Source organism: Ranitomeya variabilis, chromosome 2, assembly GCF_051348905.1.
Source record: "Ranitomeya variabilis isolate aRanVar5 chromosome 2, aRanVar5.hap1, whole genome shotgun sequence".
NCBI lineage: Eukaryota > Metazoa > Chordata > Amphibia > Anura > Dendrobatidae > Ranitomeya > Ranitomeya variabilis.
In genome coordinates, this window is record NC_135233.1 from 907,560,213 (window position 1) to 907,704,391 (window position 144,179).

The 144,179-nt window shown below is 43.8% G+C and overlaps 1 protein-coding gene across 1 annotated transcript; it reads right to left on the reverse strand.

The window, feature by feature from the left end:
- Nucleotides 1-60,381: 60,381 nt before the first annotated feature.
- Nucleotides 60,382-119,752, reverse strand: TMEM212 (transmembrane protein 212). Its single transcript, XM_077292932.1, has 4 exons — nucleotides 119,400-119,752; nucleotides 66,335-66,394; nucleotides 65,689-66,012; nucleotides 60,382-61,394 (listed from the first exon to the last, which is right to left on the reverse strand). The coding sequence occupies exons 1-4, from the start codon at nucleotides 119,556-119,558 to the stop codon at nucleotides 61,374-61,376; spliced, it is 564 nt and encodes a 187-aa protein (XP_077149047.1). The 5' UTR covers nucleotides 119,559-119,752; the 3' UTR covers nucleotides 60,382-61,373.
- Between the last annotated feature and the right edge of the window lie 24,427 nt (nucleotides 119,753-144,179).

Below are 144,179 nucleotides of genomic sequence, written 5' to 3' on the forward strand. Positions count from 1 at the left end.
AAGTGGACTTTGTCCTTTTGTTTTGTACCTTTTGTCCAGTTTGCAGTTTTTGTAATTCTCTGTAGCTGGAAGCTCTTGCGGGCTGAAATTGCCACTCCTGTGTCATGAGTTGACACAGGAGTCTTAAAGTAATTTCAGGATGGTTTTTGAAAGGGTTTTCAGTTGACCGTGAAGTCCTCTTTTGTATCCTTCTGCTATCTAGTAAGTGGACCTCTCTTTGCTAAATCTACTTTCATACTGTGTATGTCTTTTCCTCTTAATTCACCGTTATTACATGTGGGGGGCTGCTATCATCTTTTGGGGTTTTTCCCTAGAGGTAAGCCAGGTCTGTTTCTTCCTCTACCAGGCGTAGTTAGTCCTCCGGCTGGCGCGTGGCATATAGGAAGCCGTAGGTATGCTCCCTGGCTACTGTTAGTTGTGTGGTAGATTTAGCTCACGGTCAACTCGAGTTTCCATCACCCGAGAGCTCGTTTGTTACTTATATGTTTCTTACGTTCCCTTGCCATTGGGAACCATGACACACAGCAATGGGAAGTAAAATGGCCCCACAGTATGCAAATCTTTTCATGGCCAAGCTTGAAAGCGACTTTTTGTCCTCATGTCCCATCAGGCCCTTGGCCTACTACCGCTACATTGATGATATTTTAATCATATGGATGGAGTCTGAGCCACAGCTAAAGACGTTCCATGAACAGTTTGCTCAATTTCATCCTACCATCAACTTGACACTCAACTACTCATGCACTGAAATTAACTTTTTGGACACCATCATTAAGCTGCAGAACAATGAAATAGAAACATCCCTGTATCAAAAGCCAATCGACCGTCCAACATACCTCAAATGGGACAGTTTCCATCCAAAACACATAAAAAACTCTGTTGTCTACAGCCAAGCCATCAGATACAATCGTATTTGTTCCAATCCCATGGATAGAGATGAACACCTAGGTCGCCTTTGAAAGACCTTTTTGAATCCGGGCTACCATCCAAGAACAATTGAAAACCAGATTACAAGAGCCACCAGAATATCAAGGAATCACCTGCTACATTACAAAGCTAAAGAAGAAAACAACCGGGTGCCTCTAGTGGTTACCTACAATCCAAATCTGGAGGTGCCAAGGGGAGCTGCACGGAAATTGCAACCTTTACTACAAAAATATGCCTGCTTACAATCCATTTTTCCAGACCCCCCACTACTGTGTTTTAGGCAGCCCCCAAATCTAAGAAGCATCATTGTCCAAAGCTCCCTGTCCTCTCCAACAGCTGCAGGTACCTTTCCTTGCAATCAGAAAAAATGTAAAACCTGTCCATTTATAATGACCACGGACAAGATAAAGATCCCCAATTCACATCAGGACTACAAGATACCAGGTACTTTCAGCTGCGTCAGTTCTAATGTGGTGTGCTTAATCATTTGTACTAAATGTTCAACTGTGGGTCTGTATGTAGGGGAGACAGGGCAGAAACTGAGAACAAGAATGAACTCTCATCGCCATACAATAAGAGAATAAAGAATGGACCTACTTGTGGCAATACATTTCTGTCTCCCGGATCATAACATTATGGACATGAAATTACTTGTATTAAAAGGTAGCTTCAAATCTCAAAGAGACAGAAGAATATGGGAATATAAACTGATGATGACCTTTGGCACTCTTAGTGCAGGAATGAATGTGTTGCATGGATTTATGTCTTTTTACATCAACTAAGGAACTAAGGAATTTGCCCCTCAAACCATGTGGGTTCATCAAGACAGAACCAGACCCCAATAAGAGGACAATAAAACACTCCTTATCTAAGAACTGGTCCAATATTTATGGACATAACTGTTTATCACTCATGGTAATTCTGCTTTATGTCACCAGTCTTATCCATGTTTTTTTCTGCTTTTTTTTCTTCTGTGATGTGTTGTGCATAAATATGTGATTCTCCAGAATTTCTTTTAGTCTATGCCTGATGAAGAGACCTGTGTAGTCTCAAAAGCTTGCAATTTGTTACCATCTTTTCAGTTAGCCATTAAAAGGTATCAACTACTGAGGACTCTTAATTCTAAATATTTTACAGTCTATGTATAGGATGCGGTTCAATGAACACATGCGGAATCATCATACGTACAAAAGCCGACAGTGCTTTGGGCGGAGCTGCATCCAAAGAACTGCATATACGGAATGTGGAAACAGACGCTAACAGAAGTTGTCAGATGTCTTTGCATAGGATGTGATGTTGTTGATTTACTAGTGCTTTCACTAACCTTACCACCTTCCCCCTCATACACCTTGAACACTAAGCCTAATTCCCCTTCCACCACGGCATCACTTTTTTCAAGGCATATTGCTCAGATAGTGTGGTTGGAGCTCAGTATTAGCAACAAAAAATTAGATTTTAAACTCTGCACCACCTCTGCAAACAGCTGAATTTCAGCTCAGTAAATTCCAAGGTGAAATATGGCGTGCTGTATCCCTTTAATACTACTGGCACATGTATTACTCCTTCTCACCTTCCTATGTTCCTTGCATGTCCCAGCCCCCCTAAATCCTCAATGACCCCAACTGTCTCTATCTACTCTATCTATCCCCTTTTTAGCACATCTACCCTCCCTTTAAGTGATTTCTTGATTGAGAACAGGTGTGGCAGTAATCAGGCCTGCGTGTGGCTAGGGAATTTGAACTCAGCTTCCCAAAGATGTGATAAACCACAGTTAATTTAATTTTTAACTGGGTGTTGGGTGGGCAATCCCTTTTTCACATAGGGTTCTTTATGTTTGGATTTCTTTTTCCCTTAATAATAAACACCTTCATTTAAAAACTGTTTTTGTGTTTACTTGTATATATAGAATTACAGTCATGGCCAAAAGTGTTGGCACACTTGAAAATGTTCCACAACATGAAGTATTTCTCCCAGAAAATTATTGCAATTACACATGTTAGTTATACTTTTGTGTGTATTGGAACAACAGAGAAAAAAGGCAAATTGAACATAATTTCACACTAAACCCCCCAAAAGGGCATACACCTGTCCTTCTGTGATCAATTGACTCATATTTCTGATAGATTATTATACATTAAAAAAGAGGAAACATACTAAGTGTCAGTTTATTGGACATGTATACTAATTTGGTTTATTTTCTCAGACCTTTTATAGTTTGGTCTGTCATCCCAGGCCTTCTGTGTTTTTCTGTAGTTCAGTATTGTTGTGCACTAAGAGTTTTCTAGGTGTCTTTTAATATTTACTAATAAACATACATTTTAAGGGTTATATGTATGTACAAAATGTATGTGAGTATGCCAAAAGCATCTTGTATACAGATGATTGCAAGAGTTTTTTGGTAAAGCACATCATTCTACTGTTTACCGAAAATGGAATGAAGTTTACAAAAAATAAAACAGTACCTAAAGTCAAATATGGTGGAGGTTCAAAGATATTTTGGGGTTGCTCTGCGGCCTCTTGCACTGCGTGTTTTGACTGTATGCAAGACATCATAAAATCATAAGATTACCAAAGGATATTGGGTCATAATGTATTGCCCAGTGTGCAAAAGCTAGGTTTGTGTTCTAGGTCATGGGTCTTTCAGCACCAAACATACAGAATAATGAGAGAGTGTGAATGTTTTAAGCCATTTTTATTACTTACTGCAAAGTTAAAAGTGCACATACATTTCATCAGTATTTGGTAACATTGCCCTTAAACTGAATGACTTCGGTCAAATGTTTGTGATATCCTTCCACAAGCTTTTCCCAATAGTTTGTCAGAATTTGGGCTCAGTCCTCCGGACAAAACTGGTGTAAATGATCCAGGTTTGTAGGTCGCCTTGCTCGTGCCTGCATTTTTAGCTTTGCCCATAAATTTTCAATAGGATTAAGATCAAGACTTTGTGATGGCTACTCTAAAACATTGACTTTGTTATCCTTAAGCCACTTTGTTACCATTTTGGCAGTGTGCTTCAGGTCATTGTCCATTTGGAAAACCCATTTCCACCCAAGCTTTAACTTCCTTGCTTCATGATGTTGCTTCAGTATTGCCACATAATCTTCTTTTCTCATGATGTCATCTATTTTGTGAAGTGCACCAGTTCCTCCTGCAGCAAAATAACCCCACAACATGATGCTGCCACCCCTGTATTTTACAGTTGGCATGGTGTTCTTAGGCTTCCAAGCTTCTCCCTTTTTCCTCCAAATGTAACGATGGTCATTATGCCCAAAAAGTTCAATTTTAGTTTCATCAGACCACAGAACATGTCTCCAAAGATTAAGGATTTGTTCCTGTGTGCTTTTGCAAACATTAATCTGTCTTTTTTATGTTTCTTTTGGAGTAATGGCTTCTTCCTAGCAGAGTGGCCTTTCAGCCCATGTGGATACAGTACTCGTTTTAATGTGGATATTGACATAATCTTACCAGCTTCTGCCATTATCTTCACAAGGTCTTTTGCTTTTGTCCTTGGGTTGATATGCACATGTCGGACCAAAGCACATTCATCTCTGGGACACAGAACTCATCTCCTTCCTGCGCTGTATGATGGCTGGACACTCCCATCTTGTTTGTACTTGCGTATAATTGTTTGTACAGATGATCAAGGCACCTTAAGGTATCTTGAAATTGTACCAAAGGATGAGTCAGACTTGTGCAAATCCATAATTCTCTTCCTGATATCTTTGCTGATTTCTTGAGACTTTTCCATGATGCTACACAAAGAAGCAGTGATTTTCAGGTCCACAGTTGTGGCTCTAATTAACTAAGATGTTGCCAAAAATACTATCAGAAACTTCCAAACACACGACATTATCATACGGGCAGTCCAGAATTGTTTAAATGCATAGTAATCTTAGTGTATGTAAACTTTTGACTTTGCAGCAAGTAATAAAAATGCCTTAAAACATTCTCTCTCTCATTATTCTGGCATTTGGCAAATATTAATAATTATGGTAATTCTAATAGACCTAAAACGGGAAAGGTTCATTCTGATTTTATGTCAAATATTGAGAAAAAAATGCATATGTGTCTTTTTATATATTGTATGGAAACTTATGATTTCAACTGTACTTCAAGATGCACCCAGAAATGGATGGAAACAAAGCCCTATCCCATTGAACACCGGTGGAGAGATCTTAAAATTGCTGTTGGGAGAAGGCACCCGTCAAATATGAGAGACCTGGAGCAGTTTGCAAAAGAAGAGTGGTCCAACATGGTTATAGGAAGAGATAGATTGCAGTTATGTACTCCAAAGGGTCTGCAGCCAAATATTAGGTTGAGGGCGCCAACAATTTTTTCTGGTCCATTTTTGGGGTTGTGTGTGAAATTATGTTCAATTTGCCTTTTTTTCTCAGTTTTTTTGTGTTTTTCCAATACACACAAAGGAAATAAACATGTTTATAACAAGATGTGTAATTGAAATAATTTTCTAGGAGAAATGCTTCCTTTTTTGGAACAATTTTAACGGTGTCAACACTTTCAGCCATGACTGCTCACACCGCACAATACTATTTCTCCTGTCCTGTTGTTGGAGTGGCGATATTGGACTTTGGTATGGTCAGTATTGATTTATTATTTTCTAAATTCCTATGGGTAAAGAAAAATCAATCTTGGAAAACTTGTTTAAATGGGTTATATCAAAGTATTCCCTATCCTCTGGAAATAGACTACAAGCAGTGCAGTTATTTTCACACTTTTTGTGCATTTTTTATTTCTAGGCACATTTTTATTTTTACAAATGTAAGCTTTGGATATGGCATATACACTTTCCTGTAGCCTGAAGTTTGGTAGCTTCTCCACTTGTCATGACATTCCACCTAAGTCACTTTGCTCTGTTTGAGATTCTCAACTTTAAATAGAATGCAACATTTTATGCCATTAATATTCCATCAGATGAAACATGATTCAAGGGAAAATCTACATTCTGAAATGGATAAATGTGTGTTCTGAGGAGAAAGTTCCAAGAGAAATTCAAAGTCCTCCTTGACGCTTTTCAAAGTGATCAAGTAAGAAGAACCATGAGTCATTTCATTGAGGAAAGCGAGATCCAGCGCCTGATGATTAAAATTGTAAATCAATTAAACATTTAATATAGATATTATATATCTATATTATAGGCTCCTCGCTACTCCCCTGCTTCTTCCCTCTGCAAATCCCTCCACTGGCTCTCAATTCCCCAACGAATCCAGTTCAAACTACTAACACTGATCTACAAAGCCATCTACAACCTGTCCCCTCTCTATATCTCTGAACTAATCTCCCACTATCTTCCCTCACGCAATCTTCGATCCCCCCCAAGATCTCCAACTCTCCTCCGCACTTATTCGTTCCTCACACAACCACCTCCAAGATTTCTCCCGAATATCCCCCATCCTCTGGATTTCCACACCTCAACACATCTGATTATCCACTACCCTCGGATCCTTCAGACGGAACCTGAAAACCCAGCTCTTCAGGAAAGCCTACAGCCTGCAATAACCATTCTGCTGCCTCTCCAGCCACCCGAGCTGCTGCCTCACCAACCACCCGAGTTGCCGCCTCACCAACCACCCGAGCTGCCGCCTCACCAACCGGCCGATCTGCCGCCTCACCAACCACCCGAGATGCCACATCCCCGACCTTCTGTCTTTTCCCCAGTATCCCGTAGAATGTAAGTTCGCAAGGACAGGGTCCTCTCCCCTCTTTACCAGTCTGTCATCATAAAATTGTGTACTGTAAATTATATCTGTAACCCTATATGTTACCCCTTTCTCATGTACAGCATCATGGAATTAATGGTGCTTTATAAATAAATAATAATAATAATTGACGTGGGGGGTGTGCCCAAACCACATTTTACAGGTGCGTTGCTTTTTTACATCAGAAATGTTAATTTTTAGTTATTGTTATGTAAATAGTTATTGGGTATTGGTCTCCAAGTTTCGAGGTCGACATTATATGCCATCCAGTAAATGTATACTGAGATGACAAGATAGAACGTGTGGTTACATGTATGTGAAATATATAATCATGGCATAACATTGCTGGACGGTTAATGACCAGACATGGGAATGAATGCGTACTAATTCATATATTGTTGCTTCTAATTTTGTAAACCAGTGTAATAAAAAAGTGTACTCCTGTTTATGGACATCGGAAATCTGTTTGTTATGTATATTTTCAATAAACGAAATACATATTTTTTTAATACTTTAACCAACCGGATCTCTCATTTTCAATGAAATGACTACATTTCTAGTTGAACTTCTTCTATAAGCTTGGCCTGTGCACTGAATTCATGGATGCCCTGAAGCCATATTCAAGCCGTAGTGCATATCAGATTGTTGTTAGCCATATCTTGAAAATTTTTCCTTATATCTTGTGGTAGATCGGCTCACTCGGCTGCACATGGAGGTAGTCACGGGAACACTGTGGCTTTAAGGATGCACTTGTTTTATTAGATGCAGCATAAACCAAGTTTTAAGCACAAAATAAACATGGTCCTCTGGGCAAAACAGCAAAACAAAATGGTAGCATTACGTGCAGTCCTTACATGCATCCTTACCATGTGCACAAACACTTTCCTGGAGTCCTTCCTCTCCAGACACTCAGCACTGCTGCCTTGGAGGCCAGCAACTTAAGCCCCAGACCATGTGACTCCTCCCTCATGTGACTGATCAGATGACTGTGACATCATACAGGTCCTGTCATCACACGGTGGTGCTGGCTCTGGAGGTGGAGATAAGGTGGACATCCTCTCACCCACTATTAGGATTCAGGGAGAACACGAGAGTGGACCTTCTGGGTTGTGGCTCTAGAGCCCCCGAGGGCGAGCGTACCAGATGGAACCACCCCATATACAGGGAGCGTTAGGAGCAGGCCCAAGGGGGATAGAGACACAACTGCTAGAGCCAAAGGGGCGACAGAGGACCGGAGGTAAAGGGTACTAGCAGGGAGAACTGGGAGGCTAGACTTGATGCCTGACTGGTAGGGTTGAGTCACAGGTGAGGCACAGCGGAGACACAGGAGAGATATGGCAGAGACACAGGGTGAGTGCGGCAGTGGCACAAGGCTGGCACAATAGTGATGCGAGGCAGGCACAGCAGAGACTCTGGGCTGGTACAGCAGAGACACAGGGCAGGAACGGCTGGGACTCTGGGCTGGCATGGCAGGGACACCGGACAGGAATGGCAGACACAAGGCAGGCACGACAGAGACTCAGGACTGGCACAGGAGAGGCACAGGACTGGAACGGCAGGGACACAAGGCAGGCAGGACGGAGACTCAGGGCAGGCACGGGAGAGGCACTGGACTGGAACGGCAGGGACACCAGGCAGACAGGAATGAGACTCAGGGCAGGCACGGGAGAGGCACAGTACTAGAACAGAAGAGACAAAGAGGGGCCTGAGGATAAAGAGGACGCAGGCAAGATATGCTAAGCAATACCCTAAGAAGCACAGGCGTCTTACCTAGGAAGATGCTGACAAGAAATACCTGATGGGTGCCGCCATATTGGGGAGGAACCATCAGGTCGCAACCTCCCAGGGAACCCAGTGGCAGAGGAGACGCGTCTGCGCATGCGCGGGGATAGAATGCGCCGAGACCCGGAGAAGACAAAGGAGAAGCGGCGAGGGACCGAGTTGGGAGCGTGCCGAGGGATGGAAGAAGGCAGGTCAGTATCCGGGGACATGACACCCACTCTATGGATGTCCAATCCTCACAACACGTAGTGTGCAGGAGGAAATACTCTGGTTTCACATTACTGACAACATTAACCGCAGTGATACATATCTTCCCTCCAGTACTTTACCAATGACTTTGTCACAATATGTATAGAGGAATCGTGTCAATGGCCTTAACATGTTTCTGCCACTTATTGGCTCCAGAAGGTATATGTCTGAGCAGTCAGAATGGGACATTTGAAAATCAGCTCTGTAAATAATGTTCTTATGGAGGTAAAGGAATGTGATTGCTTCAGCAAATGATTGGGCACAGAAGTGACACATTGTTGTAGCAAGTAATTGGTGGGGGTCACATGCAGCACCAGGAAAGAAGTTTTGGGTAATAGGTAAGTGACTCTATATTTTTTAATTTTAGAAGATGCACATCCATATTTTAGAAAAAAAATCTAGTAAAAATTAGAGATGAACGGATTATGCAAAATTTGAATTTGCCTGTTTGCACGAATCCCACTAGAACCCAGTGCATAACAAAAGTAAGATGTAAAAAATATAAATGATCCTTAAATTCACCTTAGTGCTCACATCTCCAGGCCCTCCACTCCTCATTGTCACCAATCACGTCCTCTCCTAATCTTCTTATTAATGCCATGAGTGCTGAAATCCCAGTTCTACGCAGGAACATGGAAGATCATGACATCGTGTCTTTACATGCGTATGCGTACAATCGTCCCAAACCTTATCAGAGTTGGAAGTCCCGACCTAGCCACCATTTTTCTGGATCCACACGGAAGAAAATTACATTGGGAACATTGTACTTATGCAGAACAATGAATTTAGACTTGAGGAAAATAACCATACAAATAATAGTGGTGCTGCCTTTCTTGATAAATTGGACCAATAAAATCACTGGGTTTATTACTTCCTTGGTGTTTTTAGCACTTACTGAGCACTAGGTATGCACTGACCAGAAGCTTGTCATGATCGATTTTTGGATCTGTGGCAGATCTGGCCTCTGAGATTAAAACTTTTTTCCTATCAGGCTATTGGGTCAGCTGATGTGGGTGGTGACCACTCCCACCATCCTTCAAGAGATTATCTGATGCATCAGCTGACTGTTGGTGTTAGAGATCATTCTACAGTGACCAAGTTGGAGAAAGGAGCTCTCTGAGTGCAGTTGTGTTTTTGCTGTGTTTGCTTTCCTGGTGCCTTATCTCTGCTGCTCAGTGCTTTGCAGCAGAAGGAGCTAAGTGTTGCATGTTTTGTTTACCCTGTCCCTTTTGGTGTCCGTCTGTCCTTACCTTTTGTCGGATTAGTGCAGTGGTGGGACCAGTGCTCTCACCTGCCAGTTCTCTACTTAGGGATAAGAGCAAGGCAAGTGAGGGACTAGGCATCCTGCTCGGTGATGGGGTGAAAGAACCCGTATAGGGATATCAGGAGTTTAGGGTACAGCCTCAGGTGAGTGCAGTAGGTGTCCATTTCCCCGTTCCCTATTGTCAGGGCCCACCGTTGTTATTGTTTACCTGGTGCTCCCCTGTTTGTTGTGTTGTTTGGTGAACGACCAACTTTTTGGAAACGTCATACTGGGTCAGTCACTCCATGACAAAGCTATTAAAAAAATTTGTTTAGCCCACATTCATGTCCATGTGCTCTTTCCGCTCCATACAGGAAGAACTATGTAAATAAATCTTCCCTACATTCGTGAACTGTGAGCTCCATTTAGAAGGGCCAATCAGTCATTTATTTACTCTTATTCATATAAATGTCAAAATAATTTTGAAGAAAATGTATTTTTTGTCATTAACAGTGACTTTTATCTTTATTTATTGGATATCTTTTCATGTAGAAAACTTGTTTCCTGTGTGCAAATTCTGTTCCACTAAGCCTAAAGTTTTAGTGACCACTTGCAAATTAGGACACATGGACTCAATTAGAATGTGGATTATTCCAGGAATCCTATTATTTATTGCCTTTCCATATGTTTCTTCCTAGTGCAGAATGGAAGAATGAGGAAGAGTTTGTGGCTACAATACACATTTAAGAGCTACATAAGTTATCATGAAGAATGATGGATGTAGCATTTCTGCTAAGAGGTAGATAGCATGCAAAAGTCTAGAGCCCCGTTAGCAATTTGCTCTTTCCGCTCTTAAATATTATTCTTGCCTTGCATTGATAAGCCCCCTAAAGAATATAACTGTAGGCCTTTATTTAAACCCTGATTTGAAGGCAATAGTGTTTGGCATAAGGAGTGTTTATTGAAGGTCAAAATATAAGACAACCTTTGTTCTCCTGTCTGACCAGCTGCTCCAGGTAGAGGGAACTTAACACTTGAAGACAACCCTCTAATCAGCACCATTGACTGCTGTTGACATCGCCCCCTGCTATAGTTTATACAGTACCTTCTCAGAAACACACAAATCTATTATTCTGAAAGGAAATCCATTCTGCTCCTTAGAATTCAAGACATGTCTTTCAACTGTTAATTCAGTATATTAAAGAAAAACAATGCAGAGACAAGGTCGGCATGTAAAGTATAACAGATTTACTGTGAAAAGCCCAGTAGTTCATTTATAAGTGTCAAATCATTTTCCACAGTACATTCGATTTATTTGACTTGTTGTACTTATTATAGGATATGAGATTCTTACAGTAAAACTATGGTCATTTGTTTAACATTCTACCACGGATTTAGTTCCTTTGGACATTTACTTCATTAACTTATGCAAATATATGTCAAAGAAATAGCTGCACTCAGCAAAGATATAGTCAAGTGTTGTGAATTAGACTTTTTGGCTCCCTCTTGTGGTCACTAGTGGTATGACTCTGGGATTGTCTTTTTTCTGTTTGGCACTCACCTGGGTCGTTAGTCCAGGGGTGTCACTATATTAACTTCCTGGATCCTTAGTCCAGTGCCTGGCATCGTTGTAATCAGATCCTTCTGTTGCTCCTGTCTGCTGGTCCTGGCTCTTGCAAAATTAAGCTAAGTCTTGCTTCTTTGTTTTTTGAGTTACTTGCTTTGCTACTATTTTTGTCCAGCTTGTACTAAATGTGATTTCTGACCTTGCTGGAAGCTCTAGGGGGCTGGTGTTCTCCCCCCGGCCGTTAGACGGTTCGGGGGTTCTTGAATATCCAGCGTGGATATTTTAATAGGGTTTTTGCTGACCATATAAGTCATCTTACTATATTCTGCTATTAGCTAGTGGGCCTCTCTTTGCTAAATACCTAGCTCATTCTTATGTTTGTCTTTTCCTCTTACCTCACCGTTATTATTTGTTGGGGGCTTGTATCCAACTTTTGGGGTCTTTTCTCTGGAGGCAAGAAAGGTCTTTCTTTTCCCTTCTAGGGTTAGTTAGTTCTCCGGCTGGCGCGAGACGTCTAGAACCAACGTAGGCACGTTCCCCGGCTGCTTCTATTTGTGGTGCTAGGATTAGATATATGGTCAGCCCAGTTACCACTGCCCTATGAGCTGGTTTTTTGTGTTTGCAGACTTGGTACTTATTCCTGAGACCCTCTGCCATTGGGGTCATAACAGTCAAGGGTTGTCTGACAATTTTTGGCGTGGGTGGCAAGCCCAAATCACTGGCCCATGAGTGGCGCGACTCATCCTCAGGCTTGGGTCTCATGTATCGCTCTGTTAGAAATTAATCACAACTTGTTTACTAATTGTTAATAGCTGCACAATTTCAACACAATTATTCAGCCACTTAAAATAAGCAAGCAATTTTAACTTTATTTCTAATATTACAATGGCAAGATGCCTCGATTTGTGTCACCTATCTCTGATAATCACATAGACCCTTGCAATAATAACCCCCCTCTGGTATAATAAATTATTTGCCCCATTATTATTTGATACACCAATGCAGTTATTGCCCATAGTATAGTAAACAATTCACTCCTTCCAGGTTATTACGTACTGCTATGACTTCCCTTGGATTAAACTGATACCCCTTTGTTGCTTAATAATTAATCAACACCCATAACTGTAACATACTCCCCTGCAATCATTATTTGCTTCTCCCTAGGATTATTGTCACACCCCCCCTATAGTTATTCCTAAAAAATGAAGTTATCCCCTATTTATAGAGAATCACATGCCGATTGCTGAGGTCCAACTGCAAGGTGGTTCCGGAACTTGGTATTCAATAGAATATGTGCACATTCACAAACTCCACTTCATGTATTGTATATGGGATTGCGGAGTACAGTGCTTAGCTATTTCCAGCAGTCCCATAGTCAATGAATGGAGTGGAGGCCAAGTATGCAAAACCCCACATTTGTGATTACTGGGGGACCCATTGGATAGACCCCTTCGATTCTATGAATAGTGTATGAATAGTGGATAGCTTAATTTATTGGAAATGACACTTTAATCACCCCCCACCATGTATTATATTTTCTATACAGTGTACACCTCTTGTATAGATATATACATTTCACCAAAATCAATTGTCATACCCCATGCTGAAAGACCCAGACCACAGCTGAGCCACTTTGCTGCATTACTCCCTTAAGGACCAAATAACAGGAGAAAATGGATCCCAAAATTTGTTGTGCAATTTCTCCTGAGTACACTGATACCCCATATGTGGGTTAAAACTACTGTTTGGGTACATGGCAGGGCTCAGAAGAGGAGAACCGTTTGACTTTTTGAACGCAAACGTGGCTGGAATTGAGAGCAGACGTCATGTCATGTCCCCTTTGGAGAGCCCTGATGTGGATAAACAGTGGAAACCCCCCACAAGTGACTCCGTTTTGGAAACTAGACCCTTCAAGGAATATATCTAGATGTGTGGTGAGCATCTTGAACCCCCATGTGCTTCTCAGTAATTTATAATGTAGAGCCATGAAAATAAAAAATCCCATTTTTCCCACAAAAATGTTCTTTTAGTCCCAAATGTTCTATTTTTACAAGGGTAACAGGAGAAAATGGACCCCAAAACTTGTTGTGCAATTTCTCTTGAGTACGCCAATACCCCATATGTGGTTGAAAACTACTTTTGAGGCACAATATAAAGCTCAGAAGGAAAGGAGCGAATTTTACTCTTATGGTTTGCTGGTACCATGACCTACTGGAAGAGCCCCTGAGGTGCCAGAACCCCCCATAAGTGACCCCATTTTACAAAGTACACCTCTAAATGAATTCATCTGGGGTGCAGTGATCATATTGACACTACGGGTGTACCACAAAATTTTATACCATTAGGCAGTGAAGAAAAAATAATTTGATTTTTACCAAAAACATTTTGTTTTAGCCCCAGATTTTACATTTTAACATGGGAAATGGGTAAAAATGGCACCAAAATTTGTCACACAATTTCTGTTGAATGTGGAAATACTCCATATGTGGCTGTACAGTACTGCTTAGCCATACAGTGAGACTCGGGAGGGACGGAGCACTATTTGCCTCCTAGAGTGCAGAGTTTCCTACAATAGTTTGCGATACGGACTCCAAATACAGAGCGCCTAAATGCTAGTAGAGCAGAATTTCCCCTCGAGTGACCCCCGTTTGGATATTATACAAACATGTGGACGCTAAATGTTGTTTAGGCTCACTGTGGGGCTCAGAAGGGAAAGGAATATTTGGATTTGGGAGCTCAGAATTTCTTTTTCTTTTCCATTCACAGATGACAGACCTTTGTGGGGATTGATACTGATACCTTCATCTTAGTGATCCTATGAGCCTGTCTCAAGAAGGAAAACTCTCACTGACCGTTGATGTTCAATATATTGCCCATATAATTAAATATGAATGCACGTATAAGCATGGGCCAGCATCAAAATATGCAGATTTAATAGCTTAAATGCATCAACCAATTTAAGAACTCATATAGAATAAGTGTTGACCGCAACTAACATCAGATCAAATCAATATAGCAGCGTTCCATGGCAATACTAGTAACACAATAAGTTGCGCTGAAATGACAGTGTTACTGACAACAGTGGTAGCATAATGAGTAGCGCAATAACAGCAGTATTGCTAGCAGTGCTGATTACACAGCATACAAAGGACAAAGCTACAGAAACCTATAAATACATATACCTGGATAAATGGTGTTCACCGTATGTGGCCAAGTGGCACGCTACACCTAGACCAAACCCCGACGCGCGTTTCGCGACAGCTTCCTCCTGGGGGCGTGTCCAAAGTACGGAATCATAGAGTTTTTAAAGTCCAATAAAGCAATCAGACTGAATCGGGGCAGGCCTACAGATAGTACGTCATTATAGCCCACCCATTGTAACACGGAACAGCACTGGGAACTAACAAAGTTCGGCAAGGTATAAATAAAAACTACTCGCCATGAAGAAAGGCTAGCTATGACTACATGCAGATAGAAAGATCTAGATAATCTAGATAATCTAGACAATATACCTAAGCACGGCAGAATCCAATACAGGATAAATTCTGAAAGCTCATAGTGTATATACCGATAGCTACCAGCACGACAGATGAATTCTTCCAAAATTACCCGCCCGCGTATAGCTAAATATAGCAATACACCTGTGAATTTTAAAACGCCTGTGAACTGTAAGCAGCATCTTTTCATGCAATGCATATATGGGCAACTAATTTTTATTCCACTTTTATCCAGCGGTATGATGAAAAACCATAGTTTGCCAAGTTTTTAATTATTTTGTTTATGGCGTTTACTGAGCGGGTTAGCTAGCGTGACAGTTTTACAGATCGGGTCACTCCAGATGCAGCAATACCAAATATGTTTTTTCTATAAATAAAAATGTGTATTTATTGGTGTTATATATATACTATATATATATATATATATATATGTATATATATGTATATACACTCACCGGCCACTTTATTAGGTACACCTGTCCAACTTCTTGTTAACACTTAATTTCTAATCAGCCAATCACATGGCGGCAACTCAGTGCATTTAGGCATGTAGACATGGTCAAGACAATCTCCTGCAGTTCAAACCGAGCATCAGTATGGGGAAGAAAGGTGATTTGAGTGCCTTTGAAAGTGGCATGGTTGTTGGTGCCAGAAGGGCTGGTCTGAGTATTTCAGAAACTGCTGATCTACTGGGATTTTCACGCACAACCATCTCTAGGGTTTACAGAGAATGGTCCGAAAAAGAAAAAAAATCCAGTGAGCGGCAGTTCTGTGGGCGGAAATGCCTTGTTGATGCCAGAGGTCAGAGGAGAATGGGCAGACTGGTTCGAGCTGATAGAAAGGCAACAGTGACTCAAATCGCCACCCGTTACAACCAAGGTAGGCCTAAGAGCATCTCTGAACGCACAGTGCGTCGAACTTTGAGACAGATGGGCTACAGCAGCAGAAGACCACACCGGGTACCACTCCTTTCAGCTAAGAACAGGAAACTGAGGCTACAATTTGTACAAGCTCATCGAAATTGGACAGTAGAAGATTGGAAAAACGTTGCTTGGTCTGATGAGTCTCGATTTCTGCTGCGACATTCGGATGGTAGGGTCAGAATTTGGCGTAAACAACATGAAAGCATGGATCCATCCTGCCTTGTATGGAGCATCTTTGGGATGTGCAGCCGACAAATCTGCGGCAACTGTGTGATGCCATCATGTCAATATGGACCAAAATCTCTGAGGAATGCTTCCAGCACCTTGTTGAATCTATGCCACAAAGAATTGAGGCAGTTCTGAAGGCAAAAGGGGGTCCAACCCGTTACTAGCATGGTGTACCTAATAAAGTGGCCGGTGAGTGTATATATATACAGTATATATATATACGTATATATATATGTATATATATATATATATATATATATATATATATATATATATATATATATATATATATATATATAATTTTGGATTTTTTTTTCAAAATTAGCTTTACAATTTATTTTTACTTTTTTTAACCCCTTAACCCCTAAGGGTGGTTTGCATGTTAATGACCGGGCCAATTTTTACAATTCTGACCACTGTCCCTTTATGAGGATATAACTCTGGAACGCTTGCAAGAATCATGGTGATTCTGACATTGTTTTCTCGTAAAATATTGTACTTCATGTTAGTGGTAAAACTTCCTTGACATTACTTCCAATTTTCCAATTTTGAATTTTCATGCCCTTAAATCACAGAGATATGTCACACAAAATACTTAATAATTAACATTTCCCACATGTCTACTTTACATCAGCACAATTTTGGAACCAACATTTTTTTTTGTTAGGGAGTTATAAGGGTTAAAAGTTGACCAGCAATTTCTCATTTTTACAACACCATTTTTTTTTAGGGACCACATCACATTTGAAGTCACTTTGAGAAATATATGATAGAATATACCCAAGTGTGACACCATTCTAAAAACTGCACCCCTCAAGGAGCTCAAAATCACATTCAAGAAGTTTATTAACCCTTCAGGTATTTCACAGAAATTTTTGGAATGTTCAAAAAAAATGAACATTTAACTTTTTTTCACGAAGAATTTACATCAGATCCAATTTGTTTTATTTTACCAAGGGTAACAGAAGAAATTGGGCCCCAAAAGTTGTTGTGCAATTTGTCCTGAGTATGCTGATACCCCATATGTTTGGGCGCATGGCAGAGCTCGAAAGGGAAAGAGCGCCGTGTGACTTTTGAATGCAAAATTGACTGGAATTGAGATAGGACGCCATGTCGCGTTTGGAGAGCCCCTGATGTGCCTAAACAGTGGAAACCCCCCACAAGTGACACCATTTTGGAAAGTACACCCCCTAAGGAACTTATCTAGATGTGTTATGAAAACTTTGAACCCCCAAGTGTTTCACTACAGTTTATAACGCAGAGCTGTGAAAATAAAAAATCCTTTTTTTTCCACAAAAATTATTTTTTAGCCCCCAGTTTTGTATTTTCCCAAGGGTAACAGGAGAAATTCGACCCCAAAAGTTGTTGTCCAATTTGTCCTGAGTACACTGATACCCAATATGTGGGTGGAACCATCTTTTGGGCGCATGGCAGAGCTCGGAAGGGAAGGAGCGCCGTTTGAAATGCAGACTTAGATGGAATGATCTGCGGGCATCATGCTGCGTTTGCAGAGCCCATGATGTACCTAAACAGTAGAAATCCCCCACAAGTGACCCCATATTGGAAACTATACCCCCCAAGGACCTTAACTAGATGTGTTGTGAGAACTTTGAACCCCCAAGTGTTTCACTACAGTTTATAACGCAGAGCCGTGAAAATAAAAAATCTTTTTTTCCCACAAAAATGATTTTTAGCCCCCAAATTTTTATTTTCCCAAGGGTAACAAGAGAAATTGGACCCCAAAAGTTGTCCAATTTGTCCTGAGTATGCTGATGCCCAATATGTTGGGGTAAACTCCTGTTTGGGAGTACGGGAGAGCTTGGAAGGGAAGGAGCACTGTTTTACTTTTTCAATGCTGAATTGGCTGGAATTGTGATCGGACACCATGTCGCATTTGGAGAGCCCCTGATGTGCCTAAACAGTGGAAACCCCCCAATTCTAACTCCAACCCTAGCCCCAACACACCCCTAACCCTAATCCCAACCCTAACCATAACGCTAACCACACCCCTAACCTGATCACGCCCCTAACCCTAATCCCAACCCTAACCACACCCCTAACTCCAACACACCCCTAATCCTAATCCCAACCATAACCCTAACCTCACCCCCAACCCTGACATACCCCTAACCCTAATCCCAACTCTAATCCCAACCGTAAATGTAATCCAAACCCTAATTCTAACTTTAGCCCCAACCCTAACCCTACGTTTAGCCCCAACCCTAACCCTAAGTTTAGCCCTAACCCTAACTGTAGCCCTAACCCTAACTTTAGCCCTAACCCTAACTTTAGCCCTAACCCTAATGGGAAAATAGAAATAAATACAGTTTTTTAATTTTATTATTTTTCCGTAAATAAGGCGGTGATATAGGGGAGTTTGATTTACTATTTATAGCAGGTGTTTATGTTTGGCAGCTGTCATACACTAAAAGATGTTTTTTATTGCAAAAAATTGTTTTTGCGTTACCACATTTTGAGAGCTATAATTTTTCCATATTTTGGTCCACAGAGTCATGTGAGGTCTTGTTTTTTGCGGGACGAGTTGATGTTTTAATTGGTACCATTTTTGGGCACATTACATTTTTTGATCATGTTTTATTCCGATTTTTGTTAGGCAGTTTTATCCTCCGGCTCAATACGATTACAGCAATACCTCATTTATATAATTTTTTTATGTTTTGGTGCTTTTATACAATAAAAACTCTTTTATAGAAAAAATAATTATTTTTGCATTGCTTTATTCTGAGGACTATAACTTTTTTATTTTTTTGCTGATGTTATGACGCTGTATCCAGAAGAAAATATAATGGGCACACTGTAGAGTTCAATGAAGAAGGTGCTGGCTAGACATCCAACGTCAAATATACAGAAAATAGCCGCACTCAAGTCTTGGAAATGTGAAGATTTTTCTTTTGTTTTTATTCAAGTGTACAGGCACCATCAAGTGATTTTTACATAGATAACAAGTGGTTGCAGACCATAAGGTACCTTATGGTCCGCAACCACTTGTTATCTATGTAAAAATCACTTGATGGTGCCTGTACACTTGAATAAAAACAAAAGAAAAATCTTCACATTTCCAAGACTTGAGTGCGGCTATTTTCTGTATATTTGACGTTATGACGCTGTATGGCAGCTCGTTTTTTGCAGGACAATATGACATTTTCAGCGGTACCATGTTTATTTATATCCGTCTTTTTGATTGCGTGTTATTCCACTTTTTGTTCGGCGGTATGATGATAAAGCATTGTTCTTTTCCTCATTTTTTTTTTTTTTATTTACGGTGTTCACTGAAGGGGTTAATTAGTGGAACAGTTTTGTAGGTCGGGCCGTTGTGGACGCGGCAATACTAAATATGTGAACGTTTATTGTTTTTTTTTTTTTTATTTACATAAAGAAATATATTTATTGGAACAATATATATTTTTTCTTTATTTAGGAATTTTTTTTATTTTTTTACACATGTTAATATTTTTTTTAACTTTTTTACTGGGGGGGACATCATTGTATAGTGTCAGATCGCCGATCTGACACTTTGCAAAGCACTGTGTCAGATAAGCGAACTGACAAGCAGTGCAGGAGGTTTGCAGGCGCCTGCTCTCAGCAGGTGCTGACAAGCCACTCCCTGCAGGGAGGAGGACGGAGGAGATGCTTCCCTATGGCGCCGCAACGCTGTGATCATGTTTGATCGCAGTGTTCCAGGGGTTAATGTGCCGGGAGCGGTCCATGACTGCTCCTGGCACATAGTGCCGGATGTCAGCTGTAATAATCAGCTGACACCCGGCTGCGATCGGCCGAGCTCCCCCGGCCTATGACGTACTATCCCGCCCCTGGGAATTAAGTCCCAGGTCATCTCGACAGGATAGTACATCAGATGGCAGAAAGGGGTTAAACAAAATTCTACCTAGTCCCTCTATGGGACTTTCACTTTTTTTAACTTTGATCATAGATATAATGCATTGCAAAGTACAAGGGTCGTGAGGGCGCCGATCTGATAGAAGAGGGAGCCTGCCCCTTTCCCTGCCTCCTAAATGTTGAGATTATTCCTGATCACAATATTTAGGGGGTTAAACAGCAAGGGGTGTTACTGGCACTGTCCCTGGCTGTCACAGCAAAAGTTCGGCTACTAGGAGCGCAGTGACAGTTTAAAGTCATGATGGACATAGGACGTCATAGTGCTGGAACTAAAACCTGCTCAAGATGTGCTGCCTACTGTATGTCAGTCATTCATTGTAAAGGGGTTAAATACATAAGAAGCCATCAATGGAAACAACCATTGTACACAATCCAGTGGCACACTGACAACAGAAATCAACATCCTCAATACTACTGTATAAGTGATCAATCCAGGACAGTTTCAGTATGCAGTGAACATGGTAAATAAATCGCCCAAAAATCTATTTTGGTATTGCACTTTTTTTGCAAATGACAAAATGACTGGTGTCATTCAAAAGTACAACTTGTCTCAAAAACAAGCCCACATACGGCTAAGTGGACAGAAAAATAAAAGATATGGCTCTTGGAAGAAGGGGAGGAAAAAAAAATTGACTGTAGCGTGAAGGAGTTAATTTAAGGTACAGCAAGCTTGGAGACCTCAGGGAATTGGCGACCCTAAACAGTCGCTAGGGAAATGGCCTGGATATAATGTTCATAATCCACTTATTGCATTCAGAATGGTCACAGGATGCTGTTGGAACTAGCAACAATTGTTTCGAGTTCTCTGGCATTTCCTCCTGACCGTACATGGAGTTTGAGCATTATAGGTTTGGCGATCACTGCTTATTTCTTTGCTACATATTTGAATTATAGAGTCTACATCTTTATTAGCTGTATGTGCCCATCTATGTCTTTGGTGCAACCTGTGCAAGGGTCCAGGAGGAAAGGAGGGCCATTTCAACCTGCAGAGCAGGTTGAATTCTGCATTATGATGAGCTATTGGACTGCACAGGGCCCATTCACTATTTTTGCACAGTGGCCCTCTTCTATCTGTGTCCATCAACATAACCATCAAAGATTAAACTCAGTTTGATTGTGTAAATGTTCCTAAGATAAATGGACTATTACAGGGTGCAACCAGTACCTGCTGAATTTTTGCATGTCTGTGAATGGAGTAGGCCTAGAATGGTACTAATAATGAAAAATCGCAGATGTTTTTTAACCCTAGTCAACCCTTAGAATATGGTCACAGAAGCAGCTGCGAAGTGCCCGAGACGTGGGCACAATGAGACTGAAAGCTACACATACAAGCAAATAAAAATAATAGCCATAACATTTTCTTAAATATGTATGTCAAAGAAAAGCTACAGGACACTCATCAGCAACATGGAGTTAGTATGTCAAAGAAAATCTACAGGACACTCATCAGCAATATGAAGCCCCTTAAATCACATTACTGTATCTCCATGAATCTGGTATCTTCCTTCAGTCATTGCTGGGTGTAATGTATCTAGAACAACTCTAAAGTAGTCACTTCTAGTACAACTGAGGAAGGATTTTGAGAATACATTGCAGGATACCAATTTGTAATGTCAGAGACTTCTTTTTTGGCAACTGTTGTTTTTTTTGTGTGTTTTTTTTAAAGAAAAATCTCTTCATGTAAGCAGCATCTTACCTGGGAAAATTCTCTTTTTGGTTCTAAATAATACTGGAAGTTATGTGCTACTTCTTTCCAGCTCGTGTCCAGGAACAGCACCCATGCCTTTACCAACATGGTTACTGGGATTGTCCACTTAATAACCAATACGTGGACAAGCACTTGTTGACAGAGATGCAACATTTTCCTGACGAATCAATGGATGGACATGGCAGAGGCCGGGGATAAGTCCAACCCTGGGATGGCACATGTGCTTTTAACGCTGAGGATTGCTGGCCCTACTTCTATGAGGGTTTCCTCCAACTCCTACACCAGTTCCTGCACCCCATCTAGCTCCTCATCATCCTCCATCTCTGATGTGCTCTCTCAGAGCATGTCGTCCACATCAGCTGAAAGAAGGAAGCTTTGCAGCATTGTCTCAGCAAAGTGGCAAAAGGCTCTGCTGTAGCTAAGTTGTCTAGGAGGCAAACCTCACACTGCGGCAGAGTTATTGAAAGGAATAACAGACCTGACAGATTTGTGGCTCTCTCTGCTGAACCTACAACCAGGCATGGTCGTGTGTGTTAATAGCTGTAACCTGGTGGCAGCTGTGAAGCTTGGCAAGCTCACACACGTACCATGCTTGGTCCACATGCTAAACTTGATAGTTCAGCAGTTTCTAAAAACTTATCTAGATTTACCAGTGCTTCTGGACAAGGTATGCTGCCTCAGTGCCCATTTCCGCAAGTAAGCTACTACAGCTGATGCTGCTCTGGCAGTTCTGCAGCAGGGCATGCAATTGCCAGCTCACCGACTGGTGTGTGATGTGACCTTGGGCTGGAACTCCACACTGCACATGCTGACAAGGCTTTTTGAGCAGCAGAGGGCAGTTATGGAATATCCGCTTCAACACGCCCGTTATTATTGTTGCCAGCCTTTACTCATAACAACTGAGGAGTCTGACATTTGTGTGGTTCTCCAAGACTTTGAGGATTCCACAAAGATGATGAGCGGTGATGACGCCTTCATCAGCACAGCACAGCACAGCTGACAATTAAACATGAAACTTTATATGCAGACCAGGTGGAGACGGAGGAAGACATGAAACAGGAAGATACGGTGCCACATAAAAGGTTGATACATGAAATAAGAACAATGGGAATAGGGGAAAATATGTGTAAGTGGATTAAGAACTAGCTCAGAGATAGGAAACAAAGGGTGGTTATTAATGGAACACACTCGGACTGAGTCATGGTTAGCAGTGGGGTACTACAAGGGTTAATATTAGACCTGCTTTTTTTTAACATACTAATGACCTTGTAGGGGGCATACAGAGTAGAATTTCAATTTTTGCAGTTGACACTAAACTCTGCAGGGTAAATGTCACGAATCCCCACTCCGTGGTGTCACTAATTCATCACGTATCCGCTCTCAGCACGTGACTTGGGGTTGTGCCTGCAAGGGTTAATCTATCTCCCCACTCTCAGTCCAGCATTCAACCTCTGTCCTATGCTGTAATGGGAGCATAAATCACACACCAACCCAGGCCACACACCCGCTCATACATGCTGCCACCACTCATCGAACACACGGGCAATGAGTCCCGGAAATATTACTAATAATTGTCTACCACTCATAAGGCTCACACACCTTAGGCTATGGATTCGTTAGAACATTCAAGGTTCAACTTGTTAAAGTTTATACTTTAATACAAAAAGGTTCAGTGCTTACAGTAAGAAAAAGGTTTAAAAATGTGATACTAAAAAGACATACAATTTATGCAAAACAGTATTACATAAACAGGAGACAACTTACAGAAATCATCTAACTTGGTATTCTGCTTTCTGCTCCCTGAGGGGGGGTGAATATGGAGTTGGTGGAACACATCAGCTTCTCAGGCTGCCCTCACATGTGAACACGATTCTAGGTATACAGGTCTAATTTATAGCTTTGGTCTGGAGGTCAGATTTCTAGACCAGCCCCTCAGGTTAATATCATAATTGCTTGTTTTTGATTGGACCACAGCTGCTCTACCAATGAATATATTATTTTCTCTTGAGATCCTTTGTGTAAACGTTCTCACAGAGATACTATCAGGTTGTAATTGACATCTCTCTTCCAAGAGCTAGGAGGTGTCAAGTGTTACCCTTTCTTCTTGGTCCTAGCTAGACCCCCTGATGAGATTTGGAGACAGAAGTCTGCTTGGCTCAGGAAAATACATATTAACACCTGGGTGAGACCTGCCTTCAGGTCAGATGTTCAACTACTGCTAGTTACACATATAACCCTAGACATAGTTTACTGCACACATATATATATATATATATATATATATATATATATATATACTGTATATACATATTTCACCACACCTCCCTCCTTATGAACGTGCATGGGTGTTGACTTACAGGTCAGCTCCCGAGCACATATCTGTGTCAGGACTCTGAACATTTTTTATTACCTTTTTGTGCATTACTGCCCTTTTCCAAGATGGCGTCTTTGGTCTCATGTGCACTGTGTCTTCCTGCTATAAAACTCCACCCCAGCCTTCAGTCTGTGCTAGAGTATTCTGCCTTGCATCCAGCTCCTGACCTCTGGTGACTCCCTGGCTATATACCTGCTCCTGTGAACCTGTGTGGTGATCCTGCTACTCTGCTCTGAGTTCCTGCTGCATACACCAGTTCCAGTAATCTTCCTTCATCTGCTGCTCGCGTTTACTTCCATCTGCATTTGCTGGACATGTAAGCTGTTTCTGCTTTCCAAGAACCTGAGACTATTACCCAGACCTCCCTGGTTGAGCTAAGATATTATTTGAACTGCCTTATAAGCACATCTATCTGTGTTTTGGACTAAGCAAGGACTTATTCGTGTCAAGTATCCTCAAGAATAATTGTGCTTCATAGACTTTCTGCATGATTGCATTTTCCTCTGAAGTTTCCTATAGACTGCTGAGCTGCATTTGATATTTGCACCAAGTGTTGTGGACTTGAGTTTCTCTCTGCACCTGTTTGAATCACCGTGTTATAATATGGACTTTACCACTTATAAAACTGTGTCCTGTAGTTGTCTTGTTCCACGCAAAGAGTCTCCTGAGTTATCCCCTATAATTATTACAGGATACTCTAGCCTAAAAAAAAAAAGGAGACTGCTGGAACAATGACTGCAGAAAGCAGACTAGAGCAGGTGTTTTTCATAATTAGATCACTGCAGAAAGATGTGGAAGGTCTGCAAAAGAAGTTTGGAAGCTTTGAACACAATCAACAAGTGTTTGGACAGACTTTGCAGGACTTAAGCACCCGCATGGCAGCCCAGGAAAACAAACTTGCTGGCATAGAGTCCCAGTATGGACGGGCTTTCAGGACATAAGCACGCAAATAGCTGCACAAGCGACTTTTCCCTCTGGGCAACCGCCACCAGCTAGCCCACCTAAGTTGCCCCCATTCAGATTTAATGGTGATCGCGAAAAATTTCGTGGCTTTGTGAATCAATGTATGCTATATTTTGATGTGCATGCTGACCGTTTTCCTAATGATAGATCCAAAGTATTGTGTGTAATAATGCTGCTGACCGCATGAGCGCTCGCCTGGGCGAATCCGATGATTGAGTCTCGTGACCCACAGTTAAATAACTTGGATGATTTCTTGGCCGCTATGACATTAATGTTTGATGATCCTAATCGCCGTGCAACCGCTGAATCTGCTTTATTGTCTTTACGCCAGGCAAAACGTTCTGTTATTGAGTATGCTACTGAATTCAGGAGATTAGCGGTAGATGCCAATTGGGACAGTTATGCACAATTGCCTATTTTTAAAAGGGGTCTGTCTAGTATTGTAAAAGATGAACTAGCTCGCTCTGAGTCACCACAAGAGCTAGAGACATTTATACAGCATTGTGTGCGCATTGACATTCACCTTACTGAGCGTAGGCAGGAGAAGTTTGCTGCATATAACCGAATTTCTAACTTTTCCCTTCCTTCCAAAGAGCCTGCAGGTAAAACATCTCGGGAGGTGGAGGAGGTGCCCATGCAAATTGATTCCGTTCAGAGGCATGAGATCAATGAGCGCCGGGAGCATCCCCTTCGGGAAAGTCTATGTTTCTACTGCGGCCAGTCTGACCACTTCTTGATCTATTGTCCTAAGTGTCCTAGACGGCCTAACAAGGTGCTAGCAGCAGTAGGGGAGTATGACAACTGTGATGATGAATCTGACATCTCTGAATGTAGCCTGCCTTTAAACGCTGTATTCCATTCACTTTCTATGACTTCACCCCCCAAGGAGCTTAAGGAAAAGAACTCTCACTGTTCTCTCCCTATTAAGATCCTGTGTTCAGGACAGTGGATTTCCAGTGCAGCTACGATTGACTCTGGTGCAGGTGGCAATTTCATGGATATTGCATTTGCCAAGAAACATGGTATTGAAATTCAGCAAAGAGCCTCTCCAATTACCATGGAAACAGTGGATGGGTCACCTTTAATCTCTGGGCCTGTGGATCAGGAGACCGTACCCCTTGAAATTTTGTTGGAGCCTTTCTTGCTAATTTCTTCTCATTTTCCTGTGATTTTAGGCATTCCTTGGTTGCGTTCTCAGAACCCAATTATCAACTGGGAGACCGAGGAGATTATCTTTCCAACAAGGAGCAACTCAGCGTTAACAGAAGCTGTCCCTGAGTCCACGGCTACGGAACCACATGTACAGGTATTTTCTTTACCTTCAGCACATAAAGAGTTCTCTGACAACTGTGACAAGAAGAATGCAGAACAGCTTCCTCCACACAGGCATTATGAATGTCCCATTGAGTTGCTTCCTGGGGCAGCTATTCCTTTTGGTAACGTATACCCTTTGGCGGCACCTGAGCTTCAAGCCTTAAAGGAGTATATTGATGAAAATCTGGCCAAAGGCTTCATACGTCCTTCTTCCTCACCAGCAGGGGCACCTATCTTTTTTGTAAAGAAGAAGGATGGGACCCTGAGACCCTGTGTTGACTATCGGGAACTCAATAAGGTAACCATACGAAACCGTTACCCTTTGCCTCTGATTCCCAAATTACTGGAATGAGTCCGCCATGCTAAGGTGTTCTCTAAACTGGATCTTCGTGGGGCTTATAATTTGGTGCGTATTCATCCAGGGGATGAGTGGAAGACAGCATTCAGATGCCGGTATGGACACTTTGAATCTCTTGTGATGCCCTTCGGGCTTTGTAACGCCCCTGCAATGTTTCAACACCTTGCTAATTACATTTTCAGAGATTTGTTGGACCAGTTTGTAGTGATCTATTTGGACGATATACTAATCTTTTCTGACTCTCTACAGGAACATGAAGAACATGTCAAAACTGTTTTAAGACGTCTGAAAGAGAACCATCTGTATATTAAGCCGGAGAAAAGCGAGTTCCATCGTTCTGAGATACAGTTCTTAGGTAATATCATCTCTCCCCAGGGGCTGAACATGGAATCTGGTAAGATTCAGGCTATCCTTGACTGGCCGGTACCCAAGAACGTTAAGGAGGTCCAACGTTTTATTGGTTTTGCAAATTTCTACAGACGCTTCATTCGAAATTTTTATGATATTGTCTGTCCCATTACTTCCTTGACAAGGAAGGAAAAGCCCTTTAAGTGGTCATCACAGGCTCAAGAAGCTTTTGATCGGCTTAAGATCTGTTTCACATCAGCACCACTGTTGATACACCCAGATCCAACACTTTCTTTCATTGTGGAGGTGGATGCTTCTGATAATGCTTTGGGGGCTATTCTCTCCCAAAGAACTGGAGAGAAGAGTCTGCTACATCCTTGTGCTTCCTTTTCCCGTAGACTAACCTCAGCAGAGAAGAACTACGACGTGGGAGACAAGGAATTGCTGGCTATTATTGCGGCTTTCAAAGAATGGAGTCATCATCTGCAAGGAGCTGCACAACAGATCATAGTGCTAACTGACCATCGCAATTTAGAGTTCCTTAGATCCGCTAGATGTCTTTCTCCTCATCAGGCTAGTTGGAACTTATTTTTAAATCAATTTAACTTTGTTATCTCGTACCGTCCAGGTTCTCGTAATGGGAAGGCTGATGCTTTATCCCGAATCCATGCTGCGGATTCCGTACCTGGAGCCCAGTCCAAAACCATTCAATCTGATGCCAATTTCATCGGAGTTATCCATGATCAGGACTTGTGGAAGGAGTGCAGGGAGGCCTATGACGGTGATGTATTTCTGGCCAACCCACCTGTGGATATTAATCTTGTCTTTAAGGGTGGCATGTGGTTCAGAGATCGACGTATCTATGTCCCTGAGGTCGTCCGTCTGCAGATCCTCAAGTTGGTACATGACTCCAAGTTGGCTGGTCACGGGGGTACAGAAGACACAAGAGTTCCTGAGCCGATTATTCTGGTGGCCAATTTGCCTGAAGGATACCAAGGACTATGTTCTCTCTTGCGAGGTATGTGCTCGTTACAAGACTCCTCATGTGGCACCTACGGGTCTTCTACAACCAATACCTGTTCCGTCCCACCCTTGGGGGTCTACATCAATGGACTTTCTTGTGGAGCTGCCTACATCGGGGGGCATGAATACAATCATGGTGGTAGTTGATCACCTGACTAAAGCTGCTCATTTTGTTCCGTGCACCAGCCTCCCCTCAGCTAAAGATACAGTGAACTTGGTTATACAGAATTTCTTTCGGTTGCATGGGGTTCCGGATGAGATCATCTCTGACCGTGGAGTGCAGGTCACTTCAAGATTCTGGAAGGGGTTTTGCTCTGCACTCAATATTAATGTCTGTCTCTCTTCCGCTTACCATCCCCAGACAAATGGTCAGACTGAGCGTACCAACCAGACGCTGGAACAATATCTAAGATGCTATGTCAGCCATCTCCAGGATGATTGGTTGGAGTTGCTGCCGTTAGCTGAATTTTCATATAACAATTCTCAGAGTTCCTCCACTAAATTTACACCTTTCTTTGCCAATCTGGGTTATCATCCGTGTATCTTACCAAGGTCTCCAATTAATTCTCAGGTTCCGGCAGTGGAGGAAAGGCTGACTGCGATGAGGCAAAATCTGGAGGTTCTGAAGGAATCCCTGACCACAGCTCAAGAACGTTATAAGAGATCGGCTGATAGATTCCGTAAACCTGCACCCATGTTCAAGGTAGGAGATTCCGTGTGGTTAGCAACTAAGAATCTGAAGTTAAACGTTCCTTCACAAAAACTTGGACAGAAATTCATTGGCACTTTCAAGATCAACTGTATTGTGAGCTCTGTGGCCTGCCGGCTGAAGCTGCCTAGGACTATGAAGGTACACCCAGTTTTTCATGTATCTTTACTAAAGCCTGTATCTCCTAATACTTTCCAGGGACGTGTTGTGCCACCTCAGCAGCCTGTGGTGATTGATGGGCAAGAACAATTTGTGGTGGAGGAAATTGTTGATTCCAGGATTCGCAGGAATCGGCTCCAATATCTGATAAGATGGCAGGGATATCCCCCTGAGGAAGACTCTTGGGAACCTGTGGAAAACATCAATGCCCAACAGAAGATTTCTCATTTTCATCAGAGATTCCCTGAGAAACCAGGTCCAGGATCGTCCTGAGGCCGCTTCTAAGGAGGGAGTAATGTCAGGACTCTGAACATTTTTTACCTTTTGTGCATTACTGCCCTTTTCCAAGATGGCGTCTTTGGTCTCATGTGCACTGTGTCTTCCTGCTATAAAACTCCACCCCAGCCTTCAGTCTGTGCTAGAGTATTCTGCCTTGCATCCAGCTCCTGACCTCTGGTGACTCCCTGGCTATATACCTGCTCCTGTGAACCTGTGTGGTGATCCTGCTACTCTGCTCTGAGTTCCTGCTGCATACACCAGTTCCAGTAATCCTCCTTCATCTGCTGCTCATGTTTACTTCCATCTGCATTTGCTGGACATGTAAGCTGTTTCTGCTTTGCAAGAACCTGAGACTATTACCCAGACCTCCCTGGTTGAGCTAAGATATTATTTGAACTGCCTTATAAGCACATCTATCTGTGTTTTGGACTAAGCAAGGACTTATTCGTGTCAAGTATCCTCAAGAATAATTGTGCTTCATAGACTTTCTGCATGATTGCATTTTCCTCTGAAGTTTCCTATAGACTGCCGAGCTGCATTTGATATTTGCACCAAGTGTTGTGGACTTGAGCTTCTCTCTGCACCTGTTTGAATCACCGTGTGATAATATAGACTTTACCACTTATAAAACTGTGTCCTGTAGTTGTCTTGTTCCATGCAAAGAGTCTCCTGAGTTATCCCCTATAATTATTACAATCTGGTTCCGCCCCACCTTGGCGAGATAGGCCATCAGCATTGCCATGATCGACTCCCCTCTTATGCTGAATTGTGAAATCATATTGCAGTAATATCAGACTCCATCTAAGCAATTTCCCGTTGTCCCCAACTACTCTGTTGAGCCAACTCAATGGGTTATGATCTGTGATCACGGTGAAGTTGCGCCCATAGAGGTATGGTTGCAGCTTCTGCAGAGCCCACACAATTGCCAAACATTCTTTTCAATGGTGGCATAAGCCAGGGGTACCTGCCAATATCCCCTTCTTAGGTCCATGATGGTAAGGTACAATGTTTTAGCTAGCTGCTCTAACAGCTCGTCTATCCTCGGCATGGGATAGACTTCGCATGTAGTCAGTACATTTAATTTCCTGTAGTCTACACAGAACCGGGTAGTACGGTCCTTTTTTGCCCCACTTTTCAGTTTTTGAATTTCCACAAAACTTTAAAATAACCAATAAATTTCGTTCAACTTCACAATTGTGTTCCGCTTGTTGTTGATTCTTCACCAAAAATTTACATTTGGTATCTTTATGTTTGAAGCATGATATGTGGGAAAAGGTTGAAAAGTTCCAGAGGGCCGAATACTTTCGCAAGGCACTGTATTTTTAATGAAACACTCCTGTTGGTGCCTTCAAGGGTGTATGTATGAACCTGCTTATAATTATTGGCAGGATTTGCACTATGTGCAGAGCTTTTATGAGTGTAGGAGTAAAACAACTATATTTTGCTCACTTTGTTTGAATGAGGCTCTACATTTGGTGCCTTCTAGGGTGTGTAGATGACCCTGCTTGTAATTTTTGGCAGGATTTGCTATTAGTGCATAGCCTTTATGAATCTAGGAGCACCACTACATTACAATTTGACTAGTATGTGTATGAGTCCCTAACTTTTGTCACTTCTTGCTTCCTTCATAAATCTACACTGACATTTCCATTTTAAAAAAAAATATATTATTATTTTTTCTATCTGTCTATCTATCTATCTATCTATCTATATTTTAAAATCCTTTTTACATTTTGCCTTACAGTGGGAAAAAAAAGTATTTAGTCAGCCACCAATTGTACAAGGTCTCCCACATAAAAAGATGAGAGAGGCCTGTAGTTGACATCATAGTTAGACCACAACTACGAGAGTCAAAATGAGAAAACAAATCCAGAAAATCACCTTGTCTGAATTGGCAAGATTTATTTTGCAAAATATGGTGTAAAATAAATATTTGGTTATTATCAAAAGTTCATTGCAACATTTTGTTATATATCCTTTGTTGGCAATGACGGTGGTCAAACGTTTTCTGTAAGTCTTCACAAGGTTGGCATACGCTGTTGGTGGTATGCTGGCCCATTCCTCCATGCAGAGCAATGATGTTTTGGGTCTGTCGTTGGGCAACACGTACTTTTAACTCACTCCAAAGGTTTTCTATGGGGTTGAGATCTGGAGACTGGCTAGGCCACTCCAGGACCTTCATATGCTTCTTACAAAGCCACTCCTTCATTGCCCTGGCGGTGTGCTTGGGATGATTATCATGCTGAAAGACCATCCACGATTCATCTTCAATGCCCTTGCTGATGGAAGCAGGTTTGCACTCAGAATCTCACGATACATGGCCCCATTCATTTTTTTTACAAACAGGCAATCCCCACATGTATTCAAGCTGTCTAGCAGCCGCAAATCATGCAGTGGCATGAATGAATCATTGAACTGTGTCAATATAAACTAAATCTCCGAGCATGCTGAAATACTCGGAGACCACCCGAGCATGCTCTGGAAATCTCGAGTAATGTGTATACTTGCTCATCACTAATTTTTAACTGTTCCTAATTCTGTCCACCTTGACTAAAGCCTCAGCTCCAGCTGCTGACATACAGTCACAAAGTATATGCCGCCTCTACTATGCTTCAATGTGGGTATCATGTTTTTTTGGTGATGAACAGTATTAGATTTGCACCAAGCATACCTTTTGGAATTATGGCCAAAAGGTTCAACCTGGGTCTCACTGGACCATAACATATTTTGCCACATGTTTTTGGCAGACTTGATGCAGATTTTGGGAATACATGAGGATTCCCAAAATGGATGGGACTGGTCACTCCCATATCTCCACCCTGGGGGCCTTGTATGGCCGATAAAATGGACACCAGTTGCCTCATTCAGTGTCTGGGTATGGAAGTGTGTAGATCTCCAGTGTGCTTCTCTTTGCTATGGACTCAAGAACTGGACACTAATTAAAGCGGGCGAACCAGCAATATTGTATAGACCAGAGGTGTCAAACTGCATTCCTCGAGGGCCGCCAAAAGGTCATGTTTTCAGGATTTCCTTGTATTGCACAGGTGATAATTTAATCACCTGCACAGAATGATTCCAGCACCTTGTGGAATGCTAAGGAAATCCTGAAAACATGACCTGTTGGCGGCCCTCGAGGAATGCAGTTTGACACCTCTGGTATGGACAATTTACTTTGTGTTTTCACTTTGTGCCAGAGAAAGCTGTTTTGTTTGGTTTCCTGAGTGGTTTATGAAGTCTTAATAAACAAGCCTGGACATTTAACTGAAACTGAAACTGCTTCTTGTGCCTCTATCAAATGCATTTGATTAGAAATACTACAATTGGTGCTAGAAGCACAGGGAACAAATCCGAATGTGACTGCTGCAGAGATAATACATGTTCTGGGTAAACACGGCTGCAGGAGCAAAAGCCAACAACATGGAGTTGATAAAGCAACTGGTGCAGACTAATCTCCAGCAGCAACAGCTATGGCAGCAGCAGCAATATCAGCAGCAGCAGTGGCAACAGCAGCAACAGATGCAGCAGCAGCATAGGCAGCAGATGGAACTCCTAGGTAAGGTGATCCGTGGCAGCGCAATCTACCCATATCTAAGTCATGGGGATGACTCACACGTGAGGAAGATGGTAAGGGGAACCTTCCAAGAGTTGTTGCATCCTGAATCTACCTTCCCTGCCCTTCCTAAGCCAATGCGATCCTGGGTTGCCCAGGGAGATTCCCATAATGCCGATGTCCTGATGGGCCAGGTGGAAAGGTACCAAGTGACGAACAGTTCCTTAGGGAAGCAAGGGGTCTTAGCATCTTTGTACTGGGGTTCCCAAAGGAGGGATGACATTCAAAAGAGGGGAACTAGAGCCACATCTGTGGGGCTTCGAAGAGCCCAGAAGGCATCTTAGTTTGTGCCAAAGGCCCCATTTACTAATGTGATTTGTTGGAGGTGTCACACCCTGGGTCACATAGCTGCCCATAGCCCCATGACCACCGAGCCAATGGACTGCAGCATAGGACTGCGCTGCCTGCAGTGCTGTCCCTCAACCAGACAAGGGACTGCAGGCATGTCCTGTATCAATGAATGGAATGCAAATGACTGGTATGTTGGACTCGGATTGTATGGTAACCTTAGTAAGGGCCACAATTCCTCATCGGCTGATTCCTGAGATGATGATGGCATCTGATGTATCCATAGGGACACTAAAGACTACCCTGTAGCACCGAGTCTCATGAGGTTGGCATAGTCAAGGACTTATTACACCCTGTTATAATTGGACAGGACTTAGGGGACTTGTGGGGAAAAGGAGAATGCCTGGTTGTCCAGACGACAGTCAGGTCACTTCTAAAGAAACCTCATCACAGGCTGAAGCTGACGAGTTTCCTTTTTGTGTGTTTGTTGGTGATGAGGATGAGGCAACATTCTCAGAGGCCAACATTCTTGAGCTGAAGGTGTCCGTGGAAACTTTGGAACTGCGCAGCTCAAGGACTTAACTCTAAAAGAGGTATTTGATATTGTGATTGTTCTTAAAGAGAACCTGTCACCCCCAAAATCGATGGTGAGGTAAGCTCACCGTCATCAGGGGCTTATCTACAGCATTCTGTAATGCTGTAGATAAGCCACGATAACTGGAAGAGGAGAAAAAGAGGTTATATTGTACTCACCCAGGGGTGGTCTCCCTGTGGTCCGGTCCGATGGGTGTCTCAGGTCCGCTCCAGCGCCTCCTATCTTCATTCCATGATGTCCTCTTCTGGTCTTCACGCCGCGGCTCCAGCGCAGGCGTACTTTGTCTGCCCTGTTGAGGGCAGAGCAAAGTACTGTAGTGCGCAGGACCTGAGATGCCCATCGGAGCGGGACCGCCCCTGGGTGAGTATAATCTAATGTTTTTTTCTCCTCTTTCAGGTAACATCGGCAGCTTATCTACAGCATTCCAGAATGCTGTAGATAAGCCCCTGATGATGGTGAGCTTACCTCACCATCGATTTTGGGGGTGACAGGTTCCCTTTAATGGTGTTGCTCAAGAGCGGATGCTGACACTTGATATCAAAAATTTGCTGTAAATGGGGAGTTACTATATTGGGTCACCAAGCAGAGAGGGTAGATAATCCAACAGTTACTGGTGCCAGGGCCTTACAGGTCCAGGGTGTTAGACATGGCCCATTTTTATGTGTTAGGTGGTCAACTGGGGGTAGAAAAAAACAGGAATGCATCCTTCAGAGTTCTACTGGCCCGCTTGTCACCAATAAATCTTGAACCATTGTAGCTACTGTTCCACCTGCCAGCTGACCTATCCAGTGGCTCACTTCCGTAGCCCTTTAGTGCTATTGCCCATCACCGATGTTACATTTGATCGCATAGACATGGATCTAGTGGAACCCTTGGTCAAGTGCACGGGAGGGCATCAGTATATCCTGGTGATCCTGAACTATGTTACATGGTATCTGGAGACCATACCAGTAAGAAACTCCACTGCCAAGTGTATATCTTGGGAGTTGGTGCATATGTTTTCTAGAACAGGGTTGCCGAATGAGATCCTAACAGACCAAGAAACTCCATTCATGTCAAAAGTGTTGAGAGAGTTGTGCAAAACCCTGCAAATCACACAACTCAGGACCTCTGTCTTCCATCCACAGAATGATGATTTGGTAGTAGAATTAATTAAAACCTTGAACGCCATGTTAAAGAAGGTTGTAGAAAAGGACAGATGAGAGTGAGACTGTCTGCTGCCGTACCTTTTATTCTCTATCAGAGAAGTCACACTAGCTTCTACTGGTTTTTCCTCTTTTGAGCTGTTATAATGCTGACACCTCTGTGGATTCCTGGATGTTGCAAAAGAGATCTGGGAGGCTGAGTCCAAACCCTACAGGAAGGTAATCAAACATGTGCCCAGATGCAAGAGAGAATTGTGGAGGTGAAGCCAATTGTGAAAGAACACCTCCTCAAAGGTGTACAATAGATCGGTGAGACACTTCAACCCTGGGGATCGGGTACTGGTGCTGGTACCTGCTGTGGAGAGAAAATTTCTGTTTAAGTGGCAGGGCCCCTATGGAGTAGTTGAAAAGGTTGGCAACATCAACTTTAAAGTCCATTTACCAGGAAGAAGGAAGCCCTACAAGGTGTACCACGTCAACCTGATTAAGCATTGGCGAGATAGAGAGCCCGTGAAAGCTACACATTTCATGGCTAAGTCTCAAGCCAATGTGAAAGGGGTTGAGGTAGCAGAGTCATTGTCACGTGCTTAAAAGCAACAGGCCTTCCAGGAACTGAAGCTAGTCCTGTGTAAACAGCCATGTTGGTGGCACTGGATTTCTCTAAGGAGTTTGTGGTCCAGACAGATGAGTCATATATAGGCCTGGATGCTGTCTTATTACAGGAGGTGAATGGGAAAGAGCACCCCATAATGTATCCAAGTCAAAAGCTGTCTTTCTGAGGGAAAGTGTAGAAGGAATGCTTGGCTATCAAGTGGGTGGTGGGTACTCTAAGGTACTACCTATTAGGCAGGAACTTCAGGCCAGTGTCAGACCATGCCACGCTGAGCTGGATGAGAGAGAAAAAGGGGAGCAATAGCAGTTCCTAGCAGTTCAAGATTTTAGTTTCCATGTAGAGCAAAGGCCCGGGAAACTACATGGCATTGCTGACGCTCTGTTGAGAGTCCACCGTTTGATGGCGGGAAGTGTCAAGCCCCCTGGCTTTGGGTAGATGGATTGTATGTAAATGGCCGTCGGACAGGTCCTTGAGGGGAGATAGGCATCATCTAGGTTGGTAGCTTCAGTGATGTAAGCCCCAGATAAACAAAATCCAGCCTGTACAATGTTAAGAGAGTTAATAGGGTGTATCACTGCCAGGTTTACGAGCAGTCAAAGCGATGGGTAAGACTGGCTGCTCACGTATCCCCACCCCGGGGGCTCAGTATGGCAGATAAAATGGAGACCAGTTGTCCCATTCAGTGTCTGGTTCTGGAGGTGTGTAGACCTCTAGTGTGTTTGTCTTTGCTAGGGACTCAAGAACTGGACATTAATCTAAGCAGCCGAATAAGCAATACCGAATGGACAACTTACTTGGTGTTTTCACTTTGTGCCAGAAAAGGCTGTTTTATTTGATTTCCTGAGTGGTTTGTGAAGTCTTTTACTGAAACTGCTTCCTGTGTCTACCTCAAATGCAACCGAGTGAGTAGAAACCCTACAATGGGTAGAAATTAAGCATAAATATTAAGCCAGTGGTGAGATAACAGAAAAGTATGGTCAACAATGCACTTTCTAATCATGCACAAAGATAGACAAGGAGATTAGGACTGTCTTACAATGCTCAAGCCAGGGGTGGGGAATCTTTTTTCTACCAAGGACCATTTGGATATTTATACCATCCTTCGGGGGCCATACAAACTCCGCCCACAAAGTACATCCTGACTCTGGTACTGGTGTCAGGACGTAATCTTTCATTGCAGGCCCTTCAGTATTCAGTAGTGAACACTGTGTGTGTGCTAACAGAGGAAGAAGAAATTAATGAGCTGGTGGCAATCAAAATATAGCTCCCTGCCCAAGAATGAGGTTCCTGAGAATCTGCCCGGGGGTCTGGTAAAAGGTCATCGAGGGCCGTAAATGGCCCAGGGACCTGAGGTTCCCCACCCCTGCTCTAAGCTATGGTGGAGGGGAGTGTTCTTTTTCTGCTGTGTGTTGCTGCCTGCTTATGATTTGGCAAAGTAATTTAGTGGGAAATAGTGCACTCCCCCTGCGAAAACTCTCTTATAATAATTACTTAAACTTAATGAAAATTTACTCATTAGGTGTAAAATACATTGTTTGCTAATATGACCACAACAGACACTAAATAAAAAAATAAATGAAATGTTTTATTCTGCTCTGCAGCCACTATTACATCTTGTGTCCACTTCAACATGAAAAATTTGGTTAAATGCCCTCTTTAACCAAATCAGACACCCATCTGTTTCAGGGTTTTTTCCTTTCATCAGTACACAAATATGTATACCAATTGGCTCTTGGTGTTCTATGCTTAAAATTATGTCCCTCAACACCAGCCCTGCAGTTCATAAATCCTGTCTTAGCTTTATCTTCATTTGTCTTAGAAAACTGTCTGTTCAGCTTGGGAAGTTAAATGTGCAAATTGCCTCTTCTGAGAAAAAGAGGACTTAAACTCTATAGCGCCACCTGTTGGAAGTAGCGATCCTACAAGTCACAATCAATCCTTTAACGAGTTGTGCAATATGACTTAGCTACTTCCAACAGGTGGCGCTATAGAGTTTAAGACCTCTTTTTCTCAGAAGAGGCAATTTGCATATTTAAAGGGAACCTGTCACCCTTCCCCCCCCCCAGTCGTTTCAAACTAAAAGAGCCACCTTGTGCAGCAGTAATGCTGCATTCTGACAAGGTGGCTCTTTTAGTTCTGGGTGCTGTAACTAGAGAAATAATCCGTTTTTTAATTTGTCAGAAATACCTGCTGACTGCGCCTGCGCAGCCGCCCTGCTTGTGATTCCCAGCCCCGCAGTGACTTATGATTTAATCACATTGCGGGGCTGGGATTCACAGGCGCAGTCAGCTGGGCTGCATATGAGGACAGACGGCCAGCGCTCACTGCGCCTGCACCAGGCAGGGGAAAAGAGCGCAGGCGCCGGCTATTTTGAAAACAGCGGTGAGGAGGAGGCGGCGCCCGGCGCCAAGAAGATGTGAGTGACAGCTGTGTGGCGTCTGAAGCAGGGGGGAAACGCCGGCCTCTTTGACTGAAGACCAGGTATTTCTGACAAATTATAAAATGGATTATTTCTCTACTTACAGCACCCAGAACTAAAAGAGCCACCTTGTCAGAATGCAGCATTACTGCTGCACAAGGTGGCTCTTTGAGTTTGAAACGACTGGGGGGGGGGGGGGGTGACAGGTTCCCTTTAATTTCCCAGAGGAGCATTGCACGGCGAATAAGCCTCCTTACCTTGACAGGCCAGCTGGTATGTCACTCCCCATAAGGAGAAATGTTACCCCTTAGACCCCAGCTTGGGAAGCTATATGTACTTGGAAATGTGTGTACTTTATAGGGGCAATTATGGTATAAAGTTATCTTTCATTGTAGGCTATATTTTGTGAAGTATACAGTGGACTGGGGGTATACATGTGCTTTTCATGTGGTTTGTCTTTGATAACAGCCAGAGATGAAAAAGATTAAATGGCCTTTACTGCAATTTTCAACTTCTTGAAAAGTTCAAGCAGTAAAGCAGGAAACGGCAAAACATACATTGCTGAAAGGTAATTCTCACCATTACAATATACTGAAGGTAAATCAGAATCATAACACGTTTATAAAGTCTTTAAGATAATAAAAATAATAATAATAATAATATTTGTTTATAATAAAATGTATATTAATACATTGTATTATCATTATATATATTATGTAACGTGATATAATGATCAGTAATGCATAATACAGAAGTGAAATCTTGATATAAATGATTACATTTTATTGAGCCAACCTGCATGAGACAAAATTCATACCAACATTTCGGCCCTTAGACCCAGGGGCGGATTATAATGGGGTCAATCTGGGCGGTAGCCCAGGGACCAGTGGTGTGGGGGGGTCCTGGGCTACCGCTCAGATTGCCCGCCGCCATCAGGGCATTACTACCCTAACTGGCGTATGTGCCCGGTGGGCAGAGGGGGCCCGCATTGGGCCCCGTCTCATCTGCTCACTGGGCCCCTACTGGCGCTGCAGCAGTTAAACGCTATTGACGTGCGGGCGCGCGCCCGCACCTCAATAGTTAACAGCCGCCAGTCAATCGGAGGCTGGCAGCTGACATCAGCCGCAGCGCGCACGTCGCCGGCGTCTGATGTCATTGTCAGTCGCCGGCGAGTGCGTGCTTCAGCTGCGAGGAGAGAGCTTCGCCGAAGGAGCGCGGACAAGTGAGGAGAACTCTTTTTTTTTAATTTTTTTTATTGCGAACGGCAATCCAGGGGGCCCGGGCCAGTATGCTGGACACTGGGGGCAGAGATGCTGGACACACTGGGGGCAGAGATGCTGGACACACTGGGGGCAATATGCTGGACACACTGGGGGTAGTATGCTGGAGACACTGGGGGCAACATGTTGGACACACTGGGGTCAATATGCTGGGCACACTGAAGGCAATATGCTGGACACACTGGGGGCAATATGCTGGACACACTGGGGGCAATATGCTGGACACACTGGGGGCAGGATGCTGGACACACTGGGGGCAGGATGCTGGACACACTGGGGGCAGGACTGGAGGCATGGGCAGAATGTAGATACGGGGCATGATTGGAGACACGGGGCAGAATGAAAGACATGGGGCAGGATTGGAGACAGATCGTGCAGGATCATGGGGCAGTATGGATACGATGGAGACTGATGGGGCAGGATGGGGAAATCATATGGGGCAGGATGGATACTCAGGAGGGCAGGATGGGAGAACATATGGCTGGAGCCAGGAATGAGATACACGGGGCCAGGATGGGGGATATTATTATTACCATAAGGGCTAATTAAGGGATATTATTACTGCAGTGATGTATTTATTTTATTTTTTGAGGACACTGTTTTAAATGGGGGGGGGTCCTGTTAATGTGTAGAGTGACACTATGTTGCCTCTTTTTCTTCATGTGGTGTAATGTAGAAGTTGGGAAAAATTAAGTAATGTGTTCTACAAGCGGAGCTCGAGATAACTGTGTTATTTCCTGCAGAGACGAGTCCTGGCTGGATGAAGTGATGGTGGTCTGAGCTGGATGAAAGATGAAGGACTTCACCTAGAGACTTCACTGGTAAGTCAGTGTTACCTATACACTGACACTATACACTGTATACTATATACTGAACTGAAGTGTAAATTGACTAGATCAATGGATGTTTGACAGGTTATAGTTTCACACAGCAACTATTTTTCTGGAATAATCTGGTTCAGGTATATGATGACCCCGTCGCATGACCCCGTCACATGACCCCATCACATGACCCCGTCACATGACCGGAGGGCCCACAGTGTCTGAACAGCCTGGGGCCCTGGCTACCCTTAATCCACCCCTGCTTAGACCTTTATCAAGATTATCTATATAGAACATAAAACATACTGAGATTTTAAAAATAAAGAAATTTCAAGAATTTGTTTCATAATGTGACAAAAACAAAATTATACATTTTTATGTAACGATTGAATACAATGAACACTGCAGCTTGTTAACAAGACTTTTGCATGAATTAAATTAAATTTATAAATTATAAATGTCAATTTCCAATGTAATTTTTGCAAAAGATCCATTAAAAATGCGTGACATATGGATAGTGCCATCCTTTTATCACACACCCATTGACTTCAATGAACAAAACTAGAACAGACTGACTTTTTTAAATGGACCCTTGGCTGATGTGTAGAAATGCTCTTCTGTAGTAGCCCATTCACTTACATTGGTCTGTGTGCTCTCTCTCTTACTGATGCACCACACATTGACCGAAAACACGTAATTTAAAAAGGAGGTAAATATCATTTTGGGGTGATTTTTTAAAAAATAACCGATCAATGATAACAAAGTTAGTCTAAATCGAGCGTTGTTAAGCTGAGATAGATATATCAACCCTTCAACACATGTACACACACCCAGCCATGACCTACACTTTCATGTAATGTGTTGGGGAGCAGGAGACAAGTACATTGCCCACGGCTACTGTTCCGCACCACATTACACAGGTAGAAAACAGTAGAACATGTAGAACAAATATCTAGCAGTACATATAGTGAGCTGTACAGGTAGAAAACAGTACATATCATGAGTACAAGTATCTAGCACAAGAAAACATGTAATGCTGTTAGTGAGCAGGACAGTAAATGTAATACATGTAGAGAACAGTGAAGAACATGTGTCATGATTCCTGTCTGTGTCTTGATTGACAGCTTGACTGTCCAATACTGTGATGGGCTTGCTGGACTGTTGGTGCCTTGATTGACAGCTCTGCTGTCCAATCTGTGACTGGGACGTGTTGGACCTTGTGCAGGTGTTCGGTGTTTTGGTGATCACCCAGCTACTTAACTGAACTGTCTGACCCTGATCCCTGCCAGACGTAGTTTGTGCTTCTTGGTGAGTGTTACCTGATACTGTTGCTCTGAGCTCTGATCTTCTGCTGCCTGACCTTTTGGACCGTGTTCTGACTATACCTTTGTCTTGTCCTTTGGCTTTTGATCCACTATCTCTTGTTATTGACCCTGGACTGTGACCTGACTTATGCCTTCATCTTTTCCGGTGGTTATCAATGTACTCTCTTGGTATTGACCCTGTAACGTGTGACTCTTCTGTCTCACGGCCTGTCCGTGAGTGGTGACTAGCATCAAATTAGTGACTCGCGTCGCAACATGGAGTCCAAGGATGTAGTACATGTGGTAGAAGTAGAGAGTAGTTCAGGTAGATTGCTTTCCACTACATGCAATACAATTAGATAGCAGTAAAGCACATTATATTTTAGATAGACAGTAATACCCTTAAAGCTATACAGGGAAGAGCACTACAATACAAATACAACCATAAATTAGAGGAAAGTCTTATGTGAATGAGCAAATGACATGATCTCAATTGGTCTTTCAAATGTTTGCACTTTTCTATATATCCATTCAATATATTCTGTTTTTTTTATAACTGTACACATCTGGAGATAGTAGTGAGATGATTGAGTTTTTTCCTTTTCATTCTGTATAGTTTGTTCAGATTTGATAACATAGTGATTTGTAAGAGGATAAAATGTATTGAAACAAGATGAAAAACATCATTAAAAACCAGTTGGTTTAGGTAAAAGTATATGCAGAGGAAGTCTGAAAAGCTAACAAGGGAATCCCACATTCTTCAATCTTTGATCTTATTGCTTTGAACTGTGTCTGATCTTGAAAACGTTCTGCCTCTAAGTTCATTGTAGTGAATACTTAAAAGTCATTTTGGTTAAAAAGCACATGAATGGTCGTGAAAAAATACGATACACTGGCGACAGAGCTTCTTATAGGCAGATGTGTATTCTGCTGCAGATGTGCAATACTGAGGTCATCATCGGCAATGTCTGAAAAAGTTATGTAAAGTGCGACTATACTGACAGGTAATAATCGCTGACTTCATCATTCTACCATTGACTCTACTAAAGTCATATGGTTCAGGAAAGTCCTGGGATATATTTAGAACAATATACAGTATGTATTTAGTATCATAAATCTGGGTTGGATAATAGAAATATAGTCTAGAATGTATAAATGGATTTGTAGATTTATGATCGGTATATAATTCCTAGCCTGACATTAAAGGGAACCTGTCACCTGAAAAAATGCAATTAACCTGCAGATATAGGGTTAATTTGCAGGTTAACAGCATTGTGAACCTGCCCGTCCCCAACACTGAGACCCTTGCCGCAGGTCAGTTTGCATAGCGCAAAAATAAAGTATAATAGGCATGAGATTTCTCTAAATCCCATCCACTCCACTGGAGCTCTTAAAATATGCAGTATCAAAAACTCACCGAATACTCATCATGGGAATTTAACATTAATAGGAGGAGAAAAATAGTGACATTCACCGGGTTCTGTAAAATCCAATGTCTTTATTCAGAAAAACACGTTTAAAACTGGCTGCAGAGTAGGACGAAGCACATGTGGAGTGCCCCCAAGGGCTAGGGCTACTCGGTACCGAGTCCTTTGGTTCTCAGGGGGATGTCACGGTGGCTGACCCGGTCCGTGGCCCTGGGAACGTCGTGTTAAAGGGAAAGGTCTTTAAAGGGATATGTTCGTGATGCCACCTGTGGTATCCGGTCAGGGTGACCGACGCTGCTTAGGGGTCTGCTGGGGTGATGTTATGGCAGCTAGATGGTATACCTTCCCACAGGTGAAGTATATCCCCAGGGCTTCCCAGTGTATAGATGGTGGATGGCGTCAGGCGCAGTGAAGAACGAGGACACAAGGTTGCAGTCTCTTTACCTTTTTACTGAAGGCTTCAGCATCCACAGTCCAGAGGACCAGATCACAGGGCAGGCAGAGTCCGGCCGGTTTGGAGGCAAATCCAGATTCCCCTTGTCCAGGTAGAAATCAGTAGCCTTTCTCTAGCGCTTTGTGTTGTAGTACCTTACTGCTAAGCTTCTCATAAGGTCCTCACAACTGTTGAAGGTGTTACAGATGTAATGTCTCTCTCTGTCCCCCAGATAGGAAAGGATAAACCCGTATGACCGGTGGCTTGAGGCTTTTTACAGGGACTCTATCATGCCCCGGCCTCTCGTGGGTGCCACCTTGCCTCCTGGGTATAGGGTGGGCAGGTAATGTGAAATTAGCTGTCCTGCCAGTCTCAGGAGCAAGGCATAAAGGACTGTTGCTCCCTCGGTGTTCCGGCTACCAGGGTCTTGCGCCTCAGAAGGAGGCAGCCTGTGCAGGGCAGAACTCCTCTGATATCCACTCCTTTGCTACGACTTCTTCACCCTCTCTGCAATACAGTTCTCCTTCAATATCTCTTTCTGGGAGGCTGCCACACTCAGGGCAGGCGCAGCTCCGTGTCCTTTTATCTCAGCCTCTGACAGGATCCCACCCCTGTCAGGGACCAACTAACTGAGCAAAGCTCAGCCAGCAACTGACTAACTTCCTATCCAGGCAACCAGTTTTACCTAAGTGTGAGGAGTGCCCTAATAAATAGGAGCATAGCTCCCCCTGGTGGCCTGGAGTGCGAAATGTGTTGTATGTTTGTGATACCTGGATTCAGTTGTCTTTCATTGCCTCCAAATGTAACACCACTCCCCCTAGAGGAGAATGATATTACTGCAACGACCAGGACCCTGGGGAGCTGCACATGCGCGGGACGTCGATCGCTTTGCGCTTTCCTGCGCTTGGACCAGTAGAAGTGCAGGAAAGCGCGAAACAATCGTCGTCCCGCACGTGTTCCATCCCTCTCTGCAGCCAGTTTTAAACAAGTTTTCCTAAATAAAGACATTAGATTTCACACAACCGGCGAGTGCCACTATTTTTCCTCTCATATACATGCTTGCACTTCATTATATGAGCTCCCGTAAACGCAGGCTTGATTGCTCAGTCCAAAGTTCGGTTTAAGGGCCCCTTCACACTGTGCAATCAAAGTCTGAACGAGCGTTCGATTTGTGACGTTTATCCGTCCTCGTTCCGAGGTTGCAAAGTGTGACATGGCGTTACGATTTGCGACGCAGCCCAGCATCGTACGATGTGAAAGAAAGAGCAGAACTTTCTTTCGTCGTAAATGTCCCGCTGTGGCGGTCGAAATCGTAGTATGTGACGGCGGTCATACGAGCTCGTAATGCGACTACGTGGGTTGGGCTTCCGCATACCTGTCTCCTGATTGGGCGTGACATTTTAGCACGCCCATGCTGGTAATACGTCACGCTCGGAGTCGTAGGACTATGGCGGTGTGAAGGGTAGCGTACGATTGCGACGCGTGACGTTCACATCGCAACTACGTCAGAAAAAGCGTTAACATCGTAGAGTGTGACCGCTGGCTACGAGCTCGTACTGCGATGTCGAATATGACGCAAATGCGTCGTAATCGTAGCAGAATCGACCAGTGTGAAGGTACCCTAAGGGCAAGTTAAAACAAATTGAATGGTGCCGGCATTTCTATTTTTTTTGCCTCTGCAATATTGAATCTAACATTAAGCCAATTCCCACAATGAGCTTTTGGAGAATTTTTGATGTTGTAGATTTTCTCTAAGATTTCTGTATCTATTAGGCAAATTAGATTATGTGTGTTTTTTCATTGCAGTTTTTAGTGCATTTTTTAATATGCATTTTTATCTAGTTTTTGGCACTGTTTTTTGTTTCCTGTTTCTATATCATGCTTTAAATAAATCTCCGTTTTTGACGAAGCTAAAATATTCAGGGTGAAAATTAAAAATCATCATGGACACACAGACTGTGTTTTGTCTAAAATGGTTCATGACTTAGTAAAAATGGGGGCATGGCTTAAGGTACACCAAACTTTCAAATTTTAGTTGTCAAATTGTGCCGGAAAAAAATTGTGTGTTCAAAAAAAATTTTCTTTAAATTTTTCTGAAATTTATCATGTATCATGTGGTCTTGTGATAAGTTTGGCACCAGTAGTCGAATTCACAGCTGTCAAAATGTACAGCTGTATTAGCAAATTTGCCTTTTTGCTACATCTTTTAGTATAATCAATTTGACAATAAGTTAACCCAAGGTGACAGTAATTCAGTTATTATATTAGTCATACAGTATCATTGGCTGCATTGTGTCATTATCTTCTATATAGACATACGGTAAAAAAAAACATTGAATGATCTGAAGAATGAAGGCACGAATAGTCACAGGTGTAAGTATCCTCAGTACAAAGGGTTTGACTGACGGATTCATCTGCACAACATAGATATGTGTTTCTTTTTGTAAGAAAGATGTTAAACATAATTATAGTTGTCAGCCTTTACCACTTCAGAGTACATCAATGGGATTATTTCACAACATGTTATGGTATCAAACAGGTAAAGAAACTCCAAATGTTCTTGTCTTTTGCTCCTCCAAAGCATATCCTCTGACAGCTGCAGCCAAAGACATACAACTATGCATGTGACATACTTATATATTTGGTCCCATCAGTTTCCCGCTTTTACATTAATTCTGTTCAGTCTGCTAGTCTTCATTGCTAATGTATGGAGGTGCAGTTGTGCTGAAAAGTTTACATACCCAGGCAGAATTTTTGCTTTTTTGGTCTTTTTTCACAGAATATGAATGAATAACACCAAAACTTTTTCTCCACTCACGGTTAGTGGTTGGGTGAAGCCATTTATTGTCAAACAACTGTGTTTTCTCTTTTTAAACCATAATGACAATCCAAAACATCCAAATGACCCTGATCAAAAGTTCATTTACCCCATTTCTTAATACCGTATATTGCCACTCCAAATTACCTTGTTCCAGAAGTTTTGAGGCTTGTCTCTGTGCTGTTTTTGATATTTTAGGCATGATACTTTGTGGCATTTGTGCAGTAATGACTTTCTTCTGACGACTAGACCATGCAGCCCATTTTTCTTCAAGTGCCTACTTACACTATGTTCCAAATTATTATGCAAATGACATTTTTCTCGGATTTTCCTAAATGGTTGGTGCAAATGACAGTCAGTCTAATAAAAGTCATCACCCGTTAGATTATACATCGAATTTTATTGAAGAAACCTCCCAATGATAACAGTATAATCTCCAAAATGAATAAAAACTCAAAATGCACTGTTCCAAATTATTAGGCACAGTAGTATTTCTAAACATTTGATATGTTTTAAAGAACTGAAAATGCTCATTTGTGGAATTTGCAGCATTAGGAGGTCACATTCACTGAACAAAAAAGCTATTTAAGGCTACTTTCACACTAGCGTTAACTGCAATACGTCGCAAATGCGTCGTTTTGCCGAAAAAACGCACCCTGCAAAAGTGCTTGCAGGATGCGTTTTTTCAGCATTGACTAACATTAGCGACGCATTTGCGAAGCATTGCCACACGTCGCAACCATCGTGCGACGGTTGCGCCGTGCTGTGGCAGACCGTCGGGACCAAAAAACGTTACATGTAACGATTTTTGCTCCCGACGGTCCGCCTTTTCCGACCGCGCATGCGCGGCCGGAACTCCGCCCCCACCTCCCCGCACTTCCCCGCACCTCACAATGGGGCAGCGGATGCGCTGGAAAAATGCATCCGCTGCACCCGTTGTGCGGCGGAGACAACGCTAGCGTCGGGAACCTCGGCCTGATGCACCGCGACGGGCCGAGCCCGACGCTAGTGTGAAAGAAGCCTAACTCCAAAACATCCTAACAGGCCAAGTTACATGTTAACATAGGACCCCTTCATTGATATCACCTTCACAATTCTTGCATCCATTGAACTTGTGAGTTTATGGAGAGTTTCTGCTTGTATTTCTTTGCATGAAGTCAGAATAGCCTCCCAGAGCTGCTGTTTTGATGTGAACTGCCTCCCACCCTCATAGATCTTTTGTTTGATGATACTCCAAAGGTTCTCTATAGGGTTGAGGTCAGGGGAAGATTGTGGCCAAACCATGAGTTTATCTCCTTTTATGCCCATAGCAGCCAATTACTCAGAGGTCACCAATAGAGGACTATGAAGACTCAGGATCGCAGGGTAAGTATAAAATCCCAATTTTATTACAAAACATATTTAAAAACACATATAAATAGAAAACACACATACATATTGGTGAGCCGTTGTAGTAGACGGATGCAGAGTCAAAAAAACGAAAAGCTACAGACCAATAGGATCCCTTTGCACAATCATAAGCGGGATAACCGCTTACCATAAAGTCCAAATGGACACACCACGCGGCGGCTAACTATAATGTATCCATTCCATCAACACACAAAATGTGACTATAGTAGTACTCCAATTACACTAAATATATGTGCCAATGCACAGGTAAAAATACTAAGTCACAGTTAATAATAGTGATTACCTGTAGTCATATTTTGCCGCGGGTAGGGGATCGTATGGCCATACGATCCCCTACCCGCGGCAAAATATGACTACAGGTAATCACTATTATTAACTGTGACTTAGTATTTTTACCTGTGCATTGGCACATATATTTAGTGTAATTGGAGTACTACTATAGTCACATTTTGTGTGTTGATGGAATGGATACATTATAGTTAGCCGCCGCGTGGTGTGTCCATTTGGACTTTATGGTAAGCGGTTATCCCGCTTATGATTGTGCAAAGGGATCCTATTGGTCTGTAGCTTTTCGTTTTTTTGACTCTGCATCCGTCTACTACAACGGCTCACCAATATGTATGTGTGTTTTCTATTTATATGTGTTTTTAAATATGTTTTGTAATAAAATTGGGATTTTATACTTACCCTGCGATCCTGAGTCTTCATAGTCCTCTATTGGTGTGCAATATGTATCCGTGAAGGGATCTTATCATGATATATGGGAATTTTGTGTTTTGCTCTAATTACTCAGAGGTATTCATTGTCATGCATGAAGATGATTTTGTTCCTGAAGGCAAGTTTCTGCTTTTTAGACCATGGAAGAAAGTTGTCAGTCAGATACTCTATTTACTTTGCTGAGGTCATTTTCACACCTTCAGGAACCTTAAAGGGCCCTACCAGCTGGTTCCCCATGATTCCAGCCCAAAACATGACTCCTCCACCTCCTTGCTGACGTCGCAGCCTTGTTGGGACATGGTGGCCATCCACCAACCATCCACTACTCCATCCATCTGGACCGTCCAGAGTTGCTCGACACTCATCAGTAAACAAGACTTTGAAAATTAGTCTTCATGTATGTCTGGGCCCAATGCAACCATTTCTGCTTGTGAACACTGTTTAGGAGTGGCCGAATAGTAGGTTTATGCACCACAGCAAGCCTTTGTAGGATCCTACACCTTGAGGTTCGAGGGACTCCAGACGCACCAGCAGCTTAAAATAATTGTTTGCTGCTTTGTAATGGTATTTTGGCAGCTGCTCTCTTAATCCAATGAATTTTTCTGCCAGAAAACTTCCTCATTATGCCTTTATTTGCATGAACTCTGTCTGTGCTCTGTTTCAGTCACAAATCTCATCAGAGTATGATGATCACTCTTAAGTTTTCGTGAAATATCTAATTTTTTCATACCTTGTCCAAGGCATTGCACTATTTAACGCTTTTCAGCAGCAGATAGATCCTTTTTATTTCCCATATTGCTTGAAACCTGTGACATGCATAATAATGTGGAACATCATTTTTAAGTAGTTTTCCTTTAGTTAGAATCACCTGGAAAACTAATTATCACATGTGTTTAAGATTGATTTCAGTGATTCATTGAGCCCTGATACACAATACCATCCACGAGTTTATTTGAAAAACAAAACAATTAAATCTTTAAGACACTTAAATCCAATTTGCATAATAATTTGGAACACAGTGTATTGTGCATTTTGAAACAGCCACACCGCTAGTTTTCTGAGAGTCCTGTATTTCAGCTGATGCTATCTGTGGGTTTTTCTTTGCATCCCGAACAATTTTCCTGGCAGTTGTGGACAACATTTCTGTTGGTCTGCCTGACCGTGGTTTTGTTTTTACAGATCCCCTGATTTTCCATTTGTTAATCACAGTATGAACGCTGCAGACTGACATTATCAATTTCTTGGATATCTTTCTGTATCCCTTTCTTGTTTTTTACAGTTCAACTACATTTTCCCGTAGATCCGTTGACAATTATTTTGCTTTCCCCATGACTCACAATCAGGGCCGGACTGGGACTAAAATTCAGCCCTGGCATTTGAAGTTACACAAGCCCACTTGTCACATGGTGACTGTATAATATCTTTGTACACTTGTAGGCAGGGCCGGTTTTAGGCAAAGTGGGGCCCTAGGCAAAGTTTAAAATGGGTCCCCAAATGCTAACATATTGCACATCACACAGAAGCCTTTCTGTTGTATTTACGTGCGCTGAGTTCAGGCCGCTAAACGAGTTTGATCGACAATACTGAAGTTGTTCAACGCTTGTTTCCCGGCCTCTTTCCACCAGCTGAGGAATAATGATGAGACAGAACGATCACTAATAGATCACCATACAGTATCATGTTTTCAGCAGCACATCTACAGTTTACACTGGCAATGTGCTGCTGACAACAAGGCTTTTTGTTCCAGCAAAAACAATCCGAATATGCAGCATTTTACTTGTTTAGTAAAATACACCCCATAGTCCTCCATATATTATAATGTGCTCCATAGTCCTCCATATAGTATAATACACTCCCTATAGTCCTCCATATATTAAAATACACTGCTCAGTCCTCCACATAGTATAATACACTCCTCATAGTCCTCCATATAGCATAATACAATCCTCATAGTCCTCCATATAGCATAATACAATCCTCATAGTGCTCCATATAGTATAATGCACCGCCACAGTCATCCATGTAGTACAATTCACTTCCCATAGTATAATGCACCCCATAGTTCTTCATATAGTATAACGTATTCCCCATAGTCCTCGATACAGTATAATGCAGCCCACATATAGTATAATGCAGCCACCCCAGAGTATAATGCAGCCACCCCAGAGTATAATGCAGCCACCCCACAGAGTATAATGCAGCCACCCCAGAGTATGTAACCCCCATAGAATATAATACAGCCCACCTCCCCATAATATATAATGTAGCCCCCCATAGAATATAATGCAGCCCTCCATAGTATATAACGCAGCCTCCCCCATAGAATATAATATACCCCCACAATAGTATATAACACAGCCACATAGTACATAACATGGCCTCCCCCATAGAATATAATATACTCCCCATAGTATATAGCAAAGCCCGCATATTATATAGCACAAACCGCATAGTATACAGCACAGCCTGCATACTATAGCACAGCTCGCGTAGTAGATAACACAGCCCACACAGCAGTATTCAGCACAGACCACACAGTAGTATACAGCACAGACCACACAGTAGTATACAGCACAGCCCACGTAGAAGTATACAGCACAGTCCACACAGTAGTATACAGCACAGCCCACAGAGTAATATATACTGCACAGCCCACAAAGTAATATATACAGCACAGCCCACAAAGTAATATATACAGCACAGCCCACAGAGAACTATATACAGCACAGCCCACAGAGAACTATATAAAGCACAGCCCAGAGTACTATATACAGCACAGCCCAGAGTACTATATAAAGCACAGCCCAGAGAGTACTATATACAGCACAGCCCAGAGTACTATATACAGCACAGCCCACAGAGTACTATATACAGCACAGCCCACAGAGTACTATACACAGCACAGCCCACAGAGTACTATATACAGCACAGCCCACAGAGTACTATATACAGCACAGCCCACAGAGTACTATATACAGCACAGCCCACAGAGTACTATATACAGCACAGCCCACAGAGAACTATATACAGCACACAGTAGTATACAGCACAGAGCACAGCCCACAGAGAACTATATACAGCCCACAGTAGTATACAGCACAGAGCACAGCCCACAGAGAACTATATACAGCACAGAGCACAGCCCACAGAGAACTATATACAGCCCACAGTAGCATACAGCACAGAGCACAGCCCACAGATAACTATATACAGCCCACAGTAGTATACAGCACAGAGCACAGCCCACAGAGAACTATATACAGCACAGAGCACAGCCCACAGAGAACTATATACAGCCCACAGCAGTATACAGCACAGAGCACAGCCCACAGAGAACTATATACAGCCCACAGTAGTATACAGCACAGAGCACAGCCCACAGAGAACTATATACAGCACAGAGCACAGCCCACAGAGAACTATATACAGCCCACAGTAGCATACAGCACAGAGCACAGCCCACAGATAACTATATACAGCCCACAGTAGTATACAGCACAGAGCACAGCCCACAGAGAGCTATATACAGCCCACAGTAGTATACAGCACAGAGCACAGCCCACAGAGAACTATATACAGCCCACAGCAGTATACAGCAGAGCACAGCCCACAGAGAACTATATACAGCCCACAGCAGTATACAGCACAGAGCACAGCCCACAGAGAACTATATATAGCACAGAGCACACAGTAGTATACAGCACAGAGCACAGCCCACAGAGAACTATATACAGCCCACAGCAGTATACAGCACAGAGCACAGCCCACAGAGAACTATATACAGCACAGAGCACAGCCCACAGAGAACTATATATAGCACACAGTAGTATACAGCACAGAGCACAGCCCACAGAGAGCTATATACAGCCCACAGCAGTATACAGCACAGAGCACAGCCCCCAGAGAACTATATACAGCCCACAGCAGTATACAGCACAGAGCACAGCCCACAGAGAACTATATACAGCCCACAGCAGTATACAGCACAGAGCACAGCCCACAGAGAGCTATATATAGCACAGAGCACAGCCCACAGAGTACTATATATAGCACAGTAGTATACAGCACAGAGCACAGCCCACAGAGAACTATATACAGCCCACAGCAGTATACAGCACAGAGCACAGCCCACAGAGAACTATATACAGCCCACAGCAGTATACAGCACAGAGCACAGCCCACAGAGAACTATATACAGCCCACAGCAGTATACAGCACAGAGCACAGCCCACAGAGAACTATATACAGCCCACAGCAGTATACAGCACAGAGCACAGCCCACAGAGAACTATATACAGCACAGAGCACAGCCCACAGAGAGCTATATATAGCACACAGTAGTATACAGCACAGAGCACAGCCCCCAGAGAACTATATACAGCCCACAGCAGTATACAGCACAGAGCACAGCCCACAGAGAACTATATACAGCACAGAGCACAGCCCACAGAGAACTATATACAGCCCACATCTCTTCTCTTCCTCCCCTCACCTCCTCCGAGAATGGCCCACAGTCCAGAAAAAAAAAAAACTCTCCTCACCTCTCCTCGTGCCCAGCGTTGCTTCCTGGTTCCTGCTCCTGTCTCAGCAGCTGCAGTCTGCCCGGGACACAGCAGGTGCGCGATGATATGACATCATCGCGCACCCGCAGTGTCAGAGGCAGAGCGGGGAATGATGGGAGAGGAGCGTCTGTAGACGCTCTCTCCTCCATCATTGCATTCAACTGTACCGGCGTCTATACGCCGGTATAGTTGAATGCGACGGCGGGGGCGGCGGATTGAGCGGCCCACCACTGGCACCGGCCCTTCTGGCATTTGCCAGAAGTGCCCTATGGCCAGTCCGGCCCTGCTCACAATCCAGAAACATCAGTGGCTAGATGAAAGATGCAAGAGTCTGTCTGGATCCCAGAAACTCACTCTGCTTTTATGCACACACACTGGTTACAAGCAAACTGGTCACAGGTGGGGATACTACCTTTAGTAGCCATTCAAACCCATTTGTTTCAACGTCTGTGCATGTTATCAAGCCAAAATCACCAGGGTATGTGAACTTTTGATCAGGGTCATTTGGATGTTCTGGGTTGTCATTATGATTTAAAAAGAGAAAACACAGTAGTTTGACAATAAATGGCTTCACCCAACCACTAACCATGAGTGGAGAAAACTTTTGGTGTTATCTTTCATATTCTCTGAAAAAAGGAAAAGAAAGCAAAAATTCTGCCTGAGCATGTAAACTTTTGAGCACAACTATAGTTATTTGAACGAAAAGTTTGCTGCCATTAAATTCGATCACTTAGTAGTAGTACCTGGATCAATCATCAATTGTATTAGAAATACAGGGGTAAAGGTGTTAATGTCAGACAGATAAATAAAGGGAATCTGTCACTGTTTTGTTTGCTACCCCATCTGATAACAGCATGAGGCCCTGATTCTTTAATGTGACTGTCTGAGGCTACAGGCTCAAAAAGGCTACCTGGACAGATATCGCACAAGCCACTCCATCTTGCAGACTCCAAAGAAACCCCGACACCCTTTAAGGTGGATTGCTACCACGGAAGGGCTACCGAACCAGAGGCATGAATAGTCAACAAGTAAGGCCAAAGCTGAGAAGTTGCATCAAGGACAAAATAAAGAAGCAAGCGGGTAGTCATAATTCAAGCTGAAGTCAGAACACAGGAAAGACAAAACATCACAAGAGCCAAGTCAGGGGAAGGTCTTGTACTAACGTATAAACACTAACTAATAACTAGCAGCTAGAGACTGTCTGTTGGGATTTATACAGAAGGGAGCCCCATCCATGGCACCCAGCAGAAAGGTAATTACCTACCAGCTCAAAGCAGCAAAACGCAAGTGAAAAACAAAGGGGAAACTAAGCAAAGATAGAATGTACCACTGTGCTTTTTCAACACAACAATGCCAGGCCGCATGTTGCTTGTGCTACTTTTAGCAGCCTGTGTGGCCTAAACGTGGTACCATGGCTGCTGCATTTCTTGACTTGTCTCCCACTGAGCCCATCTGGGACATCATTGGTTGGCAATTGCAAAAGGAGCTGCCAGCAGCAGATCTTGTTGATTTGCCCAAGTTCATTCAGGGTTGCAGAACATTCCTCAGACAACCATTACTAACTTCATTGATAGTAAGTGCCTCTATTTATTTGTATGGTGCTCATACTCGATAATGAATGTATTGAAATGTTTTTAAAATGTTTCCATTTGTTACATTGTCTGCAGACAATTATCATGTCTCTCATCCTGTGATTTCTATAACTCCAAATCTTTTCCTTCGTAGTGTTGCACTTTCAGTTTTTAGGAGTCTATATCATACAGACACTTACAGATATATTATGTTTTTCTCCAGAATGTGAAATAAAATTCTTGTATGATTGTCAGAGGTTCACATATATTTAAATGGAAGTACAATTTTTTTCATTTATACATACCATATTTAAGGCAGCACCACCTTTCATACTGTAGGATGTGCATCAAATGTATATACATATAAACATCATGTTTTTGTTTGTGGATTTGATTTATGTGTTTTTGTAGGAAGGGAATGATTCTAGATTTCTAGAAACAAACATTTTAGACTATGTTCCCACACAAGGAAACCCTTCATTTTTTTGCATGTTTTCCACAGATGTCCACATCAAAATAGGCAATAAAATCTGCTGATTATTGCACTTTTGCTGCATTCTTTATGCTTTTTTTGCCTTTTTGGATGCATTTTGGTATGTATTTAATACAGCATTTTAAAATAATTTTTAGTGCACAAATACTGGGATTCCACACTTAAGAAATTCACAGCCTATTTTTGGTTAGAAGTACAACGTTCAATAAAAGTTCACCACCACAAGTTGTACCATAAAGCTGTAATAAAAAATAACTTATTAGTTGTACCTTAAAATAATAATTAATAATCTATATAATCTAAGACATATAAGGGCTTCTGCACACAGTGCAGATTTAGTGAGTAGTTGATTTGCAGACTTGGTGCAGAAAATGGATGCTTGGATACCTCGTAGCGTCCGTGCTCCCTTCCCTCCCGCAAGTCGGACTGACCTGCTGCCCTATACTGGCATATATTTCCCAGTAAAGTTTATTATATGTGGATGCAAATTTAGTAATCACCACCGGGGTCCTACCAAGTGTATCACTACATTTAGCACACTGATGAAGGTCCAGTGCAGACCGAAACGCTTGTGACTACTGTATGTACATTAAACAAACCCCCTTTTTGCATCACAATTCATTGGAGTGTGCTAGTTGTTTATATTCCAATGTTTAAGAGCTAGGTTTACATGAAGAGTACTAAAGTGATTAGTACCATCATTCAGACTTAGAGGAAACTTAAATATAACATCCAAAGTATAACTGTTCTTTTAACCCCTTACTAAATACTGAGTCAATCCTATAGATTTCTTTAACCCCTTCCCGACATGTGACGTAATAGTACGTCACATGTCGGGACCCCCGCTTTGATGTGCGCTCCGGCGGTGAGCGCACATCAAAGTCGCGACATGTCAGCTGTTTTTTACAGCTGACATGTGCGCGCAATAGCGGCGGGTGAAATCGCGATCACCCGCCGCTATTAACTAGTTAAATGCCGCTGTCAAACTCAGACAGCGGCATTTAACTACCGCATCCGGCCGTGCGGCCGGATATGAGCGCATCGCCGACCCCTGTCACATGATCGGGGGTCGGCGATGCTTGTGCATTGTAACCATAGAGGTCCTGGAGACCTCTATGGTTACTGATTGCCGGTGGCTGTGAGCGCCCCCCTGTGGTCGGCGCTCACAGCACACCTGCATTTTAGCTACATAACAGCGATCTGATGATCGCTGTTATGTAGCAGAGCCGATCGGGCTGTGCCTGCTTCTAGCCTCCCATGGAGGCTATAGAAGCATGGTAAAAGTTAAAAAAAAAAGTAAAAAAAAATGTGAAAAAAATAAAAAAAATATAAAAGTTTAAATCACCCCCCTTTCGCCCCAATCAAAATAAATCAATAAAAAAAAAGCCCAACCTACACATATTTGGTATCGCCGTGTTCAGAATCGCCCGATCTATCAATAAAAAAAAAGCATTAACCTGATCGCTAAACGGCGTAATGAAAAAAAAAATCGAAACGCCAGATTTACGTTTTTTTGGTCGCCACGACATTGCATTAAAATGCAATAACGGGCGATCAAAAGAACGTATCTGCACCGAAATGCTATCATTAAAAATGCCAGCTCGGCACGCAAAAAATAAGCCCTCACCCGACCCCAGATCACGAAAAATGGAGACGCTACGGGTATCGGAAAATGGCGCAATTTTATTTATTTATTTTTTTGCAAAGTTTGGAATTTTTTTTCACCACTTAGGTAAAAAAGAACCTAGTCATGTTTGGTGTCTATGAACTCGTACTGACCTGGAAAATCATAATGGCAGGTCAGTTTTAGCATTTAGTGAACCTAGCAAAATAGGCAAGCAAAAAACAAGTGTGGGATTGCACTTTTTTTGCAATTTCACTGCACTTGGAATTTTTTTCCCGTTTTCTAGTACACGACATGGTAAAACCAATGATGTCGTTCAAAAGTACAACTCGTCCCGCAAAAAATGAGCCCTCACATGGCCAAATTGACAGAAAAATAAAAAAGTTATGGCTCTGGGAAGGAGGGGAGCGAAAAACGAAAACGGAAAAACGGAAAAAGCTCCGGGGGTGAAGGGGTTAAAGGGGTTTTCCACGAACAAAAGTCCATTTTAATCCCTAGATCGTATTATAATTATAACTTTCATAATTGGTTGTGTTTAAATAAAATGTTCCTGTGCCGAGATAAGCTTATACATGTGCCCCTGTAAAAAAGAACACAGATGTTATAGCATGGAATCACAAATTATTCTTTCTTTGAAGTAAAACATTGTTTAAAAACATTGAAAACAAGAGGAAAAAACGAGAAAAAAAAAAATCGCAGGAAAAATCAGATGTTACAAAAGCGACTATATTCGACCGTAGACGTTTCGACCTACCCAGGTCTTATTCATTACGTCGTTGTGGAGAGCCGCCACCATTCTCCACCACAGGACACTACTGGAAACTCAGGACTATAAAGCTCTCGACGTATTCTCGTATTCTGGAGTCTGCCCCGGTTTTGAAACACGACTCTATCCTCATCCTCATAAAGCGACGTAATGAATAAGGCCTGGATAGGTCGAAGAAATGTATACGGTCGAATATAGTCGCTATTGTAACGTTATCTGATTTTTCCTGTGATTTGCTCATTTTTTCTTCTGGTTTTCACTGATTTGAATAAAAATTTTCTTGCATCACCTAAGTACCAGAGTGTGTGGTGAACTTTAATTATATGGACTTAGGGTCAATCATCCCGTTACACCAGCAACTCGCTATTGGACAGAGCTTAATACTTCTTTCATTGTTTAAAAACACACATATAAATGTTTTACCTCTCAAATAGCATCAGCTGTGATCCCTTGTTATCCTGTCTGTATTCTCACTTGCTCCCTCCCCATCTCAGCAGCTGGGGTATGATCAGACCATGTTTCTGTACAGCCAGACACGGCCATTACACAGTACACAGCAGGGCCACATTTATAAGATTATCTCAGCACAGGACCATTTTTTAGCACATCCAATTGTGGAAGTTATTATTCCAAGATCTATTGATTATCATAAATTTTTGTTCATGGGAAAACCCCTTTAATCTCTTTTTGTAGAATTTGGTGATCCCAATTACATTTTCTAATGGAAGGAGCCATAACTTCTAGAATACTAAAGGAGAAACGGTGTAAATCTCCCAGATGTTTATCTCTAACATGTCTAGAGATCGGTGTATCCTTATCATATTTTATGTCCCCTATGTGATCTCCTATTCTCCTTTTTTGCACCCGTTGCGTCTTTCCGACGAGGTTTATTGGGCAGGAACATTTTAACAAGTAGACGACCTCTATAGTATTGCAAATTTACAAAAGAAACAACTGCAACACCGAAAGGTCCTGAATCTTCTTCTATCTAGCCATGTTCCACTTTTCTTCGGGGGGGATATATCCACTATGTACAAGTTGATCTCTGATAGACCTCCCTTTCCTAAAGGTGATAGCGGGCGTGACATATATAAATTCCAATATGTACATATCCGCAATACTAACGTTCCAGTGTTTTCTAAGGATCTCTTTAATCACAGGGGAACAGTGTTGTCACATGGACTGGTTTATGTGATTCATTTCAACTTTCACCACTAACTATAAAGCAGCATAAGCAACTCTGTAATCGGAATTTACTCTAGTATCACGTGTATTTTGCTAGTGCAGCTTTTCTGTCAACTTGTCTCCTTCTTATGCATAACTTTATTTGGTATTTATTAATATTAAGAAACTCCTTATGTTGCCGCTCATCATATTATACTATTGTCAGTACACCACTTATAGCATAGCAGTTATGACACTCTTACAATACTGCTTTCATTAATAAAGGTACAACTTTGGGACTCCCACTACATGCATATATCTATTTATTTGCCCAGCCCCTTTTTTCCTCTTGCTGCTAACTCTGTCCATATCTCCATGATCCTGATTGGGGATATTTTATTATTATATAAAATTTAATTTGCACATTTTTCCCAACACCAATGTGAAACTTTAAAAAAAAAAAAAGTATGTCAAAAGTGATGCAGTTAAATATTTGATTACAATACTCACTGCATGTGAAAATAGAGAACACCAGGCAATCATCACACAATAGCATTGAATATTTAATATATTGTAATATTTATTCAAAATAAAATAAAATTCTAACAACAAAACAAGAATTCAACGTGTTTCCAAGTTTTCCTGGAATAAACCTTATGAGGGGTAACATAAAGGCAGGATCACACAAAATCACAATAAGCCTACATAGTAAGTAGGGACATATTACACAATACTAGTAGTGAATATATCCTGATAGCTGTCCCCATATGATAACAGTATATGGTAGAAAGTGGAAACACACACATTATGAGGGACAGAGCTTACCAGGGATGGAATGGGTGACCCTGAGCCGGATGGCAAAGACCCCGTCATATTAAAACATGTACATGAAAAAAGGTACCGGTGTCATCAGTGTATTTCATCATAGTGTATCCGTTTCTCTCTTTTTATCATCCAATATTATTCACGGAATGATAAATAAATAAATAAATTACAAAGCTTCTCCTACACTTTGCAATGCTAACCCCTTAGTGACAGAGCCAATTTGCAGCTTAATGACCAAGCCAATTTTTAAAATTCTGACCACTGTCACTTTATGTGGTTATAACTCTGGAACGCTTCAACAGATCCCACAGATTCTGAGGATGTTTTTTCATGACATATTGTACTTCATGTTAGTGGTAAAATTTCTTCTATATGACCTGTGTTTATTTATAAAAAAAAATAGAAATATGCCAAATGTTGAAAATGTTGCAATTTTCAAACTTTGAATTTTTATGCCCTTAAATCAGAGATATGTCGCACAAAATACTTAATAAATACAATTTTCCATATGTCTACAACAGCATGATTTTGGAAACAAAATTTTTTTTTGTTAGGAAGTTATAAGGATTAAAAGTTGACCAACGATTTCTAATTTTTCCAACAAAATTTAGAAAACCATTTTTTTTAGGGACCACCTCACATTTGAAGTGAGTTTGGGGGGTCAATATAACAGAAAATACCCAAAAGTGAGACCATTTTAAAAACTGTACCCCTCAGGGTGCGCAAAACCACATTCAAGACGTTTATTAACCCTTCAGGTGCTTTATTACACTTAAAGCAATGTCTAAGGAAAAAATGAACATTTTACTTTTTTCCCAAAAAATGTACTTTATAACCATTTTTTTTTATTTTCACAAGGGTATCAGGAGAAAATGGATTACAAAATTTGTTGTGCAAATTCTCCTGAGTATGCCGATACCACATATGTTGGGAGAAGCCACTGTTTGGGCACATGGCAGGGCTCAGAAAGAAAGGAGCACCGTTTGACTTTTTGAACACAAAGTTGGCTGGAATCAATGGTGGCGCCATGTCGCTGATGTACTTAAACAGTGGAAACCCCCAATTGTAACTCCAACCATAACCCAAACACACCCCTAACCCTAATCCCAACCCTAACCATAAACCTAACCACAACCCTAACCCCAACACACCCCTAACCCTAATCCCAACCCTAACCATAACCCTAACCACAACCCTAACCCCAACACACCCCTAACCCTAATCCCAACTCTAACCACAACCCTATCCCCAACACTCCCCTAATCCCAACCCTAACCATAATCCTAACTAACCCTGATGTAAAAATGGAAATAAATATATTTTTTATTTCATTATTTTTCCCTAACTAAGGGGGTGATAAAAGGGGGTTTTATTTACCTTTTTTTTTTAATTTTGATCGGTCTATCACAGTGATCAAAATGAACCAGTAGGAGAAATCTCCTATTGTTTCTGGGTGCCGGGGGGATGCAGGAGGGTCCAGGGACACAGGGAGGTTCCGGGGTGGGATTGGGGGATCCTATTTCTCTGTCCTCTGATGTGCGATCACATCAGAGGAAAGAGAAATTAAATGGCAAATGAGCCTTTTTTTTGCGGCCACCGTTATATGGTTATTAACGGCGATTGCAACACCGGGGTCGGTAAAAACCAACACAAATCATGTTCTTTGGGGTCTCAGATACACCTAGTAGCCGACTCTGGGGGGCGCTATACACTTTTTCCACAGCGCCATTAATTAACTGAAATAAATATGTCCATCTCTAGTTCCAATCTATGGGATCCCTTCCAGTTTTCTATTTGTGCATCGGTGCTTCCAGCCACAAGACTGTACAGGAATCTTCACTTAATTGAAGCCGTGCTACAGGCCTCTGTACAACCGGATGGCCAGGGGCTCCTCTGTCTCACTGACTGCTGGTATGGAATCAATGTGCCATCATATTATGAGATAGGAAAAATCCTTTAACCAGGAAAATAATATTCAAAATTGAGAGTCCTCAGTGGTTAATACCTTTTAATAGCTAATTGAAAAGATGGTAAGAAATAGGAACTTCCGAGACTACTCAGGCCTCTTCACCAGATATAGTATGATACAAAAGCAGGAGAGACACTATTGTTGTATTTAGATCCAAAGTGCTATTTTGCGACACAAACATGAGCACATTAGTCTTTCAGCTTTTAATGTTGCCAATTCTTCACAATATGTTCACATTACCAAACATTTTTTCTTCCCTAGAAAGTCAAAAGAAAATTATAGTCAATGTATAACAATTGTTTACTTTGTGATTGCTATTTTATTATTAACATTTCAGTCTTATTCTTATTATATATAAACTTATTTTCACTGTACCATCCCTTTAAGTTATTTTTTTTCTGTACAAGCTATTGTTTTTTACTTGTGTGTTTAACCTTTTAACGAAGGAGGTATTTTTGTTTTTGCTTTTCATTTTTTGCTCCCCTTCTTCCCAGAGCCATAACGTTTTTATTTTTCAGTCAGTATGGCCATGTTAGGGTTTGCTTTTTGTGGGACGAGTTGTACTTTTGAACAACACCATTGGATTTAACATATCGTGTATTGGAAAACAGGAAACAAAATTTTAAGTGCGGTGAAATTGCAAAAAAGTGCAATTCCACAGTTGTTTTTTTTCTATGATTCTCCAGGTCATTACGAGTTCATAGATACTGTAAGGAGAAGACCCGGACCAGGCCTACCTACTCCGTGACGGATCCAGAACTGTTGGAGCTGTCACCCAGGTTTCACGGGGGAAAGCTTAAAGCCCCAGACCGACCTCTTCACCTATGAGTAGGGGCGTGGCTAAGATAAAAGGGTCACAGCGCGCGGCAAATCAGTTAGCTATAGGACAGTGTCAGGGCTTCTGTGGGGGGCCAACTGCCAGAGCGGGCAAAAACCAGCATAGGCTGAAAGCTGTTAACAGAGACTGCCGACAACAAAGTATCTGGTACCCGCTGACATCGCTGCCCATGAGTGACAGGACGCCTAGTCAGGACATAAGCCTGCGCACGCCTTGAGGGGAGAATTGGGACTGTGAGGGGTTTCCCTTTGTTCCTGAATCGAGTTTCTCATTGTCCCTGTACGCTGACAGGGGGAAAAACTGCTCTGTCTGGCTCATTGTTTCCTGACATACCGATCACCGACCAGACCACAAGGAATCACCGTCGCCGCCAGGAGCCAAGACGTCATCTTTTCCAGGACTACACTGGACCAAGAGGAATCACCGCCGTCGCCAGGATCCAGGACGCCATCTTTTCCAGGACCATACTCGACCCCTTATGCGCCACTGCTTTAGCACCAACGTCCACATCCTGAACTAACCGCATTCTGAAGTCGTCAGACTGATAAGTTTGCTATCATTGAACTTCCTACCCTATGCTTCACACCCGCTTCCCCTGAGTTACGTCTTCTGTGTTCCTTTATACTGTTTTATCTGTTTTCTCACTGCGAGGAGTATACCTGTTAAATTAAACCCCACGTTAACACTTGCTCTGCCTCTGACCCGTTACTGCATCTTCCTACCTGCTCACACTACCAAACATGTATAGGTTCTTATTTTTGTAACCCATTATCTACCAATGTCCTTTTTTTGGGACTCCTAATCTTTAGCTTCTAGCAACTAAGATTTTATAATTTTTATAATTAGGTCCAATTTTTTGTGTTGTGTTTGTAAAATGAATGTTTACAAAATAGGAAATCATGTCATTGTCATTTTTAATTGAATATTGGGACGCCCTTTTCTGAAAAATCCGTACTTGAAAAAATTTTGCAAATTATGTTTCTGATTCATTAGGACTAGCGTTGAGCATTCCGATACCGCAAGTATCGGGTATCAGCCGATATTTGTGGTATCGGAATTCCGATACCGAGTTCCGATACTTTCAGTATATCGGATACCGGAATCGGAAGTTCCCATAATTCAAAGAGCCAGAATTCAGCCAATGAGGAATCATTAGAAGTGTGGGCACATCCTGTTCTGCATAGTGGGCATGTAACTACTGGCATGGCTGTGATTGGCTGCTGAAATTATGTCATGATGCAGTATAAAAGTCGCCGCCGCCATTTTGGGTTCACTCTGCTGTGAATTCAGTTAGGGACAGGATGCTGTGTTCTGACTGAGGGCCCGTTTTGAGATAGCGATTTGCTTAATTGTGCTTTACCCAGGCTAATTTAGCAACCGCTGTGTGAGAACCTTGTTTTTGCCTTGCAGCGCTGTTCACGGCTGTCTGCAAGGGGTCTGTGTGACTGCAGCTTACTCTGTAGTCTGGTCTGCAGCCACTGCTGGTTGTAGTCAGCTCAGGGTGCGTCACTGCCTCATACTGTTCCATTGTCCGTTTTTCAATTAGTGCAGCCTGCTGCTCATTTTTTCAAATTTATCCTATTAGTGGCTTTCCATCCATATCCTGCTAGATTGTGGAAAAACACTATATAGGATTGCATAGAGGAGCTTTTTTTGGCCTTGCAGCGCCGTTCACGGCTGTCTGCACGGTCTCTGTGTGAGTGCAGCTCACTCTGTAGTCTGTTCTGCCGCCACAGCCTGTTGTAGTCAGCTCAGGGTGCGTCACTACCTCATACCGTTCCATTGTCCGTTTTTCAATTAGTGCAGCCTGCTGCACATTTTTTCAAATTTATCCTATTAGTGACTTTCCATCCGTATCCTGCTAGATTGTGGAAAAACACTATATAGGATTACATAGAGGAGCTTTTTTTTTTTCTCCATACAGTATAATGCACTCTGCATAGTCCTCCATATAGTATAATACCCTCCCCATAGTCCTCAATAGAGTATAATGCATCCCGTAGTCCTCCATATTGTAAAATACACCCCCCATAGTCCGCCATATAGTACAATGCACTCCCTGTATTATAATGCACCCTACAGTCCATCATATACTATAATGCATTCCTAATAGTCCTACATACAGTATAATGCAGCCCCCATATAGTATAATGCTCTTCCAATAGTCCTCATTAAAGTTTAATGCAGCCCCCATATAGACATAGTACAATGCAATCCCCATAGTCCTTGATAGAGTATAATACAGCCTCTATAGAGTATAATGTAACCCCATAGAGTATAACGCAGCCTCATAGACTATAATGCAGCCTAATATAGTGTAATGCAGCCTCATATAGTACAATGCAGCCCCCACAGAATATAATGCAGCCCTCATGGAGTATAATGCAGCCCCATAGAGTACATATAGTATAATGCAGCCCAAATAGTACAAAGCAGCCTCATACAATATAATGCAGCTCCATAGAGTATAATGCACCCTCATGGAGTATAATGCAGCCCCATATAGTATAATATAGCCTCAAATAGTACAATGCAGCCCCATAGAATATAATGTGCTCCCCCAGAGAGTACAATGCAACCTCATATAGTATAAAGCAAACTCATACAGTATAATGGAGCCTCATAGAGTATAATGCAGCCTCATATAGTATAATACAGCTCCATATAGTATAATGCAGCCTCATATAGTATAATTCAGCCTCATGTAGTATTATGCAGGCCCATGTAGTATAATGCAGCCTCCATATACTATAATGCAGCCCCATAGAGTATAATGCAGCCTCATGTAGTATATTGCAGCCTCATGTAGTATATTGCAGCCTCATATAATATAATGCAGCCGCATATAGTATAATGCAGCCTCATGTAGTATAATGCAGTCCCATATAGTAATGCAGCCTCAGAGTGTAATGCAACCTCCATATAGTATACTGCAGCCCCATATAGTTTAATGCAGCCTCTTGTAGTATAATACAGCCCCCATATAGTATAGTATAATGCAGCCCCCATATAGTATAATGCAGCCTCATATAGTATAATGCAGCCTCACATAATATAATACTGCCCCGTAAAGTATAATGCAGCCCCTTAGAGTATAATGCAGCCTCATGTAGTATAATGCAGCCCCCATATAATATAATGCAGCCCCATGTAGTATAATGCAGCCTCATAGAGTATAATGCAGCCCACATATAGTATAATATAGCCTCAAATAGTATAATGCAGCCCCACATAGTGTAATGCAGCCCCATAAAGTATAATGCAGCCTTCCATAGTGTAATGCAGCTCCACATAGTATAATGCAGCTCCATACAGTATAATGCAGCCCTATGGAGTATCATGCAGCCCAATATACTATAATGCAGCCTCGTAGAGTATAAAGCAGCCCCTATATGGTATAATGCAGCCCCACATAGTATAATGCAGCCCCCATATAGTATAATGCAGCCCACATATAGTATAATGCAGCCTGATATAGTATAATGCAGCCTCATACAGTATAAAGCAGCCCCTTACTGTATAATGTAACCTCATATAGTATATATATGCTCACTATGATTTAGGCCTTTCTATCCTTATAGGAATCAAATTGCAAATTGTTTGAATTTCATGAAATTCAACTTGGAGTCGATTTGCAGTGGATTTATTAAATCATCTCATCTTTTACTGCAAGAAAATTAAACTTTGTAAACAAATAGACCCAAACTACTTACATTTAAGGTGCCTGTTCGTAGAATCCTTGCTGACAGCTTGATCACCAAACCTAATGATGAGCACATAATGCAAACACTTGAGGTCAGGTCAAAGATTTGTAAAACAAGATGATACCATTCATAGTGGAGAGGTTCTTGGCATACATTCTGAAACTTGGTATAAGGAAAAGGATATTTGATTGCATAGCCAATATAGTTGGTTGATGACATCCCAGCAAAAGTATAGTAACAATATGGACCAATAAGTATGGATGTAATGGCCACTGTAAGCTGAACAGGAGATCCGATGATACTTAAAAGGCTCAATGTAAATGTGGATTCCCACTGCAAAACATATCAAGCATAAAGTCAACTTTTATATAATCAGCCAACTGCTTTCCTGCATATAGCCACCAACAGAAGCTTAGATAAGGGTGCTAGGAGACAGACTCGGTCAGGGTATTTCGATACAGGTCTGGAGCAAGAAATTGTGCCTTGCTTTGGCTTTGCCTCCCAATAACAGATATTATTCATGTAAGGCTAAAATGTTTTAGAAATTTTAAGCTATTGGGAATTACAGCTGACTTCTTTAACTCGTGAGTAATAAACTACTTTGTAATCTGTTGGATTAGTATAAAATAATGAATTATGTTAAATGAAAACTTACCAGCGATCTCTGAGTCCATTCACTATAAGCTAGGAGTGCAAGAATGCCAACTGACAGGGCCTGTGAGAGAAAGGGATATTGAACATAATATCTTCTTAACTTTCTGAATAACCTTAATAATGGTAATTGTACGCACACTATCATTATCTACAATGATTATTAGAGATGAGCAAATCAATCCACAGAGGATAGAGTTTGAGTCGAATTTCCAGAAATGCTTCACGTGAATTCGTACACTTTTGAAAAAACAAAAACTTGCCTGACACAATTTTCAGATTTGGCATTCATACCAAGTTTAGGAATGCATGCAGCGTTTGAAAAACCTCTGGTAATCATTAATTTATCTCCATGTTCCGCCTCCTCTACACCCTTGGATTGCTGGTGTATGTGTTCTTTGACTTTTTGTCCATTTTTAAATATTTGAATAGTAAAGACACTCATATTTTTATCAAGTTTGCTGAACTTGAAGCTGGATCCTTTTTTCTTCTCTGCATTGAGATTTGCGCAAATTTATTCGTCAAAAATCACAAACTCGAATTTGAATAGATTTGGTCATCAAAATTTTAATTTTTTGGTTGCCACTCCTCCCAATTGTAATAAAATAATAATCAAAATGTTGGAAGTATATTACCCACCAATAAAATTGACAGCTCGACACGCAAAAAGCAAGCCTTCACACAGCTCTTTTGAAGGAAAAATACAAAAGTTAATGGTCTCAAAAATGGCAACACAAACCAAGTTGTTGTTTTTTTTTGGGGGGGGGAGTTCAGATTTTCTTAATTTACTAAAATAATAATAATTATTAATATTATTTTAAAAAAAGCTATATAAGTAATCATAATAACCTGGTGACTTGGGAATCAAATTGCCAAGTCATTTCTACTGCACATTGATCATAGTGAAACAAATTCAAAATCTGGTCAAATTTCAAAAAAAGTGCAATTCCACAGTTGATGTTTTTTTTTATTTACCACGTTCACTATTTGATAAAGCTGATCTGGCAATATGATTCCCTGGGTCAGTAGGAGAACCAAGATACTAAACATGTATCATTTGTTTTTTAATTAAGCAGTGAAAAAAATTCCAAAATTTGTATTAAAAAAGTTTTTGCATTTGTCACCATTTTCCAAGACCCATAGCGTTTCCATTTTTCGGGAACTGGGGCTGAGTGAAGGCTTATTTTTTGCCCCTTGAGCTGAAGTTTTTATAAATACTATTTTAGGGTAGTTATGATGTTTTGATTGCCTCTTATTGCATTTTATTGGAAAGTTGCGACAGCCAAAAAAATTAAAGTTAGTTACCGGTAATGGGATTTTTCAGAGCCCATGACAGCCCTACCCGAGAGAGGATCCGCCAATCCAGGACAGGAAATCCAATGAAATAAAAGGGTGGCACCTAACCTTCATTTTAGTTGGTTTACAGAGCATGAGAGGACCTCCAAATAATTATTAGTACACACTTACACCAAAATATCATCACATTCTAACTCAGGGGCGGATTATAATGGGGTCAATCTGGGTGGTAGCCCAGGGCCCAGTGGTGTGGGGGGGCCCTGGGCTACCGCTCAGATTGCCCGCCGCCATCAGGGCATTACAGCCCTGACTGGCGTATGTGCCCGATGGGCAGAGGGGGCCAACATTGGGCCCCGTCTCATCTGCTCACTGGGCCCCTACCGGCGCTGCGGCAGGTAAACGCAATTGATGTGCGGGCGCGCGCCCGCACGTCAATAGTTAACAGCCGCCAGCCAATCGGAGGCTGGCAGCTGACATCAGCCGCAGCACCCACGTCGCGTCTGATGTCATTGTTAGTCGCCAGCGAGTGCACGCTTCAGCTGCGAAAAGAGAGCTTTGCCGAAGGAGCGCGGACAGGTGAGGAGAACTCTTTTTTTTTTTTTTTCTTAATTGCGAACAGCAATCCGGGGAGCCCGGGCCAGTATGCTGGACACTGGGGGCAGAGATGCTGGACACACTGGGGGCAATATGCTGGACACACTGGGGGCACTATGCTGGACACTGGGGACAATATGCTTGACACACTGGGGGCAATATGCTGGACACTGGGGGCAGAGATGCTGGACACACTGGGGGCAATATGCTGGACATACTGGGGGCACTATGCTGGACACACTGGGGACAATATGCTGGACACACTGAGGGCAATATGCTGGAGACACTGGGGGCAATATGCTGGAGACACTGGTGGCAATATGCTGGAGACACTGGGGGCAATATGTTGGACCCACTGGGGGCAATATGCTGGACACACTGGGGGCAATATGCTGGACACACTGGGGGCAATATGCTGGACACACGGGGCAGATTGCTGGACACACTGGGGGCAGGAAACTGGACACACTGGGGGCAATATGCTGCAGACACTGGGGCAGAATGCTGGACACACTGGGGGCAATATGCTGGAGACACTGGGGGCAATATGCTGGACACACTGGGGGCAATATGCTGGACACACTGAGGGCAATATGCTGGACACACTGGGGGCAATATGCTGGACACACTGAGGGCAATATGCTGGAGACACTGGGGGCAGATTGCTGGACACACTGGGGGCAATATGCTGGACACACTGGGGCAATATTCTGGACACACTGGGGGCAATATGCTGGACACACTGAGGGCAATATGCTGGAGACACTGGGGCAGATTGCTGGACACTGGGGGCAATATGATGGAGACACTGGGGCAGATTGCTGGACACACTGGGGGCAAAATGCTGGAGACACTGGGGCAGAATGCTGGACAAACTGGGGGCAATATGCTGGACACACTGGGGCAATATGCTGGACACACTGGGGGCAGGATGCTGGATCACACTGGGGCAGGATGCTGGACACACTGGGGGCAATATGCTGGAGACACTGGGGCAGAATGCTGGACAAACTGGGGGTAACATACTGGACACACTGGGGGCAATATGCTGGACACACTGGGGGCAGGACTGGAGGCATGGGCAGAATGTAGATGGGGGCATGATTGGAGACACGGGGCAGAATGAAAGACATAGGGCAGGATTGGAGACAGATCGTGCAGGATCATGGGGCAGGATGAATACGATGGAGACTGATGGGGCAGGATGGGGAGATCATATGGGGCAGGATGGATACTCAGGAGTGCTGGATGGGAGAACATATGGCTGGAGCCAGGAATGAGATACACGGGGCCAGGATGGGGGATATTATTATTACCATAGGGGCTTATTAAGGGATATTATTACTGCAGTGATGTATTTATTTTATTTTTTGAGGACATTGTTTTAAATGAGGGGTCCTGTTACTGTGTAAAGTGACACTATGTTGTTATGATCCCAAGTGGCGGAGGATCACAAATAGATCAGCAAGTGATTAAACTAAGGACGAGCTCTAGGGAGATGGTAACTGGACTGATCGCAAATCTGAACCTATCCAAAACAACTAGAGGTAGCCGGTGAACGTGCCTAAAAAATTCTTAGACGTCTCGAGCCAGCCTGAGGAACTAGCTACCCCTAAAGAGAAAGAAAGACCTCGCTTGCCTCCAGAGAAATAATCCCCAAAGATATAGAAGCCCCCAACAAATATTAACGGTGAAGTAAGAAGAAGGCACATACATAGGGATGAAATCAGATTCAGCAAAAGAGGCCCACTAGTACTAGAAAGCAGAAAATAGAGCAGGGGTCTATGCGATCAATAAAAAACCCTTACAAAATATCCATCCTGAGATTTCAAGAACCCACACACCAACTAACGGTGTGTGGGGAGAAACCCAGCCCACTAGAGCAACCAGCAAGCGAGGGAATTACATTTTAGCAAGCTGGAACAGAAAACATGATAAACACTGCTGATCTAAAAATGAGCAAACAAAACTTAGCTTATCCTGGATGAACTGGGAGCAAGGTAGTCAGAAGGAATCTGAGTAGCACTGATTACATCGACAGCCGGCAACAAGTGAAAGTAAAACAGAGCTATATAGGAACCTCCCAGAGGATAACGAACCAGCTGATAGCCAGAGACCAGCAGGATAACAAACAAGGCCACCAGGGGGAGCCCAAAGCAAAAGTCACACAATACCACCAGTGACCACAAGAGGGAGCCCGAAAACAGAGTTCACAACAGTACCCCCCCCCCTTAAGGAGGGGTCACCGAACCCTCATGAAAACCCCCAGGGTGATCAGGATGAGCCACATGGAAGGCACGAACCAAATCGGCCGCATGAACATCAGAGGCGAAAACCCAAGAATTATCCTCCTGACCATAGCCCTTCCACTTGACCAAATACTGGAGCCTCCGTCTAGAAACACGAGAATCCAAGATCTTCTCCACCACGTATTCCAATTCTCCCTCAACCAGCACCGGGGCAGGTGGCTCAACCGGAGGAACCACAGGTACCACATACCTCCGCAACAACGAGCGATGGAACACATTATGAATAGCAAAAGATGCCGGGAGGTCCAGACGGAATGACACAGGGCCAAGGACTTCCAGAATCTTATAAGGACTGATAAACCGAGGCTTGAACTTAGGAGAGGAGACCTTCATAGGAACTAAGCGACAAGACAACCACACCAAGTCCCCAACGCGAAGTCGGGTACCCACACAGCGACGGCGGTTGGCAAAGAGCTGAGCCTTCTCTTGTGACAACTTCAAATTGTCCACCACATGATTCCAAATCTGATGCAACCTATCCACCACAACATCCACTCCAGGACAGTCAGAAGGCTCCACCTGACCCGAGGAAAAACGAGGATGAAACCCCGAATTACAAAAAAAAGGAGAAACCAAAGTAGCAGAACTAGCCCAATTATTAAGGGCAAACTCGGCCAACGGTAAAAAAGTAACCCAGTCGTCCTGGTCAGCAGAAACAAAACATCTTAAATAAGTCTCCAAGGTCTGATTAGTTCGCTCGGTTTGGCCATTCGTCTGAGGATGGAAGGCCGACGAAAAAGACAATTCAATGCCCAACTTAGCACAAAAGGTCCGCCAAAATCTAGACACAAACTGGGATCCTCTGTCAGAAACAATGTTCTCAGGAATCCCGTGCAAACGAACCACATTTTGAAAAAACAGTGGAACCAACTCGGAGGAGGAAGGCAACTTAGGCAAGGGCACCAAATGGACCATCTTAGAAAAACGATCACACACCACCCAGATGACAGACATTCTCTTAGAGACAGGGAGATCTGAAATAAAATCCATGGAAATGTGCGTCCAAGGCCTCTTGGGGACAGGCAAAGGTAACAGCAAACCACTGGCACGAGAACAGCAAGGCTTCAACCGAGCACAAATTCCAGAAGACTGCACAAAGGAACGCACATCCCGCGACAAGGAAGGCCACCAAAAAGACCTGGCCACCAAGTCTCTGGTACCAAATATTCCAGGATGGCCCGCCAACACCGAAGAATGAACCTCGGAGATGACTGTTGGTCCATCTATCCGGGACAAACAGTCTCTCCGGTGGACAGCGGTCAGGTCTATCCGCCTGAAACTCTTGCAGCACACGTCGCAAATCTGGGGAGATGGCAGACAAAATCACCCCTTCTCTAAGGATACCAGCCGGCTCTGAATCTCCAGGAGAGTCAGGCACAAAACTCCTAGAAAGAGCATCAGCTTTCACATTCTTCGAACCCGGCAGGTACGAGACCATGAAATCAAAACGAGAGAAAAACAACGACCAACGAGCCTGTCTGGGATTCAGCCGCTTGGCCGACTTGAGATAAATCAAATTCTTGTGGTCAGTCAAGACCACCACACGATGTTTAGCTCCCTCGAGCCAATGTCGCCACTCCTCAAATGCCCACTTCATAGCCAACAGCTCCCGATTACCGACATCATAATTCCGCTAGGCAGGTGAAAACTTTCTTGAAAAGAAAGCACATGGCTTCATCACAGAGCCATCGGGGCTTCTCTGCGACAAAACAGCCCCCGCTTCAATCTCGGAACCATCAACCTCCACCTGGAAGGGAAGTGAGACATCTGGCTGACATAACACCGGAGCCGAAGAAAACCGACGCTTCAGCTCCCGAAAGGCCTCCACAGCCGCAGAAGACCAATTAGTCACATCAGAACCCTTCTTGGTCAAATCCGTCAAAGGCTTAACAACGCCAGAAAAATTAGCTATGAAGCGACGGTAAAAATTAGCAAAACCCAAGAACTTCTGAAGACTCTTAACAGATGTAGGCTGCGTCCAGTCATGAATAGCCTGAACCTTGACTGGGTCCATCTCAATAGTAGAAGGAGAAAAAATGAAACCCAAAAAAGAAATCTTCTGGACTCCAAAAAGACATTTTGAGCCCTTCACAAATAAAGCATTGTCACGTAGGACCTGAAAGACCATCCTGACCTGCTTAACATGAGACTCCCAATCATCCGAAAAAACCAGAATATCATCCAGATACACAATCATAAACTTATCCAGATATTCACGGAAGATATCATGCATAAAGGACTGAAAGATTGAAGGAGCATTAGAAAGTCCAAAAGGCATCACCAAGTACTCAAAATGGCCTTCAGGCGTATTAAATGCAGTTTTCCATTCATCACCCTGTTTTATACGCACAAGGTTATACGCACCACGAAGATCTATCTTGGTGAACCAACTAGACCCCCTAATGCGAGCAAACAAATCAGTTAACAATGGCAAAGGATACTGAAATTTGACCGTGATTTTATTCAAAAGGCAATAATCGATACAGGGTCTCAGGGAACCATCCTTTTTAGCCACAAAAAAGAATCCTGCACCAAGAGGGGATGAGGACAGGCGAATATGTCCCTTCTCTAAAGACTCCTTTATATAACTCCGCATGGCAGCATGCTCCGGCACAGATAAATTGAAAAGTCGTCCCTTAGGAAACTTACTACCAGGAATCAAATTTATAGCACAATCACAGTCCCTATGAGGAGGTAGAGAATTGAGTTTGGGCTCCTCAAATACATCCTGGTAGTCTGACAAAAACGTAGGGACTTCAGAAGGAGTGGACGAAGCAATTGACACCACAGGAGCGTCACCATGAATTCCCTGACAACCCCAACTTGACACCGACATAGCTTTCCAATCCACGACTGGATTATGAGTCTGCAACCATGGTAGACCCAACACGACGACATCATGCAAATTATGCAGTACAAGAAAGCGAATCACCTCCCGATGAACAGGAGTCATGCACATGGTCACTTGTGTCCAGTACTGAGGTCTGTTCGTAGCCAATGGTGTAGAATCAATTCCCCTTAGTGGAATAGGGAATTTTAAAGGCTCCAAACCAAAACCACAGCGCCTGGCAAATGACCAATCCATAAGACTCAGGGCGGCACCTGAATCTACAAAAGCATTAACCGGGTAAGATGACAGGGAACAAATCAGGGTAACAGACAAAATGAACTTAGGCTGTAAAGTACCAATGGTGACAGATTTATCAACCTTTTTTTTGCGCTTAGAGCATGCTGAGATAACATGAGCTGAGACACCACAGTAAAAGCACAACCCATTTTGCCGTCTATAATTTTGCCGTTCACTTCTGGTCAGAATTCTGTCACATTGCATAGATTCAGGTGTCTGTTCAGAAGACACCGCTAAATGGTGCACAGGTTTGCGCTCCCGCAACCGCCGATCAATCTGAATGGCCAGAGTCATTGACTCATTCAGACCTGCAGGCGTAGGGAACCCCACCATGACATTCTTAATGGCTTCAGAAAGACCTTCTCTGAAATTTGCAGCCAGGGCACACTCATTCCACTGAGTAAGCACCGACCATTTCCGAAATTTCTGGCAGTACACCTCTGCTTCATCTTGCCCCTGCGAGAGGGCCAATAATGTTTTTTCAGCCTGGTTCTCAAGATTAGGTTCCTCATAGAGCAATCCAAGGGCTAGAAAAAACGCATCTACACTAAGCAATGCAGGATCCCCTGGCGCCAATGCGAAGGCCCAATCTTGGGGGTCACCACGCAAAAAGGAAATGATAATCTTAACTTGCTGAACGGAATCACCAGAGGAACGAGATTTCAAAGAAAGAAACAACTTACAATTGTTCCTAAAATTCAGGAACCTAGATCTATCTCCAGAAAACAACTCCGGAATAGGTATTCTAGGCTCTGACATAGGACTGTGAACAACAAAATCCTGAATACTTTGAACCCTAGCAGCAAGATGATCCAGACTGGAAGCCAAGCTCTGGACATCCATGTCAGCAGCTGAACTCAGAGCCACACCAAGACTAAGAGGAGGAGAGAAGCTAGCCACAGCAGCTAGACACACGGCAACAAAAACAAACAAAAAAAAAAAATTTCTCAAGGCTTCTTTTCTCCTGCTTCTGCCATGCAATTAACACTTTACTGGCCGGCTGTACTGTTATGATCCCATGTGGCGGAGGATCACAAATAGATCAGCAAGTGATTAAACTAAGGACGAGCTCTAGGGAGATGGTAACTGGACTGATCGCAAATCTGAACCTATCCAAAACAACTAGAGGTAGCCGGTGAACGTGCCTAAAAAATTCTTAGACGTCTCGAGCCAGCCTGAGGAACTAGCTACCCCTAAAGAGAAAGAAAGACCTCGCTTGCCTCCAGAAAAATAATCCCCAAAGATATAGAAGCCCCCAACAAATATTAACGGTGAAGTAAGAAGAAGGCACATACATAGGGATGAAATCAGATTCAGCAAAAGAGGCCCACTAGTACTAGAAAGCAGAAAATAGAGCAGGGGTCTATGCGATCAATAAAAAACCCTTACAAAATATCCATCCTGAGATTTCAAGAACCCACACACCAACTAACGGTGTGTGGGGAGAAACTCAGCCCACTAGAGCAACCAGCAAGCGAGGGAATTACATTTTAGCAAGCTGGAACAGAAAACATGATAAACACTGCTGATCTAAAAATGAGCAAACAAAACTTAGCTTATCCTGGATGAACTGGGAGCAAGGTAGTCAGAAGGAATCTGAGTAGCGCTGATTACATCGACAGCCGGCAACAAGTGAAAGTAAAACAGAGCTATATAGGAACCTCCCAGAGGATAACGAACCAGCTGATAGCCAGAGACCAGCAGGATAACAAACAAGGCCACCAGGGGGAGCCCAAAGCAAAAGTCACACAATACCACCAGTGACCACAAGAGGGAGCCCGAAAACAGAGTTCACAACACTATGTTGCCTCTTTTTCTTCATGTGGTGTAATGTGGAAGTTGGGAAAAATTAAGTAATGTGTTCTACAAGCGGAGCTCGAGATAACTGTGTTATTTCCTGCAGAGACGAGTCCTGGCTGGATGAAGTGATGGCGGTCTGTGCTGGATGAAAGATGAAGGACTTCACCTAGAGACGTGACTGGTGAGTCAGTGTTACCTATACACTGACACTATACACTGTATACTATATACTGAACTGAAGGGTAAATTGACTAGATCAATGGATGTTTGAAAGGTTATAGTTTCACACAGCAACTATTTTGCTGGAATAATCCGGTTCAGGTATATGATGACCCCGTCGCATGACCCCGTCACATGACCCCATCACATGACCCCGTCACATGACCGGGGGGCCCACACTGTCTGAACAGCCCAGGGCCCTGGCTACCCTTAATCCACCCCTGTTCTAACTGTAAACACTCCACCTGAAAAAGTGCACCAACAACCAGTGATAGGGGGGCAATATAAGAGTGCTGTCATGGGCTTTTTAAAATCCCATTACCAGTAAGTAACTTACATTTTTCCCTTCACCCATTACAGCACAGCCTGAGAGATTTACTGTATATAGAATAACAATCCATCTTAGGGAAGGACCACCATTTGAAGAACTCTTCTACCAAAAGATAGATCAGTTGTGAAGGATAAGTTCAGCCTGTAGTGTTTATAGAAGGATGAAGGAAAAGACCAAATTGCTGCCTTACATATCTGTTCAATGGGTACCTCCACTTTTTCTGCCCAAGAAGTCGCAATCACTAGAGTGGAATGAGCTTTTATGCCTTCTGGCATTGACACACTACTGGCCAAATAAGCAATACTGATGGCCTTCCTAATCAAACTGGCTAAGGTATTTTTTGAGACTTTAAGCCCCTTTCTAGCCCCATGAAGAGACACAAACAATTGGATCTTCCTCCACCCTTTAGTTGCTTCTATATATTAAATTAGGGTTCTTTTACATCTAATATATAAAACTGTTCTTTTTTTGGGGGGTTTTGAGTACTACAGAAAGAGGGAAGAACAATCTCCTGAGTCTTATTGAATCTTTTAGCAACCTTTGGAAGGTAAGCTGAGTCAAGTCTCAAAACCACTCTATCTTTCAGCACCTGTCTGAATGGGGGATTTACCAACGTAGGCCTCAATGTTACTGACCGTACGAGCTGATGTCAAAGCTTGATGATTATGACCATAAGGGTAAGATTCTTGATGGAGGCTTCGTGTTAAGGTCCAAAGGGACTTTTCTTAAGGGCTTCTGGAACTAGATTCAAATCCTAAGGAGGTATCTTTGGGCTAGGAATCAGTCTAGATCTATGATATGATTTAATAAACTGCACAATCCAACTATTAGCTGCTATATTACAATTGTACAGCAGCCCCAAGGCCGAAACCTGAACATTAAGGGTGATTGTGGACAACCCCAGCTCTAACCCTTTTTGGAGAAATTCTACTAAAGATTTTATTGGGACTTTTCCACCTAATTTCTCCCCTGAACTAGATAGAATCTTTTTCCATGCTCTACTTTATATTTTACTGGATACAGGCTTTCTGCTTTTCAATAGGGTAGATACTAAACCCTGGGAGAACCCCTGGCCTGTCAACAATCAGTGCAGCGCCTACCATCTTGTTGATAGCCGTGTGTGCACGCAGACCCGAGCAGCGTGTCAGCAGTGGATCATGTCAGACCCTTTGCTGCCCATGCCACATCGCCCATCTAAAGCTCTTCCAGACCTGACTCACTAGTGCCACAGCCAGGTAAGCCGCTCTTCCATCCACAGGGTCAGACCTGAGACATTCTTTCAGCCTCACCTTCTTCTTGAAGTCTCCCATCAATGACAGGAAACTGAATTGATGTGGATGAGTGGTGCCGCACTTTTATTTTAGTGGGTTTCCTGTCATGGATAGGTGGATACTCTCTCAGGTGGTGCTGTCATTGGTGAAGGGAAAACGTAATTCTGGAATCAAGATTTTTTTTCTAGTAACACCGTTTACCGATGTGATCAATTTATATTATATTTTGATAGATTGGACATTTCTAAACTCAGCAATACCAAATACAGTTGTGTGAAAAAGTGTTTGCCCCCTTCCTGATTTCCTATTCTTTTGCTGTTTGTCACACTTAAATGTTTCAGATCACCAAACAAATTTAAATATTAGACAAATGCAACACAAGTAAACAAAAAATGCAGTTTTGAAATGAAGGTCTGTATTATTAAGGGAAAAAGAAATCCAAACCTACAGGGCCCTGTGTGGAAATGTGATTGCCCCCTAAATCTAATAACTGGCTCAGTCACCCTTAGCAGCAACAGCTGCAATCAAGCGTTTGCGATAACTGGCAGTGAGTAGTGTTGAGCGATACCGTCCGATACTTGAAAGTATCGGTATCGGAAAGTATCGGCCGATACCGGCAAAGTATCGGATCTAATCCGATACCGATACCCGATACCAATACAAGTCAATGGGACTCAAGTATCGGAAGCTATCCTGGATGGTTCCCAGGGTCTGAAGGAGAGGAAACTCTCCTTCAGGCCCTGGGATCCATATTAATGTGTAAAATAAAGAATTAAAATAAAAAAATATTGCTATACTCACCTCTCCGACGCAGCCTGGACCTCACCGAGGGAACCGGCAGCGTTCTTTGCTTAAAATGCGCGCGTTTCCTGCCTCCCGTGACGTCACGGCTTGTGATTGGTCGTGTGCCGCCCATGTGACCACGACGCGACCAATCACAGCAAGCCGTGACGTAATTTTCAGGTCCTGAATGCAGAATTAGGCATTCAGGACCTGAATTACGTCACGGCTTGCTGTGATTGGTCGCGTCACGGTCACATGGGCGGCACTCAACCAATCACAAGCCGTGACGTAATTTTAAAATGCGCGCGTTTCCTGCCTCCCGTGACGTCACGGCTTGTGATTGGTCGCGTCGCCCATGTGACCGCGACGCGACCAATCACAAGCCGTAACGTAATTTTAAAATCCTGAATGCCTAGAATTAGGCATTCAGGACCTGAAAATTATGTCACGGCTTGCTGTGATTGGTCGCGTCGCGGCCACATGGGCGGCACGCGACCAATCACAAGCCGTGACGTCACGGGAGGCAGGAAACGCGCGCATTTTAAGCAAAGAACGCTGCCGGTTCCCTCGATGAGGTCCAGGCTGCGTCGGAGAGGTGAGTATAGCAATATTTTTTATTTTAATTCTTTATTTTACACATTAATGTTGTTTCGATACCGATACCCGATACCACAAAAGTATCGGATCTCGGTATCGGAATTCCGATACCCGCAAGTATCGGCCGATACCCGATACTTGCGGTATCGGAATGCTCAACACTAGCAGTGAGTCTTTTACAATGCTCTGGAGGAATTTTGTCCCACTCATCTTTGCAGAATTGGTGTAATTCAGCCACATCGGAGGGTTTCCGAGCATGAACCGCCTTTTTAAGGTCATGCCACAGCATCTCAAGTGGATTACGGTCAGGACTTTGACTAGGCCACTTCAAAGTCTTAATTTTGTTTTTCTTAAGCCATTTAGAGGTGGACCTGCTGGTGTGTTTTGGATCATTGTCCTGGTGCATAACCCAAGTGTGTTTCAGCTTAAGGTCACGAACATATGGCCGGACATTTTTCCTCAGGATTTTTTGGTAGATGGCAGAATTCACAGTTCCATTTATCACAGCAAGTGTTCCAGGTCCTGAAGAAGCAAAACAGCCCCAGACCATCACTCTGTCACTACAATATTTTATTGTTGGTATGATGGTACTGTATGTGTACATTTTTTATTTTCAATGTGTCAAAATGGGGTTGATTTGAACTTGTGTTTTTTTTTAAATTTGTCACATTTTTAAAAAAAGATTATTATTATATTATCTAATAGTCCCCTTAGGAGACTTGAAGGTGCAATTGCAGCACCCCAAGTTACCGGTTGCTGCAGTGATGTTGCTTTTCCTTCGGGGAAAGTAATGTCATGCTCAGAGGCAAAGGAGTTCTCTTCGCCAGGTAAGGCACACACATGCAACACATTCTGAATCCAGGCCAGGAGGGGGGGCTCAGCACCCGGATTCAGGGGAGCTTCCCTGTATAAAGATCCTGACTTGGAGGAGGAGCTAGACAGTTGGTCCCTGGAGACCAGTGAGTACAGACAGTCTGTGTGCGAGGACAGACAGGGACAGAGCACAGTGGAGATACAGGACTCCTGGAGGGGACTAGGAAGGCCTCCAGGGAGTCAGAGCACAGTATGTTGTGAATTTACTTTTTGCTCCCTCTAGTGGTTACTAGTTTTTTGACTCTGGTTTTTCTGTCATTCCTTTTATCCGCACCTGGGTCGTTAGTTAAGGGTGTTGCTATTTAAGCTCCCTGGACCTTCAGTTCAATGCCTGGCAACGTAGTTATCAGAGCTAGTCTGCTGTGCTCTTGTCTACTGATCCTGGTTCCAGTTATATCAGCTAAGTCCGCTTTTTGCTTTTTGCTATTTTGTTTTGGTTTTGTATTTTTGTCCAGCTTGTTCCAAATATATATCCTGACCTTTGCTGGAAGCTCTAGGGGGCTGGTGTTCTCCCCCCGGACCGTTAGACGGTTCGGGGGTTCTTGAATTTCCAGTGTGGATTTTGATAGGGTTTTTGTTGACCATATAAGTTACCTTTCTTTATTCTGCTATCAGTAAGCGGGCCTCTCTGTGCTAAACCTGGTTCATTTCTGTGTTTGTCATTTCCTCTTACCTCACCGTTATTATTTGTGGGGGGCTTCTATCCAGCTTTGGGGTCCCCTTCTCTGGAGGCAAGAAAGGTCTTTTGTTTTCCTCTACTAGGGGTAGCTAGATTCTCCGGCTGGAGCGTATCATCTAGAATCAACGTAGGAATGATCCCCGGCTACTTCTAGTGTTGGCGTTAGGAGTAGATATATGGTCAACCCAGCTACCACTGCCCTATGAGCTGGATTTTTGTATTCTGCAGACTTCCACGTTCCTCTGAGACCCTCGCCATTGGGGTCATAACAGTTTGCCAGGCCAGTATTAAATGTTTAATGCATTGCAGAAGAGGGATTATAAGAAAGAAGATTCTGAGTTTTTTTTTTTTCTTCTTCCCCTTTACCTCAGAGTGGCTATGCTTGCTGCAGACATGAATGTCCAGACCTTGATTACAAGTGTGGACCAGCTGGCTACTCGTGTGCAGGGCATACAAGACTATGTTATCAGTAATCCTAGGTCAGAACCTAAAATACCGATTCCTGAACTGTTTTCCGGAGACAGGTTTAAGTTTAGGAATTTTGTGAATAATTGTAAATTGTTTTTGTCCCTGAGACCCTGTTCATCTGGAGACTCTGCTCAGCAAGTAAAAATTGTTATTTCGTTCTTACGGGGCGACCCTCAGGATTGGGCTTTTTCGCTGGCGCCAGGAGATCCGGCATTGGCTGATATTAATGCGTTTTTTCTGGCGCTCGGTTTACTTTATGAGGAACCCAATCTTGAGATTCAGGCAGAAAAGGCCTTGCTGGCTATGTCTCAGGGGCAGGACGAGGCTGAAGTGTACTGCCAAAAATTTCGGAAATGGTCCGTGCTGACACATTGGAACGAGTGTGCACTGGCCGCTAATTTTAGAAATGGCCTTTCTGAAGCCATTAAGAATGTTATGGTGGGTTTTCCCATTCCCACAGGTCTGAATGATACTATGGCACTGGCTATTCAAATTGACCGGCGGTTGCGGGAGCGCAAAACCGCAAATTCCCTCATGGTGTTGTCTGAACAGACACCTAATTCGGTGCAATGTGATAGAAAAATCGCAAATTCCCTCATGGTGTTGTCTGAACAGACACCTGATTTAATGCAATGTGATAGAATCCTGACTAGAAATGAGCGGAAAATTCATAGACGCCGGAATGGCTTGTGCTACTACTGTGGTGATTCTACACATATTATCTCAGCATGCTCTAAACGTATAGCTAAGGTTGTTAGTCCTGTCACCGTTGGTAATTTGCAACCTAAATTTATTCTGTCTGTAACTTTGATTTGCTCACTGTCGTCTTTTCCTGTCATGGCGTTTGTAGATTCAGGTGCTGCCCTGAGTCTTATGGATCTGTCATTTGCTAAGCACTGTGGTTTTACTCTTAAACCATTAGAAAATCCTATTCCTCTTAGGGGTATTGATGCTACGCCATTGGCAGCAAATAAACCGCAGTATTGGACACAGGTTACCATGTGCATGACTCCTGAACACCGCGAGGTGATACGTTTCCTGGTTTTACATAAAATGCATGATTTGGTTGTTTTAGGGCTGCCATGGTTACAGACCCATAATCCAGTCCTGGACTGGAAGGCTATGTCAGTCTCAAGTTGGGGCTGTCGTGGTATTCATGGGGATTCCCTGCCTGTGTCTATTGCTTCTTCTACGCCTTCGGAAGTTCCGGAGTATTTGTCTGATTATCAGGATGTCTTCAGTGAGTCTGAGTCCAGTGCACTGCCTCCTCATAGGGACTGTGACTGTGCTATAGATTTGATCCCAGGCAGTAAATTTCCTAAGGGAAGACTGTTTAATCTGTCGGTACCTGAACATACCGCTATGCGTTCATATATCAAGGAGTCTCTAGAGAAAGGACATATTCGTCCGTCTTCTTCCCCCCTTGGTGCGGGATTCTTTTTTGTGGCAAAAAAGGACGGATCTTTGAGACCTTGTATTGATTATCGGCTTTTAAATAAGATCACTGTCAAATTTCAGTATCCTTTACCGCTGTTGTCTGACTTGTTTGCCCGGATTAAAGGTGCCAAGTGGTTCACCAAGATAGATCTTCGTGGTGCGTACAACCTTGTGCGCATTAAGCAAGGTGATGAATGGAAAACCGCATTCAATACGCCCGAAGGTCATTTTGAGTACTTGGTGATGCCTTTTGGGCTCTCCAATGCGCCTTCAGTTTTTCAGTCCTTTATGCATGACATTTTCCGGAAGTATCTGGATAAATTTTTGATTGTTTATCTGGATGATATTTTGGTTTTTTCTGATAATTGGGATTCGCATGTGGAGCAGGTCAGGTTGGTCTTTAAAATTTTGCGTGAAAATTCTTTGTTTGTCAAGGGCTCAAAGTGTCTCTTTGGTGTACAGAAGGTTCCCTTTTTGGGGTTCATTTTTTCCCCTTCTGCTGTGGAGATGGACCCAGTCAAGGTCCGAGCTATTCTTGATTGGACTCAGCCCTCGTCAGTTAAGAGTCTACAGAAGTTCTTGGGTTTCGCTAACTTCTACCATCGTTTTATCGCTAATTTTTCTAGCATTGTGAAACCTTTGACGGATATGACCAAGAAGGGCTCCGATGTAGCTAACTGGGCTCCTGCTGCCGTGGAGGCTTTCCAGGAGTTGAAACGCCGGTTTACTTCGGCGCCTGTTTTGTGCCAGCCCGATGTCTCACTTCCCTTTCAGGTTGAGGTGGATGCTTCAGAGATTGGAGCAGGGGCCGTTTTGTCGCAGAGAGGCCCTGGTTGCTCTGTTATGAAACCTTGTGCCTTTTTCTCTAGGAAGTTTTTGCCTGCCGAGCGAAATTATGATGTGGGCAATCGGGAGTTGTTGGCCATGAAATGGGCATTTGAGGAGTGGCGTCATTGGCTCGAGGGTGCTAAGCATCGTGTGGTGGTCTTGACTGATCACAAAAATCTGATGTATCTCGAGTCTGCTAAACGCCTTAATCCGAGACAGGCCCGCTGGTCATTGTTTTTCTCCCGCTTTGATTTTGTTGTCTCGTATTTACCAGGTTCAAAGAATGTGAAGGCCGATGCTCTTTCTAGGAGCTTTGTGCCTGATGCTCCTGGAGTCGCTGATCCTGTTGGTATTCTTAAAGATGGAGTTATCTTGTCAGCTATTTCTCCGGATCTGCGACGTATGTTGCAGAGATTTCAGGCTGATAGGCCTGAGTCTTGTCCACCTGACAGACTGTTTGTCCCGGATAAGTGGACCAGCAGAGTCATTTCCGAGGTTCATTCCTCGGTGTTGGCAGGTCACCCGGGAATTTTTGGCACCAGAGATCTGGTGGCCAGGTCCTTTTGGTGGCCTTCCTTGTCAAGGGATGTGCGGTCATTTGTGCAGTCCTGTGGGACTTGTGCTCGAGCTAAGCCTTGCTGTTCCCGTGCCAGCGGTTTGCTCTTGCCCTTGCCTGTCCCGAAGAGACCTTGGACACATATCTCCATGGATTTCATTTCTGATCTTCCGCTATCCCAGGGCATGTCCGTTATCTGGGTGATATGTGATCGCTTCTCAAAGATGGTCCATTTGGTTCCTTTGCCTAAGCTGCCTTCCTCTTCCGATCTGGTTCCTGTGTTTTTCCAGAACGTGGTTCGTTTGCACGGCATCCCTGAGAATATTGTGTCAGACAGAGGATCCCAGTTCGTTTCCAGATTCTGGCGATCCTTTTGTAGTAGGATGGGCATTGATTTGTCGTTTTCGTCTGCTTTCCATCCTCAGACTAATGGACAGACGGAGCGAACCAATCAGACTTTGGAGGCTTATTTGAGGTGTTTTGTCTCTGCTGATCAGGACGATTGGGTGACATTCTTGCCGTTGGCTGAGTTTGCCCTTAATAAGCGGGCTAGTTCCGCCACCTTGGTTTCGCCTTTTTTCTGCAACTCTGGTTTCCATCCTCGCTTTTCTTCGGGTCATGTGGAGCCTTCTGACTGTCCTGGGGTGGATTCTGTGGTGGATAGGTTGCAGCGGATCTGGAATCATGTGGTGGACAACTTGAAGTTGTCACAGGAGAGGGCTCAGCGCTTTGCCAACCGCCGCCGCGGTGTGGGTCCCCGACTACGCGTTGGGGATTTGGTATGGCTTTCTTCCCGCTTTGTTCCTATGAAGGTCTCCTCTCCCAAATTTAAACCTCGTTTTATTGGGCCTTACAAGATATTGGAAATCCTTAATCCTGTATCTTTTCGTCTGGATCTTCCTGTGTCGTTTGCTATTCACAATGTATTTCATAGGTCCTTGTTGCGGCGGTACATTGTGCCTATAGTTCCTTCTGCTGAGCCTCCTGCTCCGGTGTTGGTTGAGGGCGAGTTGGAGTACGTGGTGGAGAAGATCTTGGATTCTCGCCTCTCCAGGCGGAGGCTTCAGTACCTGGTCAAGTGGAAGGGCTATGGTCAGGAGGATAATTCCTGGGTGGTCGCCTCTGATGTTCATGCGGCCGATTTAGTTCGTGCCTTTCATGCCGCTCATCCTGATCGCCCTGGTGGTCGTGGTGAGGGTTCGGTGACCCCTCACTAAGGGGGGGGTACTGTTGTGAATTTACTTTTTGCTCCCTCTAGTGGTTACTAGTTTTTTGACTCTGGTTTTTCTGTCATTCCTTTTATCCGCACCTGGGTCGTTAGTTAAGGGTGTTGCTATTTAAGCTCCCTGGACCTTCAGTTCAATGCCTGGCAACGTAGTTATCAGAGCTAGTCTGCTGTGCTCTTGTCTACTGATCCTGGTTCCAGTTATATCAGCTAAGTCCGCTTTTTGCTTTTTGCTATTTTGTTTTGGTTTTGTATTTTTGTCCAGCTTGTTCCAAATATATATCCTGACCTTTGCTGGAAGCTCTAGGGGGCTGGTGTTCTCCCCCCGGACCGTTAGACGGTTCGGGGGTTCTTGAATTTCCAGTGTGGATTTTGATAGGGTTTTTGTTGACCATATAAGTTACCTTTCTTTATTCTGCTATCAGTAAGCGGGCCTCTCTGTGCTAAACCTGGTTCATTTCTGTGTTTGTCATTTCCTCTTACCTCACCGTTATTATTTGTGGGGGGCTTCTATCCAGCTTTGGGGTCCCCTTCTCTGGAGGCAAGAAAGGTCTTTTGTTTTCCTCTACTAGGGGTAGCTAGATTCTCCGGCTGGAGCGTGTCATCTAGAATCAACGTAGGAATGATCCCCGGCTACTTCTAGTGTTGGCGTTAGGAGTAGATATATGGTCAACCCAGCTACCACTGCCCTATGAGCTGGATTTTTGTATTCTGCAGACTTCCACGTTCCTCTGAGACCCTCGCCATTGGGGTCATAACAACAGTAGCCGGGTACCGGGAGCCTGAGGCTTTTGTGGACTATAAGACACAGAGCAGAACCGGAGGGCATTGAATTACATGGACTTTGCCCATATTTACTTGTGGCACAGCAGCACCTTGGAGCCTCGAGTCACCGTGAAAGGACCCCAAAAGGCACGGCTCAAGCTGCCTGCCATACAGGTACCTGTCCCTGGACAGGAGAACGAATAAGTACTTTGCTTAGGACACTTAGTGGCAGCAGGGACCTCAGAGACAGTAAGCGCATAGTTGAAGGCTCCTACCTGACCTGCCAAGGGGATTTCACTTGTCTCTGGACTTCCTGGACTTCTAATTCACCTGTTGCCGGTGCCCTGGACTGTGGCCTGTCACCCACAAGTAAATCAGGTAAAGACTAACAACCTGTCTACTCCATTTATTCACCGGCCTTACCATCTACGCCACACACCATAGGACCTCTGGGGACCCCGCATCACTTGTTGGAGGTGTAACATCTGGGCTGCCGCAACATCCCCCAGGGACCCCCTCTAATGCAGCGTCGGTCCCCCTATTGACCGAACTCCACAGGTGGCATCACAACAAACTTTGAACATTTAACCCCCTTTAACGTTGATGCCCAGGGCCACAGACCGGGTCGCAGCCACCGTGACATCCCTCTTTGCAACCCGACCCGGTACTGAGTACCCCACTGCCCTGTGGGCGCGTCACAATGTTCTGATCACCTGTGCTATACATAGTAGAAATGACAATGTCCTATGAACGCCGACCACAAGCCGCCTTAACAGGAGAATTACAATGACAGGCAGTAGACCTCCGGCTGTCCTCACAACCCATTGACGATCCCCAACCATGTGAAAGGGGCACCGATGAGAGAGATTTGTGATGCGCTTCCAACTGGCGAGTGTTAAATCCCTGATCCGATCCATCTATGGCTGTTAAGGGCACATGACAGCTGATTAAATCAGCAAGCTCAGAGCTGGAGCCCTCATCAAAGTCAGGGACAGGACATATGAATTAAATAAATAAATATACCTCATTGCTGCCGTCTCAGCCTTGTTGAGATATGGTGGACATCCACCAACCATCCACTACTGCATCCATCTGGACCATTCAGGGTTGCACGACACTCATCAGTAAAGAGAGACTGTTTTAAAATCAGTCTTTATGTATGTCTGGACCCAATGCAACCATTTCTGCTTGTGAACACTGTTTAAGGGTGGTCGAATATTAGGTTTATGCCCAACTGCAAGCCTGTGGAGGATCCTACACCTTAAGGTTATTGCGACGTCCAAGCTGCTTCATATACCCACTTGCTGCTTTGCAATGGTAGTTTAGCAGCTAATTTCTTAATCTAATGAATTTGTCTGGCAGAAACCTTCGTCATTATGCCTTTATCGGCATGAACCCATCTGTGCTCTGTATCAGCCACAAATCTTTTCACACTACGATGATCATGTTTACATTTTTGTGAAATTTCTAATGTTTTCATACCTTGCCCAAGCCATTGCATTAATTGATGTTTTTTGGCAGCAGAGTGATCCATTTTCTTTCCCATATTGTTTTGAAAACTGTAGCTTGCCTAATAATGTGGAACATTCTTTTTAGGTACTTTTCCTATAATTAGACTCACCTGGCAAACTAATTGTCACAGGTAACAAAAGACTGATTGGCACTTCCAAATTAGAAAACTGTTGTGCACAGATACGAACGAAGAGTATCCATCTCTATACATAACAAAAAAATAAACTGTGTAGTGCTAAGGCATGTAAATATGAAATATGAAAAGCATTACTGATCTAGATAAAAAGAAAAAAATGGAGATTCTTAGCACATAATTTGGCCAATTCATGCATGCCCAGCAGCCGCGATAAGGCGATCTCCGGTTTCAGGGGAACCTATCTAGTGTGACCACCTCTCTGAGGATAAAACCTTAATTCATGGGTAGGTAGAATCCTGCTGCAATAAAAACTGCCACAGGCTGGAGGGCGGAGTGCCCGCTTAGAGCGCTAACAGACAAATAACAAAAGACTGACTGGCACTTTCAAATAAAAAACTAGGATCCTGCTGCAATTAAAACCGCCGCAATAATGTTATTCATATTTCATATGACCTGCTGCAATTTTTTTTTCTCATGCCGAATCAGAATGACAAAAAAAACCCTAATCATCACAACCCCATAGTATAACATTGGTCTGAGAGCTATATGACAAAACATCGGATAGCACTCATTCAATTTATAAGTTTGAGTGAGCCCATTGCCAAAAGAGCTTGTTGTTCATTTGACAGGTACTCATTGGTTTCTCCTGTCACATCCATTTGTAAGGCAAAAGGGTTAGACAAAAGGGTTAAATGGCCTTTTGGCCAATTTCCATCTATTGAGTGGCACAGCATGTGCTAAAGAGTTATATGAACTACCCTCTGTACTATGACATCTCTCAAGAATTCTGTTATTGTTGACATTAATTTAAAATATATGTCTGCAGAAATATTTATAATTAAAAGATGGAAAATTAATTGCAGAGCCATTTGTTAACGTTTCAAGGACCGAGACATTTTGTACGTCATGTACATTAATAGCCAGGCCTCGTTTTACAATTCTGACCAGTGTCACTTTATGTGGCAATAACTCTCAAACATTTGAACACATCCCAGTAATTCTGGGACATTTTTTCGTGATATATTGCAATTTCATGTTAGTGGTAAAATGTGACCATTATTATTTGTGTTTATTTATGAAAATATCAAAATGCAAAAAAATAAATAACATTAAGCAATTTTTAAATTTTGAATTTTTATGCCATTAAAGGGAACCTGTCAGCAGGATTGTGCTCAATAACCTACAGACAGTGTCAGGTCGGAGCTGTCATACTGATAAAATGATACCTGGGTTGATGAAACCCATCTTGTGGTTGTAGTTTAATCTTTATTTTCAGTTTTCAGTTATTGATATGCTCGTGCTTTGGGACGACCTGTGGGGGTGTCTTCATGTGGTGATCTGGTTCAGTATTCATCTGTATGATATTATCTTAATCAGTATAACGGAGCCAACCTAACACTGTGTGTAGGTTACAGTGTGCATTCCTGCTGACAGGTTCCCTTTAAATCAGATAGTTATATCATACAAAATAGGTAATAAATAACATTTAGCATATGTCCACATTTTTTAACTTATTTTCTTTTGTTAGGAAGTTATAAGGTTTAAAAGTTTATCATCAATTTCTCATTTTTTCAACACAATTTGCAAAAACAATTTTTTTTAGGGACCACATCATGTTGAAGTGACTTTGAGGGGCCTATGCAACAGAAAATACACAAAAATGAAACAATTTAAAAAGCTACACCCTTCAATGTGGTCAAATCCACATTCAGGAAGTTTATTAGAAGGAAAAAAATTAACATTTTTATTTTTCCCACAAAAATATTGCTTCAGACCCACATTTTTCATGTTCACAAGGGTAACAGGAGAAAATGGACCATGCAGTTTGTTGTGCAATACCCCATATGTGGTGGAAAAGTACTGTTTGGGCCTACAGCAGGGCTCAGAAGGTAATGAGCTCCATTTCACTTTTGGAGCGCAAAATTAGCTGGAACAGATAGTGAATGCCATGTCGCATTTGCAGAGCCCCTAATGTACCTAAACAGTGGAAATCCAAAGCAAGAGACCCCATTTTGGAAACTACACACCTCACGGAACTTATCTAGAGGTGTAGTGAGCACCTTGAATTTACCGGTGCGTCACAAAATTTTATAACTTTGAGCAGTCAAAGTTAAAAAAAAAAATTTTCATGCAAAAAATGTTGCTTCAGCTCCAAATTTTTCATTTTCACAAGGGTAGAAAATGGACAGTACAATTTGTGCAATTTCTCCTGAGTAACACAATTCCCCATATATGGTGAAAAACTACTGTTTGGGGGCACGGCAGGGCTCAGACGAAAAGGAGTACCATTTAACTTTGGAGAGCTAAATTGTAAGGAATGGTTAGCAGATGCCATGTCATGTTTGCAAAGCCCATGATGTGCCTCAACAGTTGAAACTCCCACAAATATCCCCCATTATGGAAACTACACTCCTCAAAGAGTTTATCTATAGGTTTGGTAAGCACACCTTAAACCCAAAGGGCCTCACAGAATTTTATATTTTTGAGCAGTGAAAATGAAAAAATACATTTTTCCATAAAAATGTTGAAAAGCCACACATTTTTCATTTTATCAAGTGTAACGAGAAAATGAACTGTAGAACTTGTTGTGCAATTTCTCCTGAGTACACTGATACCCCATATGTGGCAGAAAACTACTATTTGGGCACACAGCAGGCTTGGAACGGAAGGAGCATTATTTGACTTTGAGGGCAAAATTGTCTGGAATAGACAGCGGACTCCATGACCCGTTTTCAGGGCTCCTGATGTGCCTAAAAAGAGGAAACCCCCCACATGTGACCCATTTTGAACAATTACACCCCTCAAGGAATTTATCTAGTAGTGAAGTGAGCATCTTGAACCCACAGGTGCTTCACAAAATTTAAATACATTGGACCGTTTATTTGGGAGAAATAAAAAATGACGTTTTTTTTCTCCCAAAATGCTGTTTTAGCCCTAATATTTTAATTTTCACAATCGTAACAGGAGAAAATAGACTACATGATGTGTTGTGCAATTTCCCTTGAGTATAGAGATACCTCAAATGTACTCGGAAACTCTTGTTTGGGCAAGCGGCAGGTCTTGAAAGGGAGAGAACGTTATTTGATTTTTGGAGTGCAAAATTGACTGAAATAGGTTAAGGACGCCATGTCTCATTTGGAGAGCTGCCAATGTTCCAGAACAGCAGAAATCCCCACAAATGACCCCATTTTGGAAACTACACCTCTCAAAGAATTCCTCTAGGGTGTGGTGAGCATTTTAATCACGCAGGTATTTTACAGAATTATATAACATGGGACTGTAAAAATGAAAGCACCAGCACTGCAATGCATGATACCTGTGATATTACATAAGCAGAATGCCTCTAAGATCCTGTCTATGGCTGGGTCTTACAGACCACTGTTCCTGGCACACTAGGAGGTGATTTTTTGACCTCCGGGTGCCATGACAACCATCGACTTCCCGTGATTTCATCAGGGGGGTGCAAATGGGGGTGTAAGATTCTCAGTCTCTTTGCCATATCCACTGTTATTTTCTGTTATTGAAACCTAGTGTCACGGTCAGCTGCAGCCGCTGATGCGGCCCAGCCCCATAGATGCCCCCAAGCCGAACGACCTCAGAAAGCATGGGGCGCGCATCCCCCGGGGACGCAATACGGACCCTTTATACCGCAGAGGGGGACCCGGGCCTACCCGAACTAGGGGAGGGCAGAGACCGGGGTTCTGTGGCAGCTGAGCATGTGGACAAGGAAAGACACATAGGACTTGATTACACCGCACAACTTCAGGTATAGAGAAAGTAAAGTTTACTAAAGTAAAGTCACACAGTACATAAACCAAACGTGACTATGCCAGGCTCCCAATTCCACACCTCCAGAAGGGTACCACCCAGTGGAGCCAAAGGCACCAACGGATCACCGAGGCACATATAGGTGGGACATCAGGACACAGGCAGGACATCAGGGTAAACAAGGTCATCAGGACGCAGGCAAGACGTCATGGTACAGACAGGACATCAGGAAGGACATCAGAACACAGGCAGGGCATCAGGACATCAGGAAAAGCAGATAGACATCTGGGACACTGGCGTGGCAGCCCAGGTAGTCAGCTGGGACACTGGCGTGGCAGCCCAGGGCATCAGTTACATCAGGACATCGGACACAGGAAGGACATCAGGACACAGGCATGGTTACAGGGTACAGACAGGACATCAGGACATCTGGACCCAGGGTCACCGGCAGACATCAGACAGGAGTCGTTCAGTTCCTGACATCCGACACAACCTACAAGTACCACCAGTCATCAGGCTCCAAGCTCCAGACAGCGGTCAACAGGTTCCAGAATGCTCCGGGCATCGGACCTAGGAAGGAACTCCAGCATGATGGTGCAAACACCACCGTACTTGACATGGGCCAGACGGGGTAAACACCGCATGGTAGTCAGAGCACAGAGTAGTAAATGCTCAGCAGAAACACCGGTTACAAGAGACTCAAAGTCACTGGGTGTAAGGCTCCAGATACAGAGGGATTCCAGGAACACAATCACAGCAAACACAGTTCAGACAGGTTCAGGTACAGGACAGGTACAGGATCAAGGATTCGGGCCTGGATATACCACCTCTAGGACAGGTGCCAGAACAGGACAAAACAGGAATCAAGGCAAGGACTTTGGTACCAAAACATAGACAGGAAAGGTGCAGGAACACAAACACACATAGCAAAGTTCAGGAGCTTTGTGAGTAGCTGAGGTCTCGCCCATAGGGCAGGGGAACTTTATATAGGAGCTGCCCCTCAGCAATTGGCTGGGGACAGCATTTTAAGTACACACCCTAACCCTGATAAAAGCAGGGGAGGTATGGCAGCGCACGCCCTAAGCACAAACAGAAACCATTACAGCACAACCAGTGCAAGAACTGAGGCTCAGGGCACCAGGCTTCGACTGCACGCACTGGCACACGTGGAAAGTCATGCACCAGCTGCAAATGACATCACAACCCACGGACAGCTTCCACAGCGGCAACCACGAACTGCACATACGGATGGTCATGCAGCAGGGCAAAGACCTAACCACCCATGTATGGCTGCGCAGCAGAGCAGGGAACTGAGAAGGCTCCATACAGGTAACAGCCAACAGTATCCCAGCTCAAATTAGGGGGAAAGGAGCAAAGGGTTAAAGCAAAGACATGCATTGTCACGCCGAAAACCAGATACAGACAGAACGGCGTAACACCTAGCTTTTCCGTTGGCCATTTTGCTTTCTGTCCTGCTGCATCTACCTTGCCCTCAGTCAATATGGAGCTCTAGTTTCTATGTTTCCGCCCTGTTCTCTGCCACTTGCCTTTTTAACCCCTTCACCCCGGAGCCTGCTTTCAACTTCCTGATCAGGCCACTTTTTTCAATTCTGTCCACTGTCATTTTATGAGGTCATAACTCTGAAATGCTTCAACGGATCTTGGTGATTCTGAGAATGTTTTCTCGTGACATATTGTACTCTATGATAGTGGTAAAAATTCTTAGATATGACTTGCGTTTATTTGTAAAAAAATGGAAATTTGTCGAAAATTTTGAAAATTTTGCAATTTTCAAACTTTAAGTTTGTATGCCCTTAAATTAGAGAGTAATATCACACAAAATAGTTAATAAATAACATTTCCCACATGTCTGCTTTACATCAGCACAATTTTGGAAACAGATTTTTTTGTTAGGAAGTTATAAGGGTTAAAAGTTGACCAGCGATTTTTCATTTTTAAAACAAAATTTGCAAAACCAATTTTTTTAGGGACCACCTCACACTTGAAGTGAATTTGAGGGGCCTAGATGACAGAAAATAACCAAAATTGACACCATTCTAAAAACTGCACCCCTCATGGTACTCAAAACCAGATTCAAGAAGTTTATTAACCCTTCAGGTGCTTTACAGGAATTTTTGGAATGTTTAAAAAAATGAACATTTAACTTTTTTTCACAAAAAATTAACTTCAGATCCAATTTGTTTTATTTTACCAAGGGTAACAGGATAAATTGGACCCCAAAGGTTGTTGTGCAATTTGTCCTTAGTACGCTGATACCCCATATGTGGGGTAAACCACTGTTTGGGTGCATAGCAGAGCTCGTAAGGGAAGGAGCGCCGTTTGAGTTTTCAATACAAAATTGGCTGGAATTGAGATAGGATGACATGTCGCATTTGGAGAGACCCTGATTTGACTAAACAGTGGAAACCCCCCACAAGTGACCCCATTTTGGAAACTATATCACCCAAGGAACTTATCTAGATGTGTGGTGAGCACTTTGAAGCCCCAATTGTTACACAAAAGTTTATAATGTAGAGCTGTGAAAATGAAAAAATCTTTTTTTTCCCACAAAAATGATCTTTTAGCCAGCGAGTTTTATTTTCCCAAGGGTATCTTTAGAAATTGGACCCCAAGAGTTGTTGTGCAATTTGCAATATGCAATATGTGGGGGGAACCATCGTTTGGGTGCATGGCAGAGCTCTGAAGGGAAGGAGAGCCGTTTTGGAATGCAGACTTTGATGGAATGGTCTGCTGGCGTCATGTTGCGTTTGAAGAGCCCCTCATGTACCTAAACAGTAGAAATCCCCCAAAAGTGACCCCATATTGGAAACTAGACCCCCGAAGGAATCTAGATGTGTTGTAAGAACTTTAAACTCCCAAGTATTTCACTAAAGTTTATAACGCAAAGCCGTGAAAATAAAAAATATTTTTTTTTTCGCAAAAATGATTTTTTAGACTTCAAATTTTTATTTCCACAAGGGTAACAGGAGTAATTGGACTGCAAAAGTTGTTGTCCAATTTGTCCTGAGTACGCTAATACCCCATATGTGGAGGTAAACCACTGTTTGGGCACACAGTAGAGCTCGGAAGGGAAGGAGCACCACTTTACTTTTTCAATGCAGAATTGGCTGGAATTGGGATCGGACGCCATGTCACGTTTGGAGAGCCCCTGATGTGCCTAAACAGTGGAAACCCCACAATTCTAACTCCAACCCTAACCTCAACACACCCCTAACCCTAATCTCAACCCCAACACACCCCTAACCCCAACACACCCCTAACCCTAATCCCAACCCTAACCATAATGATAACCACACCCCTAACCTGAACACACCCCTAACCCTAATCCCAACCCTAACCACACCCCTAACCCCAACACACCCCTAACCTCCAACACAACCCTAACCCTAATCCCTAACCACACCTCTAACCCGAACACACCCCTAACCCTAATCCCAATTCTAACCACACCCCTTACCCCAACACACCCCTAACCCTAATCCCTAACCACACCCCTAACCCCAACACACCCCTAACCCTAATCCCAACCCTAACCCTAATCCCAACTGTAAATGTATTCCCAACCCTAACCCTAATCCAAACTCTAACCCTAACTTTAGCCCTAACCCTAACTTTAGCCCCAACCTTAACCCTAACTTTAGCCCCAGCCATAACACTAACTTTAGCCCCAACCCTAACCCTAACTTTAGCCTCAACCCTAACCCTAATTTTAGCCCCAACCCTAACCCTAACTTTAGCCCTAACCCTGTTGTGAATTAGACTTTTTGGCTCCCTCTTGTGGTCACTAGTGGTATGACTCTGGGATTGTCTTTTTTCTGTTTGGCACTCAGCTGGGTCGTTAGTCCAGGGGTGTCGCTATATTAACTTCCTGGATCCTTAGTCCAGTGCCTGGCATCGTTGTAATCAGATCCTTCTGTTGCTCCTGTCTGCTGGTCCTGGCTCTTGCAAAATTAAGCAAAGTCTTGCTTCTTTGTTTTTTGAGTTACTTGCTTTGCTACTATTTTTGTCCAGCTTGTACTAAATGTGATTTCTGACCTTGCTGGAAGCTCTAGGGGGCTGGTGTTCTCCCCCCGGCCGTTAGACGGTTCGGGGGTTCTTGAATATCCAGCGTGGATATTTTAATAGGGTTTTTGCTGACCATATAAGTCATCTTACTATATTCTGCTATTAGCTAGTGGGCCTCTCTTTGCTAAATACCTAGCTCATTCTTATGTTTGTCTTTTCCTCTTACCTCACCGTTATTATTTGTTGGGGGCTTGTATCCAACTTTTGGGGTATTTTCTCTGGAGGCAAGAAAGGTCTTTCTTTTCCCTTCTAGGGTTAGTTAGTTCTCCGGCTGGCGCGAGACGTCTAGAACCAACGTAGGCACGTTCCCCGGCTACTTCTATTTGTGGTGCTAGGATTAGATATATGGTCAGCCCAGTTACCACTGCAATATGAGCTGGTTTTTTGTGTTTGCAGACTTGGTATTTATTCCTGAGACCCTCTGCCATTGGGGTCATAACATAACCCTAACCCTAATGGGAAAATCTAAATAATATTTGTTTTATTTTATTATTTTTCCCTAGCTAAGGGGATGATAAAGGGGAATTTGATCCACTATTTATAACGGGTTTTTATCTTTGGCAGCTGTCACACACTAAAAGATGCTTTTTATTGCAAAAAATTGTTTTTGCATTACCACATTTTGAGATCTATAATTTATCCATATTTTGGCCCACTGAGTTATGTGAGGTCTTGTTTTTGCGGGACGAGTTGCGTTTTTATTGCTACCATTTTTGGGCACATGACATTTTTTGATCGCTTTTTATTCTGCTTTTTGTGAGGCTTTTTGAGGGGGGGGTGTTTATACCGCTCCGCATGTGGTAAAACTGATAAAGCAGTTTTATTCTTCGGGTCAGTATGATTACAGCGATACCTCACTTATATTTTTTATTCATGTTTTGGCGCTTTTACACAAAAACTTTTTTATAGAAAAATAATTATTTTTGCATCGCTTTATTCTGAGAGCTATAACTTTTTTATTTTTCTGCTGATGGAGCTGTACTGTGGCCTGTTTTTTGTTGGACAAGATGACATTTTCAGCGGTACCATTTTTATTTACATCCGTCTTTTTGATTGCGTTTTATTGCACTGTTTGGCAGTATGATAATAAAGCATTGTTTTTTGCCTCATTTTTTTCTTTATTTTTTACGGTGTTCACTGAAGGGGTTAAACTAGTGGGATAGTTTTATAGAGCGGGTTGTTACGGAAGCGGCAATACCAAATATGTGTACTTTTATTTATTTTTTTTTACATAAATAAATGTAATTTTTTTTTGTTTATTTGGGTATTCTTAAAAAAAAATATTTTTACACATTCTAATTTTTTTTTTAAACTTTATAACATTGTCCCAGGTTGGGACATTACTTTATAAAGTCAGATTGCTGATCTGACACTTTGCATAGCACTGTGTCAGATCAGCGATCTGACATGCAGTGTAGGAGGCTTGCCAGTGCCTGCTCTCAGCAGGCGCTGACAAGCCACCTCACTGAAGGACCCGGAAGGAACCCGCGGCCATTTTTGAGCCTGGGGTCTCCATGGAGACCACCGTAGCAAGGTAATCGCATCGCGTTGTTCCGGTGGGAGAGCGCCCTCCCTGCGCGATTGTTCTCTATGCAGCTGTCACTACTGACAGCGGCATCAGAGGAGTTAAATGCCAATGATCGGCGCTAGCACCGATCGTGGGCATTTTTGCGGGGTGTCAGCTGTCACATACAGCTGACACCAGCACGCGATCGCCGCGGCGCTCACCGTGAGACTGCATGATTGTGGCGCCGTACTAGTGTAGGGGACAGGGACCTGGTGAGCTGTGCAGACGGGTGGAACCATTGTTGCCGGGAGTCGGGGTTCCGGGGGACGGATTTGAGGGGTGCATGGGAAGCCAGGCTCATGTGACAGGAGGAAGAGTGACGCAGGGAGAGGAGAGGATAAAAAGCAAAACGCGCGAAAGCAGGGGCAGAGAAGCGCGGGAAATCTCTGAGGAGAGGAAACTGCAGCGCAGTTGTTGTGAGTGTGCAGGCCGCAGTGAGACTTGCTGGAAGCAGGGGGAAAACGTGCAACAGACACTGCGGGCAACTACCAGAGCCCCCAAAAAGAGGCGCATTCGTCGTCAGCGACCCCCCAGGCAGAGGGGTAGTGCTGACCAGCTCAGGGACAGTATTACCGCGCTCCCTGAGAGCACCTTGCCAGAGAGTGCTACGGACTCGCATGGTTTCGTCTCAGCTGTGACTGATACTGATTATTCTCCTAATCCTCCTCAAAAAGACTCTTCTCTGGACTGGGAGGCTGTTACCTCGGATCAACGTCCGCCTGCAGGAGGGAACGCAGCACCGCAAAAGACATTCTGGACTCGACTCTACGCCTGGGCCCGTCGCCAGAAGACACCTCCTTCCTCCGCCATCAGGACTACGGCGTTGTCAGAGCCTCACCGTCAGGACTACATCGCTGAACCAGCACTGATAAGTGACCGTTGTTGACTTTATCTTAGTAGGGAGTCACTAGTGAGGCGCTGCCGCGTTCTACGGGTATAGTTCAGGGCGGTCATATAGTAATTAGGATTTACTGCGAGATTGTGTTCTTGTATATAAGTTCCCTGCGTGGAAAAACGTTTGTCACCTTTTTGGTTGGAAGTTAAAAAGAAAGTTAAAAACGCTATTTGCTTTCTGGCTCCTATTTGTCCCTGCATCCTTCTTTACCTGCGGTCCCTACATTTGGCGTAGTCGGCAGGATGCAGGATCCAAAGAAGGAGCCAGAAGATACGGAGGATGGGGCTGGGCCTAGAGCTTCTCTCTCATTGGGGGCCATGTTAAACAATTTGCCCAAGTTTAATGGGAGCAACATGTTGTTGTGGAGCTGGACTGAAAGGATGAGGGGGCTGTTGAGAATGCATCCTATGACCCCAGCCCTGGAAGCAGAGGTGGCCATTATGGCCTTAGACGGAGAGGCTCGGGATTCAGTGATGTTGAGACCCCCCACAGAGCGGAATACTTTTACCGGGGTGTTACATGTGTTAGAGGGGACGCACGGGGATCCCACCGACGTGGGAGAGCTGCGGACCCGGTTGTTTGGACGGCGACAAAAAGAGGGCGAGACTGTCACTCAGTACATGAATGCTCTGCAAGAGCTAAACATTGCAATCGTGCGGAAAGATGGTATGGGGATGGGACATGTTGACGTGATCCTGCGCGACCAACTGGTGACGGGACTGCGGGATGAGTTGACCAAACAGGCTCTACGTGAACGAGTGCGGGTCGACCCGCGCCTGACTTTCTCCGACATAGGCAATGAGGCCCGCACCCGGGAGCAAGAGAGGGGGGTGACGGTCCTGACAGGAGAGGCTCGGGTTATCCAGACCGCTGCACCAGGAGGGGGTGAGCCATCGTGGGTTCAGGAGATGCGGCAGGAGCTCAAACAAATCCGAGAGGAACTGGCCGAAGTTAAAAAAAATGCGCGAAGCCCAAGGGAGCTACCCCGGGGGCAAGGGTCTGGGAGTCCAGCTCGTGGCGCTCATTCAGGATATTATCCGGTCCCCGGTGCTTGCTATGGTTGCGGGGAGGCAGGACATTTCGCACGGGAGTGCCCCCCGGAGAGGGAGGGCCTCGTCACGGCGGCCGTTAAACTAGAGGACTCCGAGCTAAGGGGACGACGCTCGGAGTCAGAATCCCCGCGGATGGGTGGTGAAAGTCCCGAAAATTTGGTTGCCAGCTGCCCCCTGGTTTGGGCAGAGTTTGAAGGGCGGGCTGTACGTTGTCTGGTGGACACCGGATCTCAAGTCACGACGATGCCCGAGGCCTATTTTAGAAAACACTTCCCTGTGTCAGTCAGACCCCAATGGGGCCCCGTAATCCGGTTGCAGGCCGCCAATCAGCTGCCCATCCCAGTGGAAGGGGTCACCTGGATGCAAATATCTTTATGTGGGAAAGACCTGGGCCGCCGGGGGGTTGTGTTGACGCGGGGGGATCCCAGCCCACAACATATCGTGACTTTGGGGATGAATGTATTGAAGGACTTTGGCAGTTTGCTGTTAGGGGAGACCACACAAGAGACACTCAATCAGTGGGGGACCAGTACACCTCAAGGCTCCGTGTTCAGACAGTTAGTGAGGGAAGTCCGTGTGCAAGAGACCTTTCAGGAGGGAGACATACTAGGGAAAGTAATCACCTCCCCGACAGCAGAAGTGACGTTTCCCCCAGGACAGACTGTTATATCCCTGCCCATCCGAGCTCGCATCCCTCTGGAAGGAGTGCAAGTGCAGGTTGAGCCCACCTTTACGTCCCCTTTGCCCACAGGACTGCTGGTGGCCCGATCTCTGGCTACTGTTAAAAATGGGGCCGTACCAGTGCGATGTGTGAATGTGGACGAACACGATGTCGTGCTACGGGTCCGAAGTGAGATGGCCAAAGTGTTACGACCGTTAGAAGTGATGCCTCCTCCAGATACTTTACAGTTAAAGGTGGATTCCCCTGATCCCTGGATGGTCAGTGTCCGGTCTACACAGGATCCTGAGCTGATAGCGTTCCGAAAAGGTCAAACTATTCTGGAACATATGCGAGCAGAATTACCGGGTCTGGATCCATCACAAGTCTCGCGAGTGCAGCGGCTCCTTGGACACTATGCTGAAGTGTTTGCGCAACATGAAGATGATTTTGGCTGTACCACGGCCATCGAACATGGAATTCCGACCGGAGATACAGTGCCCATCAGGGAGCGGTACAGACAGATTCCCCCGCAGATGTACCAGGAAGTAAAGACGTTGTTAGGCCAGATGCTACAAAAGGGAGTGATCCGCGAGAGTCAGAGCCCGTGGGCTGCCCCGATCGTGCTGGTGCGGAAAAAGGACGGCACGCTCCGGTTCTGTGTGGACTATCGTAAGCTAAATGCATGCACCGTCCGAGACTCTTATCCACTTCCCCGTATCGAGGAGTCTCTCTCCGTGCTGGGTCGGGCCAAATATTTTTCCACCTTAGACCTAGCCAGCGGATACTGGCAGGTCCCGATGACAGAAGCAGATCGTCCTAAGACAGCGTTCATCCTTCCCATGGGACTATTTGAGTTCAATCGAATGCCGTTTGGGCTGGCCAACGCTCCAGGCACCTTCCAACGATTAATGGAGCGGTGTCTGGGGGATTTGAACTTCGAGGCCACTCTCATTTATCTGGATGACATCATCATCTACGCCCCAACATTCGAGGAACATCTGTGCCGACTGGAACAGGTACTAGACCGGTTGCTGAAATACGGGCTTAAGGTGAAGCCCCAGAAGTGTCACTTGTTCCGGGAACAGATCGAGTACCTGGGGCATGTGGTGTCCGCCGAAGGAGTCCGGCCATCGCAGGAGAAGATTGCTGCAATCCAGGAGTGGCCCACACCGGAGACTGCTAAGGATGTACGGGCGTTCTTGGGCCTCGCTGGGTACTACCGGCGCTTCGTGAAGAATTTTGCTCGCCATTCTCACAATCTACAAGTCCTGCTGAAAGGAAGCTCCCCCAAGGAACGGGGAAAGAAGATACAATGGCAGGAGTCACAAGAAGCAGCGTTCCGGGACTTGAAGACAGCTCTCATGGAGCCGCCGGTGTTGGCTTATGCGGACTTTTCGCAACCGTTCATCCTACACACCGACGGCAGCTCTCAGGGATTGGGGGCTGTGTTGTCTCAGGTTCAGGATGGGCGGGAGAGAGTGATCGCCTATGCGAGTCGGTCTCTTCATGACTCTGAGTTGAACCCAGACAATTACAGTTCTTTCAAGGTGGAGCTGCTGGCCGTGGTGTGGGCTATGACGGAGCGGTTCGCTGAGTACCTGGCCGGTTCCGAGGTGCTGATACGCACGGATAACAACCCATTGGCACATCTGGAAAATGCAAAATTGGGTGCCCTAGAACAGCGCTGGGTAGCCCGGATGGCCAAGTACAGATACCGTATCCTTTACAAGCGAGGAGCGGAGAATGTTCATGCTGACGCATTATCTCGTCTGCGGAAGAATCCCCCAAGGACTAACCGAGATGAGGAGCTGGAGGGAGAAGAAATCCCCTACGCCATCGGGGGCGCTACTCGGACGGCTGTGAGCCGGGAACAGACCGGGAACGGAACGGCTACAGGACTGTTGGTTCAGAGTCGGGACGAATGGATACGGCTGCAACAGGAAGACCAGGAACTAGCTCCAATGCGACAGTGGATAACGAATGGTCTATTGCCCGTGAGAAGCCCTGGACAAACTCTCCCGTCAGACCTGAACCTTCTTCTGCGGCAGTGGGAGCGCCTAACTCTTCAGGACGGGCTCTTATGCCACTTAACCATGGCTCAGGCAGATTCCGAGCCGACCTGGCAGATGGTCTTACCAGGGCCCGTGGTGGCCGCAGTTGCTAAAGAAGCTCATGAGTCCGGGGCACACTTCGGAGTGAAGAGGACGTTTAAGTGGCTGCAAACTCGGTTCTATCATCCTCGGCTGCTTGCGGAAGTACAAACTGCCTGTAGACAATGTCGACAATGTGAGCTAACCAAGTCACCGGAGGAAAGGGCGCCTGTGCAGAGCATCACGACGTCTGCCCCTTTTGAAGTATTAATGATAGACTACATTACCATTGGAGCAGCGCATCAAGGCTACGAACACTGCCTCGTTATGGTAGATCATTTTTCAAAATTCGCGGTAGTCACCCCTACCCGTGATCAGACAGCTGAGTCGGCGGCGAGCGCTATCTGTAAGAACTTTATTCAAGTTTACGGCTGTCCGAGGCGAATACATTCGGATCAAGGCGCCTGTTTCTTGGGCAAAGTCATGGAAGAGCTGCATCGCCTCTACGGCATTGATAAGTCACGCACCACACCGTATCATCCCCAGGGAAATGGGGCTTGTGAGCGGTTTAACCGGACTTTGCTTCAAATGCTGCGTGCGCTAGAACAAGATCAGAAGGCCCGCTGGCCGGAGTATGTGTCGGACCTAGTGTGGGTCTACAACAATAGAGTTCATCAAGTCACAGGACGCACCCCGTATGAAGTGGTCTTTGGGCGCCCAGAAAAAGGCATGACAGATCTGGAACTGTCTTCGGAGGAAGAAGGCCCCCGAACAGGGATGGCTTCGTGGGTGCGTGATCATCGGCATCGGCTGCAGACCTTACACCGACTGGTACACACTCGAATTCGGGAAGTGGAGCATCGGAGCACCCCTACAGCAAAACCCCCAGAGTTCCGGCCAGGTGATCGAGTACTCGTTCGAGAGCAAAGACCGCAAAACAAGTTAGACCATCGTTGGGAAAAAACACCCTATCGGGTGCTTCGCCGTATAGACCCGCATGGACCTGTATATGAAGTGCAGTCTGAGGCCCTCGGAAGTACAGGTACTCGCATTCTTCATCGCAACATGCTCCGGTTGTGTCGCTCTGTTGACTCGGACACCCCGGAATCCGCAATCAGGGAAGAGCCACCTACGACTGAATCCCCCAACAACCATTGGTGGGATGAAGAAGATGATGAAGAAGAAGAACGGCGTCAAAATACTCCCCCTATCTCGACTACTACACTACCCCTGACCAGTCACTCTTCCGCTGACGACATTTCCCCAACAACCCCTATACAAGGACCCGAGCCACGACGTTCTGAACGTTCTACTGCCGGTAGACCCCCAACTCGCTACAGTCCTGACTTACACACCAGACAGACCCAAGTGTGGAACAATCCGTCAGGTGGGCGACCTGTCAGTGCGAAGGCCTCGCCCAGGGACTGGCAAGCATACAGGGTGGGGGAATGTAGGGGACAGGGACCTGGTGAGCTGTGCAGACGGGTGGAACCATTGTTGCCGGGAGTCGGGGTTCCGGGGGACGGATTTGAGGGGTGCATGGGAAGCCAGGCTCATGTGACAGGAGGAAGAGTGACGCAGGGAGAGGAGAGGATAAAAAGCAAAACGCGCGAAAGCAGGGGCAGAGAAGCGCGGGAAATCTCTGAGGAGAGGAAACTGCAGCGCAGTTGTTGTGAGTGTGCAGGCCGCAGTGAGACTTGCTGGAAGCAGGGGGAAAACGTGCAACAGACACTGCGGGCAACTACCAGAGCCCCCAAAAAGAGGCGCATTCGTCGTCAGCGACCCCCCAGGCAGAGGGGTAGTGCTGACCAGCTCAGGGACAGTATTACCGCGCTCCCTGAGAGCACCTTGCCAGAGAGTGCTACGGACTCGCATGGTTTCGTCTCAGCTGTGACTGATACTGATTATTCTCCTAATCCTCCTCAAAAAGACTCTTCTCTGGACTGGGAGGCTGTTACCTCGGATCAACGTCCGCCTGCAGGAGGGAACGCAGCACCGCAAAAGACATTCTGGACTCGACTCTACGCCTGGGCCCGTCGCCAGAAGACACCTCCTTCCTCCGCCATCAGGACTACGGCGTTGTCGGAGCCTCACCGTCAGGACTACATCGCTGAACCAGCACTGATAAGTGACCGTTGTTGACTTTATCTTAGTAGGGAGTCACTAGTGAGGCGCTGCCGCGTTCTACGGGTATAGTTCAGGGCGGTCATATAGTAATTAGGATTTACTGCGAGATTGTGTTCTTGTATATAAGTTCCCTGCGTGGAAAAACGTTTGTCACCTTTTTGGTTGGAAGTTAAAAAGAAAGTTAAAAACGCTATTTGCTTTCTGGCTCCTATTTGTCCCTGCATCCTTCTTTACCTGCGGTCCCTACACTAGTACTGTGGTTTGCGGGAACTAGTATAGTGCATGTCGGGAAGGGGGTTAAGCAGCCTCAGCTGTTCAATCAGTGCTTATAAATCATGTCTGCAGTTAGCCTGTGACCTGGCTCCTGGACGTCTTGCACATAGTATTGCAGCCATCTCCTACTGCAGATCTTTGGGACACATGTGGACACCGGAATCCCGCTTCTTGCCTATCAACACTTGCAAGGGAAGTAATAGAGAGGGACTCTGTACCTATTTCTGTGATTTATGCTGAACTTAAGGCTTATTCCGGCCTGCCATGTCTCTTGCCTCTGTACCTGCAATTGTGTAAAATCTTTCTCCTGTGGCATGCTTACTTGTATGAAGTAATACAAGCACTTCTTAAATAAGCCTGTGTTTCCTCACACCCAAGCACACACTCTATATAGACTGTCTACAATACATTACAGGGGGTGAGAGAGGGAGCCCACTTCCAAATCTCTCAATCGCTATCGATCGCGGCATCTGGATGGCTACTCAGCCAGGGGAGGTGCAGGCATCGGCCCTGGCTGTTACCACAGAAACTCAACTGTCAGCTCAGCCGAGCTTCCAGCAGTCTTGTGTGGGGAAGTGCTGATATTTCAGCACGTCCCGGCAATCACATGCTTTGATTTGTTAGTCAGATTGACTGACTGATTGCAACAGTCAGAGAGCGTGGACCACTGAAATGGGTCCCTGCATCTCTAGCTGTGGTGCTCAGCTGTCAGTTGCCTGTCACCGCTGTCGGCTCGGAGCTGTCACTGTGAGTTTTCACACAGTGACAGCTTAAGGACTAGATGTGCATAGCAAGTCATGATGCAGGAACTGACACCTGCTCATGACGTGCTATACACGTCATTGGTCGTTAAGGGGTTAATCGATATAAAACTGTATAAGCAAATATTAGATGTGGAGAAATAAGATATTATAAGTGATAAGCAGGTTGTTACGATGTTTAATTCTACATTTTATAAGTCTGATATTTGACTTCTGGCATCAAAGTATGGATTTCACATATTTTTTCGAACAGGGTGTGAGATGTACACATTCCCAATAATAAATCTGGATATGCTTATAAATCATATGTTTATAGTTCGGTCTATACCGATATGTCAAGAATGTGCTGATTTACTGTAGAGAGCCATATATGCTGATGTATTGTGCAGAACACCGTAACCTCTTTATCAGTCCACACCAGTCACCCAGGGCACTGCAACCTCTCCTCTTCCACCAGCTGGTATACTGCAGCTCTCATGGTCTACAAGCTGCTGAGTTTCTGCCTCACGACAGAAATCTAATAACATTGGGATAGATTTTATAACAGCTTGGTGGGCTTCAGCTGTAATGATCCTCTAAAGAGGCAACAAAAGTGGTTGCTATATGTGCTTGTCTATAGGGCTCTGTGTTGCAGGCTGTGTCAGAAGCAGAATATGTCATACTGACAGATAAGATGGCGCAGCTTTCAGAGGTATGATTTCTCGTGAAATTACAGACAACTTGGAGGAACCTTTTGGACCCCATTATAATTTACAGTTGCTGCCTGTCTTGTTATGGTTTCATCACAGCCTTAATTCTGGTTTTCTGCTTTCATGGAAAAGGAAAATGAAATTCAAGACTCGGAGTAAGGGATATGGACCGAAATATCACAGGCTAAACCAGAAGAAAAAGTAAAATGGTGCTCCAAAATATCTCCCAAAGATATCAAATTTATTAAAGGGAACCTGTCGCGCCCCCCCCCCCCCCCCCAGGCGTTTTTAACTAAAAGAGCCACCTTGTGCAGCACTAATGCTGCATTATGTCAAGGTGGCTCTTTTAGTTCGGGTCCCTGCCAACGCTGCAATAATCGCTTTTATAATGTGACCCTCATACTTCGAATTAGACCTGGAAGCAGGTCTTTCCCCACCTAACACAGACGCACCACAGCCATCACTCAGGGCCTCAGCAGGCCGGGCGCCGCCTCCTCTTCCTTCATTAGCATTCCCGGCGCCTGTGCTGTAAGTTTGAAGGGCAGCGCATGCCTGAAAAAAAACTTACAGCGCAGGCGCCGGGGACGCTAATGAAGGAAGAGGAGGCGGCGCCCGGCCCGCAGAGGCCCTGAGTGACGGCTGTGGTCCGTCTGTGCTAGGGGGGGGAAGACCTGCCCCCAGGTTTAATTCGAGGTAATTCTAATTCAAGGTATGAGGGCCACATTATAAAAGTGATTATTGCAGCGTTGGCAGGGACCAGAACTAAAAGAGCCACCTTGACAGAATGCAGCATTAGTGCTGCACAAGGTGGCTCTTTTAGTTAAAAACGCCGGGGGGGGGGTTACAGGTTCCCTTTAAATATAAAATATTATAACTGATTTTATTAAAAGAAAACAGAGTCGCTCAATGCGGGGCTAACAACGAACCTACCAAGATTATAAGCAGTATATACGGAGGGGAAATAAGTATTTGATACACTGCTGATTTTGCAAGTCTTCCCACCCACAAAGAATGGAGAGGTCTGTGATTTTTATCGAAGGTACACTTCAACTGCGAGAGAAAGAATATAAAAAAAGACAGAAAATCACATTATATGATTTTTAAATAATTAATTTGCATTTTATTGCATGAAATAAGTATTTGATACAATAGAAAAACAGAACTTAATATTTGGTACAGAAACATGTTTGCAATTACAGGAGTCTGACATTTCCTGTAGTTATTGACCAAGTTTGCACACACTGCAGCAGGGATTTTGGCCCACTCCTCCATACAGATCTTCTTCAGATCTTTCAGGTTTCGTGGCTATCGCTGGGGTAACATTGCGTTTCAGCTCCCTCCAAAGATTTTCTATTGGGTTCAGGTCTGGAGACTGGCTAGGCCACTCCAGGACCGTGAAATGCTTCTTGCAGAGCCACTCATTAGTTGCCTTGGCTGTGTATTTCTATTCTCATGCTGGAAGACCCACCCACGACCCATATTCAATGCACTTACTGAGGGAAGGAGGTTGTTGGCCAAAATCTTGCGATACATGATCCTATCCATCTTCCCTTCAATATGATGCAGTCGTCCTCTCCGAATTTGCAGAAAAGCACCCCCAAAGTATGATGTTTACTAATGGTAATGTTTGAGACTGTGGTCCCAGCTCTCTTCAGGTCATTGACCAGGTCCTCCTGTGTAGTTCTGGGCTGATTCCTGACCTTTCTCAGAATCATCTTTACCCCATGAGGCGAGATCTTGCATGAAGCACCAGACCGCAGAAGATTGACAGTCATCTTGTGTTTCTTCCAGTTTCTAATAATTGTGCAAACAGTCATTACTTTCTCACCAAGCTGCTTGCCTGTTGTCCTGTAGCCCATTCCAGGCATGTGCAGGTCTACAATTTTGTCCCGGGTGTCCTTAGACAGCTCTTTGGTCTTGGCCATAATGGAGAGGTTGGAGTGTGATTGATTGAATGTGTGGACAGGTGTCTTTTATGCAGGTAACACATTCCAACAATGGCAATTAATACAGGTAATGAGCGCAGAGTAGTATGGCTTCTTCAAGAAAAATTAACAGGTCTAGGAGAGTCAGAATTCTTGCTGGTTGGTAAGTGATCAAATAATTATTTAATGCAATAAAATTCTATTTAAGTATTTAAAAATCATACAATGTGATTTTCTAGATTAAGATTCTGTCTCACAGCTGAAGTGTATCTACGATAAAAATAAGAGATCTATCCATTCTTAGGAGGTAGGATAACTTGGAAAATGGGCACTGTATGAAATACTTATTTTCCCCACTGTAGTTAGTATGACCACATATCTATTGCAATACATTCCTTATTGGTCAACATTATATATAAAGAAGAGCGTAGGATGCATACTTGCAGAGTACTGATGTGGAGCTCCAATGTGCGTTTCACCCAGCTTCGTCAGGCAGCTTGTCCTTACAACAGTGGGTGAAACGTACGCTGGAGTGTGGGGTTACACACCCAACAGAGCTGCACATCACCATTATGTAAGTTTACATCCTACATTCTTTTACTTGATGTATAATATTGACCACTAGTGAATTAACTGGGTATACAAACTTTATACTGCTTACAGCCTTGGTAGGTTTGTTGTTAGGCCTTCATTGAACTATTTGGAACAAAATCTGTTATAATATTTTATCTAATATATAAAGCTGAATGTGTGTGTGTGTGTATGTATGTATGTATGTATGTATGTCCGGGATTGGCATCTGAACCGTCGCAGCTACAGCCACAAAATTTTGCACAGTCACACGTCTGGACCCCGAGAGCGTCATAGGCTATGTTGTGAGATGAAATTTTAACCCCGCGCTTTCCAATTCACCAAACAATTTTGCCCCTATCTACATAATGGGGAAAAATGAAAGGAAAAGTGTTGGAGGCAAATTAACAGCTGCCAGATGTGAACAAGGGGGACTTAAAGAATGAGAGTGATGGCGCCAAAGAGTATATACTGTACAGTTGCTAAGGTGGGGCCCCGACATGGGATAATCACCACACCACCACGGGGATATGAACACACACACAAAATGCGCCACACACTACCACGTGCTCGAACACATATACCACCCTCAGCGCACATTTCACCACACATACACCAACCTCGCCACATAAAAGTCAAAACACAAAAGTTGCCGCTCAAAACTCGCCACGCGCAAAACTCTCCACATGCAAAACTCGCCACACGTGCAAAACTCACCTCATGGAAAACTCGCCACACGCAAAACTTGCACACGCGGAAAAATTGCCACATGCACAAAAGTTGCAACACATGCAAAAGTTGCCTCACACAAAACTTGCACATACTCAAAAGGCACCACACATAAAACTCGCCACGCTCAAAACTCGCCAAGCGCAAAACTTGCTGCACACAACTTGCTACACTAACCGGTCACATGCAACTCGACACACAAAAAGTTGCTACACGCATGTCGCCACACAAAACTCATCTCACAAAAGTCGCTACATGCATGTTGCCTGTTGTGAATTTGGATTCTGGGCTCCCCCGGTGGCCGCTTGTGGAATTGGACTTGTCATCCTCTTTCCTGTTTCACCTGGTTCCATCAGTAGTGGGTGTCGCTATTTAAGCTCATTTCTCTGGTGGTTTCTTGCCGGTCAACAATGTTATCTGATGCCTCTCAGTGCTTGTTCCTGCTTCTAGACAACTACTAGATAAGTTGGACTTTTGTCCATGTTTCGTTTTGCCTATTTGTTCCAGTTCACAGCTGAAGTTTTGTTACTGTGTCTGGAAAGCTCTCGTTGATCAGGGATTGCTACTCTGGCGTTATGAGTTAATGCCAGAGTTTAAGGTAATCTCTGGATGGTGTTTTGTTAGTGTTTTTCTGCTGACCATGAAAGTATACTATCTGTCTTCTGCTATCTAGTAAGCGGACCTCAAATTTGCTAAGACTATTTTCCTGCTGCGTTTGTTGTTTCATCTGAACTCACCGTCATTATATGTGGGGGGCTACTGTCTTCTTGGGAATATTTCTCTAGAGGTGAGCCAGGTCTTATATTTCCCTCTGCTAGCTATTTAGGTCTTAGGCCAGAGCTGGGCATCTAGCAATAAATAGGAAATGCTACCTGGCTATTTCTAGTTGCGCGGCAGTCTTAGTTCATGGTCAGTATAGTTCCATCTTCCGAGAGCTTGTCCCTCTATAGGCTTGCTATGATCTCTGCCTGCAGAGATCATGACAGTTTGACCGGCCAATAAAGTGTTAAAGACCCAGGTTGAGAAAGGAGAGTTATAAGAAGTCTGCTGGAATTTTTTTTTTTTTTTTTCCCTCCAGTCTGCCTTGCTGCAGTCTTTTTTCTCTCTCTCCTCCTAATCTCTGTATGGCTCTGTGTGCACCTGACAATAATGGATCTCCAGAGTGTAACTGCGGGTTTGAATAATCTCATCACGAAAGTACAAAATTTACAAGATTTTGTGGTACATGCTCCGGTATCTGAGCCGAGAATTCCTTTGCCGGAGTTCTTCACAGGGAATAGAGCTAGCTTCCAGAATTTCCGAAATAATTGTAAGCTTTATTTGTCCCTGAAGTCTCGTTCAGCTGGAGACCCTGCTCAGCAGGTTAGGATTGTGATTTCCTTGCTCAGGGGTGACCCTCAAGATTGGGCCTTCTCATTGCCAGCAGGGGATCCTGCGTTACGCGATGTGGATGCGTTTTTTCTGGCCTTGGGCTTGCTTTATGAGGAACCTCATTTGGAACTTCAGGCAGAAAAAACTTTGATGGCACTATCTCAGGGGCAAGACGAAGCTGAAGTTTTCTGCCAAAAATTCCGTAAATGGTCTGTGCTTACTCAGTGGAATGAGTGCGCCTTGGCGGCAACTTTCAGAGAAGGTCTCTCTGATGCCGTTAAGGATGTTATGGTGGGGTTCCCTGTGCCTGCAGGTCTGAATGAGTCCATGACAATGGCTATTCAGATTGATAGGCGTCTGCGGGAGCGCAAACCGGTGCACCATCTGGCGGTGTCTATGGAAAAGACGCCAGAAAGTATGCAGTGTGATAGAATTCTGTCCAGGAGCGAGCGACAGAATTTTAGACGGAAGAATGGATTGTGTTTCTATTGTGGGGATTCTACTCATGTTATATCAGCATGCTCTAGGCGTACAAAGAAGCTTGATAAGTCTGTTTCCATTGGCACCATTCAGTCTAAGTTTATTTTGTCCGTAACCCTGATTTGCTCTTTGTCATCCATTGCCACGGACGCCTATGTTGACTCTGGCGCCGCTCTGAGTCTTATGGATTGGTCCTTTGCCAATCGTTGTGGTTTTGATTTAGAGCCTTTGGAGACTCTTATTCCTCTGAAGGGGATTGACTCCACCCCATTGGCTAATAATAAACCACAATACTGGACACAAGTAACCATGCGTATCAATCCGGATCACCAGGAGATTATTCGTTTCCTGGTGCTGTATAATTTACATGACGATTTGGTACTGGGATTGCCATGGTTGCAGTCTCACAACCCAGTCTTGGACTGGAGAGCAATGTCTGTGTTGAGCTGGGGATGTAAGGGTATTCATGGGGACTTACCTTTGGTTTCTATTTCGTCGTCCATTCCCTCTGAAGTCCCTGAGTTCCTCTCTGATTATCAAGACGTCTTTGACGAACCCAAGCTTGGGTCGTTACCTCCGCACCGTGAGTGCGATTGTGCCATAGATTTGATACCGGGTTGTAAATATCCAAAGGGTCGTTTGTTTAATCTGTCTGTGCCGGAACATGCTGCTATGCGGGAATATATAAAGGAGTCTTTGGAAAAGGGACATATTCGTCCATCTTCTTCTCCCTTGGGAGCTGGGTTTTTCTTTGTCTCAAAAAAAGACGGCTCTTTGAGACCATGTATTGATTATCGGCTTCTGAATAAGATCACTGTTAAGTATCAATACCCATTGCCATTGCTTACTGATTTGTTTGCTCGTATAGAGGGTGCTAAGTGGTTCTCTAAAATTGATCTTCGTGGGGCGTATAATTTGGTGCGGATCAGGCAGGGGGATGAGTGGAAGACCGCATTTAATACGCCCGAGGGCCACTTTGAGTATTTGGTCATGCCTTTTGGTCTTTCTAATGCCCCTTCAGTTTTCCAGTCTTTTATGCATGATATTTTCCGCGATTTTCTGGATAAATTTATGATAATATATCTGGATGATATTCTGATTTTTTCTGATGACTGGGACTCTCATGTCCAGCAGGTCAGGAGAGTTTTTCAGGTTCTGCGGTCTAATTCTTTATGTGTGAAGGGGTCTAAGTGCGTTTTTGGGGTCCAGAAAATTTCCTTTTTGGGGTATATTTTTTCTCCCTCTTCCATTGAGATGGATCCCGTCAAGGTGCAAGCTATTTGTGACTGGACTCAGCCCTCCTCTCTTAAGGGTCTTCAGAGATTTTTGGGCTTTGCCAACTTTTACCGCCGATTTATTGCTGGTTTTTCAGATGTCGTTAAACCACTGACTGATTTGACCAGACAAGGCGCTGATGTTGCTAATTGGTCCCCTCATGCTGTAGAGGCCTTTCAGGAGCTTAAGCGCCGTTTTGCCTCTGCCCCTGTGTTGCGTCAGCCTGATGTGAATCTGCCTTTTCAGGTTGAGGTTGACGCTTCGGAGATCGGAGCTGGGGCAGTGTTGTCGCAGAAAGGTTCCGACTGCTCCGTCATTAGGCCTTGTGCCTTCTTTTCTCGCAAATTTTCGCCCGCAGAGCGGAATTATGATGTTGGGAATCGGGAGCTTTTGGCCATGAAGTGGGCGTTTGAGGAGTGGCGCCATTGGCTCGAGGGGGCTAGGCATCAGGTGGTGGTATTGACTGACCACAAAAATCTGATTTATCTTGAGACTGCCAGACGCCTGAATCCTAGACAGGCGCGCTGGTCTTTATTTTTTTCTCGCTTTAATTTTGTGGTGTCATACCTACCGGGTTCTAAGAATGTTAAGGCAGATGCCCTTTCTAGGAGTTTTGACCCGGACTCTCCTGGTAATTCTGAACCCACAGGTATCCTTAAGGAGGGAGTAATTTTGTCGGCCGTTTCTCCTGATCTGCGGCGGTCCTTGCAAGAGTTTCAGGCGGATAGACCGGATCGTTGTCCGCCTGATAGACTGTTTGTTCCGGATGATTGGACCAGCAGAGTCATCTCTGAGGTACATTCTTCTGCATTGGCAGGTCATCCCGGAATTTTTGGTACCAGGGATTTGGTGGCAAGATCCTTCTGGTGGCCTTCCCTGTCACGAGATGTGCGAGTCTTTGTGCAGTCATGTGACGTTTGTGCTCGGGCCAAGTCTTGTAGTTCTCGGGCTAGCGGACTGCTGTTGCCCTTGCCTATTCCTAAGAGGCCTTGGACACACATCTCGATGGATTTTATTTCAGATCTGCCTGTTTCCCAGAAGATGTCTGTCATCTGGGTGGTCTGTGACCGTTTCTCTAAAATGGTCCATTTGGTTCCTCTGCCCAAGTTGCCTTCTTCTTCTGAGTTGGTTCCTCTGTTTTTTCAGAATGTTGTCCGATTGCACGGTATTCCTGAGAATATTGTTTCTGACAGAGGTACCCAATTTGTGTCTAGATTTTGGCGGGCATTCTGTGCTAGGATGGGCATAGATTTGTCTTTTTCGTCTGCTTTTCACCCTCAGACTAATGGCCAGACCGAGCGGACTAATCAGACCCTGGAGACATATCTGAGGTGTTTTGTCTCTGCTGACCAGGATGATTGGGTTGCTTTTTTGCCATTGGCAGAGTTCGCCCTCAATAATCGGGCCAGCTCTTCCACCTTGGTGTCCCCGTTTTTCTGTAATTCGGGGTTTCACCCTCGATTTTCCTCCGGTCAGGTGGAATCCTCGGATTGTCCTGGAGTGGATGCGGTGGTGGAGAGATTGCATCACATCTGGGGGCAGGTTATGGACAATTTGAAGTTGTCCCAGGAGAAGACTCAGCGTTTTGCCAACCGTCATCGTCGTGTTGGTTCTCGGCTTTGTGTTGGAGATTTGGTGTGGTTGTCTTCTCGTTTTGTCCCTATGAGGGTCTCTTCTCCTAAGTTTAAACCTCGGTTCATCGGCCCTTATAGAATATTGGAGATTCTTAATCCTGTTTCTTTCCGTTTGGACCTCCCTGCGTCCTTTTCCATTCATAACGTTTTTCATCGGTCGTTATTGCGCAGGTATGAGGTACCTGTTGTACCTTCAGTTGAGCCTCCTGCTCCGGTGTTGGTTGAGGGTGAGTTGGAGTACGTTGTGGAGAAAATTTTGGACTCTCGTGTTTCCAGACGGAGACTCCAGTATCTGGTCAACTGGAAGGGTTACGGCCAGGAGGATAATTCTTGGGTCAATGCATCTGATGTTCATGCTTCTGATCTTGTTCGTGCCTTCCATAGGGCTCATCCTGGTCGCCCTGGTGGATCTGGTGAGGGTTCGGTGCCCCCTCCTTGAGGGGGGGGTACTGTTGTGAATTTGGATTCTGGGCTCCCCCGGTGGCCGCTTGTGGAATTGGACTTGTCATCCTCTTTCCTGTTTCACCTGGTTCCATCAGTAGTGGGTGTCGCTATTTAAGCTCATTTCTCTGGTGGTTTCTTGCCGGTCAACAATGTTATCTGATGCCTCTCAGTGCTTGTTCCTGCTTCTAGACAACTACTAGATAAGTTGGACTTTTGTCCATGTTTCGTTTTGCCTATTTGTTCCAGTTCACAGCTGAAGTTTTGTTACTGTGTCTGGAAAGCTCTCGTTGATCAGGGATTGCTACTCTGGCGTTATGAGTTAATGCCAGAGTTTAAGGTAATCTCTGGATGGTGTTTTGTTAGTGTTTTTCTGCTGACCATGAAAGTATACTATCTGTCTTCTGCTATCTAGTAAGCGGACCTCAAATTTGCTAAGACTATTTTCCTGCTGCGTTTGTTGTTTCATCTGAACTCACCGTCATTATATGTGGGGGGCTACTGTCTTCTTGGGAATATTTCTCTAGAGGTGAGCCAGGTCTTATATTTCCCTCTGCTAGCTATTTAGGTCTTAGGCCAGAGCTGGGCATCTAGCAATAAATAGGAAATGCTACCTGGCTATTTCTAGTTGCGCGGCAGTCTTAGTTCATGGTCAGTATAGTTCCATCTTCCGAGAGCTTGTCCCTCTATAGGCTTGCTATGATCTCTGCCTGCAGAGATCATGACAGTTGCCACACGCAACTCAACACACACAACTTGACACACGAAACTCGCCCTAAAACACACACAAGTCTGGTATTAGCCTTCAAAAATAAAAATCTGATTAATAAGCAGACAAACTACAAGAGCAACAAATGTACCATATAGGAATCTGGCAGCTGTCAGTCACATGACCTGTCTATTATGTGTATGTGTGAGCTAATATATACTGCCAGGGGGTGGGCTTGCTGTTGGCTGGGGATTTATCAGGCTGCCAATTTAGCTTACAAATACTGAGGTAAAAATACTGACCAAATAACGTGTGAACGAGGTCTAATACAGGAGGAGATGACATACAGATATATACTATTTACAGGGGAGATGACACACAGGTATATACTATATACAGGAGGAGATGACACACAGGTATATACTATATAGAGGAGCAGATTACCTACAGGTATATAGTATATACAGGAGGAGATGAGATACAGGTATATGCTATGTATAGGAGGAGATGACATACAGGTATATGCTATATACAGGAGGAGATGACACACAGATATATACTATATATAGGTGAGATGACACAGGTATATACTATATACAGGAGGAGATTACATACAGGTATATACTATATATAGGAGATGACATACAGGTATATACTATATACAGGGGAGATGACACAGCAGGTATATACTATATACAGGGGAGATGACATACAGGTACATACTATATACAGGAGATGACATACAGGTGTATACTATATATAAGGGAGATGACAAACATGTATATACTGAGGTGAAAATGAGAGGTGTGAGGTGAAAATGAAAAGGTGTGAGTGCAAAATGAGAGGAGTGAGGGAAAATAGTGGAGTGATCGGAAAATGACAGATGTGAGTTCGAAATGACAAGTGTTAGGGGGAAATGAGAGGAGTGAGGGGGAAAATAAGAGGAGTGAGGGGGAAAATGAGAGGTGTGAGGGAGAAAATGAGAGATGTGAGGGGGAAAATGACAGATGTGATGGGGAAAATGAGAGGCGTGATGGGAAAATAAGAGAAGTGAGGTGCTATAACTAACCACAGATATTTACTATGCCCAGGCAACGCCGGGCTCTTCAGCTAGTATTTAATAAAAATATATTTCTGAGATATTTTGCAGCACTATTTTTCTTTTTCTCTTGGTTTATCTTCAGATATAAAATATAACATTGTATAAATATATTAATTGTAGATATTGTATGTATATGTCGGATCACCTTCACACTTTACACATTGTCATCTGAACGTTATAATAAACTTAGAATTGCAAAATCCGAACAGTTTTAGCATAGATCACATCCCTAAGAGGGAAACAGATTCTTCAGATGTCCCAAAATGACATTAAATATGCCAAACGCAAATTCTCTCTCCTACAAAGGCATAAATAGAAGTTCAAGAATGGAAATGATTAATAATTGCTTAAATAGAGTCTTTCATGACATGAGATGTAATAATCAGTCTTATTTTCAGAACTGACTGCAGGTAAATATTTACATGAGGTGTCTTTTTATCCCAGTTTGTTGTAAATGTGGTTTGTGATTAAGCACATGCAAATGGAAAATAAGAATATTTACACCAATGAAAGAAAGACGAAAAAGTTTTGTTATGGCTATCCTATATTTGAGTCAAAGAATCACGGGACAAACATGAAAGACTGATCAGTTTAGTGGATTAAAGCGCCCCCTAGTGGATGTTACCAAGTAGTTATACCTAAATAGGCACAAAACTGTGAACTTTACCACTAACACCTGAGGTTGGTGAATGTCAGCTGATTTTATAATAAGGGTCAGAAAATGTGATTAATATCTCAGGCAGCCAGGATTTTCTAGCATTATTAGAAACAATAAATCCAGTGCATATGGATATTATTCATGGCATTATTCTGCTAAGTTACCTTGAAAAGGGGGCATGCTGCCGGAATTTCTTTTACAACTAGCTTAACTCAATAACTATTCTGTATTCATTAAACAGCAAGCAAAGCGTTGATGAATGAGGCGTGCACTAAAGTACTTCTCCACAGTGTACAGTACAGACCAAAAGTTTGGACACACCTTCTGATTTAAAGATATTTCCGCATTTTCATGACTATGAAAATTGAACATTCACACTGAAGGCATCAAAACTATGAATTAACACATGCGGAATTATATACTTAACAAAAAAGTATGAAACAACTGAAATTACGTCTTATATTGTAGGTTCTTAAAAGTAGCCACCTTTTGCTTTGATGACTGCTTTGCACACTCTTGGCATTTTCTTGATGAGCTTCAAGAGGTAGTCACCGAGAATGGTCTTCCAACAATCTTGAAGAAGTTCCCAGAGATGCTTAGCACTTGTTGGCCCTTTTGCCTTCACTCTGCGGTCCAGCTCACCCCAAACCTTCTCTATTGGGTTCAGGTCTGGTGACTGTGGAGCCAGGTCATCTGGTGTAGCACCCCATCACTCTCCTTCTTGGTCAAAAAGCCCTTACACAGCCTGGAGGTGTGTTTGGGGTCATTGTCCTGTTGAAAAATAAATGATGGTCCAACTAAACGCAAACCGGATGGAATAGCATGCCGCTGCAAGATGCTGTGGTAGCCATGCTGGTTCAGTATGCCTTCAATTTTGAATAAATCCCAAACAGTGTCACCAGCAAAGCACCCCCACACCATCACACCTCCTCCTCCATGCTTCACTGTGGGAACCAGGCATGTAGAGTCCATCCGTTCACCTTTTCTGCGTCACACAAAGGCACAGTGGTTGGAACCAAAGATCTCAAATTTGGACTCATCAGACCAAAGCACAAATTTCCACCGGTCTAATGTCCATTCCTTGTGTTCTTTAGCCCAAACAAGTTTCTTCTGCTTGTTGCCTGTCCTTAGCAGTGGTTTCCTAGTACTATTTTACCATGAAGGCCTGCTGCACAAAGTCTCCTCTTAACAGTTGTTGTAGAGATGTGTCTGCTGCTAGAACTCTGTGTGGCATTGACCTGGTCTCTAATCTGAGCTGCTGTTAACCTGCGATTTTTGAGGCTGGTGACTCAGATAAACTTATCCTCAGAAGCAGAGGTGACTCTTGGTCTTCCTTTCCTGGGGCGGTCCTCATGTGAGCCAGTTTCTTTTTAGCGCTTGATGGTTTTTGCCACTGCACTTGGGGATACTTTCAAAGTTTTCCCAATGTTTGGACTGACTGACCTTCATTTCAAGTAATGATGGCCACTCGTTTTTCTTTACTTAGCTGCTTTTTTCTTGCCATAATACAAATTCTAACAGTCTATTCAGTAGGACTATCAGCTGTGTATCCACCAGACTTCTGCTCAACACAACTGATGGTCCCAACCCCATTTATAAGGCAAGAAATCCCACTTATTAAACCTGACAGGGCACACCTGTGAAGTGAAAACCATTCCCGGGGACTACCTCAGGAAGCTCATCAAGAGAATGTCAAGAGTGTGCAAAGCAGTCATCAAAGCAAAAGGTGGCTACTTTGAAGAACCTAGAATATAAGACATAATTTCAGTTGTTTCCCACTTTTTTGTTAAGTATATAATTCCACATGTGTTAATTCATAGTTTTGATGCCTTCAGTGTGAATGTACAATTTTCATAGTCATGAAAATACAGAAAAATCTTTAAATGAGGAGGTGTGTCCAAACTTTTGGTCTGTACTGTATATCAGTGAGCCCAAAACACATGTACCACTTTTTCGCACATACACAAATATATCTGAAACAGTGGAAGCTACTCAACCCCTTCACTGGCTTCTGATTGCCCAGATTACAGTTCAAAACCCTAACCATGACAAACAAAGCTATCCGCAACCTGTCTCCTCCATATATCTGTGATCTAGTCCCTAGTCTACTTACCTGCAAGCAACATCCGATCCTCACAAGATCTGCTTCTCTTTCTCCCGTTCATCCCCCTTACTCTGGAACTCTCTAACCCAACATATCAGACTCTTGCCTACCCCGTAGAAACCTGAAGACCCTCCTCTTCCGACAAGCCTACAACCTATAGTAACCATCATTCCACCATACATGCAGCACAGCCAGCGCTACCCTCACCTACTGTATTCCCAACCATCCCTTGTAGACTGAGCCCTGGCGGCAGGGTCCTCTCTCCTCCTGTACAAGTTGGTGACTTGTATTGTTCATAATTCTTGAGCTTGCTTTTATTATATATACCCCCTTTTCCCTTGTATAGAGCAATGGAATAAATGACACTAAAATAATAATTAATAATAATTTTACAGGACAGCAAAACACTTAACAAGGATATGAGTCATTTCTACTTGTCGATGAATCTATTGCACACTACACTGGGAAGAGATTGTTCATACAATACTCTAACATTAGTAAACCTTCATTAATATTTGGACTTTAGCCCATCCATTGCTGAGCAAACTGCCCCAAAACAATGTTCATATAGTACATGGCATATGACAAACTCATAAAGACACCTTTTACAATAACTACGAGAGTTGTGAAAAGAGACTGTGATTGACAACAGTTGTAAAATAAGGAAAGTATATTAAAAGCAACAGGTGGTGTAACACAACTATGGGGAGCTAAAACCAAAAGTATCATTCTGAGTAAGCCATGTCAATAAATTTGATTCAGTTTGCACCATTTTTCTCACATGTCCTGAATGAATTTTATTACACTATTGATAAATCTTTCCCAACTCCCCATAATATGTGCAAGCAACAAACGTGGCATTTGGGCTCACATATATTGGCCAATCTATGCGCGAAGTACGTTCCTTTTTTCATAGCAATTTTTGCAGATAAATATTTCATGTGTACATTATATGGCGCTTTTTTCCATTTTTTTTCCTATGGCAGCAATGCAGTTTCAATGTTCTGGAGTAATCCTGTTTTGTATATTATGGTGCAACCTTACTATTTGTTGCTTACAAGCTTTTTTAGGTTGGCGCCTGCTCACACTAGTTTAGTTGTCCTTTTTTTCTATTGAATCATTTCCCCATAATATGTGTCATTACCTGTACTGATCTGTGAAATATATTGGTCCACTGTAAAGAACAGGGAGCAAATAAATTAGTTTTGACCCACGATATTAAAATGTAATTCCTAGTGTGAACCTAGTCCAAACATGACATGCAATAAAACCCAGAGTCTGCTTTTATTCTCTTACCAGTGCTCCATTCCAGATAGGACAAGCAATCCGAGTATTCCAACCAATAAACAATGGATTGTAGCTAAACACAGGAAAAAATGCTATAACCCCTGAAATAATGCTTAGGGTGCCAAAGGCGGTCAGGATTCCTCCAGTAATCTGATAGAGGCTCGTCATTTTCCATAAAGTGCTGCTTTTCACTGTCAGGAAGGCTGGAACGAATGGTGTTTTCCAAGCACTTTCTGTAAACTTTTGTTTCTTAGAAACCGTAGTCAGGACACAAACCCGTTGTATACATGTGTCAGCCCAACCTGCTGGGCTTTTAATTGTTTCCGGATATGCTAGGACATGGCCTCCAAATAAACATGCTTGTATAGGGATAGCAATACTATTAACCCCTGGGGTATGTGACACATTTTTGTGTCAGTTCCTTTTTCTCTTAAAGAATGTGTTACATCATCTCAGAGCTGTGTGGGGTAAATCATCCACACCAAAAATTTAGGAGGCAGGAATAAAGTCTTTAACACATTCCTGGGTAATTTGAAAAATAGATGCAAATGAAGGAAAACAAACCAGAACTGTACGTCATTATATTGAACCCTTAAAATTCCTAGTGCGTGTTACTATAGCAGATCAGGCTTCTGGATTGAACCTCTTTGTTCATATCAAGTTCACAGTTTAAAGAGGATTTTTTACCAAATTTTTCATGTTGAACTGGACACACAAAGCAATAGTAAAAAAAACCCATATATTTTTGTTATCTCTGTTGTGGAGATATTAACAATGAACATATTTGTCATCTAATGAGTTAATTTTTGTTAAGTCCAAGTGGATGTTAGCAGTGTTTTCGCTGGGAGCGTGTACTTCTTTTCCATGTATGATGTTGCCTGATCATAGGAGAAATTAACACTAAGGGTAAAGAACACGCACCCCCATGTCATAGAGCATGTTTATCAGTGTGCGAGATAAAATGATAGACAGCCATGATCTCATGGTTTAACCTCATACATGATTAGAAAGTGCTGGGAGAATAGAGCACAGATGAATAATACCTTTCAGATTAAGTCCTGGCTTTCTGGGCAGAGGGGCAGCACATCTGAGTTTAGGTGTATCACATTACAAACCCTTCAACTAGCTCTCCTCCTCTCATAGCACTGTCACCTCTGCTGTGCCCCCACATTACATGTTTAGAGATGAGAGCTGCTGTGTGTTGCTACCTGCTCATGATTGGGCTTATGATTTAGCAGCATGATACAGGAGGAAGTACATGAATCCAGTGATAACTGTCTGATATGATAACGTCCACTTAGATTTGATTGCTAATACTGTATCTGCACAGCAGAGCTGCAAAATAAAATAAAACCTTTATATCCTGATATTACATCATGTGTCCTGTACAACATGAAAAAGGTGGCTAAAAGTCCTCAGGGGTATATTCACACTGCATCTTTTTGTGAGTTTTTTTTTGTTTCTTTGTATTTAATGTAAAAATTACTAAGGCTTCTTTCACACTAGCGTCGGGCTCGGTCCGTCGCAGTGCGTAAGGGCTGAGGTCCCCGACGCTAGCGTTGTCTCCGCCGCACAACGGGGGCAGCGGATGCATTTTTCCAGCGCATCCGCTGCCCCATTGTGAGGTGCGGGGAAGTGCGTGGAGGTGGGGCCGGGTTTCCGGCCGCGCATGCGCGGTCGGAAAAAGCGGACCGTCGGGAGCAAAAAACGTTACATGTAACGTTTTTTGCTCCCGACGGTCCGCCACAACACGGCGCAACCGTCACACGACGGTTGCGACGTGTGGCAATGCGTCGCAAATGCGTCGCTAATGTAAGTCAATGCAAAAAAAACGCATCCTGCAAGCACTTTTGCAGGATGCGTTTTTTCGGCAAAACGACGCATTGCGACGTATTGCAGTAAACGCCAGTGTGAAAGTAGCCTTACTGTTCATATGTTCAATCTTAAGGCTTTCGAAGATGCCAAGAAATTAAAGAAGTAAAATGTCCATTCTTCTGGTGTGTTCTACTATGAAGATGCTCAGTACTTTACAATACAAGTAAAAGATAAGCCTAAAAATACTGCTAGGCATCTTTTGGAGCATTTTAGCTGTGTTTTCGCCTCTGGAGTTGGTAGTGGTGGAAACAAATTAACATAATTTAGTATATTACTTTAAAAAGGGGTGTGTTTGTCAAATTTTGTAATCTTGGCCTCAGATGACTGTAGTTCTATCTTCTGAGAGAATCAGGCCGATTAAATGACACTCGAATCAAATTCTGATCTGAGTGTCACCTTAGTGCAATCCCATTGTCTCGCATAAAAGAAACGGAGCACACTGTCAGGAGAAAATGGAGAACAAAATTTCTCCATTCTGTGAGTCTGTGGAAATCGAACTGCACTCAGTTGTCATTCAAGGGCAGTCCAATGTTTTCCACGCACCTATAGACTTGAATGGGTGAGGGTCTTCGGATTTCAGAGTGAAATTGCAGTAAGCTGCGATTTTCTTAACTGGGATGATTCTGCCAGTGAAAAAAATGTTGTGCATCAGCACAGCCTCATTGAATAATATTGGATCAAGTGCTATCCGATAAAAATTGGATAGCACTCAGAGTGCAGTGTGGGGGGCCTGTATACAGTAGGCCAGAGGCAGGTTCAGTGCCAGCACCCAGGGGGCATATGCCCCTCTGCTCCCCAGCCCAGCCCACCTCTGGGGTTAAGATCCGCGGTAGAGCAGAGAGACATAATTGGTTAAGGCACAGTGCAAACGTCAGAAGGAAGGAAGCGTCATATTGGAGTTCACATTTTACTGTACAGGATTGAGGGTGCTACGTCATATTGGCCAAGCCCCTGAGGTCTGTACCACAAGACTGGCGTATAGCAAATGTGGTGCCAATATTCAAAAAGGGGACAAAAACTGAACTCGAAAATTATAGGCCAGTAAGCTTAACCTCTACTGTGGGTAAAATCCTGGAGGGCATTCTAAGGGATGCTATGCTGGAGTTTCTGAAGAGGAATAACCTCATGACCCAATACCAACATGGGTTTACTAGGGACTGTTCCTGTCAGACTAATCTGATCAATTTCCATGAAGAGGTAAGTTCCGGACTGGACCAAGGGAACCCAGTGGACGTAGTGTATATGGACTTTTCAAAAGCTTTTGATACGGTGCCACACAAAAGGTTGATACCTAAAATGAGAATAATAGGGATAGGGGAAAATATGTGTAAGTGGGTTAAGAGCTGGCCCAGGGATAGGAAACAAAGGGTTGTTAATTATTAATGGAGCACACTCGGACTGGGTCGCGGTTAGCAGTGCGGTACCACAGGGGTCAATATTGGGCCCTCTTCTTTTTAACATATTTATTAATGATCTTGTAGGGGGCATTCAGAGTGGAATTTCAATATTTGCAGATGACACTAAACTCTGCAGGGTAATCAATACAGAGGAGGACAATTTTATATTACAGGATGATTTATGTAAACTAGAAGCTTGGGCTGATAAATGGCAAATGAGCTTTAATGGGGATAAATGTAAGGTCATGCACTTGGGTAGAAGTAATGAGATGTATAATTATGTGCTTAATTCTAAAACTCTGGGCAAAACCGTCAATGAAAAAGACCTGGGAGTATGGGTGGATGACAAACTCACATTTAGTGGCCAGTGTCAGGCAGCTGCTACAAAGGCAAATAAAATAATGGGGTGCATTACAAGAGGCATAGATGCTCATGAGGAGAACATAATTTTACCTCTATACAAGTCACTAGTTCGACCACACTTAGAATACTGTGTACAGTTCTGGTCTCTGGTGTATAAGAAAGACATAGCTGAACTGGAGCGGGTGCAGAGAAGAGCGACCAAGGTAATTAGAGGACTGGGGGGTCTGCAATACCAAGTGTGGTGATACGCTACCTGAGTGTGTTGGGGGACACTCGCTTGGCATAGGATTCAAGCACTCAGGCACGGTACCTCACACAAATCTGGTAAAATCTGGTTTATTAAACTTTATAAACCACATGACATACAGTCTATTTCATTATGTCCATGAACTTATCACGACCACCAGTCTGTCCATGCAGCAGATAAACTTCTCTGCCATATATTACAATCCCCTTGTCCAGGGTTACCTTTCAGGAGTTCCAATCCTCATGCTGACTTCACGTCAGTCCCAGGTCCTCAACACAGACCGTCCAGGTCTACGGTCTCCAGGTGCTTCCAGGATGACTCCACTCCCAGGAGCCTCCAACACTGACCATCCAGGTCTATGGTCTCCAGGTGCTTTCAGGACGACTCCACTCCCAGGAGTCTCCAACACTGACCGTCCAGGTCTATGGTCTCTAGGTGCTTCCAGGATGACTCCACTCCCAGGAGCCTCCAACACTGACCATCCAGGACCTACAGCACACAGGCCACTCTGCAGTGTCCAGCCAGGACACATGGAAGTGTGTCCACCCTGACAGACTCCCAAAATCCTCACACCATGTGCTACACACACCTCCTTTACATAGGTGTAACCACACCCAGGTACCTGTCACATGGCCAGTCAGGTGAGCGTGACATCACCACAGGTCCTTAAAACACAAAACCATCTTAGGTGTTCAGACATGACTCTTTGGGTGGGTTTGTAGGTGACTGGACCCACCCATCTCTCCAATCACCTGAAAGCCTTCCCAATGTAAACAAATCCCTCAGCAGTAGATCTGCTTGAGCAAAATATACCCAGGCTTCCATCACAGGGCCACCCACCTCTGCGATACATATCGGCTATTCACAACGCTGCCAGTCACTGTTTCACCACAACTATGCCTCCAAGTGCATCTTGAAGTGCACACACAGCGCCCCCTGGCTGTAACATTGGTCACTGCACCACACAAGATAGGTTATTACACTTGGGGCTATTTAGTTTGGAAAAACGAAGGTTAAGGGGTGATCTTATTTTAATGTATAAATATATGAGGGGACAGTACAAAGACCTTTCTGATGATCTTTTTAATCATAGACCTGAGATAGGGACAAGGGGGCATCGTCTACGTCTGGAGGAAAGAAGGTTTAAGCATAATAACAGACGCGGATTCTTTACTGTAAGAGCAGTGAGACTATGGAACTCTCTGCCGTATGATGTTGTAATGAGTGATTCATTACTTAAATTTAAGAGGGGACTGGATGCCTTTCTTGAAAAGCATAATGTTACAGGTTATATATACTAGATTCCTTGTTAGGGTGTTGATCCAGGGAACTAGTCTGATTGCCATATGTGGAGTCGGGATAGAATTTTTTTCCCAATGTGGAGCTTACTCTTTGCCACATGGTTTTTTTTTTGCCTTCCTCTGGATCAACATGTTAGGGCATCTTAGGTTAGGCTATGGGTTGAACTAGATGGACTTAAAGTCTTCCTTCAACCTTAATAACTATGTTAGTGTAACACCCCTTTAGGGCTACGACGGTACACTGGGTGTTATGGGGGGGTCTCTACTCTCCAGGGTGCAGTGCCTCCACCCGAATCTTGATTGGAGCTCTCTCTGGGACTGCAGAAGGACTATTATCTTCTGCCAGGGGCTGACTCGGGAAGCCCCTGCCACACTCATTACACACTCACAGGGATCAGGAGTAAAACAGTTTAACAGGTTTATTGCCATGCAGCATAAATGAGATGGATTTAAAAGAATAACATGCAATACAAGTAACTGTGCTCTGTCAAAGTCATATACACATCACACTCTAACTCTACTTCAACCCTGCAAGTATAACGTAGCAGGTTTTTTTTTGTTTCTTCCGGTTTAACTCAGTCCAAACGTTGGGGCCCAGTTGCCGCGGATGTTGGCGCGCAAATTAGAACAGTTGGTGCACTTAGACGAATATTAATGGCAATAGTCTGGGCTGTAATGTACTCACTGTAAATAGCGCTGGTAGGACCACAAGTCTCAGAAGGGCACTCACTGCGCGTCTCCAACGGTCGGATGGTTCTCTGGACGCCAGCTGGGGGTGGCTTGATTCAGTCCTTTATACGGTGGGAGTGCCGGCAGAACTCTCCAAGTTCTTGATGCAACTTGCTCCAGAGAGTAAAACAAGCCCTTTAGGGCTACCACGGTACACTGGGTGTTATGGGGGATCTCACCTCTCCAGGGTGCAGTGCCTCCACCCGAATCTTGATTGGAGCTCTCTCTGGAATGCAGAAGGACTATTATCTTCTGCCAGGGGCTGACTCGGGAAGCCTGTTGTGAATTTACCTTTTGGCTCCCTCTAGTGGCTACTAGTGTTTTTACTCTGGGTATGTCTATCATCCCTTGTTTGCTCACCTGGGTCGTTAGGTCAGGGGTGTTGCTATATTAGCTCCCTGGACCTTCAGTTCAATGCCTGGCAACGTTGATATCAGAGCTAATCTGTAGTGCTCTTGTCTACTGATCCTGGTTCCTGCTTGATTAAGCTAAGTCTGCTTTCTTGCTTTTTGCTATTGTTTTGGTTTTGTATTTTTGTCCAGCTTGTTCATAATCTGTATCCTATCCTTGCTGGAAGCTCTAGGGAGGCTGGAGTTCTCCCCCCGGGCCGTTAGACGGTTCGGGGGTTCTTGAATCTCCAGTGTGGAATTTTGATAGGGTTTTTGTTGACCATATAAGTTATCTTACTACATTCTGCTATTAGCGAGTGGGCCTCTCTTTGCTAAACCTAGTTCATCTCTGTGTTTGTCATTTCCTCTTACCTCACCGTTATTATTTGTGGGGGGCTTGTATCCAACTTTTGGGGTCTATTCTCTGGAGGCAAGAGAGGTCTTTGTTTTCCTCTTCTAGGGGTAGTTAGTCCTCCGGCTGGCGCGAGACATCTAGCGACCAACGTAGGCATGTTCCCCGGCTACTTCTAGTGTTGGCGTTAGGAGTAGATATATGGTCAACCCAGTTACCACTGCCCTATGAGCTGGATTTTTGTACTTCGCAGACTTGCTGATATCTCTGAGACCCTCGCCATTGGGGTCATAACAGAAGCCCCTGCCACACTCAGTACACACTCACAGGGATCAGGAGTAAAACAGTTTAACAGGTTTATTGCCATGCAGCATAAATGAGATGGATTTAAAAGAATAACATGCAATACAAGTAACTGTGCTCTGTCAAAGTCATATACACATCACACTCTAATTCTACTTCAACCCTGCAAGTATAACGTAGCAGTTTTTTTTTTGTTTCTTCCAGTGTAACTCAGTCCAAACGTTGGGGCCCATTTGCCGCAGATGTTGGCGCGCAAATTAGAACAGTTGGTGCACTTAGACGTATAGTAATGGCAATAGTCTGGGCTGTAATGTACTCACTGTAAATAGCGCTGGTAGGACCACAAGTCTCAGAAGGGCATTCACTGCGCGTCTCCAACAGTCGGATGGTTCTCTGGACGCCAGCTGGGGGCGGCTGGATTCAGTCCTTTATACGGTGGGAGTGCCGGCAGAACTCTCCAAGTTCTTGATGCAACTTGCTCCAGAGGGTAAAACAAAGCCGCGCTCTCTCCAGCAGCACGGGTATATCCGAGGGGACAGCAACACTGCAGCATGGTGCGATGCAAATCCACTGTGCTCAGTCTCTCCCAGCAAGATGCCATGCTCTTTTCTTTCTCTGAATTCTTGCTTTCACTTTCTGCCCAGCTCCTCCCTCCAAGTCCCTCCTCATCCAAACCAGTCTGTGTCATCTGACTAAAACAAAGATCCCTGGGAATTGTAGTCCAAGGGTCCTTAGGAATTGTAGTCCACTGCAGCTCAGAGAAAAATCTGCTAATGTCTGTAGGTCCCATTTAACAGCAGCTGCAAAGCTCTTCTTAGTGTCTGTAAATCCCAGTATACCAGTAGTTGCCCTGACAGTTCCCAGTGCAGGTGTTACATTAGTATGTTATGTGCTAGAACAGCAGAACCCCTCATAAGAGACACCATTTAAAAACTACACCTCTCAATGAATTCATCTAGGGGTGCAGTGATCAATTTGGCACCACGGATGTCACGACTCTGTTGTCGGATGTTTTTACAATCAGTGCATAATCATTTTTTTTCAAGGATGGGTAAATAAATAAATTGCAACTCTTCTTATATCTTTTGCAATGTTAAATATGGACTAAACATGGATGGCACATGCATACCATCTGTGTGTTGATCATGCTTTTCATGGACCCAGAGACTTGTATTCGCACTTTTCATCAGTGATACCTGTGAAAACAGATTCTCTAAGGTTTGCATGGACAAATGGTCTGTTAAAAAACATGTACTTGTGAACAGTCCCACAGACAATAATGGGTGCGCATTGTATGAAAAACACACATAGAACACGTTCATGCTATATGGATTGCTGAATGAGGCCTCAGTCACTGCTTACTACACAATGTGCCGTAATTACTATCCAACATATTGATTGACATTCTGCTTTGCACACACAGCACCCATATAATGCAGAGAAAGGACTAAATCAATGTCCCCAGGAGTGATTACCAACAAATAAAGTAGCACTCCGTAGCGCTACAGCATGCAAACACGAAATATATGAAATTTGAGCTGCATTACTGCTCTAGAGAATTGAAAAAATTGAGACTATACAGTGGGTGTGGAAAGTATTCAGACGCCTTTAAATTTTTCACTCTTTGTTTCATAGAAGCCATTTGGCAAATTCAAAAAAGTTTTTTTTTTTCTCATTAATGTACACTCTACACCCCATCTTGACTGAAAAAAAACAGAAATGTAGAAATGTTTGCATATTTATTAAAAAAGAAAAACTGAAATATCACATGGTTATAAGTATTCTCAATTTTTTCAATTTTCTAGAGCAGTAATGCAGTTCAAATTTCATATATTTTCTGTTTGCGTGTTGTAGCTTCTTTTCCATTTAGCAAGTGACGGTCAATCTTTTGATATTTGTATACCCAGGAGTGATTACAACATGCTCACTGTGTAGTGAGAAGTGACTGTAAGGGTATGTGCACACGTCCGGATTTCTTGCAGAAATTTCCTGAAGAAAACCGGAAATTTTCTGCAAGAAATTCGCAATTTTTTTTGCGGTTTTTTTCCGTTTTTTTCGCGCTTTTTTTAGCATTCTGCAAGCGTAATTAGCTTGCAGAATGCTAAAGTTTTCCAAGCGATCTGTAGCATCGCTTGGAAAACTGACTGACAGGTTGGTCACACTTGTCAAACATACTGTTTGACAAGTGTGACCAACTTTTTACTATAGATGCAGCCTATGCAGCATCAATAGTAAAAGATAGAATGTTTAAAAATAATTAAAAAAATAAAAAAAATGCTTATACTCACCCAGACGATCTCCTCAGCGGCGTCTGTTCCTCTTCCTATAGCTGGTGTGTGCGCGCAGGACCTTCCATGACGTCGCGGTCATGTGAGCGGTCATGTGAGCAGTCACATGACCGCTCACGACCAATCACAAGACAGTGATGTCATCACAGGTCCTTCACCGCACACCAGCTATGAGAACCGAAGCGGCAGCATGCAGCGGTGAGGCGGGAACACTGCGGGGGACATCGAAGGTGAGTATAGAACTATTTTTTATTTTAATTCTTTTATTTTTGGCCAATTATATGGTGCCCAGTGCGTGGAGGAGAGTCTCCTCTCCTCCACCCTGGGTACCAACCGCACATCATCTGCTTACTTCCCGCATGGTGGGCACAGCCCCGTGCGGGAAGTAAGCAGATCAATGGACTCCTAGGTGTGCGGAATCCCCGCAATTCCGCATTTTTAATGAACATGTGCTTTTTTTTCGCGATGCGTTTTTTTTCGGAAAAAATCGCAACATTTGCACAAAAAATGCGGAATACACTGTAAATAATAGGAGGCATATGTAAGCGGTTTTTTTCGCGTTTGTATCACGTTTTTATAGCGAAAAAACGCTAAAAATCCTGAACGTGTGCACATGGCCTTAGGCTGCCGTCACACGATCAGTATTTGGTCAGTATTTTACATAAGTATTTGTAAGCCAAAACCAGGAGTGGAACAAAAGTATAATAGAAACACGTCACCACTTCTGCATTTATCACCCACTCCTGGTTTTGGCTTACAAATACTGATGTAAAATACTGACCAAATACTGCTAGTGTGACGGCAGCCTAACAGTTCCCTGCATGGCCTCTATGACTGGAGGGAGTAGCTTAAGGGAGAATAAAACTTAATTTTCTCTCTGTAGCAGCTGTTCAAGTTGTTAAAAAAACCTTAAAAGCTATTTACCTGCAAATTATCACTATATATGGGAAAGGGAAATTTGCCAGTTCATCATATCCTGTAGTCCCTCATGCACAGAATGACGTTGTGACTAGGGTTGAGCGAAACGGATCGGACAAATTCAAAAATCACCAACTTTCGGCAAAGTCGGGTTTCATGAAACCCAACCCGATCCTAGTGTGGGATCGGCCATGAGGTCGGCGATCTGCACGCAAAAGTCGCGTTTCGTATGACGCTTTCAGCGCCATTTTTCAGCCAATGAAGGAGGACGCAGAGTGTGGGCAGCGTGATGACATAGGTCTCGGTCCTCACCATCTTAGAGAAGGGCATGAGAGTGATTGGCTTGCTTTCTGCGGCTTCACAGGGGGTATAAAGGGGCGTGCACGCCGACCGCCATCTTACTTCTGCCGATCTTAGCATAGGGAGAGGTTGCTGCAGCTTCATCAGAAGAAAATATATAGTTGGGGACGTAAGATTAACCCCCAAACTGCTTGTGCTGTAGCAATTTCCACAGTCCAACACCACCTTTTTTTTGCAGGGACAGTGGAGGCTAGATTTTTGTGCATCAGCTCTGTAGCTTATTAGGCTGCCTTATAAGGCTCCCTGATAGCTGCATTGCTGTTTGCACCGCTGCTGTGCAAACCAACAGCTTTTTTAAAAGCAAAAATCCTGTTGCTCCTTCCTGCACAGATATCTTGTTTATTTGTCCACACTTTTGTGTGCAGCAGTCCTTTTTATTGCTGGCATACTTGTCCTGAGATCATTGTAGGGAGATTGAAATAGTACTACAGTCCTATGTCAGGAGGAGCAGCAGCGGTGGTGACCATCGCTGCTGCTCTTCCTGACAAAGGACCCACCAGTTTTTACAGGGACTCCTTCCCTTATCCGTGCTGTTCCGGATCTTTCCAGTGTTCTTCTCTTACAAGTGGAGCCTACGTGTCCCTCTGGACGTTCGCTCATCCTTTTTTTCTTGAAGTGAGGTTTGACAAAGGCCCATAAGGGTCGAAACGTTACCTCAGCTACTGTCTGTTCCACTGTGGTGTTCCTATTAAAGATTCTTCACGTTTATGATGCAAATATACAAATTGAGTGCGGTTGTTTTCTTCAATTTCTGAATGGTCTGGATCTCTCCAAGTTCAACCAGCACCTTCTCCATTCAATCCAGAGTGCACGTCATTTCTTCTTTATTTACATCTTGAGGCAGGCAAGGTAGTCAGTGACAACGGAAGGAATTTTATGGCTGCCATAGCCCTTTCAGAACTGAAACACATACCTTCCCTGGCTCACACCTTGAACCTGGTGGTGCAGTGCGTCCTCAAAAATTATCTGGAGTTACCAGCCCTGCTCCTGAAGGTGCGAAGACTTTGCTCGCACATCCGCCGGTCACCCGTACACTCCAGCCGTATGCTGAACCATCAGCGATCGCTGAATCTTCCCCAGCACCGCCTAATAATCGACGTTGCAACAAGGTGGAACTCCACACTGCACATGGTTCAGAGGCTGTGCGAACAGAGGCATGCTGTAATTAATTTGTGGGAGGATACACATACACGGGCAGGCACTTGGATGGCAGACATGGAGTTGTCTGGTGTGCAGTGGTCGAAGCTACAAGACCTCTGTCAAGTCCTTCAGTATTTTGAGGAATGCACACGGCTGGTAAGTGCAGACGACGCCATCATAAGCATGAGCATCCCACTAATGCATCTGCTGATGCAAAGTTTGACGCACATTAAGGAGCAGGCGTCTGCAGCCGAGGAGGAGGGAAGCCTTGATGGCAGTCAGCCATTGTCTGCTCAGGGAACTCTCCTGGACGAGGTGGCGGACAAAGAGGAGGAGGAGGAGGATGATGGGGATGAATATTTATGGGAGGAGGATGCTTCTCAGGGGGCAATAGAAACTGGTGGCCTTGCAAGGTCAGGTACAGGGTTTTTGTGGGAAACAAGTGATGTTGATTTACAAGAAAGTGCTCCTCAACCCAGCACAAGCTGTCAATTGACACCTGGAACATTGGCCCACATGGCTGAGTATGCCTTGCGTATCCTAAAAAGGGACCCCCGCATTATCAAAATGATGACCGATGACGATTACTGGTTGGCCTGCCTCCTGGATCCACGATATAAAGGAAAATTACAAAATATCATGCCAAATGAGAACCTTGAGCAAATATTGGCTACCAAACAAGCAACTCTTGTAGACCGTTTGGTTCAGGCATTCCCAGCACACAGCGACGGTGATGGTTCTCACACGAGCCGTAGGGGGCAACATGGCAGAGGTGTTAGAGGTGCACAAATCCGAAGTGGCGTTGGACAGAGGGGTTTTATGACCAGGTTGTGGAGTGATTTTGCAATGACCGCTGACACGACAGGTACTGCTGCATCGATTCAAAGTGACAGGAGACAGCATTTGTCCAGTTTGGTTACGAACTACTTTTCCTCCCTTATCAATGTTCTCCCTCACAGGTCATTCCCCTTTGATTACTGGGCATCTAAAATAGACACCTGGCCTGAATTGGCAGAATATGCATTACAGGAGCTCGCTTGCCCTGCTGCTAGTATGCTATCAGAAAGAGTCTTCAGTGCTGCTGGTTCAAGACTGACTGAAAAAAGGACACGTCTGGCTACCAAAAATGTTGATGACCTAACCTTCATTAAAATGAACCAATCATGGATTTCAAATTATTTTGCCCCACCTTCCCCTGCCGACACGTAGCTTGCCTGAAAAATGTCTTGCTTTTGGCCTCCTCTTACTGACTTCTCCAATTTTTCCATTTGCAGCTGCTGAATGTCCACCGTAGGCCATTTTTATACCTCCCTAAATGGGCTGACTACCCCCACAGGGCCGTGGTCACCACCTGGCGCAGGCACCCGTGCGAGTGCCGTTTGCCTGGACAGGTGGGTGTGCCCACTCTTGGGCGACGGCACTGGCGCAGGGTCCCTCATAGTACAATGAAGTGTCTCTGACGGTGGTGGTGCACAACTAAAGTCAGACACACCATCGTAATATGAGGGGCCCTGTGCCAGTACCGCCGCCCACGAGAGAGTGTTCCCCCCCAGCTCGAACAGTGCTCTACCACTTGCAATACTTACCTCTCCCTGCTCCACCACTGTGTAGTCTGTGCTGTTAAATCCTTCAATGGCACTGCCAACACAAATTTGTTGAAATGATAGATGATAGTTAAAATATACAGGGGCCCTGGCCTCCATTTAGACCAATTAATACTTTGCGCCTACTACCACTGTCTGCTACACAGCAGAGGAGCCCACCCCTGTACCTAGCTGTGCCACCTGTTTATTTATGAACAATTTTTTGGCAGACAGTTAGCCCACTTTATTATTTGGGCCTACTAACTGTGTCTGCCACTCATTACAGTTTTCCTCCACTGAACAAAGCAATGTCGCCTGTTTAGTCCTGTTACCACATTTGAACTGCATTTAGCATACTTTATTTTTTGGGCCTACTAACTGTGTCTGCCACTCATTACAGTTTTCCTCCACTGAACAAAGCAATGCCGCCTGTTTAGTCCTGTTACCAATTTTGAACTGCATTTAGCCTACTTTATTTTTTGGGCCTACTAACTGTGTCTGCCACTCATTACAGTTTTCCTCCACTGAACAAAGCAATGCCGCCTGTTTAGTCCTGTTACCAATTTTGAACTGCATTTAGCCTACTTTATTATTTGGGCCTACTAACTGTGTCTGTCACTCATTACAGTTTTCCTCCACTGAACAAAGCAATGCCGCCTGTTTACTCCTGTTACCACATTTGAACTGCATTTAGCCCACTTTATTATTTGGGCCTACTAACTGTGTCTGCCACTCATTACAGTTTTCCTCCACTGATCAAAGCAATGCCACCTGTTTAGTCCTGTTACCAATTTTGAACTGCATTTAGCCTACTTTATTATTTAGGCCTACTAACTGTGTCTGCCACTCATTACAGTTTTGCTCCACTGAACAAAGCAATGCTGCCTGTTTAGTCCTGTTACCACATTTGAACTGCATTTAGCCCACTTTATTATTTGGGCCTACTAACTGTGTTTCCTCCTCATCCTGCCCATTGCCCAGCCACTGCTAGATGAGTCTGCTGGTACATTTACCCAGACCACAACATTCCCCTTGCACTCTACACAGCCAGAATCTGACCCTGCTGAAAGTCAGGTTCCCCTTCCCGCATACTATACCACCTTACATGGGGACAAAGAGGAAGGTGCAGATGAAAGTGCAGGTTCCTTCATCAGGTGGGGGGGCATACTCGTTGGCGACGTCACTGGCACAGGGCCCCTCATAGTACGCAAAAGTGTCTCTGCCAGTGGGAGGCGCCACCCGCCGTCAAACACACCGCCGTACTATGAGGGACCCTGTGCCAGTGACGTTGCCAACGAGTATGCCCCCCCCACCTGATGAAGGAACCTGCACTTTCATCTGCTCCTTCCTACGAACGAGTGGGCCCCCCCTGCTTGCTAAGGATCACAGCACTTGCAAAGTTGAAATACTTACCTCTCCCTGCTCCACTGCCGTGACGTATTCCGCGTTTCCTGGGGCCACGAAAATCTTGAGCCAGCCCTACTCCCCCACAACTTTAGCCAAATGACCCCCAGTTTTCAATGCCTAACTATTATTATAAAGTAAATTAAGATTGACAAGCTTAAGTAATAAGAATTGATGTTTTTGGCATTAAAATGGGCACTGTAGGTGTTTTCCTGTCCTCCACTCACTGCCGACTTTGATTCCCCATTGACTTGCATTGGGTTTCTTGTTTCAGTCGGCCCCCGACTTTTCGCAATAATCGGCCGATTTCACCCTACCCGACTTTTGACAAAGTCGGGTTTCGCGAAACCCGACTCGATCCGAAAAAAGTACAAGTCGCTCAACTCTAGTTGTGACAAACAAGAAGAAATAAAAGAAAAGGAGTATTCCAGCTTCTGATGATCATTGAATAAATTACTATTTTTTAACAAACATTTAAAAGTCCATGACATTAAGGCAAAAAGCAGGAAATCACATGGCAACGCGTTTTGCACGCAACACAGCATTCTTCCTCATGGCCTTGATAAAGAACGCTGTATTGTGCTTGAAACACATCGCCATGTTGCTCCCTGCTTTTTGCCTTAATGTCATGGACTTTAAAATGTTTGAATTACTTCCTGTTTTTTAACAACTATCACCAGAAGCTGGAATACCCCTTTCTTCTACCACTATACATGCAGGTAACTAGTGTTTCTGAACGCAACAGGTTTCCTTTAAATATTGATTTTCTGCATAAATATATTGCTATTGCTAAGGAATAGCTTCAAGTGAGTGAAAACAAACTAACGTACATGTTGGATACACCTTATGACTTATGCAGAGACCTTATGTAACATCTTAATTAAGTTTCAGCAAGATCAAGAGGAAACCAAACGTCATGAGCGATTTCGAGACAGACAAAATTATTCCACTGGCCAGATGTATTGTTGGCAGCGTGAGGAAGTGCAGGAGGAAAAAAAACGTTGTAAAGATCAAGTTAAAAAGAAAAACAAGAAGATATTACATATTACACATATAACACATATTACAGCTTCATCTGTTGGAATCCCCTCACTTTTTAGAATGTCAAAAGACAGACCTAGATTAAAATGCAAAAAGAGGGGTGGCTGAATATATAATTGTCACCTCAAACAAAATATAAATGAGACAGCATCATGAATGGAATAGAGGACAAAACAATGGGACCTTGTAGTAAATATTTCCTCAATTGACAACTTTAAGTCAGACAGCGATTCTTAAAAAAGGAATATCTTTCCCCTACCAATTAGTTTCTATAATTGTTCAGAGAGGGTTTGTTTATATCTGATTGCTAAACACAAGGCCTGTGTTCTTGAAAATGGTTCCATAGAGGAACTGAAGAGATGAATGGTCTCTGTATCTTAATGAGATATAGAAAACAGAAAGCCAACTCACTGCAATATGTCCAAGGGGCAAGGATTGGCGCTTTCACAGGCGTGGTATTCAGTGAAGAAGAGGAGGGATAATTCCAGCTTCTTGTTTAATAAAGTATTTTTCCAAGTTTATTCAAAAGAATTAAAAATTCCATGTGGATGCAAACAGGCGACAGGAATACAACATGGCAACGCATTTCAAACCGAACAGCATTCTTCCTCAAGGCCTGATGGGAATAAATTACCCATGAGCCTTATAGGAAGTGATTCCCTTTGGACAAAAAAATCACATGTCATTTAAAACAGACATTAAACGGTAATGAACATGTTTAAAAGTGTTGGAAACACAAAAAAGAAAGAAATATATATATATATATATATATATATATATATATATATATATATATATATATATATATATATAAAGAAAAAAGAGTACACAGGTGCTATGGAGTCATTACAGAGTGATCTATTTGAAGGCTTCCTAAGCATTTAAAAAGGTCCCTTAGTCTGTTTCAGTAGGCTCCACAATCATGGGGAAGACTGCTGACTTGACAGATGTCCAGACGGCAGTCATTGACACACTCCACAAGGAGGGTAAGCCACAAAAGGTAATTGCTAAAGAACTTGGCTCTTCACAAAGTGCCGTATCCAAGCATATTAATGGAAAGTTGAGTGGAAGGAAAAAGTGTGGCAGAAAAGGGTGCACAAGCAACCAGGATAACAGCAGCCTTGAAAGGATTGTTAAGAAAATGCTATTTAAAAATTTGGGGGAGATTCACAATTTTGCTGGAGTCATTGCTTCAAGAGTAGTGTTGAGCGATACCGTCCGATACTTGAAAGTATCGGTATCGGAAAGTATCGGCCGATACCGGCAAAGTATCGGATCCAATCCGATACCGATACCCGATACCAATACAAGTCAATGGGACTCAAGTATCGGACGGTATCCCTGATGGTTCCCAGGGTCTGAAGGAGAGGAAACTCTCCTTCAGGCCCTGGGATCCATATTAATGTGTAAAAGAAAGAATTAAAATAAAAAATATTGCTATACTCACCTCTCCGACGCAGCCTGGACCTCACCGAGGGAACCGGCAGCGTTGTTTGCTTAAAATTCGCACGTTTACTTCCTTACGTGAAGTCCCGGCTTGTGATTGGTCGCGTGCCGCCCATATGGCCGCGACGCGACCAATCACGGCAAGCCGTGACGTAATTTCAGGTCCTTCAGGATTTTAAAATTACGTTCTGGCTTGTGATTGGTCGCGTCGCGGTCACATGGGCGACGCGACCAATCACAAGCCGTGACGTCACGGGAGGCTGGACATGCGCGCATTTTAAAATGCGCGCGTGTCCAGCCTCCCGTGACATCACGGCTTGTGATTGGTCGCGTCGCGTCGCGACCAATCATAAGCCAGAACGTAATTTTAAAATCCTGAAGGACCTGAAATTACGTCACGGCTTGCTGTGATTGGTCACGTCGCGGCCACATGGGCGACGCGACCAATCACAAGCCGGGACGTCACGGGAGGCAGGACACGCGCGCATTTTAAAATGCGCGCGTGTCCAGCCTCCCGTGACGTCACGGCTTGTGATTGGTCACGTCGCGTCGCGACCAATCATAAGCCAGAACGTAATTTTAAAATCCTGAAGGACCTGAAATTACGTCACGGCTTGCTGTGATTGGTTGCGTCGCGGCCACATGGGCGGCACGCGACCAATCACAAGCCGGGACTTCACGTAAGGAAGTAAACGCGCGAATTTTAAGCAAACAACGCTGCTGGTTCCCTCGGTGAGGTCCAGGCTGCGTCGGAGAGGTGAGTATAGCAATATTTTTTATTTTAATTCTCTCTTTTACACATTTTTACATTAATGTTGTTTCGATACCGATACCCGATACCACAAAAGTATCGGATCTCGGTATCGGAATTCCGATACCCGCAAGTATCGGCCGATACCCGATACTTGCGGTATCGGAATGCTCAACACTATTCAAGAGCCATCACACACAGACGTATGCAGGAAAAGTGCTACAAGTGTCGCATTCCTTGTGTCAAGCCACTCATGATCAATAGACAACCCCAGAAATGTCTTACCTGGGCCAAGGAGAAAAAGAACTGGACTGTTGCTCAGTAGTCCAAGGTGTTGTTTTCAGATGGAAGTAAATTTTGCATTTCATTTGGAAATCAAGGTCTCAGAGTCTGGAGGAAGAGTGGAGAGGAACACAATCCAAGCTGCATGAGTTCTGTCTAGTGTGAAGTTTCCACAATCTGTGATGGTTTGGGGAGCATTGTCATCTGCTGCTGTAGGTCCACTGTGTGTTATCAAAACCAAAGTCAGCGCAGCCATCTACCAGGAAATTTTACAGCACTTTATGCTTCCTGTTACTGACACGGTTTTTGGAAATGGAAATTTAATTCTCCAGCAGGACTTGGCACCTGTCCACACTGCCAAAAGTACCAATACCTACAGTAGTTTAAAAACAACAGTATCACTGTGCTTGATTGGCCAGCAAACTCGCCTGACTTTAGCCCCATAGAGAATCTATGGGATATTGTCAAGCGGAAGATGAGACACTAGACCCAACAACGCAGACAAGCTGAATGCTGCTATCAAAGCAACCTGGGCTTCCATAACACCTCAGCAGTGCCACAGGCTGATCGCCTCAATGCCACGCCGCATTGATGCAGTAATTGATGCAAATGGAGTTGCGACCAAGTATTGAGTGCATTTACTGAACATACATTTCAGTAGGCCAACATTTCGGATTTTAAAATAAATTTTCATGCTGGTGTTATAAAGTATTCTAATTTACTAAGATAATGACTTTTTGGTTTTCATTGGCTGTAAGACATAATTATCAACATTAACAGAAATAAACACTTGAAATAGATCACTCTGTTTGTAAACACTATATAATATATGAGCTTCACTTTTTGTATTTTGTATTGAAGAACTGAAATAAATGAACTTCTTGATGATATTCTAATTTTGTGAGATGTACCTGTATATATGATGGAAAAGAGTAAATGTGCATAGTATACATAAAAAAGCCTTTTTAATGACACATGATGTCTCGGCGTAGATTTAAATCTGCAGAAAATCTGGTTTCCAGGTTGAAAATCCAGAATGCTTCTCTAGTAAGTAGGATTCTTCTTATGTCTTCACCGCGAGAAGGTGCATTCACACTTTCAATACCACTGACTTTAAATGATGATTATTGCCTTCCATGACAGGTAATAAAATGTTTGCCAATCTGATTGCTAAACACAGAGCAGCGGGTTTGGGTATATCTGATCGCTAAACACAGTGCCTGTGTTCTTGAAAATGGTTCCCTAGAGGAACTGAAGAGATTAATGGTCTCTGTATCTTAACTTCTTAGTGACTGAGCTAATTTTGACCTTATCGACCAGAGCAAATTTTAGAAATCTGACCAGTGTCACTTTATGTGGTGATAACTCCAGAACGCTTCAACAAGTCAATTCTCAGACTGTTTTTTGTAACACATTGTACTTTATGTAAGTGATAAATTTAGGTCAATACCTTTTGCGTTTAATTGTGAAAATATCGCAATATTCTTGAAAATTTTGAAGAGGGAAAAAAGTAGCAATTTTCAAACTTTGAACCCCTTAACCCCTGAGCCTGTTTTCACCTTCCCGACCGGGCCAAATTTTACAATTCTGACCACTGTCAATTTATGAGTAACCTAAAGAGAAGAGAATTCGGTTTATCTTAGACGCTCATCCATAACAAATTGTAACCCAATTGGACAGAGGAGTGTATCAAGTAAAAAAGTAACACTCTTTATTTAAACAATTTATAAGAACATCAGACATTACGAGTAAAAAGGAAGAATAAAAATGGTGAGAAAAAGCAACACCAAAGTGCCAAGTCTGACAACCAGAATTATGCCGGCTTGCGAGAGCGCACACCAGTGGAGGCTGAGAACAGCATAAAAGGTAAGTAACTAGAGAAGGGACCCTGGATTCAGGGCCGGACTGGCCATCGGGCACTTCTGGCAAATGCCAAAAGGGCCGGTGCTAGTCGTGGGCCGCTCGATCCGCCTCCCCCCGCCGCCGCCGACTCATCCCCCTGCCGTCGCATTCAATGATGGAGGAGAGAGCGTCTACAGATGCTCCCTCTCCCATCATTCCCCGCTCTGCCTCTGACACTGCGGGTGCGCGATGACGTCATATCATCGCGCACCTGCTGTGTCCCGGGCAGACTGCAGCTGCCGAGACAGGAGCAGGAAGCAACGCGGGCAAGAGGAAAGGTGAGGAGAGTGTTTTTTTTTCTTTTTACGGGACTGTGGGGACATTCTCGGGGGGGGGAGGAGGAGGAGAGATGCGGGCTGTGCTGTATATACCACTGTGTGGGCTGTGCTGTATACTGCTGTGTGGGCTGTGTTATCTACTATGCGGGCTGTGCTATATACTATGCGGGCTTTGCTATATACTATGGGGAGTATATTATCTTCTATGGGGAGGCCATGTTATGTACTATGTGGCTGTGGTATATACTATTGTGGGGGTATATCATATTCTATGGGGGAGGTTGGGTTATATACTATGGGGAAGGTTGTGTTATATACTATGGGGGCTGCATTATATTCTATGGGGGCTACATTATATATTATGGGGAGGTGGGCTGTATTATATTCTATGGGGTTACATTATACTTTGTGGGGTGGCTGCATTATACTCTGTGGGGTGGCTGCATTATACTGTGGGGTGGCTGCATTATACTCTGTGGTTGCCGCATTATATTCTGTAGGGTGGTGGCTACATTATACTATATGTGGGCTGCATTATACTGTATCGAGGACTATGGGGAATACGTTATACTATATGAAGAACTATGGGGTGCATTATACTATGGGAAGTGAATTGTACTACATGGATGACTATGGCGGTGCATTATACTATATGGAGCACTATGAGGAGTGTATTATGCTATATGGAGGACTATGAGGAGTGTATTATACTATGTGGAGGACTGAGCAGTGTATTTTAATATATGGAGGACTATAGGGAGTGTATTATACTATATGGAGGACTGTGGAGCACATTATAATATATGGAGGACTATGGGGTGTATTTTACTAAACAAGTAAAATGCTGCATATTCAGATTTGTTTTTGCCGGAACAAAAATCATTGTTCTCAGCAGCACATCGCCGCTGTAAACTGTAGATGTGCTGCTGATAACATGATACTGTATGGGGATCGATTAGTGATCTGTTAGTGATCGTTCTGTCCCATCATTCTTTCTCAGACGGTGGAAAGAGGCCGGGAAACAAGTGTTGAACAACTTCAGTATTGTCGATCAAACTCATTTAGCGGCCTGAACTCAGCGCTTGTAAATACAACCGAAATGCTTTTGTGTGATGTGCAATATGTTAGCATTTTGGGCCCCATTTTAAACTTTGCCTAGGCATAGGGCCCCACTTTGCCTAAAACCGGCCCTGCCTACAAGTGTACAAAAATATTATAAAGTCACCATGTGACAAGTGGGCCTGTGTAACTTCAAATGCCAGGGCTGAATTTTAGTCCCAGTCCGGCCCTGTGTGACACCCATCGGACCGCACCGCACAGGACCACCCCCCTGGGTGAGTATAATAAAACTTATTTTTCTTATCTTTCAGGTCAGACTGAGGGCTTATCTAGAGCATTATAGAATGCTGTAGATAAGCCCTGAAATGCAGTGGCTGTATCTTATATTGGCCAAACCTTCTGACAGGTTCCCTTTAAGACCATCACTGGAAGGAAATGAAAAGCAGTGTTGCAGCTTTGCGCACACCTCGCATGGGAAAGAGCCCACCTAGGGCCTTTTTGCACCAAATGCCAGCTCTGGACCAGGGTCCCTATAATAACTATGGACCAATAGGTTTTCTAATTTTTTTGCCCTCCGGTAGGTAATAGATGGGGACACAGTAGTACATTTCGACAGTACAGGGTCCTGTTTCAGAATGGGACAGTATTTTCCCAATGCATTCCTGACAGACTGAGAGTTAACATTGAAGGTAGAGATGAATCTCCCCTGTTGATCTTGTAGGTCCTTTCTTTTTGAGTGACATTCCTTCCTCCAGCAGTTCCTGTTTGTTCGCCTAGAATAACCACATTCCTCAAATCGATTACAAAAGGTCACTTGCCTGCCTCTGGAACGACAGGTCAGAAATTGACCATAGTGTATATAATCCTTCAAGTGCCGTGGATGAGTGGAGGAGGCGTGCAAAAGGGTATTTACCGCTGTTTTATTTTTATAAATGTCACTACGTAGGAGTCCATCTTCTCCTCTTAGGATCCATATATCCAGGACATCCACACTTGATTGACAAAGGTGAGGAGATCTTGTTCAGCTCCCTGCCAAATGGCAAGGACATCATCAATTTAATGGGTCCATAACAGTAATTTAGAGGCCCAGGGGATGGGATCAGTAAGGAGAGCTTTTCTCTCCCACAGTCCCAGGAACAGACATGCGCAAAGTCAGCCCCCATGGCTGTCCCCTGGAGCTGAAGGTAGAGTGTCTCCTTAAATATAAAGAATTGGGGGATAAAGAAAAATTGGCTGGAATTGAGAGCGGATGCCATTTCGAGTTTGAATAGTGGCAATCCCCCACAATTGACCGCATTTTGGAAACTAGTCCCCCCCAAGGAATTTATCTAAATGTGTAAGTCAGAAATACATATATTAGTCCATGGATGAGTGGTAGACTATTAAACAGTCTTTCATACACAGACCAGGTTTGTCAGGGCAGGTGTCACTCTGATAAATGGTGTCCTTTCCTATCCCCCGTCTTCCTTTGTTTCCAGTTTCAGGGACCTCAACTGGGAAATATTGCCCTGATACAACACCGACACTTTCAGTTCTGGAAGTACTAGAAGTACTGGGGCCCCCTCCTTCCTGACTGCCTTGATCACTACTTCCTGAAACTGAAGGAAGGTCCTGGTCTGGCCTGCACATTGTGAAAGCATGAAAGTGTTGTACATGTGAAGAACCAGGCCCCAAAATGTCATCATTTTTATGACGTCTACAGGAGACCAGTTGGCAAATGATGAAAATGTTGGGATAAAAACTGCTGTGTGTACAAATTTGTATGTGACACCATGACATTTACAAAACGCTCAGAGAAAAAAACTTTGAAGAAGTCAATTTCTTTGAGGCCATTGGTGTCAAATTGGATTCCTGATTGCGCAACAAAATCAGGAAGCTGTGGCTCATAATTATCGGTAGGAGAGGTCCATTCAGGGTCAGTAACTATGGGTGTTAGTTAATTTTCTGCCCTGAAGTGTCTATTTGGCAGTTGGTTATCACTAGAGGAAGAGGAGGAGGAAAAAATAAAGGAAGGTGGGAAAGTCTCCCTCACTGTCTGTGTCGGAGGCAAGGAAAGAGTATGCCTCATTGGCTAAATACTGGGTTTGGGACGAGCGCAACGTCATTTTTTCATGTAAGAGGTGTATGTGTGTGAGTGCTAGGTGTAAACTTCTTTTTTTATTTAGAATAGATTAAAAAATAAAAGAATTTAGAGAGAAAAATCTAAAAATTTGGTAAAATAAAAATCAAACTTACTAAACGGACATCAGTAAAAAAGCAATTTACTGAGCGCCTGACACTGACACTAAAACTGACTGAATTTATCATAAAATACTGTAGACGTCGCCAAATACTACAGTACATTTTTACTGTCCCTCCCTAGTCTAAATTTTTTTGTTTATTCTTTTTTCACTCAAAAAAGAAAAAGCAACAACCGATGTATGTCAGCGATCAGCGCTCAACTGCTGGAGGTCGCTTTGATGATTCTCTTTTTCTGCGCTGACACTAAATTCAGCAAAAAAAATACTGTAGTAGACGACAATTACTGCAGTATATTTTACAGTCCCTAATCAAAATTTTTTTATTTTCTATTCAGAAAAAAAACAACAACCAGAGGTTGATGTGCATCAGTAATCCGCACTCGACGGCTGTAGGACGCACGGATGATTCTTTTCTTCCGCGCTGACACTAGTTCAATTCAGTAAAAAATACTGTAGTAGATGTTGATTACAACACTATATTTCACTATCCCTAATCTAGTTCTATCAACTAATCTAAATCAATGTTTAGTCAATTCTATTTTCACAAAAAAAAACAAGCAAAACAACCGAAGGTGGGTTAGGTAGGGGGGAGAGGGTGAAAAGGGGGTCAAAGTAGGGAGAGTGTGATTAGGGTGGATTAGGAAAGATCAGGGTGGGATCAGGAACTCTTCTTTCCTCTTCAGCAAGATCAGCGATGCACAGGCTTCAATATGTCTGTGGCACCAAAGGCTTAGCACGGCTGACAGAGTGCCCGCGATGTACATGTCTGCAGCTAGAATGAGGATGTAGAGGGCAGTCACTACCAGGTCACACCGCATCTGTGCACTCTGATTGGTGCAATCAAAGGAATAGTCAATCACACAAATCATGGGCTGGACATCAGCGTTACAGACAATCTGATTGCCTGAAACACTGAGAAATGTTGCGATTGGCTGTTCGTAATTGAACAGCTAATCACAGTGATCAGAGTTGCGATGAACATCACACACCCCACGGGATGTCATCACCATTTTCCCTGCTGTGAGAAATAGCAGGGATAATAATGCAATCACTGTGCACTTAGCCACAGTGTTAACAGGTTTGACATAACATATGTATACTGCATTGGACGGGAAGTCCATTCCGACCATGATGTATATAT

Excerpts from the sequence above, each read along its gene's own strand:
- TMEM212 (XM_077292932.1), bottom strand. The coding sequence starts at position 119,558 with ATGACGAGCCTCTATCAGATTACTGGAGGAATCCTGACCGCCTTTGGC. Across the intron at positions 66,395-119,399 it reads CTATCTGGAATGGAGCACTG|GCCCTGTCAGTTGGCATTCT; the intron begins GTAAGAGAATAA and ends TTTCTCTCACAG. Across the intron at positions 66,013-66,334 it reads AATGGACTCAGAGATCGCTG|TGGGAATCCACATTTACATT; the intron begins GTAAGTTTTCAT and ends TATGTTTTGCAG.